Genomic DNA, 144179 nt, shown 5'->3' with positions numbered 1-144179 from the left:
GATTCGTGCGTCTGTGAAAAGATCTACGCGCGAAGCATACAACAACTACCACCGTCCCACCTTAGCAAAAGATCTGGCAGAGAACCCGAGAAAATTTTGATCCTATGTGAAATCGCTAAGAGAGTCTAAGGCTTTCATTGAGTCCCGTGTTGACCAGTCTGGTGTGGCAGTTGAAGACAGAGAAACGAAATTTTACGTTCAAGAAATCGTTCACGCAGGAGAATCGTACAAACACACCGTCGATTCACCATCGAACAGACTACCGTATGAATGACGTAGTTATAAGCATCCTTGGCGCAGAGAAACAACTGAAAGAGTAAAAAGCTAATAAGTCACCAGGTCCGGATGGGACCTCAGTTCGGTTTTTCAAAGAGTACACTAAACCATTGCCCTCTTACCTAGCTTTCATTTACCACGAATCCCTCGCCGAGTGCGAAGTCCCGAGCTACTGGAAAAAAGGGCAGGTGACTCCTCTATATAAGAAGGGCAAAGTATCGGAACCGCAAAATTACAGACCAATATCCCTACAGTGATTTGCTTCAGAATCTTTGAACACATTCTCAGTTCGAATGCAATAAATTTTCTTGAGACCGAGAATCTTATGTCCACGACTCAGCATGATTTTAAAAAGCGTCGCTCGTGCGAAACTCGATTTGTCCTTTTCTCACACGATATACTGCGAACTATGGGTGAAGGGCAACAGGCAAATTCCGTATTTCTAGATTTCCGAAAAGCATTTGAGACGGTGCCCTATTGCAGGCTGTTAACAACCGCACATCTACATGTACATCTACATCTACACGGTTACTCTGCAATTCACACTTAAGTGCCTGGCAGAGGGTTCATCGAACCATTTTCATACTACTTCTCTACTATTCCACTCTCGAATGGCGCGTGGGAAAAAGGAACACCTAAATCTTTCCGTTCGAGCTCTGATTTCTCTTATTTAATTATGATGATCGTTTCTCCCTATGTAGGTGGGTGTCAACAAAATATTTTCGCATTTGGAAGAGAAAGTTGGTGATTGAAGTTCCGTGAATAGATCTCGCCGCAAACAAAACCGCCTTAGTTTCAGTGACTGCAACCCCAACTCGCGTATCATATCAGTGACACTCTCACACCTATTGCGCGATAACACGAAACGAGATGCCCTTTTTTGCACTTTCTCTATGTCCTCCGTGAATCATACCTGGTAAGAATCCCACACCACGCAGCAATATTCCAGCAGAGGATGGACAAGTGTAATGTAGGCTGTCTCTTTACATCTACATCTACATCTATACTCCGCGAGCCACCTTACGGTGTGTGGCGGAGGGTACTTATTGTACCACTATCTGATCCCCCCTTCCCTGTTCCATTCACGAATTGTGCGTGGGAAGAACGACTGCTTGTAAGTCTCCGTATTTGCTCTAATTTCTCGGATCTTTTCGTTGTGATCATTACGCGAGATATATGTGGGCGGTAGTAATATGTTGCCCATCTCTTCCCGGAATGTGCTCTCTCGTAATTTCGATAATAAACCTCTCCGTATTGCGTAACGCCTTTCTTGAAGTGTCCGCCACTGGAGCTTGTTCAGCATCTCCGTAACGCTCTCGCGCTGACTGAATGTCCCCATGACGAATCGCGCTGCTTTTCGCTGGATCATGTCTATCTCTTCTATTAATCCCACCTGGTAAGGGTCCCATACTGATGAGCAATACTCAAGAATCGGACGAACAAGCGTTTTGTAAGCTACTTCTTTCGTCGATGAGTCACATTTTCTTAGAATTCTTCCTATGAATCTCAACCTGGCGCCTGCTTTTCCCACTATTTGTTTTATGTGATCATTCCACTTCAGATCGCTCCGGATAGTAACTCCTAAGTATTTTACGGTCGTTACTGCTTCCAATGATTTACCACCTATGGCATAATCGTACTGGAATGGATTTCTGCCCCTATGTATGCGCATTATATTACATTTATCTACGTTTAGGGAAAGCTGCCAGCTGTCGCACCATGCATTAATCCTCTGCAGGTCTTCCTGGAGTACGTACGAGTCTTCTGATGTTGCTACTTTCTTGTAGACAACCGTGTCATCTGCAAATAGCCTCACGGAGCTACCGATGTTGTCAACTAAGTCATTTATGTATATTGTAAACAATAAAGGTCCTATCACGCTTCCTTGCGGTACTCCCGAAATTACCTCTACATCTGCAGATTTTGAACCGTTAAGAATGACATGTTGTGTTCTTTCTTCTAGGAAATCCTGAATCCAATCACAAACCTGGTCCGATATTCCGTAAGCTCGTATTTTTTTCATTAAACGTAAGTGCGGAACCGTATCAAATGCCTTCCTGAAGTCCAGGAATACGGCATCAATCTGCTCGCCAGTGTCTACGGCACTGTGAATTTCTTGGGCAAATAGGGCGAGCTGAGTTTCACATGATCTCTGTTTGCGGAATCCATGTTGGTTATGATGAAGGAGATTTGTATTATCTAAGAACGTCATAATACGAGAACACAAAACATGTTCCATTATTCTACAACAGATTGACGTAAGCGAAATAGGCCTATAATTATTCGCATCTGATTTATGACCCTTCTTGAAAATGGGAACGACCTGCGCTTTCTTCCAGTCGCTAGGTACTTTACGTTCTTCCAGCGATCTACGATAAATTGCTGATAGAAAGGGGGCAAGTTCTTTAGCATAATCACTGTAGAATCTTAAGGGTATCTCGTCTGGTCCGGATGCTTTTCCGCTACTAAGTGATAGCAGTTGTTTTTCAATTCCGATATCGTTTATTTCAATATTTTCCATTTTGGCGTCCGTGCGACGGCTGAAGTCAGGGACCGTGTTACGATTTTCCGCAGTGAAACAGTTTCGGAACACTGAATTCAGTATTTCTGCCTTTCTTCGGTCGTCCTCTGTTTCGGTGCCATCGTGGTCAACGAGTGACTGAATAGGGGATTTAGATCCGCTTACCGATTTTACATATGACCAAAACTTTTTAGGGTTCTTGTTTAGATTGTTTGCCAATGTTTTATGTTCGAATTCGTTGAATGCTTCTCTCATTGCTCTCTTTACGCTCTTTTTCGCTTCGTTCAGCTTTTCCTTATCAGCTATGATTCGACTACTCTTAAACCTATGATGAAGCTTTCTTTGTTTCCGTAGTACCTTTCGTACATGATTGTTATACCACGGTGGATCTTTCCCCTCGCTTTGGACCTTAGTCGGTACGAACTTATCTAAGGCGTACTGGACGATGTTTCTGAATTTTTTCCATTTTTGTTCCACATCCTCTTCCTCAGAAATGAACGTTTGATGGTGGTCACTCAGATATTCTGCGATTTGTGCCCTATCACTCTTGTTAAGCAAATATATTTTCCTTCCTTTCTTGGCATTTCTTATTACACTTGTAGTCATTGATGCAACCACTGACTTATGATCACTGATACCCTCTTCTACATTCACGGAGTCGAAAAGTTCCGGTCTATTTGTTACTATGTCTAAAACGTTAGCTTCACGAGTTGGTTCTCTAACTATCTGCTCGAAGTAATTCTCGGACAAGGCAGTCAGGATAATGTCACAAGAGTCTCTGTCCCTGGCTCCAGTTCTGATTGTGTGACTATCCCATTCTATACCTGGTAGATTGAAGTCTCCCCCTATTACAATAGTATGATCACGAAACTTCTTCACGACGTTCTGCAGGTTCTCTCTGAGGCGCTCAACTACTACGGTTGCTGATGCAGGTGGTCTATAGAAGCATCCGACTATCATATCTGACCCACCTTTGATACTTAGCTTAACCCAGATTATTTCACATTCGCATTCGCTAATAACTTCACTGGATATTATTGAATTCTTTACTGCTATAAATACTCCTCCACCATTGGCGTTTATCCTATCCTTGCGGTATATATTCCATTCTGTGTCTAGGATTTCGTTACTGTTCACTTCCGGTTTTAACCAACTTTCCGTTCCTAATACTATATGCGCACTATTTCCTTCAATAAGAGATACTAATTCAGGAACCTTGCCCTGGATACTCCTGCAGTTTACCAATATTACGTTAACTTTTCCTGTTTTTGGTCTCTGAGGACGGACGTTCTTTATCAACGATGATAATGTCCTCTCTGGTAAGCCGTCAGGTATTTTATCGTTTCGCCCAAGGGGGGGTCCCTCTAACCTAAAAAACCCCCGTGTGCACGCCACACGTACTCTGCTACCCTAGTAGCTGCTTAGTGGGTGTGTCGCATTTTCTAAGTATTCTACCAACAAAGCGCACTCTTTGTTTCGCCTTCCCCACAATATGGAATGGGTTCACTGATATTTGAATGGCTCTAAGGCTTCTTAAGCATTAGAACCCAGTATGTTATCCTCGACGCGAGTGTTCATCAGTGACAAGGATATCGTAAGGAGTGCCCCAGGGAAGTTTGATAAGACCGCTGCTGTTCTCTACATACATAAATGATTTGACGATCAGAGTGGGCGGAAATATACGGTTGTTTGCTGATGATACTGTGGTGTACGGTAATACGTCGAATTTGAGTGACTGTAGGAAGATACAAGACGACTTAGACAAAGTTTAAGTAGATGTGATGTCAAAAAATCTAAGATAATGCGGATGAGTAGGAAGAACAAACCTGTAACGTTCGGATACAGTATTACTTGTGTCTTGCTTGACACAGTTATGTAGTTTAAATATCTTGGGGTAACCCTGAAAACCGACATGAAATGATACGAGCATATGAGAGCTATGGTGAGAAAGGCGAATAGTCGACTTCGGTTTATTGGGAGAAGTTTAGGAAAGAGTGGTTCATCTGTAAATGAGGCCGCATATAGGACTCTGGTGCGACCTATTCTTGAGTCCTGCTCTTGTGCTTGGGATCCGTACCAGGTCGGATTGAACGAAGACATCAAAGCAATTCAGTGTCGGGATGGGAGATTTGTTTCCGGTGGGTTCGAGCAACACGCAAGTGTTACGAACGTGCTTCGAGACTTAAAATGGAAAGCCCTGGAGGGAAGGCGACGTTCCTTTCGTGAGACTCTATTAAGAAAATTTAGAGAAACGCCATTTGCAGCTGATTACTAAACAATTCTATTGCCGCCAGCGTGCTTTGCGCGTAAGGTCCACGGAGATAAGATACGAGTAATTAGGGCTCATACGGAGGCATGTAAATAGTCGCTTTTCCTTCATTGTATTTGCGAATGTAAAAGGAAAGGAAATGACTGATAGTATCCTCCGCCACGCAATGTATGGTGGCGCGGAGTATATGCAGATGTAGATAACCATGTTGTCTTCAGCTGCTCCCGAAAGTACTGCAGGATGTAGCATCATATGAGAATAACCCGCTAATGGACATGAAAACCTTATCGATGAGAAACGATATAATGCTGTTCAGACGCATATACGATTTCTTAGTAGAGGACAAAGTTCCAGTTACATACACTACTGGCCATTAAAATTGCTGCACCACGAAGATGACGTGCTACAGACGCGAAATTTAACCGCCGGGAAGAAGATGCTGTGATACGCAAATGATTAGCTTTTCAGAGCATTCACACAAGGTTGGCGCCGGTGGTGAAACCTACAACGTGCTGACATGAGCAAAGTTTCTAACCGATTTCTCATACACAAACAGCAGTTGACCGGCGTTGCCTGGTGAAACGTTGTTGTGGTGCCTCGTGTAAGGAGGAGAAATGTATACCATCACGTTTCCGTCTTTGGGAAGGTCGGATTGTAGCCTATCGCGATTGCCGTTTACCGCATCGCGACATTGCTGCTCGCGTTGGTCGAGATCCAATGACTATTAGCAGAATATGGAATCGGTGGTTTCAGGAGGGTAATACGGAACGCCGTGCTGGCCTCGTATCACTAGCAGTCGAGATGACAGGCATCTTATCCGCACGGCTGTAACGGATCGTGCAGCCACGTCTCGATCCCTGAGTCAACAGATGGGGACGTATGCAAGACAACAACCATCTGCAAGAACAGTTCGACAACGTTTGCAGCAGCATGGACTATCAGCCCTTGACGCTGCATCACAGACAGGACCGCCTGCGATGGTGTACTCAACGACGAACCTGGGTGCACGAATGGCAAAACGTCATTTTTTCGGATGAATCCAGGTTCTCTGTACAGCATCATGATGGTCGCATCCGTGTTTGGCGACATTGGAAGCGTGTATTCGTCGTCGCCATACTGGCGTATCACCCGGCGAGATGGTATGGGGTGCCATTGGTTACACGTCTCGGTCACCTCTTGTTCGCACTGACGGCACTTTGAACAGTGGACGTTACATTTCAGATGTGTTACGATCCATGGCTCTACCCTTCATTCGATCCCCGTGAAACCCTACATTTCAGCAGGATAATGCAGGTCCTGTACGGGCCTTTCTGGATACAGAAAATGTTCGTCTGCTGCCATGGCCAGCACATTCTCCAGATCTCTCAACAATTGAAAAGTTCTGGTCAACGGTGGCCGAGAAACTGGCTCGTCACAACACGCCAGTCACTACTCTTGATGAACTGTAGTATCGTGTTGAAGCTACCTGGGCAGCTGTACCTGTACACGCCACCCAAGCTCTGTGTGACTCAATGCCCAGGTGTATCAAGGCCGTTATTAGGGCCAGAGGTGGTTGTTCTGGGTACTGATTTCTCAGGATCTATGCACTCAAACTGCGTGAAAATGTAATCACATGTCAGTTCTAGTATAATATATCTGTCCAATGAATCCTCATTTATCATCTGCAATTCTTCTTGGTGTAGCAATTTTAATGGCCAGTAGTGTAGCACTGTGCATCATGAACATGTGTCAAACTTATCATACCAAACTGTAAGATCCGTTCTACAATAATACTTTTATGTTTAACTTTCCTCCAGATATACACGAAGTTATATAACTGGATAAAACACGTGGTGGCTTCCTGTACAGGCTATGCTCGGAAGCCAATAAAATAAATTTAAAAAACTTGCCTTTCTTCATGTATTGTTTCAGTATCGCTGTAATTAATGTCTTATCGTGTTTTCTTCTTTTACAGGTGAGTTGTTGCTACCAGAACATAGGAAGGCAGTAGTAATTTCGACCATAGTACTGTAAGTAACTTACAAAAGCTTAAAACGCTACGTCTTTTCCATCTTTAGTGACAGTAGGCCCTTGGTATTCTGCTTTTCACCTTTCTGTGTGTTTTTATTCTATTGTCAGATCTTGTCCTATATTTTCTGGAACCACACGTATGTAACTATCCATCCATCTCTTCATCTAAGTAATATTCGAACGTCAGTGGAAGGAATATGCCAACGAGCTGATCCTAAACTAATCGAAATAATATGCAAAATACACATGCACCTAAACTGGCTTTGCCTCCTCACATTTACTACTTCGAAATGGTAAGCAGATGATTTAGCATTTGCAGTTTAATTTTTGCATCCACAGCTTTCAGAGTGTTTTGCATCTTACCGCCCACTTGACGAATGAGATTCAGCAAATGACTGGTGTGTCAAGGCAGGAAATGGCAGGTGCTCACCCTTACGCCCCCCCCCCCCCAATACCCCTATCCCAACCACCACCTTTAAAAAAGAAAAAAAAATCAAACTGACATACTGCCCCATATAGATTTTCCTCCGTTTTTGTGTCGAACAACATGTAAAATGTTACTTAAAAATGTACATAGTTCTAGAAGTATGGTCATTTCGTTACAAGAGTTTTCATACATGCCTTAATAGCACCTGCTGCTGTACCGGTTGCCGTTTGTCACTGCAGTACCGACGATATTTCGGCACTCTTTATCATCTGCAACTGATGAGGATTTCTTGTTTGTTGCTTGATATGTAACCATAACTTATTTTCTCGAAGAAGAAGAAAATGCACTCAGGGCAGAGTTCTTTTCAAAACATAGTTATTGTTGAAGCAAACACGGGCTAAAATGTCAGCTTCCATTGCAAGATGAATTCAGCATCATACGAGAATGCAGGCTTTCTCTGTGAATGTCATTGATGAAATCTTCTCGGTTTATCAGTGGCGCTCTCCTGCTGTCGTGATGTTTTGACGAGTTTTCTGCACGTCATCTTCAGGCGAAGTGTAGGATTCATGCGCAGGTCGTTCCTTTAGAGCCGCTGGAGAGCAGACTCCTTTGCCTATGTTCCAGCAGGTCAGCCAGTCGTGTACTTCCGGAAGAGATGCCTCCTCCCTCCCCCCCCCCCCCCCCGCTTTCCACCAGGCACGACATCTTTTCCAGTGGCATGGGGTTGGCCTATAAGTTGTGAATTATCTCCTCATTTTCTGCGAAAGCATTTTAAATCGCTTGACAAAAGTGAAAGCGGTTATTGTAATCTTGAGGCTGTTGGCAATGATTCTTCAAAATCATTGTCACTGATCGATTGCTGACATTGCTCTGTGCTTTTCGGTCTAGATGATTTTTGCTGACTTCTTCGTCAAGCTTCAGCTACACGAGCAGCATACCTTTGGGTCTGGCTTGGTTTTACATGAAAATTTTTTTTAGACTACCGTTTTCCTCTGTAGTACTACTAGTGACTTGAAGGTTGAAACGTCTCTGTGTACTGCATCACTATAAAAATACTTAAATTACCTAATTGTTCAAATGCAAGCCCTAAGATTTATATTGAATATACACTACGTGATCAAAAGTATCCGGACACCTGGCTGAAAATGACTTGCAAGTTCTTGGCGCCCTCCACCGGTAATGCTGGAATTCAATATGGTGTTGGCCCACCCTTGGCCTTGATGACGGCTTTTACTCTCGAGGGCATACGTTCAATCAGGTTCAAGTGTTCAAATGTGTGTGAGTTCTTAAGGGACCAACTGCAGGGGTCATCGGTCCCTAGACTTACACACTACTTAAACTAACCTATGCTAAGAACAACGCACACACCCATGCTCGAGGGAGGACTCGTACCTCCGGCGGGTTTCAATCAGGTGCTGGAAGTTTTCTTGGGGGATGACAGCCCATTCTTCACGCAGTGTTGCGCTGAGGAGAGGTATCGCTGAGGGTCGGTGAGGCCTGGAACGAAGTCGGCGTTGAAAAACATCCCGAAGGTGTTCTATAGGATTCAGGTCAGGACTCTGTGCAGACCAGTCCATTACAGGGATGTTATTGTCGTGTAACCACTACGCCACAGGCCGTGCACTATGAACAGGTGCTCGATCATGTTGAAAGATGCAGTTGCCATTTCCGAATTACTCTTCAACAGTGGGAAGGAAGGAGCTTAAAACATCAATGTAGGCCTGTGCTGTGATAGCGCCACGCAAAAGAACAAGGGGTTCAAGCCCCCTCCATGGAAAACACGATCCCACCATAACACCACCGCCTCCGAATTTTACTGTTGGCACTACACACACAGATGACGTACACCGTGCATTCGCTATTGCCACACCCTGCCGTCGGATCGCCACATTGTCTACCGTGATTTGTTACTCCACACAACGTTTTTCCACTGTTCAATCGTCCAATTTTTACCCTCCTTACAGCAAGCGAGGCGTCGTTTGGCATTTACCTGCTTGATGTGTGGCATATGAGCAGCCGGTAGACCATGAAATCAAAGTTTTCTCACCTGCTGCCTAACTGCCATAGTACTTGCAGTGGATCCTGATGCAGTTTGGAATTACTGTGTGATGGTCTGGGTAAATGTCTGCCTATTACACATTACGTCTCTCTTCAACTCTCGGCGGTCTCTGTCAGTCAACAGACGAGGTCGGCCTGTACGCTTTTGTGCTGTACGTGTCCCTTCACGTTTCCGCTTCACTATCACATCGGAAACAGTGGACGTATGGATGAATAGGAGTGTGGAAACCTCACGTGTATGACACAAGTGACACCCAATCACCTGGCCACGTTCAAAGCCCATGAGTTCCGCGGATCGCCCATTCTGCTCTCTCACGATGTCTAATGACTACTGAGGTCGCTGGTATGGAGTACCTGGCAGTAGATGGCAACGCAATGCAACTAATATGAAAAACGTATGTTTTGGGGGGTGTCCGGATACTTGTGATCGCATAGAGTATTTTATGCTCCTAGATTTGCATCCTTCTCATTACTGTCAGTGTGAAAGTGCATGCGAATGTATTTTTCGTGTTTCCATCGGTATGTAGTAGTATGGAACTTGCTGTCTGCTCTGGTCAGTCTGGCCAACTTTGGGTGTTCAGCCAAAGCAAAGAGGTTAGTGCCTTCTAAATCGTCTTTATCGACAGTGGATAGCTTGGTACCGGAAGCAACCCCTTTGGTCGGTTCTGGCTACCTGTGGAGATTCGTTGTTCTGGGGTGGTAAGGTACCTTCTTTGTGCTACCAGAACTTCTAGTGTGCAAAGGCTTCCCATCTAGTATTGCTGACATTACGTTACAGTAGACTTTCCTAGTGTGTAGGCGTGCATGGATACATGCTCGTGTGAATGTTTCCATTTATTATTGCAATTTGAATTCTTTCGGTTTCACCTGTGATTTGATAAATTTTCCTTTATACTTTGCACCGTGTGGCGTGAACTTCCCTTCTGTGTTATTCAGCGCTAATCAATCGTGTTCTCTAGAGTGAATTTAGGTTGTGTTGAATGTTCTATATAATTAAGGGCTTTTAGTGTATTTTACAGTGTGAAATTTCAAATGGATGGCGTGCTTGCTTTGTTAGTCTGAACTAGGTCCTTGGACGAACCAGTTGAGCACTCAGCTCTCTGTCTCCATCGAGAAATAAATTTCTTGCATTGCATTTTACCTTTCTTTGCGCGTCGCACATGTAATTTAATCGTTTTGTGAAAATATTCAACCACTTGGTAAATGCCCTACCTTTTTTAATCTAGTTTCCACGTGGTCCCTCCTCCCCTTGCCCATCATGTATCGGCTTTATTTATGTGAGAATATTTTAAGGGGCTCCGGAAAGGCTCAAAATCATGAAAAGTTCAATTTTTACTTTTTTGCGTTTTCTGACTCTGCAGACTATTACCTTTTAATAGATATATAATTTATTCAATTCCGAAGACTACAACTATTTTTAAATTTTTTTTGAAATGTGTTCTACATGGGCGTGACCCACTGTGGCGCTGTTAAACTGCTGTCAAATGGTGTTATTATTAACGTCCGTGTTCATCAGGTACATTTTAGTGATGTGAGGTAAAGTATGTGTTGTGGCTAACCTGTGGTGGTTCAATATATATCGCTGGTGTGATTGTCGATTGTTTCATGTTTATTTACTCTGTCGTTATCTCGAAAATATTCGTAATTAATTCTGTTTCTTGAGTCTCTGTTTTGTTGAAGTATAATAATGAGTAAATACACAAAGTGTCGACGAAATGAAGAAGGCTGTTTGGGCTCTTTTTTTTTTCATACTTCTTCAACCGATGAAAATCCCCAACATAGCTTGTGTCCCAAAGAAGAAGACAGTTGGTGTAAATATAACAAAGGATTGCTAACTGGTGAAGTGTACACTCATAAACATAGTCTGCCTCATGCAATAATGGAGGTGATAAAACCTATTTTCAGAGACTTAGCAGCACCTGAACTGTTGAAAAAGTGTATTCACGGAAAAACTCAAAACCCCAATGAAAGTGTAAATAGTGTTATATGGTCGAGAATCCCCAAGACTGTATTTGTTGGAATAGAAACACTTCACTTTGGTGTGTATGATGCTGTTGCGACTTTCAATGATGGGAATGAAGATAGGTTCTAACATGGTACGAGCGATGCTTGCTTTAGACAAGGAACGCCTTCGGGCTGCAGACAGGGCTGTAAAGAGTCTAGAAATACAAGCAAGAGTAAACAGGAGGAGGAACAAGAGGAAGCTGGAGGAGGAGTTTGCAGAGGATGAAGATAATCCATCCTATGGACCTGGAATGTTAATCCAATCTTTGTCGCTCGATTCCCAAAACTTTTATTTTCTCATACTAATTACATGTTTTCTAAGGATCTTCCAAACATATTTGTTTCAAACTTTCAGTACATGTTACACAGTACCTTCTGCATAATTTAACACAGCCTTTTTCAAAAAAAACTGTATATTTTTGAATAACTAAAAATAAAAAATTGCAAAAAAATGTTGTGAATTTTCATTACAATTGAAAAAAATCATCTTTAATAACTGAACTAAAATTTTGTAAAATCCCTGTGTTAAGTTGTAGCCCATATTCCAATAAATAATCTGTAAAAAGTTCAACTTCCTACCTCAAATACTTTGTGAGGAAAGATGTAATTTATAAGCGTTATTTTAACATTGCAAGTATAGGGCGTTCCGGAGCCCCTTAAGCAATTGCTTTTGTCAGAAGATTACTACTTCGGAAGGCATGAATCTACTTCCCTGTCTCTTTGGTAAAGGCGTAATGTGTCTTGAGCTTTGTTTTATAGTATGGATCTTGGGTAAGTACGTGCATTTACCCTACCCACTTCCCAGAATTTTCACATACCTTCCCCTTCATGTGGTTCGTCACCATTCAACTATTTGAGAGAGTGTTAAACTTAACTAAGGCAACGGCAAGAGTTATAACAATCTGTTTATTGTATAGTGTTTGACTTGTGTTTCTGGTTAAATAAATTGTGTTTACACTTCATGAGTGTCCATCAACACAGCCACCCCTTCCGAAATCGATGTTAGTACATCGAACCTGTCGTTACCAAAGCGCAGTATTCTTGCAGGCCCAAATTCTGAATTTTACTTAGATTCTGAAGAATTATGTTTTAATTTAACTAACTGCTTTCATTCAGTATGATCACGCTTTTGAGTAAATTAACTTTAGTGTTTATTTGATGAGATGAAAACTTAATGGTTACTACGCAACAAGTTAATACTTTCTTCAATTAATTGTAATTAATTTCCCAACTAAATAATTTATTATGAAAGAGAATATGAGAGCGCTTATTTGTATTAGCATTCGGTAGTGCAGTAAGTTTAAAAAGCGACGCATCCCGTTTCTGTAGAACACATTTAAGGTTTCTCACTGGAAGTCTGATGGCGTTGGAAGACGACACTGGAGCTGATGGGCTTGATCAAACTCTCGGCCGAAATGACATAGACGCACTGAGAGCTCCAGAAAAGCTTTCCGATCTTTTGTAATAACTTTTACCAAAGCTCCATGGCTTCAGAAACTGCAATCTGTCCACACGTCCAAGATCAAGTCCACCACTCGCAAAGCCGTCACCACGGTAGCCAGCAATGTCTGAAATCTTCGCGTTTGAGTGCCTCACCCGATATGTAAAAATTATTTAAATAAAAAGCTTACTAATATAACACTTTCAAAACGGACTAAAGAGTACAAAATAATTTCTCCCAGCCGGTTGCAGATTCCTCACCACATACATATAATTCTAGAAGTTTGTGCTTGTAAATTTTTAATAGTTATGACAATGCGTGTGAAATATAGAACGAAAATCGGCTTTGCAAATCATATGAACAGTTGTGTGACTTTTCTCAACGACAGCTGCTCTCTACATACTCCCTACCGTTACCTGTTGCATGCGGCCGACGTTTTAAATTTTACAAATATTGCCGTAGTTGTCTACAGTTCACTTGCACAAATTTTCAAAACTATCTGTATGGGGTGGGAATGTGTGATGGGCTGGGAGAAATTATTTTATACTTTTTAAGCCGTTCAAAGACATTAAAAAGTTTTTGCTTAAGCACATATTTTCTGCTTTTTAGTCTTGTGTGTGTGTGGAGTTATTCAGTCGATTTGAACATTTTACTGAGATTCCAATATAGACATGTGGTAAACTTCAGTTTCTCTTCACCTGAATCAAACAGTGTATTGCTTCCTCCGATCTACAGTACATCTCGCGAGAAGACCGTGAAGGTAGAAAGTGAAGAGGATCGTACTCACACGGTGACTTACCCGCATTCGAGGCTGGAACAGCAAAAAGGGAAAATAGCAGTGATACACAAAGTACTCTCCGCCAAAGACCAGACAAGAAACAGAGTTAATCTTGCGTCGTCACCCAGTTCTGGGCCATGTTGCAACTTTCAGGTCTCTAGCTGAGCGGGAACTTAGGTTAAAACCAATTGCGAAATTTGTGCCGAACAGATAATCAGACGAAAAAGCGAAGTACACTACTGGCCATTAAAAATGCTACACCAAGAAGAAATGCAGATGATAAACGGGTATTCATTGGACAAATATATTATACTAGAACTGACATGTGATTACATTTTCACGCAATTTGGGTGCATAGATCAGTACCCAGAACAAACACCTCTGGCCGTAATAACGGCCTTGATACGCCTGTGCATTGAATCAGAGCTTGGATGGCGTGTACAGGTACAGCTGCCCATGCAGCTTCAACACGATACCACAGTTCATCAAGAGGAAAGACTGGCGTATTGTGACGAGCCAGTTACTAGGCCACCATTGACCAGACCTTTTCAATTGGTGAGAGATCTGGAGAATGTGCTGGCCAGGGCAGCAGTCAAACATTTTCCGTATCCAGAAAGGCCCGTACAGGACCTGCAACATGCGGTCGTGCATTATCGTGCTGAAATGTTGGGTTTCGCATGGATACAATGAAGGGTAGACCCACGGGTCGTAACACATCTGAAATGTAACGTCCACTGTTGAAAGTGCCGTCAATGCGAACAAGAGGTGACCGAGACGTGTAACCAATGGCACCCCTTGCCATCACGCAGGGTGATACGCCAGTATGGCGATGACGAATACACGCTTCCGATGTGCGTTCACCGCGATGTCGCCAAACACGGATGCGACCATCCTGATGCTGTAAACAGAACCGGGATTCATCCGAAAAAATGACGTTTTGCAATTCGTGCAGCCAGGTTCGTCGTTGAGTACACCATCGCAGGCGCTACTGTCTGTGATGCAGCGTCAAGGGTAACCGCAGCCACGGTCTCCGAGCTGATAGTCCATGCTGCTGCAAACGTCGTCGAACTGTTGGTGCAGATGGTTGTTGTCTTGCAAATGTCCCCATCTGTTGACTCAGGGATCGAGGCGTGGCTGCACGATCCGTTACAGCCGTGCGGATAACATGCCTGTCATCTCGACTGCTAGTGATACGAGGCCGTTGGGATCCAGCGCGGCGTTCCGTATTACCCTCCTGAACACACCGATTCCATGTTCCGCTAACAGTCATTGGATTTCGACCAACGCGAGCAGCAATGTCGCGATACGATAAACCGCAATCGCGATAGGCTGACAATCCGACCTTTATCAAAGTCGGAAACGTGATGGTATACATTTCTCCTCCTTACACGAGGCATCACAACAACGTTTGACGAGGCAACACCGGTCAACTGCTGTTTGTGTATGAGAAATCGGTTGGAACTTTCCTTATGTCAGCACGTTGTAAGTGTCGCCACCGGCGCCAACTTTGTGTGAATGCTCTGAAAAGCTAATCATTTGCATATCACAGCATCTTCTTCCTGTCGGTTAAATTTCGCGTCTGTAGCACGTCATCTTCGTGGTGTAGCAATTTTAATGGCCAGTAGTGTAATACAAATGTCTTACAAGCGCTTGTATTGAAATTTGTTTGAGTATGGGGTCATGACTCCCCGTCTCCCACGTTGGACCCTCGCGTGTCATAACAGACCAGTCTGCTCTTTCAACGGGGCGCTTGCAGTGCTGCGAACAGTAGGACCGTCTACGGAGCTGGCGTGTGTCTCTCTGCACGGCCTGCGTGTGGAGAACGTACAGCGTGCTGCAACGAGGGGTGGCTGTGAGCTGTCGCTGGGTGGGGAACGTGGTGTGAGAGGGAGCCGCGTGGAGAGATGGCGAGACGTGCGGCGACTGCAAAGCAGCAGCGGGGCGAGGCCGCATCTCACGCGGGATTAACCGAGACACCGCCAGCAGCTGCAGCCCGCGTCAGGAGCCTGGTAAGGGCTGGGGGGGGGGTACAGAGAGTGGCGGGGGGGAGGGGGGTGGAGGCGAAGCGGGACCACGACTACGCGGCCTGTGCTAGACGCAGCGCATTGTTCGCGGGCACCTGCACGGCGCATGCGCGGCAGCTCTGGACGCTAAGCGCAGGTTTGAAAGCGAGGTACGCCCTCCTAAGTGGCCACTTGACCGTCCGAATAAGGGCACAGCCACTAAAAGCTTTAATCGCCGCAGACAATCACCGAAAGACGCGCGTAAATGGTCTGTACGTCAGAAATGCTACTCAGAATTCTAGAAATTACAGAATCGCAGCGACATGCAGCTTCAGAATCTCGTACCTTTTCGCTGGAGTTGACATTTTAGGAATGGAACGCGCGTTACCTTTCAGTGATATACCTTCCTCCTCGTGAAAGTTAGCTAATGCACGTACACGTTTTTTACTGCAAACTTTAAGACTCTACTGGTTTCAATATTCAGTGCCTTTGTCTTTCCGACGTCCAAAGGGACAAGCACTGCGGCGGCCACAGCCGTTACGAAACACACGAAATGAATTCGCAGTTGCGAATAAGGACTACCATCTGCTGTGGAATGGAGTGACGACAGTGAACATTTGTGCCGGACCGGGAGTCGAAACCCGATTTCCCGCTTATCGCGAGCGGTCGCCATACCATTTGTGTAGCCTTGCACGACTCAGGGCCGGACAAAAAACTTCCATATGTCGTCAACATGGATGGACATGGATGCATGTCCAAAAGGAACTTTCCATCGTAATCGAAATAACACAGGCACTGCAGTATCGTATTGATCTGCCGATACCGGGCAAGCGACTGTGAAACACAACGTCTGACCGGTACGGGAATATATACGAGGGCAAGAAACTTCCTGGCAGATTAATCCCAAAAGTAAGGTCTCCTATTTTTTTATAAGTACATAGACCTGTCTATTTTTACAATGCTTTACATCAGTTTACAGCTTGAACATTTAGCTATTTTTCGACATAATCACCATTTCTGTCGATGCATTTTTGTAGACGGTGTGGCAGTTTTTGTAAGCCCATGTCATACCAGCTCGCCGCCATGCTGTTCAGAATGTTATGAACTGGCGTGATTGTTACTTGATCTCAGGTGTAAAGTGGTATGACCAGGTTTCGTCACCCGTGACAATTGAGCCCAGAAAGTTGTCCTGTTCGGCTGCAAGGCTGTGAAGAAATGCGCGTGAAGCATCAACTCGTTGCCGCATGTAGTCCTCAGTCTGTATGCGTGGCACCCATCTTGCGCACACCTTCCGGTAGTTCAATGTTTCCGTTAAAATTCTGTGAGCGGTGCTTCGGGAAACCTCAGGAGCCAACGTGCAGAGATCATCCAGGGTGATCCGCCGATCTTCACGCATGCTTTGCTCAACCTTCAACACTGTTTCTTTAGAAATTGACGGCCTCCCACTCGTTTGTTCGTCGCGAACTTCGCTCCGACCAGCTGCAAACTCTCCACACCACTTACGAACATTTTTGACATCCGTGCACGACTCGCAATACACTTCCGTCAATTGGCGATGGATTTCAATCGGCGCAGTGCCCTTTGCGTTCAAAAACCGAATAGCTGCGGGCAATTCACACTTGGCGGTAACATCCAACGGGAGCTCCATTCTCAACCGCTGCCAAGTCAAGGCTGAGCGCCTCAGCGTGGCGTGCGCATGTTTACACACAGCGCGTGAAGCACTCTTCATAACAGTGTGACCAACTGCCACACAGAGTTCTGTACTTATAAAAAAGTAGGAGACCTTACTTCTGGGATTACCCTCGTACAACATATGTACGACTTCAGGTCGTAGACGCATGGCTGACGACATATGGAAGTTTGGGTCTGGCCTTTTACTCGTGCACGGATAGCCAAATGGCAAGGCGACCATTCGCGATAAGCGGGAAATCCAGGTTCGAATCCAGCTCTAGCACAAATTTTTACTGTCGTCACTCTATTCTACAGCTGATCGTAGTCCTTATTCGCAATTCGAATTCATTTCATGTGCCTACTGATTTCATCCAACGCCTTATCTAACACAAGAAACTCCTCCCTCCCCCCCCACCACCTTCCCCGCCGCAGCGTCATTAGCAAACTGCTCACCATATCCGTCAGACTGTTTATGTTTGGTGGAAATAACAGCGGTCCTGTCACACATTTCCAAACCACTCCTGGTGATACCACATCTCTGACGAACACTCACCGTCGACGACAACTTACTGCGTTGTACTTAGAGCCACTCACGTATCTGGGAAACTAACCCGTACGCTCGGATCTTTGTTAATAGTTGGCAGTAGGACACTAACAAACTGGTACGGCGTGATTGGCTGGGAGACCCCGGATGGCAGGATCAGCCCCCCCCAATTGGAAAGATGTTTTCTATGCCTCGCACGCGCAGGCAGCTTGATGGGATACCAGTTCAATTTTACACAGAGTACGCGAAGGAACTTGCCCCCCTTCTTGCAGCGGTGTACCGTAGGTCTCTAGAAGAGCGTAGCGTTCCAAAGGATTGGAAAAGGGCACAGGTCATCCCCGTTTTCAAGAAGGCACGTCGAACAGATGTGCAGAACTATAGACCTATATCTCTAACGTCGATCAGTTGTAGAATTTTGGAACACGTATTGTGTTCGAGTATAATGACTTTTCTGGAGAGTAGAAATCTACTCTGTAGGAATCAGCATGGGTTTCGAAAAAGACGGTCATGTGAAACCCAGCTCGCGCTATTCGTCCACGAGACTCAGAGGGCCATAGACACGGGTTCACAGGTAGATGCCGTGTTTCTTGACTTCCGCAAGGCGTTCGATACAGTTCCCCACAGTCGTTTATTGAACAAAGTAAGAGCATATGGACTATCAGACCAATTGTGTGATTGGATTGAGGAGTTCCTAGATAACAGGACGCAGCATGTTATTCTCAATGGAGAGAAGTCTTCCGAAGTAAGAGTAATTTCAGGTGTGCCGCAGGGGAGTGTCATAGGACCGTTGCTATTCACAATATACATAAATGACCTGGTGGATGACATCGGAAGTTCACTGAGGCTTTTTGCAGATGATGCTGTGGTGTATCGAGAGGTTGTAACAATGGAAAATTGTACTGAAATGCAGGAGGATCTGCAGCGAATTGACGCATGGTGCAGGGAATGGCAGCTGAATCTCAATGTAGACAAGTGTAATGTGCTGCGAATACACAGAAAGATAGATCCTTTATCATTTAGCTACAAAATAGCAGGTCAGCAACTGGAAGCAGTTAATACCATAAATTATCTGGGAGTACGCATTAGGAGTGATTTAAAATGGAATGATCATATAATGTTGATTGTCGGTAAAGCAGATGCCAGACTGAGATTCATTGGAAGAATCCTAAGGAAATGCAATCCGAAAACAAAGGAAGTAGGTTACAGTACGCTTGTTCGCCCACTGCTTGAATACTGCTCAGCAGTGTGGGATCCGTACCAGATAGGGTTGATACAAGACATAGAGAAGATCCAACGGAGAGCAGCGCGCTTCGTTACAGGATCATTTAGTATTCGCGAAAGCGTTACGGAGATGATAGATAAACTCCAGTGGAAGACTCTGCAGGAGAGACGCTCAGTAGCTCGGTACGGGCTTTTGTCAAAGTTTCGAGAACATACCTTCACCGAAGAGTCAAGCAGTATATTGCTCCCTCCTACGTATATCTCGCGAAGAGACCATGAGGATAAAATCAGAGAGATTAGAGCCCACACAGAGGCATACCGACAATCCTTCTTTCCACGAACAATACGAGACTGGAATAGAAGGGAGAACCGATAGAGGTACTGAAGGTACCCTCCGCCACACACCGTCAGGTGGCTTGCGGAGTATGGATGTAGATGTAGATGTAGAAGTCTAAACGTTGTGTGTAATTGAAGTGTAGCTATAAAGCGTGAATGATTGTAGTAGGTGTGTGTGTCTAGTGTGGTGTCACCTAGGCTGCTCCCCCCGAACTGCGCCAAGGAAACCGCCGAGCTTAACGCCCACATCCGACGGACGGATCATAATCAATACCGTCACAATCAAAGCAGTATGTAAATATTTCAATCCGTGTTTGTAACGGTTTGGTTAGTCGGTGCAGGGCAACGGAACCGTGTTGAAATTAAATTTTGAAGGAAAGTAATGCAAAATTCCCATTACCCAGAATACCAACAATTTGCCTGTGAGAGAGTAACCTGCTTTCAATGAAATTTACATATGCTATTAGACTGCAAAACAAATGATTCCGATTACAGTGTTGGCCCTGAATATTGTTAATCTTTATGTTTAGCCTTGTAAATAATGACAGTAGCAGAGCTGTTAATTTATTTACACAACAAATAAACATAAAATTTAACGCATCTCAATTTCTGATAAAACAGTTTGAAAACTCACAAATAGCACCTTACTGAGATAATCTCCTGATATTAAGCGTCTGAACTAGTATACAGTGTGTATTAGAAAGAATCATCCAATTAGGCACGTCTATACTTCTGAAACTAATAAACATATACAGTGAAGTATGAGTGCATGGTTTCGCGGCGATATGAATTAATAAAATTTTCTCGGGCTTCCAGCCGCGTCAGGTGGTTAAAATCCCACGAGCTTTCGACTGAGCTCCCCATAGGTCATTGTCAAGTGGTGAGACTGACTGCTGTGTCGCCGTGGCCGCGTCCTTATATAGTCTCACTGCTGGCTGTGACGTCACTGGTGCTCTCTTCCTCGCCATATATGGTAATGTTGCCAACCCGCGTCCGTCGCGTCCGTTTCAACCTCGCGATGTCCGGGTTCCAAGCTGTGCTGAGCTGCAAACCGTCGTCATTGTTGATGGTGTTTTCAGGCGTTTTTATTTCAATAGCTTATTTTATTACGCTATCCCAAAATCCCTTCGTTCTCATAACGACGCACGTTTCGACGAATAGAATTCGGTGTCCATTTTCTAAGACGTGTTTTCAAATGGGTCAAATGGCTCTGAGCAATATGCGACTCAACTTCTGAGGTCATCAGTCGCCTAGAACTTAGAACTAATTAAACCTAACTAACCTAAGGACATCACACACATCCATGCCCGAGGCAGGATTCGAACCTGCGACCGTAGCGGTCACGCGGTTCCAGACTGAAGCGCCTTTAACCGCACGGCCACACCGGCCGGCTAAGACGTGTTTTGCCACGGCTGATTTTTCTGGATAGCGTAGGCGTAAGCACCTCTCGTGTTCCGTCCGGCATTGCTCCACCGTGCGTACTGTTTGGCCGACGTAGTAACAGCCACGCTGACATGGTATCTTGTACACTTTTAACCACCTGACGCGGCTGGAAGCCAGAGAAAATTTTGTTTTTTGATGATCAGGAAACTCAAAGTTCATATTTTTCATAGGTGTTCAATATGTCTCCCTTGGGGTGCACGACATGTGTCAATGCGGTATTCAGATTGTGCGCACACTGCATGTCTTGAGCTACAACTTCCACAGCTGCTGTTACGCGATGTCTCAGTTCATTCATTTTTGTTCGTAACGGAGGCACATAAACATTTTATAAACCCCCACAAGAAATAATCGCATACATTCAAGTCCGATGACCTAGGAAGCCGGTAATGTAAGACTGAATCATTTGCTCCAGTGCGACCGATCCATCGTTCAGTAATCCTTAGAGTTAAAAGTTCCCGAACTTCCAGGTGCCCCATCTAGTTGGTAAATGAAGTCGTTCGAATCAGCCTCCAACTGCGGGAAAAGGAAGTTCCCAAGCACGTCGAGATATGTGCTTCCTGCAACAGTGTTCTCGGTAAGGAAAACTGGACCATACACCTTTTCCCATGAAACTGCACAAAACACATTAAATTTTGGACAGTCCCTCTCATGTTGTTCAACTTCATGTGGTTGTTCCGTACCCCATATTCTCACATTATGACGGTTCACCTTTCCATTTAAATGGAATGTTGCCTCGTCACTAAACTCTACGCGTGGAAGAAAACTATCACCCTCCTTCTTGCCAAGAACGAAACAACGGAACTCCACACGTTGTTGTTTGTCACCTTCACTAAGAGCTTGCAGTAGCTGAACTTTGTATGGTTTCATGTGTAAACGTCGACGCAACACACGCCAGACGGACATCGGGGGCAAGTTGAGGTGTCGAGCTGCACGGCGAACGGCGGACGCGTTCGACTCCTGTGACAGGCGCTCGGGGACGGCCCCGCGATTCGCCTTTACACAAACAAGCTGTTTCTCGGAATTGTTCATGCCTTCGTCTAATACTCTGTGCTGTAGGAGGGTCCACACCATACCGAATGCGGAAGTCACGCTGAACTGTTATTAATGATCCTCACTGCGCAAAACGTAGAACACACAACGCTTTCTGTTGTCCCGACACCATTTTCACTAGAACTGACGTGGGCGCACACTTCTGCTACCTAGCGGGAACCATGTAAAACTCAAGAATTTGCTCTTTCCAACAGTACGTTGTTCACGCAGGTATCTCAGTTATTAAGATCGGAGAATTCTTTTTGATACACCCTGTACTACTTTCACAAATAATCTCTGACAGTCAGTGTGCCTTTCAGTGGATATGAATTTTGACGGTAATTAAATTCACTGGCCTACCTGTGCACAGGGAACGTTCGTCCGTTCTGCAACCTGTCACTATTAAGGTGATGATGAAACTGTCAAAAAGCAAATTTCATTTACCGTGCTTGCGATGTGCGATGCAGGACGGTGCCTTCTCACCTTCCATAAAAATGTTTCTGCAGCACACAAGTCGCGACGTGCAGTGCGAGTGTACAAACACATTGATAAACGGAAAGAATGGAAACTAAGGAACTAAACTTAACGAATGATAAATGAGAGTAAAGACTTCAAGTATAACTATGCTTCATAAAGCCAGAACGGAAATACACATCTTCGTAAAGTTCTCGCAACTAGACAAGTTAGCAATACATTTCATAATAATTTTCCAGTGTACAATTACTTTCCTTCATACTTGTTTCAATTATAAAACAAATCCATGTGCTTCACTATTTCTACAGTAGACTTAAACCAAATGGCTAGCTTGCAATGAAATGACATAAATAAGGTGACACATAATTGCAGTCATAAATTACAGCATTCATAGAATGAGGATTGATATTCAGTCTTTGGAGTCTTTATTAGTAGCACACATTTAGCACCTCCACTGTCACCTTCAACTGGTGGCAGTTCAGCACGCACATTTTCTTCTTCTGCAGCCTATGGTTCGTCATCATCATTTCCCAGACCCAAATTAATCATTCAGTAAATCCTTGACGTGTGTTCCTTCCAGGGCAAATTACGTGGACAGAAGAGCAGTCCCGAACAGCGACATCGCAAAGTCCTTCACTGCCTTGTTATTTTTGTCACTTCCTGCCTTCTAAACGCATCCTCAGGGAGTTCAAGATTTTCCTTTATAATAGACACAAGGTGTTTGCTGTCATATTCTTGTATCTACTGTACTACTGATTTATTTTTCATGTGTGACTTGCAGGTGAGGTTACGGCCGGGAACGTGACACAACCCATCCCCTCTCCACGAGGAATCCAGTTCCTAACCTATAGCCATTCTCTTGAAGACAATTCGGAGCATGTTACCATATTTCTTATTGTGATTCTGATACTTAAGTGTTTTCTCGAATTCATTTTCCATATACATCTTTTATTCAATATGTTCATCGCTCCCAATATTGTTAAAAATGTAACTTGTATATTTGGCCATTAACCAAGTCACTACGTTATTTTTTGCCTGAGGGTAGTAACTTTCTTCTGGTCTCAAGAAAATGTTAGTCAGTACATTGTTTGCTGAAGTTCTTGTTATTTGAGCAGATTTCTCCCTGGTCCACCTCCAGTTGAGAATCCGATCTCCACATGTGTAACGATGAGGCACACCATCAACGACGCCGCATTTGCCGCAGAGGTTAGTGTCACTTAAACCGATGGCAAAGAGACGCTCATTAGTGCTGATGATGTTATTGACTACCTTGTACCACGCTGTTCTCACGTCAGACGAGTGGAATAAATAAATAAAAAAAACAAACAATATATAACTAGGCAACCTTAGAAAACTCCCATTCTCTATTGTGACATTCTTGGAGTCATATCATCACAGTACCACAAAATGTTTCCTCAGAATATATTAATTCAAAATCCTTTTCCAATAATGTTGCCTTCAGTACATGGCAGGCCAGTTTTCATCCTTCTGAAAGCAAGTACATAGCCAGACTGTCCAACACATACTAACTTCTACTCTGACAAACTAAAGCTAACCTCTCTGACCAAGATCTGTGGCCTCAGGAACGGACTTACAAAGAATATGGTTATATCGACACTATGGAGGTTCAGTACATTTATGAAATTCATAATTTCATTCACATTTCCTGCCAAATCTACCTGGAAAAAATGACAAATAAAACAGATTCCTTTCAACATTCCCTCAGTTTATGGGCCACTGCGGAAAGGATTAAAAAAAATGGTTCAAATGGCTCTGAGCACTATGGGACTTAACATCTGAGGTCATCAGTCCCCTAGAACTTAGAACTACTTAAACCTAACTAACCTAAGGACATCACACACGTCCATGCCCAAGGCAGGATTCGAACCTGCGACCGTAGCAGTCGCGCGGTTTCAGACTGAAGCGCCTAGAACCGCTTGGCCACTCCGGTCGGCGGAAGGGTCTCGAGTTTAATCCAGGACACTGGCGCCAAGATTTGCGATCAGGGACCCGCTGGTACCAGCACCCCAGTCGCCTCTGCCAAAGAGGAAAACTGCCAACAGCGAGCGCCGTTCTCTTCCAAATACTGGCCACGCCAGGCGATGCTAAACTTCAGCGATCTGACGGGAAGCCATTTCCCACCGCGGCACGGTCGTAGACAGTCTGGCAGCGTGCCAAACACTTTCCGGTATTTTAGGAGCATGGAATGTGCACGGTATAGCAATTTCTTTGTCCAGGTATTGCAAAACGTCAACTGCTCTCTGCTTTCAGATATCTGGTTCATCTTGTGGCAGAACACTTGAAGGACATATGGACTCAGGGTCTAACTGCCTTGCCCTAAAAACACGGGAAACGGGGGAGAGGGAGGAAGGGCCTTCAATGGTAATGTACTATTGTAGAGTTTGACATTATGTTTAATTTCGCGGGGTACCATATTAGGTTTATCTGCATCTGGATATTGCAACAATAGGTCTGTAAATTTGTGTTTTGATTCATGGTACGTACAACATTTCGCTCTGACATAACTTTGCCCTCACGACTGAGGTTAGTTATGTCATCTACTAATGTCTTACTTTGGACATCTACTAATAATTGGAATTTATTCAAACAAACATCTCCCAGTATAGCTTCATTCATTTTCGCAGCGATAAACGGCCATCGAAATTGACGTCGCAGTCCCAAATCGATGGTACAAAGGTCGATCCTGAATGCAGAAATTTCGGTACCGTTAATAGCATACAGTTTAAATGGTGATTCATCATTAACGATTGAGTCAGTTGGAATTACAGAAACATCATCCCCAACTGTCAACGAAAAATTGCAGTCCCGATTTTTTGTCGGTTACAAATGGGCGAGTTTTGCGGCAGTTGCCTTGGACAACAGAACTTGCCGATAGTTCAACTGTTGGGTTCCCTTTCCCTGTTCGAACCAGCTATATGGAGACGTGAATTTTGTTTCACATCAGCGCACACTCCGCTGCAGAGTGAAAATCTCATTCTGGATCATTCAGTTGTTTCATTCGACTGAGAAAACCGACTGAACGAAAAAAAAGAAACTAAAAATTGGCCTGTCAGTTGTTAAAGCCTGTCGTTCTTGCCGCCTCCAGTGTTGAGACAGCCTACTGTCCTCCAGCGGGCAGCCACCTTCTTCCACATTTCGCTCGGTGTTTCTCGCGGGGCAGCCGCGCCACATCCAGCGTCGGACGCGGCTGACGTCACGGCCGGGGTGGGTGTGGTGGGCCGGCGGGCCCAGGCGGCATTCCTCAGGCGAACGTGGACGCCAGCAAGGTCACGCGAGGCGGCGAAACGCGAGAGCTCACACACAGCCGTGCGGTGTGGTGGCGCGCGTAGGGCCTGCGGCGATCCGCTCTGCGCAGCCAGCACCCCTGGCGGGGAAAGGGGGAAGCCACTCTCGAAGCGAGGGAAGTAGGCGCAAAGAAACATCGTCCATCAGAAAAAAAACCGTTACCCAAAACTGGAAAATGTTTCGAGAATCTCTGCTCGAAGTTTCCTTGTCTGCCAGAAGTGAAACTGGAGGAAGGCGTGTCCTTTGGACTTGGCATTTCAAAAATGATTTTATAGCCCAAACCTGAACCCGGCTCTCCTATGAACCCCAACGTTCTACATCTACATCATACCCCGCATGCCACCTAATGGTGTGTGGCGGAGGGTACTTTCGGTACCACTATCTGATCCCTCTAACCCTGTTCCACTAGCGAATAGTGCGTGGGAAGAATGATTGTCGGTAAGCCTCTGTATTGGCTCTAATTTCTCGAATTTTCTCCTCGTGATCGATACGCGAGATGTGTGTGGGGGGAAGTAATATGCTGTCTAACTCCTCCTGAAAAGTGTTTCGTTTCCTCAAGAGTCACTTCAACTGTTTTTCATAAATTTTGGTGGCGTCTGTTGCGAACCATGTGAATTCTTTCATGTGAATGTTGGAACGATAGCTACAGAGACACTGGAACAGAGATTTTGTAAAAAATGGTTCAAATGGCTCTGAGCACTATGGGACTTAACAAAAAAAATGGTTCAAATGGCTCTGAGCACTATGGGACTCAACTGCTGTGGTCATAAGTCCCCTAGAACTTAGAACTACTTAAACCTAACTAACCTAAGGACATCACACTCATCCATACCCGAGGCAGGATTCGAACCTGCGACCTTAGCGGTCGTGCGGTTCCAGACTGTAGCGCCTTTAACCGCTCGGCCACTCCGGCCGGAGGGACTTAACATCTTAGGTCATCAGTCCCCTAGAACTTAAAACTACTTAAACCTAACTAACCTAAGGACATCACACACATCCATGCCCGAGGCAGGATTCGAACCTGCGACCGTAGCGGTCGCGCGGCTCCAGACTGTAGCGCCTAGAAGTGTGCAGAAGGATCCAGCAGCGTTTGGTTAATGATGTGTATGAAAGGTGTGTAATTTTATAAGGCGAAACAAAAGCGCTGGACCCAGGATTCGGGATCCAAATACCTCAAGAGAGAAAATCAGACAAAGAGTCGGAAGTGAACCAACTGCTGTGACAGTTTGGCGACGGCGAACGGCGTGACGTTGAGTGCACTGTTTGGAGGAAACCAGCTCCAGCGTCTGAAGTGTCAATAATCAAGTAACTAATTTTAATCCAGCTATAATGATTGCAGAAATCATCGAATCGCAACACATTTCACTATGAGCAACGATCATAAATTTTAAATCGATGCGAAAAGTGACAGCTGACCCTAAATATCGAAAAGTGTGAGGTCATCCACATGAGTGCTAAAAGAAACTCGTTAAATTTCGGTTACACGATAAATCAGTCTAATCTAAAAAGTAAATTCGACTAAATACTTAGGTATTACAATTACGAACAACTTAAATTGGAAAAAACACATAGAAAATGTTGTGGGGAAGGCTAACCAAAGGCAGCGTTTTATTGGCAGGACACTTAGAAAATGTAACAGACCTACTAAGGAGTCTGCCTACACTACACTTGTCCGTCGTTCAAAAATGGTTCAAATGGCTCTGAGCACTATGGGACTCAACATCTTAGGTCATAAGTCCCCTAGAACTTAGAACTACTTAAACCTAACTAACCTAAGGACATCACACACACCCATGCCCGAGGCAGGATTCGAACCTGCGACCGTAGCAGTCCCGCGGTTCCGGACTGCAGCGCCAGAACCGCTTTTTTTTTTTTTTTTTTTTCGCCACCGCTTTTTTTTTAAGCCAAACTCAATATTTCTTTTTCCTTTAAGAACAAATTGTGAGGAATAAATAAGGAAAAGATTTTTTTTTTTCGAAAGAAAACAAAGACTCCGATTATACTGAATTCTCCTTCCAGTAAACAAAAATGAGTCTCCTTCGTCTTGTTGGCGAAGAAGCAATCCTTTGGAAAAAAAAAAAAAATTTTTTTTTTTCTCAAAGTCAAAATCAAAGTTCTTTTTCCTTTAAGAACAAACTATGAGGAAGAAATAAGGAAAAGCTTTTTAAGTCGTCATGCGACTTGTAGTTAAAGTCCAGTTCTTACAGGAGCTCCTGAAGTGTCCGCCTACAGCATGCCAGCTCGTCCAAACGTGTCTTCTCATGGCGTAGGCGTGAGTTCTGGGTGGCAGATCTATTCGGTTCGGTTCGTTGTATACAGTTTTCAGCTTCTCAGGGCTTGGACGTTCCAGCCACTAGGTGGGTCATCGAAAGTGCTCCGTAAGAAATTAGAAAAATATTGTTTATAGCGTGGGTTGCGTATCAGGACGCAGTGTCGTTCGTTGAGATAAGTCCAATATCCTAGCGTAGACTTGTCGCCTGAAGTAAAAAGATAGCGGATCGTGTGGCCACAGATCCAATTCACAGAGTTAGTTTTGGCGGAGGGGTAGAAAGTCTTATCGGGGTACAAAAGCATGTGGACGTCGATCTGAGCCGGTGTTTGGCGAGTAAGAAACGCGAAAATTCGCCGCGCAAGTGTCCAGACGTCTAGCGCTGTGCCACAGTGGAACCGGTGGACATCCGTGTCATCCACGCCACAGTGGGTGCAGAGGGATGAATCGGCGAGATGGATCCGGTGCAGACGATCTCGGTTAACTTGTTTGCCATTCACGGTGATGTACCACGCTGATTGAACGTCTGATTCGAGAAAACGCGCATGGATCGCCTTCCATATGTGTCGCCACACGTACTGTGGATACTTACGTTCGATGGGGTTGGACGGGCGGCACTGTTGTAACAATTCGGAGACTGTTTTCGTGAGGTACAAACGTGTAAGTGGTAAGGACCGGTAGATATAACTGAACTCCAGGAAAAATCGTTGGATGTAATAAAAGGGGGTTGGAATGGTCGATATCAGTACTGGGGCGGACAAGGAGGCCGGTGCAAAGTTGTGAAGCAGGAGGCTAGTAAGGCTCTGCGGGCAACGATGCCAAAGTTTGAATTGGGAGCTGACGTATAGTGCCTTGACACGAGTCGGCACGTGGATGAGTCCCACCCCGCCACGATCTCGTGGCAGTGCAAGGGATTCATACTGCACTTTGAATAACATCCCCGAGCTGACGAAGGAGCCGAAAGCCATGAACAGTCGTCGCGCCAGGAGATTTGGTACTGGTAGTACTTGAGCCACGTGTGGTATACGGGAAGCATGATACATGTTCACGTATTGCGCGCGTTGGATAACGTCGAGAGCTCGTAGCCGGTGATCGGCGAGATTTGCCCTGATTGTCTGTAGCAAGCGTCTACCATTGACAGCCGCTGAGCGGCGCAGGTCTGCTGTGAAATCAAGTCCAAGACACCGTATGGTGACGGCGACACTAAGGGGGGCAGCGCATCTCTCCGGCAAGCCCTCACCAATGAGCAGGACCTTGGATTTTGACACGTTGAGGCAGCTCCCCGACGCTTCGCCGTAAGTCGCCACCCATGTCAGTGCTGCTCGTACTTCATCTTCACTGCGCAGATATAGTACTATGTCGTCTGCGTAGGCTGTACAACAAAAACGGTGGCCTTGCACAGCCATGCCTTCCAAACGTTGGCGCATGCCCTGGAGCAGGGGTTCCAAGGCGAAAGCATACCAAATCGTGGAAAGAGGGCATCCTTGCCGTACAGATCGTGCGATGACCAGGGACGGTGTAAGACGACCATTGTACATGATTTTAGAGGTTGCACTACTCAACAGGCGCATAACCACTGTTACAAAACCGCCAGGAAAACCCATATGCTGAAGAACTGTCCGTAAATAGAAGTGGTCAACACGGTCGAAAGCCTGGCTAAAGTCCAGTGAAGCCAAGGCGCCAGGGAGACGCTGATGATGCGCTAATGCTATCATGTCTCTGTAACGGCAAAGGGCCGTACGGATGTTGTTGTCGCCTCCTAGGGAAGTCTGGTCGCAAGATGTGACGTAACGTGCGACCTTCTTGAGTCGCGATGCCAGTAGCCGTGTGAATATTTTCATGTCGCTGTTGAGCAAAGTAATTGGTCGATAGTCCTGGACCCTCGATAACCCGCGCGGTTTATGTACGGGGATAATAATTCCTTCTAGAAAGGCGCTCGGGACAACTGTCCTCGGTGACATCAGCTCTTGTGCGATTGCCGTCCATGTGGAAGCCAACAAATACTGAAAACTTTTATAAAATTCGATGGGTATACCGTCAGGTCCAGGAGACCTGTTATCGGAACCCGCCTTGATAGCATCTACCACTTCATCTGTGGTTACGTCGTCTTGGAGGTCATGCGCTGCATCCTCCGGAAGAGTGTTCGTAGTGAGCTGAGCGACTTCTGTGATCAGTGCTGCAGAATGCGGTACGGCTGCGTATAGCCCGGCAAAATGAGCATGGAGAGCACGACCGATGCTTTGTTGGGTGTCGTGCCGGCGCCCTTCCACATCAGTGAGGACTTGGATCAGAGCTCGTCGTCGTCGTTGTCTTTCCTGAAGGAGATGGTACATCGACGGACGTTCTTGAGGGATTCGATTAGAAGCTCGAGAACGGACTACAGTGCCTTCCAAGTTACGCCGCATGATCAAGGAGATCTGCGCCTTCGTGCGATGGACCATCGACTGCCGGGCTGGCGAGAAAGGCATCGTCGCACAGTCACGTAGAATGGTGTAGTAGAAGTGCAGGGTATTAGTTTGCCACGCCTTTAATTCCTTCCCAAAACTCATCAGAGTCTTCCTGAGGGTCGGCTTTGCACAGGAGAGCCACCATGATAAGGTGGTGTCATAGGCTTCTCGACGATGGTGGCAGCGTGCCCACGCTTCTTCGACCATACGGCGACAGTCTGAGGAGGTCAGGTGAGTGACATTGAGTTTCCACAGACCACGACTATGCCACACTTGCTGTCGGGCGAGAGTGACGTCACAGAGGTATGCATCATGGTCTGAAAAGGCCAAGGGCCAGACTTCCGCATGACGTGTGCCATCAGCAAGGGAGCGGGTAACGTAGATGCGATCTATGCGGCTGGACGAGTGAGAGGTGTAGAATGTATAGCCCGGTTAAATTCCGTGGAGCTTCTTCCATGTGTCAACAAGTCGGAGACGGTCGATGACCACTGAGAGAGATGCACAAGGGGAATGTCGCGGGAGTTGGTCCGCGGGATCTTGTGTCGAGTTAAAATCCCCACCGAGTACCAAATCGTCCTGCGGACCGGTGAAGAGGGGTGTGACGCTTTCGGCAAAAAAAGTTTGTCGGTCATGACGGCGGCCAGTGCCGGACGGAGCGTAGATATTAATAATACGCACACCGAACAGTGTGAGGGCCATACCTCGCGCAGTGGGGAGGTAGATGACGTCCTCTGCAGGGAGTCCGTCGCGTAGCAGGATGGCGACGCCGCTACCGGTATCGGATGCGGGGGAAACATGGGCGTTGTATCCGGTGGGAACTAGGAAGTCAGCCACAAACACCTCTTGTAAGAGTGCTATATCCACATCCGCAGAGTAAATAGTGTCTCTGAACATGGCCAGTTTATGGGGGGCACGAATGGTGGCAAGATTCATCGTGGCGATACGATAGTGCTGTGTGCCGCCATCCTCAGTATTTGCAAAACGTGCGGTAGAAGTAGCCGGCAGGTGGAGACCCGCCGGTGATGCCGCAGTGGTGATAATTACTGGCGGGGCGCCAGCCCCAGTGTCGCCGAGGTGGACTCCTGTGCAGACACGCTGGCAGTCTGTTCCGCTTCTTCTTCAACGTCATCGGCCCAGGAAGCTGACGACGTGGACATGTGACGGTCACGTACTTCCGGAACGGGTGTTGTGGATTCCGCAACATGAGTGGCAGGGGGACCGCCGTCATCATTCGTTGACAACGGCGAGGACACGTCCCTGGCTGGGAGAGTAGGCGTCACAGGAGGGGCTCCTGTTGCTGCCACATCGCGTGACTGGACGCAATGTGGGAGATCACCGTCAGACATCAGGTCGACATCTCGTGGGGCCGTCTGAGAAAGGGCGTCATCGGAAGGCGTACGTCGTCGTTTCCTGTGTTTGCGAGGCGACCGCTGTTTTCTGATGTGGCCTTCTGAATCAGAATGTGGTCGCCCGTCGTCTGACGCCGAACCCGTCTGGACAAAGGCAGACGTCGGCACGACACCGAGGTCGACGTCCATGGTTCCAACAGGACCATCGGTTTCGGTCTGCAAACCGGACGGTCCTGAAGCGAGCACTGGAGGTGACGCCGTGCTTGTGTCCTCGGCGCGTTGTGCTGCGGCGGGTGGCGTTGACGATGCTGCTGGCGCAATCGAGATTGGTACGACGGGGTCCTGTGCAACCTTGGCGTAGGTGATGGGTAAGGACGTGACCGTCGGAGCCTGGGTCTCTTCACGTAACGGCGTCTGTATTAAACGGCGGTGTAAGCAGTCGGAACGTACATGTCCCTCCTGGCCACATCCTGCGCACGTTCGTGGCTGTCCATCGTACATGACGATGGCCCTCACACCGCCAATCAGCAGGTACGATGGGACATGTTTCGTCAGCTCAATTTTTATTTGCCTGACGCCATTTAATACGGGGGTAGGTCGTAAATGTTTGCCACTTCTCCGCGACGTGACCCAAGACGGTGCCATATGGTTGGAAAGCGGCTATGACCACATCCTGAGGCACCTCGAACGGGAGTTCAAACACCCGCAATGTCCGGAGACCGAAACCAGCATGGGCGACTGTCACAGCACCCATATGTCCATCAGAGTGTTTAAATTTCAGTCCGGTGGCATGACGGTGAATTATGTCATTGCAAATTTCCTCCGTCGACATCTTGATGTAGACAACACTTCCAGTGATGGAAAAATGTATGCCGATTACGTCCTGGGGGTTCAAACGTAGATCCTCACGTATGAACTGTTCGACTTCGAAAGCTCTGGGTCGTGGATGTTCGGCCTGAAACGTTACTTTGATCGTTGCACGGCGGTACGAGTGCGCCATGGTGTACGTTAGTACTGGACTCGATAGACACAAACACCGCGACGCGGAAGTAAACACCGCCGAGAGCGGAGCGTCACACGGCGCGCGGAGCAGCTCCGCACGCTAGCACGGCTGCGAGCCGACTGAATCGCTAGACCACTGCGGCCGGCACTTGTCTGTCGTCTTTTAGAATACTGCTGCGCGGTGTGGGATCCTTACTAGGTAGGACTGACTGAGTACATCGAAAAAGTTCAAGGAAAAGCAGCACGTTATGTATTATCGCGAAATATGGGAGAGAGTGTCACAGAAATGATACAGGATTTGGACTGGAAATCATTAAAAGAAGCCGTTTTTCGTTGCGACGGAATCTTCTCACGAAATTCCAATCACCAACTTTCTCCTCCGAATGCGAAAATATTTTGTTGACACCGACCTACATAGGGCGGAATGATCACCTCGATAAAATAAGGGAAATCAGAGCTCGTACGGAAAGATATAGGTGTTCATTCTTTCCGCGCGCTACACGAGATTGCAATAATAGAGAATTGTGAAGGTGGTTCGATGATCCCTCTGCCAGGCACTTAAATGTGATTTGCAGAGTATCCATGTAGATGTAGATGTAGATTTCTATGTGAGGTATTTCCTGAACAGCGGTCAAGCACTTTCTCGCAACAATTTTGTTTTGATTCTGTCCTCCACAGTGATCGCTAAAACAGAAAATGTGGCTTACTATTCGAAGGAGGGATTTGAAATATTCGTACAAACAGCTTGCTGTCTCTCAGCTTTCTCGTTTTATCTGTTTCTGATCACATGAAACAATCTACTTTTCGTTGTGCGTCATACACCGTAAAGTTAGAAGATTTCAGTCATTTCTTCTAAAACAAAATATTGTTAGAGGGATAAGTTGGTGCCAACAAAACTTGCTGGAGGTCGAAGTTGCAACTTACAGAAGTCCCATCTGAGTTCTGCGCTCTCTCGCTGTCTTGGTTCCTCTCCTCTGCAGCTCCGCCTTCTGCTAAAAGGCGAGCATTACAGTTATATGTAAGTTCATATTTCTTAACAACAGCGCTACTGTAGGCCGTACATGGACGACGCTGGTTTCTTTTGAGATGATGAAAACCGGGATTCTACTCCCCTGAAAATATCTTTCAGTAAATATGAGCTTCAGCTGCTTCAAGATTGTTTCTGTACGTCTGAGTTTTAGTAACACGATTAGTAATGTCGTTGCTACAGTTGTAAAGAGAAGTATGGGAAAGGAGGACTAGTTACTTTTCATAGGTAGGTACAACAAATTTAGAATTGTAAATCTCATACTGATATGAGGCACCTTACATACAGAAAAATTTTCTTGTATTCTAGAGATAATTTCTGCAATTTTATGGCATGTGTTTACGAAACAAATGCTAGATAAATCTGCAAGTGTGTTTCAGTAAACTGCCAGTTAATGTATACATGCTGTGTTCATATGTAGATAAAATTTATACACGACACTTTGATTAATTTCCCCTGATTTATTCAGGCTCTCAATTCCTTTTGTGTATGTAAGTATTTCTGTATGAGACAGTTTGCTGTACAGTGACATTGTACCGCAGTTAATTAGATAAAATTCGAAAATACGATCAGTGCAATAGAAAACGTAAAAAAATACATTTTTTATTACTCCAAAATTCGAACATTGATCCTGTATTTTTTATTTTTTGTGCGCATAATACACAGTTTTACTTTTCTGCTGGGACGGCAAAAAATGCTACATTTATTTTACTTGTGTAAGAAAAAGCATAAGGGTAAATAAAGAAAAATGGAAAATAATAATGGACAAGCAGGTGCTGCAAATTGCTTACCGTATTAATTGTAACAGTTTCATAGTTCCAAATGCATCATTTTTTCGTGACGCTTCGGCGCCGTCTACAGTGTCATCATAACGTAATTAATTAGAGCAGAAATTCGAGAATATGAATAAATGCAATAGAAAGAGTAAAAAATATTGTTGGCTATCAAATCTCATCCCGTTACCGAGAAAAACGTAAATAAAGTGTATCTGAGATATTGATGTTATGGCGAAAAGGCACAGTACTACTGCTCCACATCTTTAAGCCAACTTCAGTTCTTGGTATCAATTTGTTAAGCTGTCTGTAAAACACGGTATCGCTAAGTAAAACTCCCAGAATACGCTAAGCGCCATACGATTAAAACGTGCCGTCCCAAAATAACGTGACTTCGAGCTGCAGGAGATGTTGCGGACAGAATTTTCGTTCTGACCATCCGAATGCTCACCCTATAGACATTTTTGTTCTATGGAACAAACACATGCATTAACAACTGCCTAGAACAGAACTTTCAAGTAGATCCGATCTCAGCGATGCCGATGCTGTCTGTACTGCTGATAGTCAATTTGCGTCGGCCGCTGTGGCCGAGCGGTACTAGGCGCTTCAGCCCGGAAACGCGCTGCTGCTACGGTCGCAGGTTCGAATCCTGCCTCTGGCATGGATGTGTGTGATGTCGTTAGGTTAGTTGGGTTTAAGTAGTTCTAAGTCTAGGGGACTCAGATATTAAGTCCCATAGTGCTCAGAACCATTTGAACCATTTTTGAAAAACGTCTACCCACAACGCCATCTTGTGTAAAGCCTGCCTCATCAGTAAATAAAATCTTGGAGGCAAATTGTGGATCTACAGCACACTGCCTCAAGAACCACTGGCAGAACTGCACTCTGGCAGGATGGTCTTGTGGGCTAAGTGTCTGCACGCGCAGAACATGGCACGGATACAACTACTCATGAAATACCGCCCACGGCAGAGGATGTCTAACACTTTCAGCTGCTGCTATTCATCGAACACTGGTTCCAGGATTGTCATCAATTGCACCTAGAACACACTCCTCCATTTCAGGCGTGATAACGTAACGAGGCCTTCCACTGTCTACTTTGTTGGGTGCTACGGAACCCGTTTCCCCATGACGCTGAAACAATCGGTTGAAGAGCTTAACAGATGGTACCCTGCGTGCTGGAAATCGTTGAGGTAAACCATAGCAGTAAAACATATCTGCCATTTGTCTTGTAGAATAAAAGGCGTCCACTCAAAGATTGTGTCATAGTAGTCATAGTATCTGCAAGAGAGAAAACGTGTCGTGTCGCAATACAAACATCATAATAATATGTACTTTAAACGTGACCCGTAAGTGGCCCAAACACTACGATACGCATCCGTAGTTTGTAGAAATGTACGCGAACTTAGACAGATGTAGCAAGACTACAACGCAATCACACAACGAGAACGGAACAACTCACCACAGACCACTGAGTCAACTTTCCAACACGGGGGTATCGCAGCACGCTGCTGACCCTGGAATGACAGGAGCGCCAATGCAACAACGGTGCTCACGTTCGTGATGCCCTTCTACCTTACAGTATTCCATGCCAGGGATTGTAACTAACGTTAATTATAAGGTAGTGGTCTGTAGTATGAGAAATAATGCATTGCCATGGATGAAATTACAGAGCACCTCCTATGAACACGTGTTCGTACGTCACGTCAGAACATGTACTTTGTGGGACTCATGGTCATAACACATTTTTGTCTTGTAGTGGTGCGAGAATGAAATTGCAATTTTCATTTGTAAAGGAATGCAGATGAAACGCCACAGTACCAAAAATGCTTAAGCAAGTTAAAAAAAAAAAAATTGTTGTGTGGTGGAGCGGCACCGACGGCGGGCTTTGATCTCGCCTCCAATGCGCGCCGACTGCCTCAGCTCACCGGCAACCCCGAAATTCGTCTTCTCGAAGAACTGCTACCTGCAGTGGATATCGATCAATTGCTTGACCATTGTCGCGGACGTTCCGTCTGAAGTATAACTTTCCCGGAGGAATAATCTGAAGTACATCGCTTCGGTTTCCCGAGGATAATTGAGGCTTGTCTGCTCCAATTCCAGTGGCTGCGGCTCACGAGACTGTCGGCACTGTCATCTTCGTTGAGTCCATAGCACGGCGGAAGCGCCGCGGACGTTCCTGAGCTCACGAAACGCCCGAACATGTAGTTGGACTACAGATCTCTCCCACACAACGGCCTCCCAGACGCAGGGATTACAGGAGTACGCCACCACTCCCAGCCGGCAGAGGTGCGCTTCTGAGCGGGTGACGTCGCTACCTGCTTCTCAGAGCAACCTGCCCCCTTCCCCTTAAAATTTTCCATGGCGTTAACGTCATTTTAATTATCACTAACTCTACCGGATCAATCAAACAATTTAATGTCGAGACGAAGAAATGAGGTATATATATATACTTGGCTGTTTCCGTTAATACCTGCTACATATGGCGAGAGCGACCAGGGGCGGTTGAGGCTTGCCGAGTTTACAGCTTCGGCGGGCAGATGGCGCGCGCGTCGGCGCGCTACTAGACACACCCGCTTGTTCGTTTACAAAAATACTTACTGTTTATTGGTAACTTTGGAAATGCCGTTATAGGTGCGTCCACACCTAGCCATTTTCTGTTCAGCTTTGCACATGCGCTTGCGTTATGAACAATTCAAGCACACCTGCGTATTTAGCCAGGCGCATTTTCTTCGGGTTGGAGCGCGTGCATTGCAGCGCATTGCTTCCCGAGTTAGGTTTGCCAGACGACAGGCACCTGGGGTTCATGTACTCAGGGTCGTTATAATTAAATAATTAAATAATTAATAATAATTAATAATATAATAAATAATTAAATAATTAAATTTCACTGTTTGAGAGAGATAGCAGGACAATGAAACTTTATGGACACATTTGTAGCGACTCGCGGAATAGAGATAACGAACAAACCACCTAAAGAAACACATTTTAATTTCGATATGAAAGGCTAACATTTGTTAATTGAGCACCAAGATTACGTTCCGGGTTACAAACGTTATCGACTGTGACGGCCATCTGCATCCACGTCGGCGCTGGAAACGCACTAGAGATATCACTTTACAACTGTTCACAGACTTCTCAAACTTTGGATCATGGAATGTTTAGCTGTAGTGATACTGCTCGCGCATTGCTTGAAGATCGCATATTGCGTCCAGCATTTTTAGCCATGATAATAGTAGCTACAGCAATGTGTCGCACAATTGGTTGTCGGCCTCTCCCACCAGCAATTCCCAAATGACCAGTTAATTCGAACTTCCGAATAATTTTCTTCAACCCCGGTGCGGAAAGAGGACCTCTCCGTATTTGTTTAATACTTCGATACTCAACGAAGCAGCACTATTGGTGTTATTTCGATAAAACGGCTTTACGAGTAAAGCCCTGCTCACCTTATCCAAACCCATAGACTGTCTGCAACTGTAATGCACATTAATGGAAGAGCGCACGTACGATAGTTTGTAGGGGGGGGGGGGGGTCTAGATCTCGGGATATGGAGTATTTTTAATACCTTGGAAGACGAATAATGGCTGTAGTCCTATAAAAAAAGTAGCTATAAAAAAGTTCCAAACCTGTTACAGACGTGCGTAATATCTAGTTTTAAATCATTTCCTGACTGCACTATATTTTCCTTTCTAAGGAAAGAGCTAAGGCGGTAAGGCAGGGGGGGGGGGGGAGTTCATGGACCCCTCTTCGCTCCCGGGTATGGGCGCTGTTGGATGGAAAATCTACAATGTCCCAACAGACCTACGAGACGTATTTTGATGTGGTCCGACACCGGGCGGGTAAATATTAACAGAGATTTTCCGGATATGAAAAATAAAAACAAAAAAAGACCAGGTGCGAGTACGACACGCTCAGTGAGGAGTCCACCGGCCGCTGTGACCGAGCGGTTCTAGGCGCTACAGTCTGGAACCACGCGACCGCTACGATCGCAGGTTCGAATCCTGCCTCGGACATGGATGTGTGTGATGTCCTTAGGTTAGTTAGGTTTAAGTAGTTCTAAGTTCTAGGGGACTGATGACTTCAGCAGTTTAAGTCCCATAGTGCTCAGAGGCGTTTGATTTTGAGGAGTCCACATTTACATCTCCATCTCCATAGATACTCCGCAAGCGTACGGTGCGCGACGGAGGGTACCACAATTAGTCATTTCTTTCCTGTTCCACTCGCAAAAAGAGTTAGAGAAAAACTACTGTGTATATGCCTCCATATGAGCCCTAATCTCTCTAATCTTCATAGTCCTTATGCGGAATGTACGTTGACGCCTCTAATGCCGTCTCCCTAAATTTTCTCAGTAGTACTCCTCGAACGTACAAACGTACTTTCGTATATAGACAGGTTATCCATTCCGCGAATCGAAGACATTGACAATTTTTGCTTGTTATCGACACGGATACTGGCAAGTTATCGGCCCTAGGAATGCCAAGACTTTCGAGAATGTTTTAATTTCAAGTGTGAAGTAGGATAACAAATGACAATAGAAATATTTCTTTCGTATGATATAAATAGAAGTTAACAGTTTCGGAATTTCAGTTTTCTTGTACCATGAAACATTGCGTTTTTCCAGATTTTATGATTCTAGGTTAACGGCAAGTGCTCTATAGGTTTTGATGAGTGAGGTTTCGAGTATAAAAACTGTGGCATAAATGGCCGTATCCTTTGATTGGACTGAGTTATAAACTTGAAAGTTTTCAAATGCCAAGGGACCACGGTTCAAATGGCTCTGAGCACTCCCTAGAACCTAGAACTACTTAAACCTAACTAACCTAACGACATCACACACATCCATGCCCGAGGCAGGATTCGAACCTGCGACCGCGCGGTTCCAGACTGTAGCGCCTAGAACCGCTCGACCACCCCGGCCGGCACACGTCATAGCATGTGACATAAATATACACCAAACTGTCCCGTAGGAAAAGGGTCCTAAGAAACGTGCAGACAAACAGGCGGGTAAAAAAGGCAAAAAATATTTTTCGTGTTATATAATTACAAAATTATACAAGATTCTTTCTAAAGTCCTTTTGAACTGGGCAGAGCCGCAATTGCACCCGCAAATCGGGGAATACCAGGGAGGTTTTAGAAAGAGTAGATCATGTTCGGAACAAATACTAAACCTCAGAAACATTATAGCATACCAAAAATAAAGGGCAAAGACATACGTAATCTCCTTCATTGATTTCAAAAAAGCATATGATTCGATTGATAGAGAATCTCTATTATTAGTCCTGGAAGAAATGGGCTTGGATAAGAAAACAACCAATTTATAAAAGCGACCCTTACAAATACATTTTCGAAAGTTAAATTTATGGGCGAATTATCGGAACCCTTTGAAATAAAATCGGGAGTCCGACTGGGGGATGGGCTCTCACCGTTGCTGTTCAATTATGCGCTTGAGAAAGTAGTCAGAGAATGGAACAGAAATATTAAGAGTGGTATAACACTGGACTGCAAAAAGAAGAATCTTAAACTAAATTGCATTGCTTTTGCAGATGATATGGCCCTGTTTGCTGAAACAATGGAAGAAGTACGGGAGCAAATCCTTGAACTAAAGAAACAAGCAGCTAAAATAGGTCTTCACATCTGCTTTGAAAAAACTAAGATATTGACAAACATCAAGCACTCATGTAAATACCTCCAAGAACAGAAGATTGAAATAGTAAAAGAATTCAAATATCTCGGAGAATGGATTAGTTGGGATGCTGTGGGAAGCAAAGCAATGGAATCCAGAAAAAATAAACTTGAATTGGCCTTCGAACTAACAAAAAATACATACAAAAAAAAATCCCTTTCATGGGGGTCCGAAATTACACATTACAAGACAGTGATTAAGCCAGAAACATTGTATGCAGCAGAAACACTTAACATGAATTTCAAAGGCCAAATAGAGAAACTTGAGCTAAAGGAAAGAAAAATTTTAAGAAAAATCATTGGGCCAAAATTTCAAGACAATAAGATTATATACACCAAAAATGAAACTCTCTACAAGAAAATTGAATAACTTTCAGATTCTGTGCGAAAAAGGAGAATAAATTTTTAAGGTCATCTTCTCAGGATGAATTCCAACAGATTAACTAAACAAATCTTTGACTTCTTCCGTAACTGCAAAACCCAACTGGTTTAAAGAAACTGAGAAAGACCTAGTAGAACTAAAGATTTCAGAAAATTCACTTATTGATCGAACAGCTAAATTAATTACTAAAGGTGAAAATATAATGTTCCTAGACAAATCTACACAAGAGTCCAAACCCTTCACCTCGGAAGAAGAGAGGAGAAGAAGATCAGAAAGAATGAAGAAATACTGGGCCCTAAGAAAAGAACAACGCACAAAGAAATGATTGATCCAGCGTACCCCAAAGAGGGTGAAACGAAAGAAGAAAAAGAGAATTACAAAATAACACTTGTTTTGTGAAACCTTTTTTCTTGTCAATGGGAAGCACATTATACGTTTGGCTGAGTGAGTTTTCGTATATCGAAATGTTTGACGAAAATCGTTGTATCTTTTGATTCAATTGACTTAGAAGGTTCAACTTTTTGCATCGCGACGTGGGTTTGAACTAGATACGTCAACTCGTTTGTAAGAAGACAGGATCTTAACAGTTGGACAGACAGACAGTCAGACGGACATGAAAGGGGGTTCTTTAGGAGTTCCGTTTTGACAGACTGAGGCTCGGAACTCTAATTAAAATACGTTTGGAGCCAAGGAGCCTTACATTAGCTTAATGTGGCGTTAGACCGTGACTTCGACAAGGCGCTAGTCTCACTCAGCTCTCTGTGTGTGCCTGGCGGCCGGGAGTGACGGCCTTGAAGGCTCTGCGTGGAGGGAAGGCCACGCTAGCTACGCCGGGCCGCACTTCCGGTCTGCAGGGCGGCGTTGAAAAGCCCGCCAAGGCGGACCCGTCGCGTCACTTCCGGCCGCGGGTCGCCACCCTGTGCCAAGGACGCGCACGACCAGGTGCACCGCGGTCGGACCTGCCGATTGGCTAACATTCAAGATGTCACAAGAAAGGCAGCTTGCTCGTGTATAATCCAGCAGATGTCTCTGCCGTCAAGGTATCTCCACAGTCTATCGTAACAGTCGCGACACTGCGCCTCGATTTTGTTGCCTACCGCGCCAGCAGCGCCCCAAGCGGCTAGTAACTTAATCTGTGAGTTCGGCGCCATCGTGAAACCGAATAGTTGTTGTTTATTTTGATTTCTACAATGGTTTTTACAAGTGGGAGCTTTTGTAGCGCAATAAATTGCAGCAACAACAGGAAGAAGACACCACAGCTGTCTTTTTTTTTTTTTAGGTTTGCTAAGGATCCTGAGAGGTGTATACCATCATGTTACTAAACTGTATCGTCAGGATTCACTTGCAAACTACATGTGTATTAATGATTAATGTTTCGTTTTAGGAGCAGAAAATGGCTAGTTAATAGCAGACGAGAAGACCTATTGAAAAAAGACCCAGTTTACCTGTATAATAATATTAGGTTTTGCTCGCTACATTTCGAACAAAACCAGTTCATGAGCGCAGACAATAATAAACTCGTGTAGAATTGCAGTACCACACTGTTTGACATCCCAAATAAGCCACCTCAACTGACGATGAAGAGGAAACTGCCACAAACATTCGACAACCCATCTAAAGCTGTAAAACAGTCCTATGACACAGAAGCAGCCAGTTCAGCTCTCCATGTATCAGTGCCAGATTCGTGTGAATCGTCAACACAGACCTGCTTTGACGATGAAGTGGTTAGATAAAGTGCCGTTATTCTTGTCTTACAAAATCGTAATGTTTGGTATGTATTTCATTCAAAAATGGTTCAAATGGCTCTGAGCACTATGGGACTCAACTTCTGAGGTCATTAGTCCCCTAGAACTTAGAACTAGTTAAATCTAACTAACCTAAGGACATCACACATATCCATGCCCGAGGCAGGATTCGAATCTGCGACCGTAGCGGTCTCGCGTTTTCAGACTGCAGCGCCTAGAACCGCACGGCCACTTCGGATGGCTATTTCACTGACTTCTGTTGTTAGTCACTTAATTTTCCTTGCTTCCTTCGTTTGATATTATTTTGTTAACACCTTGTTCACTGACAGATTGTTTGAAAATTATTCAATCATTTGGTTTTGCGTGAAATGTAATGTAATCTCATTATAATGTTTTCAACATATTTCTCCCACAATTTGGCAGTTGCTTTTCCCACTTAAAATTATATAAAGATGAAGGTCATACTTCTGGCAACAGGCGACGACAATGACAAACACGGTAGGTCTACAGAACGATAAATGAGCTTGACTAAATAAGGACAATGACCAAACTCGTCTACTACTTTTAATTTATCTCTTCCTAATACCAGGGCTGGAACTTCAATATAGGCAACTATTTATTCACAACCGATACAAAAGAGTTACATGTTTGCACCTGTTACTGTCCTTCAAAGTGGCCACCAGCGTTGTGTAGAACCCGTTGTCCGCGATGTGGAAGGCGTAGTATACCGTTAGCAGAGCCTATTCTGTTGATGGTGTGCATGGAGCGGTCTACTGCCTGTCGAATCTCTGGAACAGTTCTGAAGCGAATGCCACGAAGTGGTTCCTTCATCTTCGGAATCAAATCAAAGTCACAAGGACTAAGTCCGGGGAGCTCGTTGGTTGGTACAGTACGTCCCAGTCCCCTCGACCGAACAGAGCAGCCACAGCGTGAGCTGTATGCGTCCTCGCATTGTCGTGCAAAATGATGGGTGGGTTAGGCAGAAAGTAGCGCCGCTTCTTTCGCAAAGCTGGTCGCAGGTGATGCTCCAAAAACGAACAAAAACGATCAATCTTGATACAACTCCGTTGTTCCTGTTTCGAAAACATAGTGACACCGTTACGTTAGACTGCTCGCTCACAAATGATTGTTTTTCCTTCGAATGTGCGCACGCTGGTGATGTGGGACGGGCGAGTCCATTTGCTCGGAGGTAAGGTAGGTATTCCATTTCATACTGTCTCCACAACAGTGTTGCCACTATTTAAGTTCCAACCTACGTATAATTCCCCCCACTGTCACCTAACAAAATGGGACCAATCTTCAACGCCCGAATTTTAGATTTAGTGATGTTTATCTTATAATCTAGTAATAATAATAATAATAATAAATGACCTTAAAAATCACTTTCCATCTATTACAATGTCATCGGCAGTCCTTTTACTTCTTCTTCTTGAACTTAAATTTCGTTTTCCAAACTTCTCCTTGGTCTCCTCTGTTGTTTGTTGAATACTCAGACTGAATAACGTGGGGTTTAGGACACAAGCCTATGCCATTCCCTTCTCAAATACTGATTCTCTTTCACGTCCTTCGACTCTTATCAGTGTATTATGGTTCTGTACAAGTTGTAGATGATATTATCCCTCATAACTTTGAATTTTAAAGTGTGCCTTCAAATCAACATTCTTCGTTTAAAACAAAATCTACAATATATGGCTTATTAGTTTAGATCATTGTCATTTTATTACAAAAGTAGTAACCGAATCCCTTGTGAAACACATTTTAACTATAGAAGAAACTACAGAAAACATAGAACAATTGATTCGCAGAAGACATTTCATTAAACGGAAATCTCAGGCGATCAACGAAGATGATCATCACCAGGGGAAATGTGAAATTCTTAGAAGTTTCTCTGTAGATCCTGTTTAGCTCTGTATGGTGGTATGTATGGGGCACTGAAAAGCTAAACTAACTGGAGGTGAATGTGGCTATACTGTTTAAAATTACGTACCAAACCTACAATACGAAACGCTAATCGCACATACTTCGCTTCATTCTCAGTAGCTCGCTCACACACTTTCAGATGAAAGAAGAAAACAAATAAAAGTCTTTTTGCAGAATCCATTGTTAAAATACCCAGACTATAACGTCACATTCTAGCCGCTACAGTCTGGAACCGCGCGACGGCTACGGTCGCAGGTTCGAATCCTGCCTCGGATATGGATGTGTGTAATGTCCTTAGGTTAGTTAGGTTTAAGTAGTTCTGAGTTCTAAGGGACTGATGACCTCAGAAGTTAAGTCCCATAGTGCTCAGAGCCATTTTTTATAACTTCACAATACCTAAAATAAAGTTACAGGAAAGTCTGACAAGCTGATCGCTGGGAAACAATAGAATCGTCCAGCATCCTTGGGAACACATCAAATTCTCCTACATAACTGCACTGCACTTGGTGCAGGGAGTGGCAACTAACCCTTAACATAGACAAATGTAACGTATTGCGAATACATAAAAAGAAGGATCCTTTATTGTATGATTATATGATAGCGGAACAAACACTGGTGGCAGTTACTTCTGTAAAATGTCTGGGAGTATGCGTGCGGAACGATTTGAAGTGGAATGATCATATAAAATTAATTGTTGGTAAGGCGGGTACCAGGTTGAGATTTATTGGGAGAGTCCTTAGAAAATGTAGTCCATCAACAAAGGAGGTGGCTTACAAAACACTCGTTCGACCTACACTTGAGTATTGCTCAGTGTGGGATCCGTACCAGGTTGGGTTGACGGAGGAGATAGAGAAGATCCAAAGAAGAGCGGCGCGTTTCGTCACAGGGTTATTTGGTAAGCGTAATAGCGTTACGGAGATGTTTAGCAAACTCAAGTGGCAGACTCTGCAAGAGAGGCGCTCTGCATCGCGGTGTAGCTTGCTGTCCAGGTTCCGAGAGGATGCGTTTCTGGATGAGGTATTGAGTATATTGCTTCTCCCTAATTATACCTCCCGAGGAGATCATGAATGAATATTAGAGAGATTCGAGCGCGCACGGAGGCTTTCCGGCAGTCGTTCTTCCCGCGAACCATACGCGACTGGAACCGGGAAGGTAGGTAATGACAGTGGCACGTAAAGTGCCCTCCGCCACACACCGTTGGATGGCTTGCGAAGTATAAATGTAGATGTAGATGAACAACCCATATAAAAGGTAGGACATAACAAAGAATCTTGAACATTCGTCCAATCATCTCCTGAAACAGACGGCACATCCAGCTGGTAAGTCAATTGTAGATGAACTATTTCGACATGAAACGCATTCTGTTAAAACGTGGTGTTAATGTCCAAAAAAAATGAGCATGCTTGACTACAAGTGAGATAGATGCCGCTTATGGAAGACTTGGAGACACCACATGAGAAAAGGGGGGAAAGGAGTGCACTGGTCTTTCTGGGCATTGTATCTGCTTGATTATATAATTTTCAATTGTCCAAGAGATATCAGTCTTTTTGGTTGCTGTAAAACTTTCATTTGCATTTATACTTTGTATGATTTGACATGTTTATAACTTGGCTAGAAGATCTACGACTTTTCTTTGAATTTTATGCGAAAATTTATCAATAATATACGATGCTTTGAAATGACTTCATGCCACATATAAGAGCCCTCACGTGGATATTCATCAAGTTATACACCATCTGATCAAAGGTACCTTGACACCTATCAGTGAGACCACGTTTCACCTTTATCTTGGCTTGAAATCTTATGGGGAGATTTTCAACCAGGCGTCTGAATGTCTGTGGAGGACTAGCATTTTTACCCAACAGCCGAAGAGCAGAGAAGGTAGCGATGTTGGACGTGAGAATCTCGAGCGATGTTGACGTTCTAACTCGTCCCAAAGGTGATCCACTGGGTTCAGGTTGGGATTCTGGACAGGCGAGTCCATTTCAGGAATGTTACTGTCCACAAACAATGGCTTCACAGATGCCCCTTTATGAGAGGGTACTTTGGCATGTTGGTACAACCAATCATCGTCTGCGACATGTCTCTCTTCCGTACACAGTAAAGCGTGTTCACAACGTTCTGCATTTAGCGTTTTTTTTTTAAGCCCAATAAGAGGACTACATGCTGTCTACGAAAAGCACCTACGCAGCAGAACACCACGTCCTCTGTACTCAGCTGCTTTAACTATACATGATGGCACGTAAGGTTCTCCGGTGATCCTACAAACTCAAACCCTTCCGTCGGATTGCAACAGTGTATGGCGTACTTTTCACTCTAAATTACTCGTTTCCAGACACAGACTGCCCAGTCATCGCTCTTTGCACCTCCTCGGGTGCCGCTTACCAGAAATGTGTAGCTTATCTATTTAAATGGAAGAGGATGTAGATGAAGATGAAATGGGAGATATGATACTGCGTGGAGAGTTTGACAGAGCACTGAAAGACCTAAGTCAAAACAAAGCCCCAGAAGTAGACAACATTCCATCAGAACTACTGACAGCCTTGGGAGAGCCAGTCCTGACAAAACTCTACCATCTGGCGAGCAAAATGTATGAGACAGGCGAAATACCCTCAGACTTCAAGAAGAATATAATAATTCCAATCCCAAAGAAAGCAGGTGTTGACAGATGTGAAAATTACTGAACTGTCAGTTTAATAAGTCACGGCTGCAAAATACTAACGCGAATTCTTTACAGACGAATGGAAAAACTGGTAGAAACGACCTCGGGGAAGATCAGTTCCGTAGAAATATCTTCCAAATTCTGAAGGTGGCAGGGGTAAAATACAGGGAACGGAAGGCTATTTACAATTTGTACGGAAACCAGATGGCAGTTATAAGAGTCGAGGGACATGAAAGGGAAGCAGTGGTTGGGAAGGGAGTGAGACAGGGTTGTAGCCTCTCCCCGACGTTATTCAATCTGTATATTGAGCAATGAGTAAAGGAAACAAAAGAAAAATTCGGAGTAGGTATTAAAATCCATGGAGAAGAAATAAAAACTGTGAGGTGCGCCGATGACATTGTAATTCTGTCAGAGACAGCAAAGGACTCGGAAGAGCAGTTTAACGCAATGGACAGTGCGTTGAAAGGAGGATAGAAGATGAACATCATCAAAAGCAAAGCGAGGATGATAGAATGTAGTCGAGTTAACTTGGGGGATGCTGAGGGAATTAGATTAGGAAATGAGACACTTAAAGTAGTAAAAGAGTTTTGCTGTTTGGGGAGCAAAATAACTGATGATGGTCGAAGTAGAGAGGATATAAAATGTAGACTGGCAATGGCAAGGAAAGCATTTCTGAAGAAGAGAAGAAGAGACTGGAATAGAAGGGAGAACTGATAGAGGTACTCAAGGTACCCTCCGCCACACACCGTCAGGTGGCTTGCGGAGTATGGATGTAGATGTAGATGTAGATGTAGATGTAACATCGAATTTAAATTTAAATGTCAGGAAGTTGTTTCTGAAAGTATTTGTATGGAGTGTAGCCATGTATGGAAGTGAGACATGGACGATAAATAGTTTAGACAAGAATAGAAGCTTTCGAAATGTGGTGCTACAGAAGAATGCTGAAAGTTAGATGGGTATATCACATAACTAATTACGAGGTATTGAATAGAATGGGGAGGAGTTTGTGGCACAACTTGACTAGAAGAAGGGATCGCTTGGTAGGACATGTTCTGAGGCATCAAGCGATCACCAATTTAGAATTGGAGGGCAGCGTAGAGGGTAGGAATCGTAGAGGGAGACCAAGAGATGAATACACTAAGCAGATTCATAAGGATGTAGGCTGCAGTACGTAGTAAGATGAAGCAGCTTGCACGGGTTAGAGTAGCATGGAGAGCTGTATTAAACCAGTCTCAGGACTGAAGACCACAACAACAACAACAGCAGAACACCACGTCCTCTGTACTCCGCTGCTGTAATTACACGTGATGGCACGTAAGGTTCTCCCGTCATCCTACAAACCCAAACGTATTGCAACAGGGTATAGCGTACTTTTCACTCTAAATCACTCGTTTCCCGTCACCGACTGTGCAGTGTCATCGCTCTTTGCACGACTTCGAGTGCCGGCCGGAGTGGCGGAGCGGTTATAGGCTCTACAGTCTGGAACCGCGCACCCGCTACGGTCGAAGATTCGAATCCTGCCACGGGCATGGATGTGTGTGATGTCCTTAGGTTAGTTAGGTTTAAGTAGTTCTAAGTTCTAGGGGCCTCATGACCGCAGAAGTTAAGTCCCATAGTGCTCAGAGCCATTTGAACCACTTCGAGTGCCGCTTACCAGAAATGTGTAGCTTATCTGGAGATGCTCGACATAAATTGTGCTACATTCGTTTTAACTCCCTATGCACGGTCAGCGTGCTAGCTGGACTTTGATACTGACGAGTGATTCCTTCCACCGATTTCGTGTGATTTCTTACAACCACCCAGCGCAATGCTCGACAGTCCGTGACCGTAAGTACATGAGGCCTACCTAGTCTTGGCTTAACCACGGTTGCTCCTTTGCGTTCTGACTTCACAGTCGCCCACTTGGGCAACTTTAGAAGGGCTGAAATGTCCCTGGCGGACTTCGTATTCCAATACCATCCAGTGACTAGTCCGGGTTCGAAATTACTGAACTCTCCTCATCGACCGATTGTGGAGTTACTGTTTCGCTAGAGACAAAACTCCCAGCCTCTTTTTACATTTCCATGTCCTCCTCACGTGACATCTGGTGGTCAGTTCTGCATTACTTCTAGGTACTGGTATACCTCTGATCAGATATTGCATTTATGACTGTATTACATGATACAGCGTTCCTCTGTTCAGTGACTATGTCAAGAGCTTACTTCGGACTTTCCTTGTTTCAAGTTATATGTTCGCTCTTCAGGTTGTGTATCAAAAGTCGGTTATTTGAAACACGGGGGTCCAGCAAGCAACGAACGAGATGCGCCGTACGGACTGCGGGACGATCCTGCTCGACCAGAACACCTGACCGCTGGCAGGGCTTTCCTAGGCTGGGCGCCTGTGTCGTCTAATGGGGCGTATGTGATTGGCAGAACTGCGCGCTGCGGCTCCAGTGACCGTGAGCTTAACAGCACTCGTTAACAGCGGTCGTTAATTAACGCGCGCAAATCAATGCGCTTGCACTGAGTCCGACAGCGCTCTCGATTCAATTGGCTCAACCACAGACTGAGCGATTAAATTAATACCACGCCGTATAACGGCTGACTGAGCTCTCCGATTCATTATTGACGGGAGAGGCACTTGACAGCGGCACTCTGCGCGCAACGATGATGTGTTTCTACTGCACGGGAAGTCTAGGAGTAAAAGTACAATCAAAAAGTTGCTCATAATTATTTTATGACACTAATACGGCATATTATTCAACTAGTCACACTAAAAATTGTCAGAAGTTTGAACGCTATACCTGGAAAGTCCTTCTGAATCGTACTAATGTAAGCTGTCATCTCATATCCCTGAACTGCAATAACTCCACTGATATGTATTGCATTAAAATGATCAGTTAATCTAAGTTATATTTTGACTCTTGTTTTCCTTAAAACATACCTGCGTAATCAGCCCATACTTTAATTTGCGCAACTATTCGAGTCATTCTGCGGCCAACGAACTCCATAACCTGAAACATTAGGCATTGTCCGCCTCCGTAGCGTAGCGGTAGCGTTTCCACCTACTACGCAGGGGCCCGGGTTCGATTCCCGGCAGGGGACTGGGTGTTGTGTGTCTTTCATCATCATTGATCCGCAAGTCGCCGAAGTGGCGTCAACTAAAAAGGACTTTCAATACGGCGGCCGAACTCCCCCGCATGAGGCCTCCCGGCCAACAATGCCATACTATCATTTCATTTCATTAGGCATTTACGTTTGTATTCAAAATGTACTCAGCGTAATATACCGCAGGAGGAGACGGATTGCGACCTTGAGAACGATAGAGGCGGAGTGCGCAAAATTATACTTGGGTTGCTTAGATTAATCACCAAATACCTTCTCCAGCACTCACCTGTTAAGCACCACAAGATCCGCAAGTTACGTACTGTCTATTAATTTTTCTGTGTGTTTTTTTAGTTTAAGCATTTAATTCCGTGCGCTTTTTTTCTATTTAAGAGGCGTAATCTCAGCTTTTTGCAATTGAAAAGTGTAAATTCACGCAGCATGAACCACACATTACAAGTTTTTCGAATGGCCATCTACACAGGAGGAGTCAACCTCCACTGGCGACACGCCAGGAGGGTAGCAAGTTCCATACTTAGATTTCACTGTGTTTTTGTATTTTACTTCTTAAGTTACTTGTGCGAGGGTGGATATTTGTAAGTAGCCTGTTTTTTTGTTGGCAGCGCTATGGACTGCGTTAATGTCGCTGAAAACGCCCTGCGCTCTCGGCAACAGACTCTGTGGCTGGACGGACTGACAGTTAGCGAGTGGACAGAGAAGTGTATGGACGCGTTTTTCTTAGCTGAGACTCTGTGTTGGTAGGACACGCATTGTAAAGTGAGACGCAAGGAACTGTAGGATGATGGATGTTGTTGATAATGTTTGGGCAGTTGAATTATTGACAACTATGTAATTTTTGGAACAGTATGACACATGAATAAGGTAAAATTTTCTAAATACATCGTTTGCTCTTCGACAAATCTTCCTTTAGCTAACCATATGCCTCCTAGTGGTCAGAGTCTATAGTAGTTAGAATCTTTTTATTTAGCTGGCTGTCGTTGCTGCTTGCTGTAATTGCTGCAGTTCGCGTTATGAAGATATTCTGTGAGGTAAGTGACTTGTGAGAAAGAATTGGTTATTGTTAGGATTTCTTATTTCTGAGGATGTACGTCTGGAGTACAGCATTGTATGGTAGTGAAACATGGACTGTGGGAAAATCGGAACGGAAGAGAATCGAAGCATTTGAGATGTGGTGCTATAGACGAATGTTGAAAATTAGGGCCCGCATCTCGTGGTCGTGTGGTAGCGTTCTCGCTTCCCACGCCCGGGTTCCCGGGTTCGATTCCCGGCGGGGTCAGGGATTTTCTCTGCCTCGTGATGGCTGGGTGTTGTGTGCTGTCCTTAGGTTCGTTAGGTTTAAGTAGTTCTAAGTTCTAGGGGACTTATGACCGCAGCAGTTGAGTCCCATAGTGCTCAGAGCCATTTGAACCATTTTTTGAAAATTAGGTGGACTGATAAGGTAAGGAATGAGGAGGTTCTACGCAGAATCGGAGAGGAAAAGAGTATGTGGAAAACTCTGATAAGGAGAAAGGACAGGATGATAGGACATCTGCTAAGACATGAGGGAATGACTTCCATGGTACTAGAGGGAGCCGTAGAGGGCAAAAACTGTAGAGGAAGACAGAGATTGGAATACGTCAAGCAAATAATTGAGGACGTAGGTTGCAAGCTACTCTGAGATGAAGAGGTTAGCACAGGAAAGGAATTCGGGGCGGGCCGCATCAAACCAGTCAGTAGACTGATGACAAAAAAGGATTTCTTGCAATACAGGACCATTCTTTTGTGTTAATTATTGGAAGTCATGTTGTCACTGTATAGCAGTCAGATTGCGTTGGGCTTGTATATTGTGGGTAATAAATGAACCGGTTAAGTCTTAGTTGTCTTTGTCAAGGAAAATTCTGTATGTCAGTGTTTCAATGATAAAAATAATTAAAGGCTTAGTTTCATATGATGTGTTAGGCTGTGTGCGGATGCAGTGGGAGTTGCCCGCTGTCCGCGAACGTGTTTGTGTCGCCGGCCGATGTGGCCGAGAGGTTCTAGGCGCTTCAGTCCGGAACCGCGCTGTGTGATGTCCTTATGTTAGTTAGGTTTAAGTAGTTCTAAGTTCTAGGGGACTGAGGACCTCACATGTCAAGTCCCATAGTGCTCACAGCCATTTGAACCATTTTTGAACGTTTGTGTGTGACGTCAGACGCGTGGCAGCTGATGCTTCGAGGTACAGCTCGAGCGGACATTCTGGCACGTCGCATGGGACACTAGCGATGGGCAAACTCGTTCATCCTTGCGAACTAGTTCACTGGTGACCGCTCTTTTTTGGGAACCGTTCATTTTTAATCGTTCACCGTTCAGTTCTGTATCATAAATGGTTTTTATGAAAAACTGAAAACTGAAGATGGAAAGCTCCAAAAGGGGGCCCTTGCCTCCCTGCCTCCCCTATGAAGTACAGAGCTTTTATTCATGACACAATTCTCACACACTTCTAGAAGTAATTTTCGTAATTCTGCGAAACCTCTCGTGTAGCCAACTGCAGCGTTATGTGGCTGTTCGCAGTGAAATAAAGTGAAATAATATAAGGTGGCGCACGAAAACCCGGCCCCGAGTACAGACTGCTCGCCAATTACGCACGATTTGTTGAGCACTACGAACGGACTAGATGAACATGTAATAATTAGGCAGTAAAGAAATAACAGTAATCTAATACAAACAACAACTTCGAAACAATAGATGACGATTGCTGGGTGAGAATTAGCAGTCCAGTACTCGGGGTCGATTTTTCGTGCGCCGTCCTGTACCACTGAAATAATATTGCAGAAGTTATCATATTCTCTTTACAAAATGTGACACCAGACACTATTATGGAGCGCGGGCTTCATTCGGTTGTAGGTCAGTCGGTCTTCCATAACAATGAACATGCTGTTTTACCTTGGATCAAAAAAAGACGGAAAATAGCCACTCGTGTGTGCAATGCCGACTTCTTTTGCATGTGTAATAACAAAAATCTTGCCTTTTTATAAGCATCTCTTCTGCTGTTTATTGAAATAGTGAAGTAAGCTGATATGCCCTTTTGTTACCTGAAAAGATGTATGTATTACTTACCACGTAATTTTCATGTAATTTACGTGAGACGCCCGCTAAGCCCGCAGGGCAGAACAGATGATTAGGGTTGTGGAAAGGGCCAAATAAGGTGTCGGTCAGTTTCATTCAAAATTGTTACTTATTGTAATTTAATAACACATTTACAACCAAAGCGGCACATAGCCGCCGAACTTTTACAGCTACGAGTTTCAAACTCCAAATCTTTCACGGCTGAAGGCCTCCAAACAAGAAATCTTAGAAATTTCAAGTGACTGAAATCATGCAGTTACAATTACAAATAAAATAGTTAAAATAAATATAGAGCACAGCTAGGCTGAAAGCCTCAAGGCAAGGGTGGATAGACAAACATAAACAAGATGCAATACAAACGACTGCAGATGTAGAGGTAATTTCGGGAGTACCGCAAGGAAGCGTGATAGGACCTTTATTGTTTACAATATACATAAATGACTTAGTTGACAACATAGGTAGCTCCGTGAGGCTATTTGCAGATGACACGGTTGTCTACAAGAAAGTAGCAACATCAGAAGACTCGTACGTACTCCAGGAAGACCTGCAGAGGATTAATGCATGGTGCGACAGCTGGCAGCTTTCCCTAAACGTAGATAAATGTAATATAATGCGCATACATAGGGGCAGAAATCCATTCCAGTACGATTATGCCATAGGTGGTAAATCATTGGAAGCGGTAACGACCGTAAAATACTTAGGAGTTACTATCCGGAGCGATCTGAAGTGGAATGATCACATAAAACAAATAGTGGGAAAAGCAGGCGCCAGGTTGAGATTCATAGGAAGAATTCTAAGAAAATGTGACTCATCGACGAAAGAAGTAGCTTACAAAACGCTTGTTCGTCCGATTCTTGAGTATTGCTCATCAGTATGGGACCCTTACCAGGTTGGATTAATAGAAGAGATAGACATGATCCAGCGAAAAGCAGCGCGATTCGTCATGGGGACATTTAGTCAGCGCGAGAGCGTTACGGAGATGCTGAACAAGCTCCAGTGGCGGACACTTCAAGAAAGGCGTTACGCAATACGGAGAGGTTTATTATCGAAATTACGAGAGAGCACATTCCGGGAAGAGATGGGCAACATATTACTACCGCCCACATATATCTCGCGTAATGATCACAACGAAAAGATCCGAGAAATTAGAGCAAATACGGAGACTTACAAGCAGTCGTTCTTCCCACGCACAATTCGTGAATGGAACAGGGAAGGGGGGATCAGATAGTGGTACAATAAGTACCCTCCGCCACACACCGTAAGGTGGCTCGCGGAGTATAGATGTAGATGTAGATGTAGAAGGCCCACAATAAAATTTTCAAGATTTTAAAATAAATTACCATAATCTATCAAAGGCAGAAGGCCGCAATTTTTAAGCTTGAAAGGTAATTTTAAGAATAAGGTTCCAAGGCTGAAGGCCCACAATTAATTTTCCAAAAATAAAAAAAAAACCATAAGCCTTAAATTTTAAGTAGCTGAAACTAGACTAAAAGAAAACACAACGGCAATAACCTTTCAGCAAATATCCACTTGCCGGAATTCAAACTTGCTTTCTTAAAACACAGTAAAATCAAGAATTTTTTTGTCATTGGCTATGATAAATTATAAAACAGACAATTAAACACCGGTGAGAAAGACAGTAAAGGCAACAGCACTCAGAAGCCTCCAGGGGGTCGGTCTGCCCTCGTTCACTTAGGTGAGACAGGTGGTGAGCCCAACTACACCCTGATCCGTCGGATCCCAACCAAAGGACAGCCACGGACGGACCGACAAACGACTTGCTTGCTACCAATTGGTACATGAGAACTGAAACACAAAATGTTACGGGCGTGATTATATACAGCCAAATATCTACACACCGTGTTGGACAGCGACAACAGGTGAGGAAAGGACACTGCCTGAAATTACGTTAGTGGCCAGGGCAGGTAACCGGAACACTAACGTCCACAAGGCAGAAAATGCCGCTGGTGCACTTGAATTGTAGTCAACCAATATAATTAATTCCACCGCATAGCGGCTAAATTTCAGCAATACAGACACTCGGTGTTGCTCACCGGAAAATCTCCCCAACGGCGAACCACTGAAGCGAACCACACAACATGAATGGACGTGGCTTGGGTACTTGAAACCACTACTCTTCATCGACGTCTTGATTCGGTGAACCACGAAGCTCGTAGCGATCGGACACTGCGCAGGAGCCAGCAGCGGACCCAGCCGACTGCACCGCGCGGAGATATCCTCCCTGGTCCGCAGCAACCGACCGACTTCCCTCAAAATACCGACAATATCTAAAATAGTCGTCAGTGGAAATAACGCCGACTACGCACACAACCTGACAAACACTTGCACGAAGACCTGAACGATACCCAACAGTAACTAACCACGCATGAAGACAAATCAGGAGTCGATACACACACACACACACACACACACACACACACACACACACACACAGCCGACTCGTGAACGATCGGCGAGCGAAAACGCGTCGTCCGGTAGGATGACCGACTGACGATCCACCAAGACCTTGGCCCAGCTCAAGTGATGCGTGACGGCAATGGTCGGGCGAGCCAGGTCTACGCAGACCTCACTGCTGCTCCAACCCGACTGCACTAGTGCCGCACTGCAACTGCCTGACTGGCAGGTCCGGACTGCGCTATAGACGCGTTCCAACTGACTGGCCGCCCGAACTCCCTTACGACAGACAACGACCGGGAAGTAATAGCAGTCGAGCAAACATACTACGAGAGGGGATACATCGATATACGCTGCTAGCGCCGGTCACGGTCAGGCAAAGCAGCAACTCAGTGCCACCAGTAATTTAAATTTACGTAACGAGATGGAAGTACGTAAAAACAGGGTGTAAAATACATGATGGCGGGAACACCAGCCATGCACGGCTCATACGTAATTATAAAATACAGTTTAATTATTGGTCGTGGACGCTGAACAGAATATGAAGGAACTAGAAGTCCAGAGTTCAATAAAGGTTTGAAACAGATCTAGAATGGGCGTGCGCAGCAAGCGAAACGCACGGTCACTCGACAGTGAACTAACTAGGAGCAGCCGGCCGCGGCGGCCGAGCGGTTGTAGGCCCTCAGTCCGGAACCTCGCGACTGCTACCATCGTAAGTTCGAATACTGTCTCGGGCATGGATGTGTGTGTGCTGTCTGTGGTGTCACCGCCAGACACCACACTTGCTAGGTGGTAGCCTTTAAATCGGCCGCGGTCCGTTAGTATACGTCGGACCCGCGTGTCGCCACTATCAGTGATTGCAGACCGAGCGCCGCCACACGGCAGGTCTACAGAGACTTCCTAGCACTCGCCTCTGTTGTACAACCGACTTTGCTAGCGATGGTTCACTGACAAAATACGCTCTCATTTGCCGAGACGATAGCATAGCCTTCAGCTACGTCATTTGCTACGACCTAGCAAGCTACGTCCGTTTTTCTAAAGTCTAATTTCCTTGTCCTATTCCAGACCTCACGCCAGCCTGCGTGAGCTAAAACGCGTGCCTTTCGGCTTCCTCTAGTACCCGGTGTTGGCTCTCCTGCCAACCCACAACACTGTCCTTAGGTTAGTTATGTTTAAGTAGTTCTAAGTTCTAGGGGACTGATGACCGCAGATGTTAAGTCCCATAGTGCTCAGAGCCATTTCAACCATTTTTGAACTAGGAGCAGTCGGCAGTGGAAGGGACTGCGACGAGTGGCCACGCGAAGAAGGACGAGTTCGGCCGAGCGAGGCCGAGACCGAGACAGACGGGAACGGGACCGAGGCTGGAACGAGACCGGCCGACGTGCCGTTGCAGGAACCAGACCGACCGTTTCCTCTTCGCGGGAACTGTAAGTAGAAAGCCGCGACCGAAGTGAACTATGAAAGACCGTTCCTTAGAATTCGTTCCTCGTTCTTTCCGTTCATCTTGGTGAACCGTTCCTTTGGACGTGTTAGTTCGCGAACGATCCATTTGTATGGGACACTCCAGGCGTCGCTTGTTTTGCCCATGGACTTAACAGCCGAGGCACCTCCCAGTGCGCCAGACGCAGTGGATGCGCCCTCACAGCAGGGCGAGTGGACGGTGGTAACCACTGACATTGCGAGACTGGCAACACCGTATACAGTATCACTGGCGTCACTGAATCCGGCAGTTTAGAGCAGCAATATGTCCGCGAGAGCTACGTAAACGGCTCTTTATTTACTGGTGAAACGCTCGTAAGAAATGGGAATGAAACGATACAACTTCGTGACTTTTATGATTTTGACATAATGGCCGTATTTGGCCGTAATGTTTCGTACAGCAGATGGATGGTACAAAGAAAGATCATGTCTCAGTGCAAGCATAACTAGAGATATTTTACGCATTTTTGCTTTTGTACTGTATAAAAGCCTAAATAATTACATTACAGTTTGTCTTCTCCGAAATACCGGCAGTATTTAAGTACTTTATCTATTTAGGGTGTTTATAATTAGTGTTAACGGACGCAGCTTAATGGTGTGTTTTTAAATAGTTTTCCATAATTCCTTCACGAAAGAAGACGAAGTAAATATTCCAGAATTCGAAACCAGAACAGCTGTTAGTATGAGTGGCATAAAAGTAGATATCTTAGATATTGCGAAACAACTCAAACACTTAAAAAAGCCATGTCTTCCAGTCCAGACGGTATACCAATCAGGTTTCTTTCAGAGTACGTAGACACAATAGCGCCTTTCTTAGCAATCACATACAACCGCTCACTTGACGAAAGGTCTGTTCCTAAAGACTGGAAAGTAGCACAGGTCACACCAATATTCAAGAAAGTAAATAGGAGTAACCCATTGAATTACACACCCAAATCGCTGACCTCAATTTGCAGTAGGATTTTGGAGCATATACTGTACTCGAACATTATGAATCACCTTGAAGAAAATGACTTATTGATACATAACCAACACGGATTCAGAAAATAACGTTCTTGTGCAACACAGCTAGCTCTTTATTCCCATGAAGTAATGAGTGCTGTCGACAAGCGATCTCAGATCGATTCCATATTCCTAGATTTCCAGAAGGCTTTTGATACCGTTCCTCACAAGCGACTATATGGAGTATCGGCTCAGTTGTGTGACTGGATTCGTGATTTCCTCAGATAGGTTACAGTGATGGACGGTAAATCATCGAATAGAACAGAAGTGATATGTGGCGTTCCGCGAGGTATAGGCCCTCTGCTGTCCCTGATTTACACAAATGATCTAGGTGATAATTTGAGCAGTGGCCTTAGATTGTTTGCAGATGACGCTGTAATTTGCCGTCTAGTAAAATCATCAGACGATCAGTTCCAATTACAAAATGATCTAGAAAGAATTTCTGTATAATGCGAAAAGTGGCAATTGGCACTAAACAAAGAAAAGTGCGAGGTCATCCACATGGGTACTAAAAGAAATTCGATAAATTTTGGGTATACGATAAATCGCACAAATCCAAGGGCTGGCAACTCGATTAAATACATAGGAGTTACAATTACGAGCAACCTAAATTGGAAATACGACATAGATAATACTGTGGGGAAGGCGAAACAAAGACTGCGCTTTGTCGGCAGAACGTTTAGAAGATGCGACAAACCCACTAAAGAGACAGCGTATGTTACACTTGTCCGTCCTCTGCTGGAATATTGCTGCGCGGTGTGGGATCCTTACCAGGTAGGATTGACGAAGGACATCGAAAAAGTGCAAAGAAGGGTAGCTCGTTTCGTGTTATCGCGCAATAGGGGTGAGAGTGTCACTGATGTGATACGCGAGTTGGGGTAGCAGTCACTGAAACGAAAGCTGTTTTCTTCGCGGCGAGATCTATTTACGAAATTTCAATCACCAACTTTCTCTTCCGAATGCCAAAATATTTTGTTGACACCCACCTACGTAGGGATTAGGAAAGGAAATGACTAGTAATGGTACAATGTACCACCCAGCGTGGCTTGCGAAGTATAGATGAGGATGTAGATGTAGATCCGAACATACAAATTTTCCAAAGCCATGTTGTAAGTGTTACCAATCATTTGCTCTTGTAGTTATTAATTAGATAACTTTATTTTATAATGTGATAGTTAAAACTCTACGAACATCCCTCCCGTATATGCCTCTGTAAGCGTCCGTGGCTCTCAATTCCACGATCCCTGCGCAGTGTGTACAGTATCATCGTCGGATACTGACTGTCTAAACCTAGCCACTAGCGTAGGTCGCCTATTGCTCGTTCCCTACGATGGGACGGGTTTTATCCAGCACTCGTCCACGATGATTAGGTGGCCATCTAGACTGGTGTAACGCAGCAGCAACATCTCTGCTCTTCTCCTTTCTTAATGGATGTAAGTAGTCGCGGAGACCAGTGGACGGTGACCTTTGTCACGTTCAGCACGTCGTACAGAATTTAGGAAACTGGTCCTTGATAGAGTTTCATTTATTCCACTATCGTCTCTATAGTAGAACTAAACTAAACTCCATCCGAACAGGCCTCGGAAGACCTTTACTGACCGACCGCCGTGTCATCGCCCGCAGGCGTCACTGGATGCGGATGCGGTGAGGCGAGTGCTCAGCGCACTGCTCTCCCGGCTGGGGTGAAAATTGGTTCAAATGGCTCTGAGCACTATGGGACGCAACTGCTGTGGTCATAAGTCCCCTAGAACTTAGAACTACTTAAACCTAACTAACCTAAGGACAGCACACAACACCCAGCCATCACGAGGCAGAGAAAATCCCTGACCCCGCCGGGAATCGAACCCGGGAACCCGGGCGTGGGAAGCGAGAACGCTACCGCACGACCACGAGATGCGGGCCGGCTGGGGTGAGTTTTCCTAACTGGAGCCGCTATCCTCCACATAGTGGTACGCCGATATTCGAGCACCAGAGCCTCCTCCTGTGATCGGAGGTCCTTCAAAGCCAGATGGTATGTCTGCCACATCGTTCTTCGGCGTTTGGACGCTGGAAGCGCCTTCGTCGCCAAGCCACTGTTTCATATGGTGGCGCGTTTTTACCGCCCTCTTCCACCAACTCGCATGGATTTTTCTGCCACTTTTCGGTTTTCCCACCTCTGTAATGAATAACTCCAAATCACACCGTGGTTCAGAGTCGACGTTACACTATAAGTACGTGTGAACTCTTCACCAATGTTAACGACATTTCTTTCACCAGTACAACTTATGCGAAGAAATGTCCTTGGGACAAACCTGCCTTCGCGCAGTGCTCGTGTTGATCGGAATTTCTATGTTCAGAATATTTCTGCCGTCAATATCATCCAGGGAAATGAACCAGATATCCGTGTAGAATGAACATAAGAATTAAGAAGTGATAAAAGAATGAAATAAAACAATATGAGAATTTAAAAAGATAGCAACACCCGTAAATACAACACACCCATATATATATATATATATATATATATATATATATATATATATATATATATATATATATATATATATATATATATACGAGCTGCCCTTCTTTGCAGCCGGCCGCGGTGGTCTAGCGGTTCTAGGCGCTCAGTCCGGAACCGCGCGACTGCTACGGTCGCAGGTTCGAATCCTGCCTCGGGCATGGATGTGTGTGATGTCCTTAGGTTAGTTAGGTTTAAGTAGTTCTAAGTTCTTGGGGACTGATGACCACAGATGTTAAGTCCCATAGTGCTCAGAGCCATTTGAACCATTTGAACTTCTTTGCACTTTTTCGATGTCTTTCGTCAATATATATATACATATATTTATATAATAAATGTTAGGTTACTACACTACTTGAGAGATGACGACGCTAGCCACTGTGCTACAATATTGGCTGAGATTATGCGCGCTAAAAGGCATCTAAATTACGTCGAACGCTTTGACGGAAGTTTTCTCAGAAACTGGCGAGTAACTACGTACAAGCCAAGGCACGTATTCGCTTATTTTGGCTCCTCTTCCATTGAGCGAAGTGAAACGCCCTGCTTAAGTCAGCAGGACAAAAGAGATAGTTGGAATTGTGGAAAGGGGCCAAAAGAGGGCTGTCAGTTACACTCAAACACATATAACTTTATTTAGTTGTCCAAACAATACAGCAAAAGTTTTTGATCTTAGTTATCGGCTGAATAGCCCACACTATCTTACGCTTTAAGGGCACAACCACTTAAATTTAAAAAACGGCTGAAAGCCATTAACTTAACATTCAGATTCAAAACATAATATTTAGAAGGCAGAAGGCCTCGCATGAGTAAGTTCTATAACTTGGCTGAAGGCCCAACAAACCTAACACTTTAAAAGCAAACAAGTTTAATTTAAAGACGGCTGAACGCCCATGATTTAAGGGTGCAGGAAAAATTAATTAAAAAAAAACACAAGACAGAAGATCTCATCTTCAATTAGGCGGAAGGCCTCACACAGTCTGATACTTGAAAGACAAGAACTTTAATGTAGAAACGGCTAAAATAGTTTTTAGTAGGCAGAAGGCCCAAAACTTTATCCTTAAACAACATTTTACACAGGCTGAAGGCCCAAACAGTCTATGATTTTACAAGTAAGGAATTTAAATTTTAAAGCGGCTGAAGGCCCATTATTGAAAAACACAACTACAAGAAATTTTCGAAAGGCAGAAGGCCCAAAGCTTTATCGAAAAAAAAAAAAAACTTTAATGAGGGTGAAGTCGAAACAATGCAAGACTTGACAAGTGAGGAACTCAATTTTAAAGTGGCTGAAGGCCCATTATTTAAAACTCAACTAAAAGTATACAAATTGAAACCATAGGCTACAAGCCATTAAAATACACAATCAAGCACCAATAAGAAAAGGCAATACAGCCAGCGGCGATCAGGAGCTTCCGGGGTTCGTTCTGCACTTGAAATATTAACATCCGCTTAGGGGAGACAGGTAGTCGGCCAAACTATATCCGATCCGCCGGCAACCCAATCAAGAAACAGTCAACGGACCCACCGACAAGACGCTTTTCCCCCGACCAGTACACAAGGAACTCCAAAGTCAAAACGTAAAACGCGTAGCCGCCCATAACCAAGTATGAATAAGCTGTCGAAACTACACACACGAGTTGGACAGCGACAACACGGTGAGGAAAGGACACTGCCTGAATTTTACGTCAGCGGCCAAGGCAGGTAACCGGAACGCTAACGGCCACAAGGCAGAAAATTCCGCTGGTGCACTTGGACTTCAAACAACCAAAATACAGTTAACTTCACCGGATGGTGGCCAAACTTTCCCCAACTCGAACACTCGCTGTTGCTCACGAGAATACCCCCAATAGCCAACCATGAAAACCAACGGCACAACGTGAATGGTTTCGGTAATTAAATCACCACTCCGATGTCCTGGGTTGGTGAGCAACGAACCTCGTAGCAATCGGAACAGCTCCCACACACTCCGACACTGCCTAGAGACCGCCAGCGGGCCCGGCCCACGGAGCCGCGGCGATATTTCCTGGCTGATCCACACCAACCGACCGGCTGCCACATGTCAGCACGGAGACAGCACTAAAATAATTCAGCAGTCGACATCACAAGCTACACGCAGTGTCGCGGACACTTGCACGAAGAACCGGCAGTGACTGTACAATAACAGGGACGAATCACGAGTCGGCACACACAGCCAACCCATTAGCGACCGCCGGCCAAATACACGTCGTCCTGCAAGACGACCGACCGATCACCAACCGAAGTCGTCCCCACTCCAACCATGTGTGTCGGCAACCGTCGGACGAGTCATGGCGGTCCGGAACTCACTGCTGGTCTAGCGGTTCTGGCGCTGCAGTCCGGAACCGCGGGACTGCTACGGTCGCAGGTTCGAATCCTGCCTCGGGCATGGGTGTGTGTGATGTCCTTAGGTTAGTTAGGTTTAAGTAGTTCTAAGTTCTGGGGGACTTACGACCTGAGATGTTGAGTCCCATAGTGCTCAGAGCCATTTGAACTCACTGCTGCCGCGCCCCGACTGAACTTGTGCTGCGTGCCAACTCAAACACTGCCAGGTCCGAACTAACTCCTGGCGCGTTGCAACTGACTGGTCGACACAGGACGACTGGGAAGTAATAGCAGTCCTGCAAAGATAATACGGCAGGGCTTATATCAGTAAGTGCTGCCGCTGCAGCTGCCGCTCACGGGCAGGCAAAGCAGCAATTCAGTGACACAATTGAAAATTAAGATAACGAGGTGGCGGTACGGTAAAAACCGGATGTTAAATAAGAGATGGCATGAACACGGGCCATGCACGACTCAGACAGTGTCTTCAAAGGTGGATATAAGATGAACGTCAAAAAAGCAAAACAAGGATAATGAAATGTAGCCGAATTAATTCTGGTGATGCGGAGAGAATTAGAGTACGAAACGTGACACTTAAAGTAGTACATGAGTTTTGCTGTTTGGGCAGTAAAGTAACTGATGATGGCCGAAGTAGCGAGGATGTAAAATGTAGACTGGCAATGGCCAAAAAAGCGTTTCTGAAGACGAGAAATTTGTCAACATCAAATATAGATTTGTGTCAGGATATCTTTTCTGAAAGTATTTATGTGGAATGTAGCCATTTAACTCCTTACATATGGACGGTAAGTAGTTTAGACCAGAAGAGAACAGAAGCTTTTGAAATGTGGTGCCATGTAAGAATGCTAAGGATGGTGTGGGTAGATTAAGTAACTATTGAGCAGTTACTGAAAAGGAGTGGGGAGAAAGGAAATTTGTGGAACAACCTGATTAGAAACTTCCTGGTAGATTATAACTGTGTGCCAGACCGAGGCTCGAACTCGGGACCGTTGCCTATCGTGGCCAAGTGCTGTACCGACTGAGCTACCCAAGCACGACTCACGACCCGTCGTAACAGCTTTGCCCTCCTACGGAGAGCTTCTGTGAAGTTTGCAATGTAGAGTACGAGGTAGTGGCGGAACTAAAGCTGTGAGAACGGGTCGTGAGTCGTGCTTGGGTAGCTCAGTTGGGGGTGTTATGATTCGAATGCTTGGAAGTGTTGACAATTATTTGAAATTGTGTAATCTTTTAAATGCATTAGAAGGTCTGTGATGTCGGGAATGCCAGCACCTCCAGATTCTGGAAGACCAAAGCTGTATGAAGAGGCTAAGCTGATCCGAAATGCAAGAGAGAGAGAGAAGTATGTTAATGTGGCAGACTTGTATGCTGTAGCAAATACTTTGCAAGATCTGGAAAAAGCCTATATACGTGAGTGTGTACCACCAAAGGAATACACAGCTGCTTGTTCAAAGTTGCTTTTTCAGCATAAAGCAGCTTTTAAGCTGTGAATCATTTGTACGGAAATATCGTCTCGATTGTCCTGCTGCTTTGGACAGGATTAAGTAAGATAGGCCAATTACAATCAAGGAAGACAAGGGAAACACAAGCAAGTGCATAGCTGATATTGTTTCGGTAAGATTGTCTACTATTGTTTTAATACACCGTAAGGAGAAAGTGAAACAAGAACAGAATTCTGTCAAGCATAAAAAAATATAAAAAAATGTTGGTAGAGCACTGGCCCGCGAAAGGCAAAGGTCCCGAGTTCGAGTCTCGGTCCGCCACACAGTTTTAAACTGCCAGGAAGTTTCTTCCATACCAGCGCACACTCCGCCGCAGAGATAAAATTTCATTCTGGGAACCTACAAGAAGGTATCGTTTGATGGGGCACGTATTCTGAGGAATCAAGCTAAGCACCAGCTTTGTTTTGGAGGGTAGCGCGGGGGTTAAAAATCCTAGAGGTAGACCAAGAGATGAATACTGTAAGGACGTTCAGAAGGATGGAAATTGCAGTAGTTTGACGGAGATTAAGAGGCTTGGTCACGGGAGAGAGTAGCACGGAGAACCGCATCTGAACAGTCTTCTGACTGAAGACCATAACACCACAGCAGAGAGAACCTTGCTGTAGTCTCAAGCGCAGCCAGTTCGGTCTGTTGTTGTTGTGGTCTTCAGTCCCGCGACTGGTTTGATGCGGCTCTCCATGCGACTCTATCCCGTGCAAGCTGCTTCATGTTCAAAAATGGTTCAAATATCTCTGAGCACTATGGGACTTACAGGGTGTTTCAAAAATGACCGGTATATTTGAAACGGCAATAAAAACTAAACGAGCAGCGATAGAAATACACCGTTTGTTGCAATATGCTTGGGACAACAGTACATTTTCAGACAGACAAACTTTCGAAATTACAGTAGTTACAATTTTCAACAACAGATGGCGCTGCGGTCTGGGAAACTCTATAGTACGATATTTTCCACATATCCACCACGCGTAGCAATAATATGGCGTAGTCTCTGAATGAAATTACCCGAAACCTTTGACAACGTGTCTGGCGGAATGGCTTCACATGCAGATGAGATGTACTGCTTCAGCTGTTCAATTGTTTCTGGATTCTGGTGGTACACCTGGTCTTTCAAGTGTCCCCACAGAAAGAAGTCACAGGGGTTCATGTCTGGCGAATAGGGAGGCCAATCCACGCCGTCTCCTGTATGTTTCGGATAGCCCAAAGCAATCACACGATCATCGAAATATTCATTCAGGAAATTAAAGACTTCGGCCGTGCGATGTGGCCGGGCACCATCTTGCATAAACCACGAGGTGTTCGCAGTGTCGTCTAAGGCAGTTTGTACCGCCACAAATTCACGAAGAATGTCCAGATAGCGTGATGCAGTAATCGTTTCGGATCTGAAAAATGGGCCAATGATTCCTTTGGAAGAAATGGCGGCCCAGACCAGTACTTTTTGAGGATGCAGGGACGATGGGACTGCAACATAGGGCTTTTCGGTTCCCCATATGCGCCAGTTCTGTTTATTGACGAAGCTGTCCAGGTAAAAATAAGCTTCGTCAGTAAACCAAATGCTGCCCACATGCATATCGCCGTCATCAATCCTGTGCACTATATCGTTAGCGAATGTCTCTCGTGCAGCAATGGTAGCGGCGCTGAGGGGTTGCCGCGTTTGAATTTTGTATGGATAGAGGTGTAAACTCTGGCGCATGAGACGATACGTGGACGTTGGCGTCATTTGGACCGCAGCTGCAACACGGCGAACGGAAACCCGAGGCCGCTGTTGGATCACCTGCTGCACTAGCTGCGCGTTGCCCTCTGTGGTTGCCGTACGCGGTCGCCCTACCTTTCCAGCACGTTCATCCGTCACGTTCCCAGTCCGTTGAAATTTTTCAAACAGATCCTTTATTGTATCGCTTTTCGGTCCTTTGGTTACATTAAACCTCCGTTGAAAACTTCGTCTTGTTGCAACAACACTGTGTTCTAGGCGGTGGAATTCCAACACCAGAAAAATCCTCTGTTCTAAGGAATAAACCATGTTGTCTACAGCACACTTGCACGTTGTGAACAGCACACGCTTACAGCAGAAAGACGACATACAGAATGGCGCACCCACAGACTGCGTTGTCTTCTATATCTTTCACATCACTTGCAGCGCCATCTGTTGTTGAAAATTGTAATTACTGTAATTTCGAAAGTTTGTCCGCCTGAAAATGTACTGTTGTCCCAAGCATATTGCAACAAACGGTGTATTTCTATCGCTGCTCGTTTAGTTTTTATTGCCGTTTCAAATATACCGGTCATTTTTGAAACACCCTGTAACATCTATGGTCATCAGTCCCCTAGAACTTAGAACTGCTTCATGTCCCAGTACGTACTAGAGACTACATCCTTCTGAATCTGCTTAGTGTATTCATCTCTTGGTCTCCCTGTACGATTTTTACCCTCCACGCTGCTCTCCAATACTAAATTGCTGATCCTCAGAGCATGTCCTACCAACCGATCCCTTCTTCTAGTCAAGTTCGGTCTATGTGGACTAATATTCTAGCTGATACTCAGGACGGGTGTACACTAGCTGCCGCTTCCCTGGACGTGGGCACGGCGGATACAGGCGTGTGTGTGTGTGTGTGTGTGTGTGTGTGTGTGAGTGAGCCCGCGGCGCCTGCCACCCGGCGAGCGTCTTGTTTAGAAGCGGGCCGCAGGGCGGCGCCTGGTGGGGACGGAGCTCAACACAGGCCGCGATGAACGATAAGGGAGAGCGGCGCGCCGCCTGAGGCGTGTAGGAGGGGGAGGGAGGGGCGACGCCGGCCCCAGATAAACCACGCGCCGCCCCGGGAAAACTAATAAAAAGGAGCCGGAGCGGGCGGCGGCGGCGGCGCGAGGCCCGCCAGCAAGCGGGCTGGGACACGACGGCATTCCGCAGGGCCATCAGATAACCAACCAGTGCAGTTTTGTCAGCGGCCCCCGAGATTCATTCTGCCCGCCTCTCTGGTGGAAAAGCACCGAGAAAAGAACCTGACCTCGAGAAAGGGCTCGATGGGTCCCTGCCCAAGCTCTTCCAGAAATCCCTTCGTCACCGTTTTATTCCGCATGTCTTTGTGCAGAGTAACATCACAAGTGCCAACATTTTAAGTTAACCATTACCTTAACTGTTGTTGATCTACATCTACATCTACGGTGTGTGGCGGAGGGTACCATGAGTACCTCTACCGGTTCTCCCTTCTATTCCAGTCTCGTTCGTGGAAAGAAGGATTGTCGGTATGCCTCTGTGTGGACTCTAATCTCTCTGATTTTATCCTCATGGTCCCTTCGCGAGACATATGTAGGAGGGAGCAATATATTGCTTGACTCCTCGATGAAGGTATGTTCGCCCGGGTTCCCGCGTTCGATTCCTACATCTACATCTACATTTATACTCCGCAAGCTACCCAACGGTGTGTGGCGGAGGGCACTTTACGTGCCACTGTCATTACCTCCCTTTTCTGTTCCAGTCGCGTATGGTTCGCGAGAAGAACGACTGCCTGAAAGCCTCCGTGCGCGCTCGAATCTCTCTAATTTTACATTCGTGATTTCTTCGGGAGGTATAAGTAGGGGGAAGCAATATATTCGATACCTCATCCAAAAACGCACCCTCTCGAAACCTGGCGAGCAAGCTACACCGCGATGCAGAGTGCCTCTCTTGCAGAGTCTGCCACTTGAGTTTGCTAAACATCTCCGTAACGCTATCACGGTTACCAAATAACCCTGTGACGAAACGCGCCGCTCTTCTTTGGATCTTCTCTATCTCCTCCGTCATCCCGATCTGGTACGGATCCCACACTGATGAGCAATACTCAAGTATAGGTCGCACGAGTGTTTTGTAAGCCACCTCCTTTGTTGATGGACTACATTTTCGAAGGACTCTCCCAATCAATCTCAACCTGGTACCCGTCTTACCAACAATTAATTTTATATGATCATTCCACTTCAAATCGTTCCGTACGCATACTCCCAGATATTTTACAGAAGTAACTCTATCAGTGTTTGTTCCGCTATCATATAATCATACAATAAAGGATCCTTCTTTCTATGTAATTCTCTATACATTACATTTGTCTATGTTAAGGGTCAGTTGCCACTCCCTGCTCCAAGTGCCTATCCGCTGCAGATCTTCCTGCATTTCGCTACAATTTTCTAATGCTGCAACTTCTCTGTATACTACAGCATCATCCGCGAAAAGCCGCATGGAACTTCGACACTATCTGCTAGGTCATTTATATATATATTGTGAAAAGCAATGGTCCCATAACACTCCCCTGTGGCACGCCAGAGGTTACTTTAACGTCTGTAGACGTCTCTCCATTGGTAACAACATGCTGTGTTCTGTTTACTAAAAACTCTTCAATCCAGCCACACTGCTGGTCTGATATTCCGTAGGCTCTTACTTTGTTTATCAGGCGACAGTGCGGAACTGTATCGAACGCCTTCCTGAAGTCAAGGAAAATGGCATCTACCTGGGAGCCTGTATCTAATATTTTCTGGGTCTCATGAACAAATAAAGCGAGTTGGGTCTCACAAGATCGCTGTTTCCGGAATCCATGTTGATTCCTACAGAGTAGATTCTGGGTTTCCAAAAGCGATATGATACGCCGGCGGGGTCAGGGATTTTCTCTGCCTCGTGATGACTGGGTGTTGTGTGATGTCCTTAGGTTGGTTAGGTTCAAGTAGTTCTAAGTTCTAGGGGACTGATGACCATAGATGTTACGTCCCATAGTGCTCAGAGCCATTTGAACCATTTTTGAAGGTATGTTCTCGAAACTTCAAGAAAAGCCCGTACCGAGCTACTGAGCGTCTCTCCTGCAGAGTCTTCCACTGGAGTTTATCTATCATCTCCGTAACGCTTTCGCGATTACTAAATGATCCTGTAATGAAGCGCCCTGCTCTCCGTTGGATCTTCTCTCTCTTCTATCAACCTTATCTGGTACGGATCCCACACTGCTGAGCAGTATTCAAGCAGTGGGCGAATAAGCGTACTGTAACCTACTTCCTTTGTTTTCGGATATCTATTGAAACTATAAGTTTACTCTTACCAATCGCACTTTCTTTTACTTTCACCACTCGTCTCAGAGATTTAAATCTCCATCATCAGTTGCATTCATGTCAGCTATAGGGCGCGATAAAAAGTTCCCATTTGAGGGCTTTACTACAGCGTATATCCAACGTAACGCGACTCCGATGCAGGTGTATAAGCACCGTCACGTAGGCAAGAGATTAGTTTGGTGCCGCGCGGGATTAGCCGAGCGGTCTGAGGTGCTGCAGTCATGGACTGTGCGGCCGATCCCGGCGGAGGTTCGAGTCCTCCCTCGGGCATGGGTGTGTGTGTTTGTCCTTAGGATAATTTAGGTTAAGTAGTGTGTAAGCTTAGGGACTGATGACCTTAGCAGTTAAGTCCCATAAGATTTCACACACATCTGAACAGTTTTTGAGATTAGTGTGGCATTCGTGTGTTTCCGACGTGCCTGTGGTAAATGTGGAAACGTGGACTATGGAGGCGTTATTACCACACGGTCAACGTGCTGTTATTATTTTTGTGACTTCTGTAGGAGAAACACCCTAGACATATCGGGAGAATGAAGAATGCTTATCGGGTAGCACGTGGAATGGTGCGCCATGTTCTGGGCTGGTGGCGATTCGACGCAAGACACCGGTCGATCTGGAAGGCAGTAACTCAAGTGGGAGACATTCGAGTGCTCGCCTTATAGTTTTTCATGTCGCCCCATATAGTTATCAGTCTTTCGGTCGCTTACAAAAGCCTTCAAGGGACGTCATTCGTGTTGAACGAGGATGTGCACAGGCAATTACGGACTTTTCACGCAGTAGCACGCCGTGTTTTACCAGACGGGTATCTTCAACCTGGTCCGTCGGCGGGATGATTGCTTCAATGCTCACAGCAATTTAGCCTGACTACCAATTCTGGGTTGTACGGCCTTCGAACGGAAACTTTTTGATCCCCCTTGTAATGAAGCATGTCTCTTGTACGTTCGACGTTGTTGTAACCTCTGACACTATCTCCACTCAAATCTTCATGTCGTGAAGCTTACTTCAGTGCGTACAAAATGTGTTTGATGTTGCATGTGATATAAACACCGACTCCGAAACGTGTCTCGACCAGTGACACACGTTATAAAGATGTCTTACACACAACACAATGTCTTATTAACTGACATAAACCCTCCTTTGTTTGAAGTTTGTGTGGTGTCACCGCCAGACACCATACTTGCTAGGTGGTAGCCTTTAAATCGGCCGCGGTCCGTTAGTATACGTCGGACCCGCGTGTCGCCACTATCAGTGATTGCAGACCGAGCGCCGCCACACGGCAGGTCTAGAGTGACTTCCTAGCACTCGCCCCAGTGGTACAACCGACTATGCTAGCGATGGTTCACTGACAAATTACGCTCTCATTTGCCGAGGCGATAGTTAGCATAGCCTTCAGCTACGTCATTAGCTACGACCTAGCAAGGCGCCATTACGAATTACTATTGATGCTGTAAAACATGTACCGTCAAGAGCGACGTTCACCATTTATGGATTAAAGTTAGGTATTCCACAGCTGCGTCCTTTTTTGCTAAAGTCTAATTCCCTTGTCCTGTTCCAGACCTCACGCCAGCCTGCGTGAGCTAAAACGCGTGCCTTTCGGCTTCCTCTCATGCCGGTGTTGGCTCTCCTGCCAACCCACAACAGTTTGAACTTCTGAAAGGTCGGGCCTGATGGTTAAGTGTGTGCCTGAAACCGAGTAGTCGCGGGAACGAATCAGGGTCGGAGCACGACATTTCCAGTCTGCTTTTTCTCTGACCTTCGTCGCTCAATGATGTGAGGAGTCGTCAGGATTCCAGGTTAAACTGTAGGTCCCGTTTGGCCGGTTGGATAACTGGAGTGGGCTATGGACACGTAAGTCGCTCAAGTGGCGTCCAGTTGGAAGATCTGCACTCTGCCAATGAGCCACACGAAACTATTATTGCCTGTGGTACGAGTAGTCGAAATGAACATAAAGTAACTGGTGAGTGGCGGCAGTACACCTAGCTTAATTTTGTTACACTCCATTACCCTTGCTTTAGTTTTGTTTACTTTTACCTCTAAATTCGTTTCAGAACATTATCCGCTTCGTCCAACTGATTTTCCCAGTCCTTTGCTGTCTCATACGGGATTACAATGTAATCGAAAAACTTTAAAGTTTTTTTTCTTCTCCCTGAACGCTAACTACATCTTCTAAATTTCTCTTTCGTATCCTTCAGTGCTTGCTCGACGTACAGTTATAAAATTGCGGATAGGTCACAAGCGAGTGGGACTGCCTTTCCAGCTACTGCCTCTGTTTCATCTCCTTCGACTGTTATAGCTGCAGTCTGGTTTTTGTACAGTTTGGGAATAATCTGCGCCTTTCTTCTGATGCAATGTTGACATGATTAAAGCTATGCACACAACTGTAGGATGGTAGAGGAGCTTAACAACACTACTGAGAGAAGGATAGTACTTAGACTAGAATAAAATGCATATATTCTGACCTTCCTTTACACACGTACAAACGCCAGAAACTCAATAATATTAATAACACTGAAATAGGTGGGAAAAGGACCTACTCAGTTGAACCTGAATACAGGAGCCAATCCAGGGAAAATTCTTGGTTTACCAAATAACGGAAATCACACATGTTAAGAAGCATTATAGAATGAGGCGAGCGATGGAGCGTTATGATATAATGGTAGCAGAATATTTGCCTTTACTTGATCAGCATCATGGATGATCTAGAGAATCGGTGGGACCATCTTTAAATTTTCCAATGACTTGTCGCGACTTGCGAGTAATAAAATAAATATAATCATTGCCCGATGAAGTAGTTGCTTTTCTAATTATTCTGAATCTCTAACACACTGTGAATGTTGTACCTGCTGCTCCATACATAGTGCTTGGCGGCGGACTGTACCCGTAGCGGAAGTGTGTGTTGTGTCTCTTCTGAGTTCAGCGACAAGGTGAGAGTGACTGTTCTCCGTAGGCTCTGAGAACAGGCAAACAGTCCACCGAGAAGAAACGGCACACTTTGTAATGCGAACTTGACGCCGCCTTTTTCTGCAACGAGTTGCGGAGGAACCGCTCTGTGATGTCAGGTTGCGGGGCTCTGGCGACAATTTACCGACAGTTTCAGATTGCAGGTGCTTCTCTGTGCGTGAGATAGCCCTCATATACAATACAAATACTCCTCTTTAACGTAAATTTCCACCGTGGCTATAGACTGTAACTTAACAGTGCCAATACTTATTAACCCTAAAAAATTGGGGGCAAAACAGTCTCTTCTTGATAAAATTCATTACGTTATCATCATCTCACTGGTCATCTTGGAGACATCCACAAAATTAATGAATTCAGATTTTAGTTTCACGTTGAGTATTGCTGTGGGCCCATGCAATTGCAACGGAATACGCGTTTCGCTTGTATTACGCATTTGCAAGGCGGCTTCAGTGGCAAGTGTCGTATACGCTGCTCTGGATGTGTTCTGTTTCCAGTTATACTTTTGTTCTTCTTCTGCTTACTGCCACGCGAAATTCCGTTTTCACAACACTTGCAAACGAGTGATGAAAATACCTTGCTAATAATAAAGAGAAAACCCATATCGAACGCAAAATTTGTTTTATTTAGTTGTTATTAGACAGATCCGAAGTAATAATTATCAATATAATACATACATCAAAAAAGTTTTGCATCACCTCGGTTTCGAGAGTTCCGGAACCGTACAGAAAACTGGAATAGAGATCAACATAAACGTCATTTCCGCCCTTTTTGTTGCTCATGAAAATCACAAACTGCATGTTGTACCACCACACAGCGAGACCTTCATAGGTGTGGTCCAGATTGCTGTACACAACGGTATTTCTAATATCCAGTAGGACGTCCTCTTACATAGATGCATGCCTGTATTCGTAGTGGCATGGCATCCACAAGTTCAACAAGGCACTGTTGGTCCTGATTGTCCCAGTCCTCAACGGCGATTCGGCGTAGATCCCTCAGAGGGGTTGGTGGGTCACGTCGTCCATAAACAGCCCTTTTCAATCGATCACAGGCATGTTCGATAGGGTTCATGTCTGGAGAACATGCTGGTCACTCTAATCGAGCGATGCCGTTATTCTGAAGGAAGTTATTCACAAGATGTGCAGGATGGGGGCGCAAAATGTCGTCCATGAAGACGAATGCCTCGCCAATATGCTGCCGATATGGTTGTACTATCGGTCGGAGGATGGTATTCACGTATCGTACAGCCGTTATGGCGCCTTCCATGACCACCAGCGACGTATGTCGGCCCCACATAATGCCAACGCAAAACAGCAGGGGACTTCCAACTTGTTGCACTCGCTGGGCAGTTTGTCTTAGGTGTTCAGCCTGACTGGGTTGCCTCCAAACACTTCTCCAACGATTGTCTGGTTGAAGGCATATGCGACACGCATCGGTGAAGAGAACGTGATGCCAGTCCTGAGCGGTCCATTCGGCATGTTGTTGGGCCCACCTGTACTGCGATGCATGGTGTTGTGGTTGCAAAGATGGACCTCGCCATGGACGTCGGGAGTGAAGTTGCGCATCATGCAGCCTATTGCGCACAGTTTGAATCGTAACACGACGTCCTGTGGTTGCACGAAAAGCATTATTCAACCTGGTGGCGTTGCTGCCAGAGTTCCTCCGAGCCATGATCCGTAGGTAGCGGTCATCCACTGCAGTAGTATCCCTTTGGCGGCCTGAGCGAGGCATGTCATCAACAGTTCCTGTCTCTCTGTATCTCCTTCATGTCCGAACAACATCGCTTTGGTTCACTCTGAGAAGCCTGGACACTTCCCTTGTTGAGAGCTCTTCCTGGCACAACTTAACAACGCGTAGTGATCGAACCGCGGTATTGACCGTCTAGGCATGGTTGAACTACAAACAATATGAGCCATGTACCTCCTTCCTGGTGGGATAACTGAAACTGGTCGGCTGTCGGACCCCCTCCGTCTAATAGGCGCTGCTCATGCTTGGTTGTTTACATCTTCGGGCGTGTTTAGTGACATCTCTGAACAGTCAAAGGGACTTTGTCTATGATGGAATATCCACAGTCAACGTCTATCTTCAGGAGTTCTGGGAACCGGAATGATGCAAAACTTTTTTTGATGTGTGTACTACATGCAACTGGGGACGACGTGACAACAGAAGTTAAAGGCTTCAAATTTCAGTACTTAATAACTTGACCTCACCTCCTACCTAATTCTCTCTATCAATTGAGAGAACACTCGGTATGGCCACAACTCGAGTGCATTGTTAAACGCTACAATAAATAATTTGGTGCTAGATGAAATATTTTGATACCTGTAGAAAAACAGTAGATATGTTAAGGTTGATCTTAATTTGTCATATTCAGATATCTTTACATTTTTAGCGTTGAGTAGAGTTCAGTATTTAATAATAACCATTCAAGTGAAGAAATCTGTGTACATAATTATTATTATTATTATAGTCCTCTGGCATCCTTAACTGTTGAGAACGCGAAGGAGTTTAACGGTTCTTCGAGGTTGTAAAAGGAGGTAAGTGAAAACGGATTAATTCCTGGCTGGCTTGGACTGCGTGAAAATGAACGTTTGTGCGGCACGTAACAATTAAGAGAGTAATTCTCATCCATTTTAAGAAGCTTACAATTTTTAATTTCCCGAATTCACAGTCAAAACGTAAAAGGAATAACAGTTTTCTCCAGGTCCATTCATCAGAGAAGCCCTCTGCCTCCTGCTCTAAAGCGAGGCACGCATTTTTTTACAGTTCGTAAAACTAACAATTATCATAAAATATGGCACAAGGAAATTAATGTTATACTACTGTGGCATCTTTAACTGTTGATAAGGCGAGGAAGTTTCGCGGTACCCTCTCGCTAATGTAAGTCCATTTTGCGTGCTGCATCCTCAAATTGCTGGCGCATTTGATTTTCAAAATTATTAAATTATTTTGTGGTATAGTTGATCGTAGTTGATTCCATTTGAAAAGACTTGGGCCTCACAGTGGATTCATGTAATCAAAGTCAGATTGCGTTATAAAATAGATTAATTCAGGGAAGAATTTGTATAGCTCTCACGCCAATGTAGGCTTTCATACGAAAATACCATTCCTTACCTGGTTTGTGTTTGTTATTTTTGTGTGAGATTTATCAGCTAGTTGTAGCTACTAAAGGTTTAATTAATAATACTTGTCATTATTTTGTAAACTTAAATACGCCACTGTTCTCATTCATACTCCCTCTACTAATCCCTGTTTTTATTTTATTGTGGTGGTACATGAGTAGGTTCACCAGCGACGGCTTGCCGCTTCTCACAACCCATGTTTAGCGCATGTGAGCATCGCACGATTCGACCGAAGAAAAACTGCACTACTGGCCATTAAAATTGGTACACCAAGAAGAAATGCAGATGATAAACGGGTATTCATTAGACAAATATATTATACTAGAACTGACATGTGATTACATTTTCACGCAATTTGGGTGCATAGATCCTGATAAATCAGTACCCAGAACAATCACCTCTGGCCGTAATAATGGCCTTGATACGCCTGGACATTGTGTGAAACAGAGCTTGGATAGCGTGTACAGGTACAGCTGCCCATGCACCTTCAACACGATACCACAGTTCTTCAAGAGTAGTGACTGGCGTATTGTGAAGAGCCAGTTGTTCGGCCGCCATTGACCAGACGGCTGGCCAGGGCAGCAGTCGAACATTTTCTGTTTCCAGAAAGGCCCGTGCAGGACCTGCAACATGCGGTTGTGCATTATCCTGCTGAAATGTAGGGTTTCGCAGGGATCGAATGAAGGGTAGAGCCACGGGTCGTAACACATCTGAAATGTAACGTCCACTGTTCAAAGTGCCGTCAATGCAAACAAGAGGTGACCGAGACGTGTAACCAATGGCACCCCATACCATCACGCCTGATGATACGCCAGTATGGCGATGACGAATACACACTTCCAATGTGCGTTCATTGCGATGTCGCCGAACACGGATGTGACCATCATGATGCTGTAAACAGAACCTGGATTCATCCCAAAAAATGACGTTTTGCCATTCGTGCACGCAGGTTCGGCGTCGAATACACCATCGTAGGCGCTCCTGTCTGTGATGCAGCGTCAAGGGTAACCGCAGCCATGGTCTCTGAGCTGATAGTCCACGCTCCTGCAAACGTCGTCGAACTGTTCGTGCAGATGTAGTCTTGGAAACGCCCCCATCTGTTGACTGAGGGATCGAGACGTGGCTGCACGATCCGTTACAGCCGTGCGGATAAGATGCCTGCGAGCAGCAATGTCGCGATACGATAAACCGCAATCGCGATAGGCTACAATTCGACCTTTATCAAAGTCGAAAACGTGATGGTACGCATTTCTCCTCGTTACACGAGGCATCACAACAACGTTTCACCAGACAACGACGTCAACTGCTGTTTGTGTATGAGAAATCGGTTGGAAACTTTCGTCATGTCAGCACGTTGTAGGTGTCGCCACCGGCGCCAACCTTGACCGCTCTGTTAAGCTAATCATTTGCAAATCACAGCATCTTCTTCCTCTCGGTCAAATTTCGCGTCTGTAGCACGTCATCTTCGTGGTGTAGCAATTTTAATGGCCAGTAGCGTAATTTGAATTCCGTCGATCGCCGTCCGAAGTCTGTACGTGCGAGAGTTGAGATGGGTATCTCTGGGAAAGCGCACTTACTGGCGAGAATTTCGGCCGTTTTTCGTCGTAGGCGGAATCCTCGACGTCGGTGAAACTGTGACGGCAGCCAAAGTGGCGCGCCACGCCTCGAACACACGCCACCGGTGGCAGGGCTTGCGGTCCGCGGTCTGACCGCTGACCGCTGACCGCTGACCGCTGACAGCTGACAGCGCGGCACGTCCACAATCCCAGACAGACGGCCGGGCCTCGCGAGCGGCGACATCTGCATTATTTCCCACTATGGCAGCCAGCGTTTGTGCTGTATAAATTCTCAGCACGCACTATTCTACAACTGAAGTCGTCTGTGTGTAGCTTGTATGCTCTTTTGAGTAAACATGTTTAGGTGTGATCTTACCGCCTCAAAAAAAATTGTTCAAATGGCTCTGAGCACTATGGGACTTAACTTCTGAGGTCATCAGTCCCCCAGAACTTACAACTACTTAAAGCTAACTAACCTAAGGACATCACACACATCCATGCCCGAGGCAGAGTTCGAACCTGCGACCGTAGCGGTCGCGCGGTTCCAGACTGCAGCGCCTAGAACCGGTACTGCCTTCACACACCCTTTTATTCTGAAAACTATACAGGGTAGTCCAAAATCAATATAGAGATTACAAACGGCTATAAGTCTTTAATGCGTAGCGATACACCGATAAGAACTTCGGAGAATGTAAGAGTTCAAAATTACGATCGCTGCCCAAGTACAGTGGGCGCTTGCTGTGTTGCAGGTCCTCGGCCCTATCCGGAAATGTCCGGCTTTTTACGGTCATGTCCGGCCAAATAAATTGATAAAAGTCCGCCCCGTCCGGCTTTTGTTAGGTTTTTTAGCAATGAAGCACGGAATGCACGGCTTCAGGTCGGTTACAAAGTAATGACGTAATTACAAGGAACAAGTATAAAGAGGAATAAGGAGCTGACAAAAGTTATGGCATAGTGATATGCATACATACAGATGCCGATAGTATCGTGTACACAAGCTATAAAAGGACAGTGCTCTGGTCGAGCTGTCATTTGTACTCCAGTGATACATGTGAAAATGTTTCCGGTGTGATTACGGGCGTGACGGGAATTAACTGACTTTGAACATGGAATGGTAGATGGACTAGAGGCGTGAGACATTCCGTTTCGGAAATCGTTACGGAATTTAACATTCCGAGATCCACAGATTGTGTCGAGAATACCAAACTTCAGTCATTACCTGTCACTACGGACTTCGCAGTGGCCGACGGCGTAGAGGTGTCAGTGCTAGCAGACAAGCAACACTGCGTGAAACAATCACCGAAATCAATGTGGAACGTACAATGAACGTATTGGTTAGGACAGCGCGGCGAAGTGGAGCGTTAATAGGCTATGACAGAGGCGACCAACGAAAGTCCTTTTCTGTCAGCGCCCATATCGGTTGGACCCCAGACGACTGGAAAATCGTGGCTTGGTCAGATGAGTCCCGATTTCAGTTGGTAAGAGCCAATGGTAGGTTTCGAGCGTGGCGCAGACCCCACGAAGCCATGGAACCATCTTCGCCTGAAGATGGCAAGTTCGAAGCTTGCTGAAACGTTGATGGAGAACAACGCATTGACTCGGCTGTCAACCCAAGAAGATTTTATCACGGCACCAAGGTGTCGACAAGACACTGTGCAAGCTGGTGTTGACTCCATAATGGTGCGGGCTGTGTTTACATGGAATTGACTGGGTTCTGGTTATCTTCGGCTACTTGGAGGCCATTTGCACGTGTTCGTGGACTCCAAGTTCCCATACAACGGTGGAATTTTTGTGGATGACAATGCGCCATGTCACCGGGCTTCAAGTCTTCGCATCTCTGGAGAGTTCGAGCGAATGATTTGCCCACCTCGATCGCCCGACATGAATCCCATCGAAGAGTTATGGGACATAATCGAGAGGCCAGTTTGTGTGCAAAATCCTTCACCGGAAACATTTTCGAAATTATGGAAGCCTGTAGAGGCAACATGGCTCAGTGTTTCTCCAGGGGATTTCCAACTATTTGTTGAGTCCATGCTACACTATTATGAGGTATCCCACGACGTTTGTGACCTCAGTGTACAGCCCAAAGCATAATCGGTTATTTAAAAGTCAATAATGTTAAATAAATTTATAATTGAGGACTTCCATAGAAAATGTAACACGTCTAACTATATCCATACCGGCGAAATTGGACTGAGCAAAGGTTGGGAAATTGTACGGGCGCTGATAACCACGCAGTTGAGCGCCCCACAAACCAAACATCATCATCTCATCATGTATCCATACCATATGAAACCATATTGCCATATCTCTGTAACATATTTTGACTTCAAAAACAAGCAGTATGCGATGATTCGTGTGCGTGTGTGTGTGTGTGTGTGTGTGTGTGTGTGTGTGTGTGTGTGAGTTAGGGGGGTACGGGGGGAGGAGGGAGGAAAATTTTGCATAATGGAGGAGGCACAGTACCTCCACGTAAACGGATAAAAACAATAAAGGGGTGTTCAGAAACGAGCCGGAGGCATAATTACAGAAACCAGTACCTGTATGTTAGAAGTATTGACCCTCGCTGTTGAGACACTTGTCCCACTGTGACACAAGGCGGTGAATGACTGTCTCATAAAATTCCCTGGGCTGCGTCGTTAACCATTTCCGCACCTACATCTGGACGTCGCCGTCCGAGGTGAATCGTTTGCCCCTCAGAGCATTTTTAAGGGGACAAAATATGGCGCAATCACACGGAGAGAGGTCCGGACTTTATGGAGAGTGGGCGAGAACCTCCTACTTGAATTTCTGCAGGAGTGACGCGACTGTGTTGGCCGTATGAGGCTCTCCATTGTCGTGGAGCAGAATGACCTCACGGGTGATATTGGCTGGTCGTTTTGATTTGATCGCTTGGCGAAGGGTGGTCAAGGTTTGCGTTGGGCATTCACTGTTGTCCCGTGCTGCGGTAAGTGAATCAGAAGAGGATCATCTTGGTCAAAGAAGACCGTCAGCATAGGGGCAAACGATTCACATCGGACGACGAAATCCAGCTGTACGTGCGGAACTGATTAACATCACAGTCCCGGGAATTTTATGAGACAGCCATTCACCGCTTCGTGTCACAGTGGGACAAGTGTCTCAACAGCCACGGTCAATACTAACACACAGGTACTGGTTTCTGTAGCTTTGCCTCCTGCTCGTTTCTTTTTGAAAGCCCTTTTTATTCCTAACATTAAAATGTAAAAAAATCCTAAAATTTAACTCCTTCGATTTTCCGATTACAGTATAACCTCAATATACGACTACAGAATAAAAGAGGCAGAAGACATACAGAAAACGTCACAGAAAATATTTACGTGAACAAAGTCTCTTGATCCCGAGAATAAATCCTCGACATGCGTTATTCTAAGCACAAAAAATACGTAATTGGTGCATTGTTTCATTATGTAAATGACGAAGGACACAGTTGCAGGCTTGGAAAACATCGATTAAGGTAGATTAAATTAAGTTAGAACAACAATATTCCGCAAGCCACGCTACGGGTGTATGGCGGAGTGTACTTCTGTTTCAGGATCGTTCCCCCTTTCCTTTCCTGTTCCATTTTCGAATGCCGCATGGGAAGGCCAGTCGACAAAGCTCGTTATTAGCACTAAATCTCTGATTTTCTCACCGTGATCATTTGGCGGGATGTGTGTGGGTAATATTTTGGCCGACTGTTCTTAGAAAGTGCGCACTCTATTTCTGTAATTTCAACATTACGCTCTCCGTCATTAGCAACGCCTTTTTTGTCCCGTGTGGGACTGGAGTTCGTTGAGCATCTGTTTAACGCTCTCGCTTTTCGTAAACGACACGGTGACCGCGATGACGAAAAGCGCAGCTCTTCGGCGGTTCTCCTCTACCACTTCTGTTAATACATCTTGGTTTGTGTCTCAGTATGCTGAGTAGTGTTCAAGAACTGGTTGATCTAGTACTTTCTAAGCCACTTCTTCCGTGGTTAATTTTTCCAATCAGTCACGGCCCCGCAACTGCTCCCGCTGCAACTTCGTTTATATCGTCTCTTCATTTTAGGGTACGGTCCCATGTGCGTTTTTCCAGCGGATTTTGAACTGGATAAAACGCAGTGGAAGTAGAACCGCAGCGTCTCGGTGACGGTGGCCACACGGCGCTGAAATTCGTGTGACCGCTGTACAGGCACGGCGCTGTTTTTTTGCTGCCTCGCTGGGCTACACGAGCAGTTCTTCACGCAACGCTTAGGCTGTCGCGCGCTCCCGAGCAAAACGCAGTTATGATGTGCAACGTATACTGTGTAGAGATTGATCTCTTAGTTCTGTATTTATGATATGAGGTGCACAGACAAAAAAAAAAAAAAAAAAAAATGGAGGTGTTGTCGTGGTCGCCGGCCGGTGTGGCCGTGCGGTTAAAGGCGCTTCAGTCTGGAACCGCGTGACCGCTACGGTCGCAGGTTCGAATCCTGCCTCGGGCATGGATGTGTGTGATGTCCTTAGGTTAGTTAGGTTTAATTAGTTCTAAGTTCTAGGCGACTGATGACCTCAGAAGTTAAGTCGCATAGTGCTCAGAGCCATTTGAACCATTTTTGTAGTCGTGGCAATTATAATGACAAGATTTCACACAGGGCAAATGCCTCGTCAGCCAGAAATACAAATACGACTGGAAGATGTGCACGGGCAGGACAGTTTGGTAGAAGTTCCGATTGTGGCAGCTTTAATGTCAGTGTGCAGCTTTTTCCTTAGACGAGTTGCTATGAACAAATTTGACTCACCTTCATGCCCATAGCCTCCCTCAGTGTATGTGGAACAATGATTGCTATCTGCCACAGCTACAAGGACAATTGAAAAGGACATTTTACAGTTGGAAAAGTCACTTGCCTATCCGCACGGTTTTGTAATCATGATGTGTTCCCATCAATGGCTCGTACACAGCGAGGGAAATTAACCATAATCACATACTTCTCATTCGGTCTTCAATTGTCGGTTGTTTCATGAACTCTTTTTCTGAGCGAATCGCATATAGCCACACTAATTATCTCATTAGCACGAATAATGCATGTAGCCGGAGAACGGTCAAGCAGAAACTGGAAGTGAAGTGAACGGAATCATTTCCGTGATCCTAGATGCCTGAAAATTATTTGATAATTATACACTGTAGCTCCAAAGAAACTGGTATAGGCATGCGTTTTCAAGTACAGAGATATGTAAACAGGCAGAATACGGCTCTGCGGTCAGCAACGTCTATGTAAGACAACAAGTTTTGGCGCAGTCGTTAGATCGGTTACTGCTGCAACAATGGCACGTTTGAACGTGTTGTATAGTCGGCACACGAGCGATGGGGCACAGCATCTCTCAAGTGTACCGTGAATATCAGGAATACGGTAAAACAACAAATCTACGACATCGCTGCGACCGGAAGAAGATCCTGCAAGAACGGGACCAACGATGACTGAAGAGAAACGTTCAACGTGACAGAAGTGCAACCCTTCCGCAAACTCTTACAGATTTCAGTGCTGCGCCAGCAACAAGTGAGCGTCCCAACCATTCTACGAAACATCATCGATTTGGGCTTTCGGAGCCGAAGGCCCACTCGTGTACCATTAATAACTACACGACGCAAAGTTTTACGCCTCGTCTGGGCCCGTCAACACCGACATTGGACTGTTAATGACTGGAAACATGTTGCCTGGTCGGACGAGTCCCATTTCAAAGTGTATAGAGCGGAAGGACGTGTATGGAAACAACCTCATGAATCCATGGATCCTGGGTGTCAGCGTGGACTGTTCAAGCTGATGGAGTCTCTGTAATGGTGTTGGGCGTGTGCAGTTGGAGTGATATGGGACTCCTGATACGTCAAGGTACTACTCTGACAGGTGACACGTACGTAAGCATCCTGTCTGGTCACATGCATCCATTAATGTCCATTGTGCATTCCGAAGGTATTGGACAATTCCAGCAGGAAAATGCGACACTCAAACGTCCAGAATTGCTACAGAGTGGCTCCAGGAACATTCTTCTGTGTTTAAACACTTCCGCTGGCCACCAAATCCCCCAGACATGATTGAGCATATCTGGGATGCCTTGCAGCGTGCTGTTCGGAAGAGATCTCCACCCCCTCGTACTGTTACGGATTTATGGACAGCCCTGCGTTGTGTGAATTCCCTCCAGCACTACTTCAGACATTAATCGAGTCCATGCCACGTCGTGTTGCGGCACTACTGTGTGCTCGCGGGGACCCTACCCGATATTAGGCAGGTCTATCAGTTTCTTTGGCTCTTCGGTGTATATTATAAATATTGTTTTAGGTAAGGCGGTACAGATACGTTGGGAAAGCATAAAGTATAGCTATCGGAGAATCTTAAAATTGCAGGAAGGCAGAGGTAGAGATGCAATGATGAATAAGGAGCTTTCTCTGCATAGCAAGAAAATTTCCTTACTGCAGACCCGTTTTCAATTAAGAGAGTAAGTTATTGATATGTATAAAAATATATTGAATATTACGTTAGTTTGAAATACTGCAAAGCAGAAAAAAAGGGTTTGCAGCGCAATACGAAACAGTGACAAGTCAATTCCAGTAGATGAAGAAACTACAAGGAAACTTCACTGCCACCATATGTTTCAGCTGCACGTTTGGCTTCAAGCTCTCCGGCATGGCTGTGGGTCGAATGATAACGGTTGAACGCTGTGTTAAATGTTTTGAGTTATTACCTCAGCTGGGGACCTTTTATAATCGTTCTCAAGTCTGCTAATTCTCATTGCTTTTGTATTTTTTCTGTTTACTCTCAATCCATATTCTGTACTCACTAGACTGTTGATTGCATTCTACTGGCCCTGTAATCTTTCTTCACTTTCACCGAGGACAGTGCGGTTCGAGACCACCCGGCAGTTTTTCTTGCTCTGTGTGGCCGCCACGCTCGCTGGAGTTCCTGCGACGTTTATTCCAGCTCAGATCCCGCTTGAAAAAAAAAAATAATAATAATTCATTGCAGATTAAAACTGTGTGCCGGACCGAGACTCGAACTCAGGATCTTTGCCTTTCGTGGGCATGTACTCTACCAACTGAGCTACCCAAGCACGACTCACGCCCCGTCCTCACAGCTTTAATTCCGCCAGTACCTCGTCTCCTGCCTTCCAAACTTCACAGAAGCTCTCCTGAGAACCTTACAGAACTAGCACTCCTGGAAGAAAGGATATTGCGGAGACATGGCTTAGCCACAGCCTGGAGGTTGTATCTAGAATGAAATTTTCACTCTACAGCGGAGTGTGCGCTGATATGAAACTTCCTGGCAGATTAAAACTGTGTGCCGGACCGAGACTCGAACTAGGGACTTTTGCCTAAAAAAAATCAACTGCCGATAGTCTGCAGGTCTTCCTCTATTTCACTTCAGTCTTACGGCGTTGCAACACACTTATGGGTACCAACGTTGTGCCAATAGACTTGCGAAGCTTCGACCTTGTACACTGTATCATTTATATTTATTGCCAATAGTGACGACCGTACCACACTTCCTTGGCATGCTTCCGAAGTGACTTAGATCTGTCGATTTAGTCCCCTTAGGAACAACGTGTTGAGTTCTGTATACAGGGAAGTGATTAATCCAATGACAAAGTTTGTATTTTGTTCACAAAACAACAGTGAAGAACTTCGTTAAAGCCTTCTCTAAATCAAGGCACACGACATCAACACGGGCGCTTCTACACTCCTGGAAATGGAAAAAAGAACACATTGACACCGGTGTGTCAGACCCACCATACTTGCTCCGGACACTGCGAGAGGGCTGTACAAGCAATGATCACACGCACGGCACAGCAGACACACCAGGAACCGCGGTGTTGGCCGTCGAATGGCGCTAGCTGCGCAGCATTTGTGCACCGCCGCCGTCAGTGTCAGCCAGTTTGCCGTGGCATACGGAGCTCCATCGCAGTCTTTAACACTGGTAGCATGCCGCGACAGCGTGGACGTGAACCCTATGTGCAGTTGACGGACTTTGAGCGAGGGCGTATAGTGGGCATGCGGGAGGCCGGGTGGACGTACCGCCGAATTGCTCAACACGTGGGGCATGAGGTCTCCACAGTACATCGATGTTGTCGCCAGTGGTCGGCGGAAGGTGCACGTGCCCGTCGACCTGGGACCGGACCGCAGCGACGCACGGATGCACGCCAAGACCGTAGGATCCTACGCAGTGCCGTAGGGGACCGCACCGCCACTTCCCAGCAAATTAGGGACACTGTTGCTCCTGGGGTATCGGCGAGGACCATTCGCAACCGTCTCCATGAAGCTGGGCTACGGTCCCGCACACCGTTAGGCCGTCTTCCGCTCACGCCCCAACATCGTGCAGCCCGCCTCCAGTGGTGTCGCGACAGGCGTGAATGGAGGGACGAATGGAGACGTGTCGTCTTCAGCGATGAGAGTCGCTTCTGCCTTGGTGCCAATGATGGTCGTATGCGTGTTTGGCGCCGTGCAGGTGAGCGCCACAATCAGGACTGCATACGACCGAGGCACACAGGGCCAACACCCAGCATCATGGTGTGGGGAGCGATCTCCTACACTGGCCGTACACCACTGGTGATCGTCGAGGGGACACTGAATAGTGCACGGTACATCCAAACCGTCATCGAACCCATCGTTCTACCATTCCTAGACCGGCAAGGGAACTTGCTGTTCCAACAGGACAATGCACGTCCGCATGTATCCCGTGCCACCCAACGTGCTCTAGAAGGTGTAAGTCAACTACCCTGGCCAGCAAGATCTCCGGATCTGTCCCCCATTGAGCATGTTTGGGACTGGATGAAGCGTCGTCTCACGCGGTCTGCACGTCCAGCACGAACGCTGGTCCAACTGAGGCGCCAGGTGGAAATGGCATGGCAAGCCGTTCCACAGGACTACATCCAGCATCTCTACGATCGTCTCCATGGGAGAATAGCAGCCTGCATTGCTGCGAAAGGTGGATATACACTGTACTAGTGCCGACATTGTGCATGTTCTGTTGCCTGTGTCTATGTGCCTGTGGTTCTGTCAGTGTGATCATGTGATGTATCTGACCCCAGGAATGTGTCAATAAAGTTTCCCCTTCCTGGGACAATGAATTCACGGTGTTCTTATTTCAATTTCCAGGAGTGTATTTGCGATGCTCTTGATATCGTGAACGAACAGGGCAAGTTGACTTTCACAAGATCTCCTTTCACGAAATTTTCGTTCAGCAAAGTGGTCAAATATGTTAGCAGAAAACTGTTCCGTAACGCTACAGCAGGCTGACGTCAGGGATATAAGCTTTTAATTGTGTATGTCTGTTCGACGTTCTTCATACCCGGACTGACGTGTGCACTTTTTCAATCGCATTGTGTTCGCTGCTCCAGCGACTTATCTTTTATTTATTTATTCTACATTTATTTATTTATTTACATATCAAGTTCCATAGGACCAAATTGAGGAGCAAATCTCCATGGTCATGGAACGTATCAGTGCATGAAATTACAACGTAAAAGTAATAACAAATAAAATGTTTATGAACCCGAAAAAAGTCAAGCTATAAGATTAAGTAAACGCAATCAACAACACAACAAGAATCAGCTTAATTTTTCAACCAACTCCTCGAAAGAATAGAAGCAGTGACACATGAGGAAACTCTTAAGTTTTGATTTGAAAGCGTGGGGATTATTGCTAAGATTTTTGAATTATTGTAGTAGCTTATTGAAAATGGATGCAACTGTATACTACACACCTTTCTGCACAAGAGTTAAGGAAGTGGGAACCAAATGCAGGTTTGATTTCTACCGAGTATTAACTGAGTGAAAGTTGTATATTCTTGGGAATAAGCTAATATTATTAACAACAAAAGACAGTAAAGGATATATATATTGAGAGGCCAATGTCAAAATACCCAGACTCGTGGACAGAGGTCGAGAAGAGGTTACTGATCTTACACCACTTACTGCCCGAACCACCCGCTTCTGAGCCAAAAATATCCGTTCAGAATGGGAAGAGTTACCACAAAACATAATACCATACGACATAAGCCAATGAAAATTAGCAATGTAGACTAATTTTCGAGTCGAATGATCAGTTATTTCAGATACCGTTCGAATAGTAAAAATGGCAGCATTAAGTGTCTGAACAAGACTTTGAACGTGGGCTTTCCATGACAGTTTACTATCTATCTGAACACTTATAAATTTGAACTGTCCAGTTTCACTGAACATATGCCCATTCTGTCAAATTAAAACGACGGATTTTGTTGAATTGTGGTTAGAAACTATTAAAACTGAGTCTTACTGTGATTTAGCATTAGCTTTTCTTTTCTATGAGCCATGAACTTATGTCATGAACTGCACTATTTGAAACCGAGTCAATTTTGCACACAACATCCTTTACTACCAAGCTAGTGTCACCAGCAAAAAGAAATATTTTAGAGGTACCTATAATACTGGAGGACATATCGTTTATATAAGTAAGAAACAGGAGTGGCCTCAACACTGATCCCTGAGGAACCCGCCATTTGACTATAACCCACAACCATTCTCAACACTGTGAATAATGACTTTTTGCTGTCTATTGCTACAGTAAGAGATGTATCGATCGTGAGCTACTCCCCGTATTCTGTAACGGTCCAACTTCTGGAGTAATATTTTGTGATCAACACAATCAAACTCCTTAGCTAAATAAAAAAATATATACAAGGACCGCAAGCTCTTCTGCATAATCTCTGCTGAACCTTAAGGGCCAGGTGCTACCACTGTTGAGCCTTTCTCCACTAGCAGGGACTGACGTCATATTTCATACATGCTCTTTTTATTTCATTTTGTTGCAGGGTAAGGCTGATCTGTGTCTACTCTTCATTTTTTATCTTATTTATTGCAATATTGCATAAAAAGACAACAAAAACATGTCGTATATTGAATAACTCTTCCGTTTTATCGCTATTCGACGTGATATATGTCATGCTTACTCTCTGATGCTTATTCTTTTTGTATATCTGTGTACACATCTTCTACACGTCAATAAATCAAGCTGTAACGTTTATTATGATATTTTTAATATTTGTTGTTCAAGTGCCGCTCTTTGTACGTTTTTCCTTGTTTACAGATATGAAGATTATTCTAGCTCACAGTCGAAACCAGCCATTGTGTAATAAATAACTATGATTGGCGTTTGGATAAATGAAAGGAAAAAAGTTAATCATGTAACTCTAGACTTTCTGAAAGCCTGACAAATGCAGCAGCGCAGGCAATCTTCTGTAAGACACAGTCAACATGGTAGTTTTGAGGATTTTTGCAGAGGAAACAAAATTTATGACAACGTAAAAAATGCTCTATAATATTCAAGAACTGAGATTGAGCAAACGGAAGAAGTAAAAAAAAAGTCAAATATCTGGGGAAAGCATTCAAGGAAACGGTTTAGAAAAATCTGCTTCAGAATAAACATACACGACATGGAAAAAGAATACCTACAACAAAAAATATTTATCTAGAAAATTTTAAGTACATCACAATAGCACAGCGGTGAAACGAAAATGCCTGTATGCAGGTTGGTAAATTAGAAATATTAGAAATAAGAGTTATATGAAAAATACGAGGTCTCCAGGAAACGCAGCAATTTGGAAGTTACGAAGTTACAATGAAATTTATCCGAGCGTAGAAAACACATCACAAACAACAAGGAAGAGAGTATGTCTATTTTCCAGACATATTTCTCTCAGACATCTTAGGGGAAAGAAATTAACAATCATCTGAATTCAAAAGGTTGGGAAAGACTTGAAAAGGAGTAGCATAAGAGAAGAAGAAGTATTGGAAAGAGGTATTTTTATAGAAAAGATTTTAGAACTGGAAGGATTCCAAGGCAGAAGGGAAAATAAAACTGGAAAAAAATGGTCTGAAGACAGGAAAATGAGAGTGTGAGGATGAAGGAATATTGTAACATAAGGGAAGCACAACAAATGATTAAGAACTGAAATTCGGACTTGGTCACCTTAACGCAAGAAGAAGACGAATCACAGCATTCTCTGAAACTGTAATTACGTAGTGTTTTGCTGGCTGCCGTTCTCCAGGGCTCCTCCAGGCCCAGGCATGAGATGATAGCACCGCTTCATTTTTCGTGACGTCAGCCTCAGAAACCTCTGCCCTGGTCTGCACCGTCCCGAACGACGCCGCGCAGTCGTCGTGGCCATTACTCACGTAACCTGTCCCCTTATCGACGGCTAACACTCACCATTTACGCCCGCGTATGACAGACGCTTGGGGGAGGCTGCCACTCCCACTGCCGCCTGTGTACATGTCGTTCTTCCCCTTCAGTACAGCTCCTCGGTTAACAATAGAAAGTCACATTAGCCGTGTTACTGGGAAGGGGACGTAACGATTTTCGGCAGTGTCCTGGACAAGTAGTACGTAAAAATTGTCCTCATGTAGTCCCCAAGAGTCCTCTGTATCATGCAAATACAAAGCAGACTGGAGCTTCGTGTAGCAAATTGCTGACGATACCACTCCGTAATGCCTCCTTACTTCAGCAAGCAAGCAAGACGCCAGATTCGTAGGGACTTATGGAAGACTGCGGGGCCATTATGGACCTAAGTTTACTTCATCAATTATGGCAGCCAATCAAGGCGGTTAATTGAGCCCCCTGCAATGTTGCCCGACCGACCCTCTGTTTAATGAGCACACACAATGTTCCTTACACCACGTCCTCACCAGTTGCCCAACACGCGGTAAATTATTCGCTCGATACATTCCCGCAGTAATATTTTGTTTAGTTTCGGTACGGGAGTATCTGAGTTTATGACTTAGGTATCTTGACTTATATTAAATTAGCTCTTATTAAGCAATATGTACAGAATGAGAATGTGTTTGAAAAGTTTTATCACAGATAACTTGATTTTTTTGTTCTAGGATACCCGGTATTCCATAAACTACCTTAATCTTACACCTCAGAGAGTAACACTTTTAGGAAGAGGTCATAGTGTACTAAGCTGATTCAAGGGAACACAAACAAGGGCCGCATTTGTACGCTGGAGAAGTAACGGTTTTCTTATTACTCTGATATGAAGTCTAGCGCTTATCATATTTTCCAAAAGTAGTGACGATTAGAGTTTGTCCTATCTATGTCAAAGACATATTGATTTGGACAATGACAATGAAACGAAATTATGTCGTCCTTTTTCACAGCTAACACTGGAAATGACTGTAACGGAAAAAAGTTTGGGAAGTTAACTCCAGAATTTATATGAAATTGAATGGGTAACGTAATTCATCTATATATATATATATATATATATATATATATATATATATATATATATATATATATATATATATATATATATATATATATATATACTCTGCAAACAATTGTGAAATGCATTGCAGGGATTATTCCAGTTCCACCACACACTAGATGCGGCGTTACCCCATGGCTCCGATGTACAACTATAAAGTTTGGAGAAAGTGACTGTTTCAATTAATCTGCCTGACAGGCCTCGGATTTCTTCCCATCAGCGTGTGACCCGTAATTAAATCTTGGACTGAAATTAGTTTCAGTTTGTAGCTAGACAGCGGGGCCGTTGATCGAGAGAATAAATTGGATAAGTATTTTTTTCTTTAGATGCTGTTTATTGCTGCAGCCTTCTTCGATTTAGTGGTGTCTGTCTCAGATTTCAATTTTCGAGTATTTATTGACAAACTTACAACTTTAAAATAATTTCATTCTAATGTCGAAAAAATTCCCATAACTCAGCGGGTGAACTGCCTTAAAATCGTTGCCCACACATTAAATAATATCTTTATATTTCTTGATTGAGTAGGCGGATAGTAACTTCGCAACACTTTTATTAGCGTCGTATAAAACACAAATGACAGATATTGGTTGATAGACGTCAGAATACAGATTGTGTAAAAATATCATAACATGCACATTTGGAGTTACATATCGTCATTCAATTTTCATTCAAATACAGTTACTGTGTCAATTTTATAATGAAACTTAGAACGGAACAACAGTCGCCGGCAGTACTTTCTTCTTGTTGCCTGCGGTTGCGTAGTGGCATTGAGAAGGCGGTCAGCATAGCATCTCTGGCCCAGCGGCGGAGATGCTGCAGTTAGCGTAATGCAGCGCTCTCGTTCATGTGACGTAAGAAAACAGATACTTCCCCGGAACACAATCGTAATAAAATAACACAGGTATTACAAAACCGTGTTAACTTCATGAACTTAGCGGACATTAAATATTAACTCTCTCTCCTGTACATGCCGCGGCGCCAAAAGTACCGGTGTGACAGCCGTTAATTTTTTTTTTTCGCAACGCAGGCCGTTAGGGTTTTTGCTCACACAGTTCATATATGCAACGCGCGAAGTATGACTGCTTAAGTAGCTCTGTGCGCGCTGTAATTTGTGTAATTCTTTCAGCATGGTCGCTCCGGGAGCGATACGTAGGAGGCTGCAGTGCATTCCTTGATTTGTAAGCAGGCTTTACGGCTATAGTTTGGGTCTGCCATCAAGCGTTTTCTGGGTTTGTCTTCAAGCGCCTGCCAGTTGAGGCATTTCAACAACTCCTATTCAACAGCATCAAGGGCGAGCCGGGCTTAACGTCCCCATCTGGCTGATGGATCACCATCAATAGTGTCACCTGCTCTAACTTCGTGAGACACTGACTAGAGGTTGGAATTTAATCGAAGACATTGGCGCAAAGCCTGTTGATAAGAACACGCTGCCAGCGCTCTTCCACTTGACGGCGAGAATCTGTCTGCGAAAATGTCATCAACCACCAGGACTCGAACAGGCTTACCTCCGATTCGAGCGCCAGCACACAGGCCGACCCTTCTGTATGTTGATGTAACAGAAGAAATATACAGCACATGTATGACGCACACAAGAACTGCGTTCTATTTGATGTCTGTGGACTTTCTTTGTTCTACTTCATAGTATGCACCTACAGTGAATACAGTAGAAAACACTAAGGGTTGCCTCATTTTCTTCCTTTATGAACTTAGTATGAATTTTACAGTCATACAGCAAACTCTGGATTACACGATTGTTGGTTATGCGTGCGAAGTTCGGTAATTTAACAACAAATAAAAAAATCCTGAAGGATCCTGCAGATAAGTGCAGCGACAGTGTCCCTGTAACATGAACATGTCTGTGGTCGTCTTCCTGTCTGTATGGCTACGAAGTTTCTCGGGATGCAGTCTTTGGATGAAAATCTATCGGTTAGCTGGCCGGGTTAGTCGGACTTAGCCCTTGTTGACGATAGTGGGTCAGTCATAAAATCTTGGAATTTTATGAATTTTGACGCCGCAAGTCAACGCACAATTTCTGTTGTGCCGTTTACTGTGAGAGCCAGCGCGGACGCAAAGGAGAGAAGCTGTGATGGCTCGTGGTAGGAATCCAAAAACATCTGTACAAAGACTTCCTAATTAATAGAAAACTATTTCTAAAAATAGAAGAAACGTCTCTTGATTGCTGTGCCTCCCACATACCAGTACTTTACTCTGTATTCCTACTCGAAGAAAGCAGGCTAAATACTATTGCTATTACTCAGTACTGATGCTTCCCCCTCACCCCCTGGTTGCTCCTCTCCTCTCCCATCCTCGCCCCCTGCCACGTCTTCACCGTTGTGTCCCCCCTACCCTCCATCTCCTTTCCCAAGGTGGCTTCCGTCAACTCCCCCTCCCGGATGATGCCCTCTCTCCCTCCATTTATCCTTCCTATCAACTCTGATCCTCCCTCCCCCTCCTTTCCTCTGTCCTTTCCCTGGGCTCCCTCTTCCACCCCCCTTCCGTCCTGTTTCTTCCCCACTACACCTCTCCCTACCTCCCTTCTCCCCCCCAGTCCTTTTGTATTCCCCTCCTCTGCCTACCCCCCTCCCTGTCGCGTCTGCCCCCCACCCCTCTTATGGGTCCTCATCCTCCATCAGCTCCTTTCCCGGTTCCCCCCCCCCCCCTTCGCTTTTACTCTCCTTTCCCCCCTTTTTGTTTTCCCATCTTCTGTCCCGTTTCCCTCCACCTGCTCTCGACTGTGGTGTCACCTTTGCCGACTTTTTCGTGCAGTGTTCTAGTGACTATTCAGTGTTGTTTGTCTTTCACGTGTTGCGAACGGAAACCATGCTGTCGCTGGGTGTGAATTTTATATCCTTTGCGAACAGAATCCAGACTGTCGCCGTGTTTTTTAATTGTCTATTGTTTTCCCTGTCTGCTCCGTATGTATTTTTATTCGCTTCATCATCCCCCTGTTGTTTGTTTTAATTTCCCCGTTTTCTTTTCACCTTGTTACTCACTAAGTCCCCGATTTTATCGCCTGTTTTTTATTATTATATATTCTCCTGCTCTTTGTCAGAAAATCTGTAGGCTGCAGAGCGGCGTCCTAAGCTGCTGCCAGCCCGCCCCCTTCGGGGGGAATTGAAATTCAATAAAGGAAAAAAAAAATACTGATGCTTCGTTGACAGGGGGCGCTGAACTCTGTCTCCCTGGAGGTGTGGCGCTGCCCTCTCTTTCCGCTGGCGCGCCAGTCAGCGCCTTCTCGACGCCGTTTCGCGGCGCGGCGCTGGTAGCTGTGCAGTCGATGCTTTATGACTGCACGTTTTCAGTTCTGTCTACAGCTTTGTTTAACCCTTTCGTTACGAGCAAAAGGTCGATGATTTCCAACCCGTTGTTTCCGGCGAGTAAAGCAATGCAATGGACTTTGAAACATCTAGCATGTTGAGTAACTGGCAAAAAATGGTTCAAATGGCTCTGAGCACTATGGGACTTAACTGCTGAGATCATCAGTCCCCTAGAACTTAGAACTACTTAAACCTAACTAACCTAAGGACATCACACACATCCATGCCCGAGGCAGAATTCGAACCTGCGACCATAGCGGTCGCGGGGCTCCATACTGTAGCGCCTAGAACCGCTCGGCCACTCTGGCCGGCAGTAAATAGCAGTTTTAGTTTGGATTATTAGCGTTTTTCGGTTATCCGTTGAAAGCCAATCGTTGCCTTCTACATTAAGTACACAGATAAACAAAAATATGAATAATATGTAACTGATTATAGGCGATTTTCAGGTAAACTCTAATTATAATTGTGTGGCGACAACCATTAACTTGCGCAGGCGTCATGTGTCTCAGAAAGAAATGATAAGTTAGTCCTGCAACGGGAAGAAGTAGAACTAAGCGTTTACGGCCTTTTGGACGAACTTCCGTACAATGCATATGTTTATGGACTTTCTTTAAATTGCAGCAACTCTGAAGCTTTCTTTAATACAAAAACTCTGACCCCTGAACACGAGAAAAAAGCTTTTCTCTGAACATTCGGTAAGAGCTGACCTGCAGCGTGTGCTGACTTTGCTGCTGCATCTGCCATCAGTCTGCTGTTCACGTAGTTACTGTGAAATGCTAAAACATCACGTAACACAGAAAATACTCGTTAACGTTGTGAAATGTACCAGAGATTTGTGAGTGCCTGGATGCAGTCATTGTGTGGCCTATTGCGGATTGTGAGCAAGCTTCAGATCCATGATTCGCTTACTAAGCGGAACACCGATAAGCAAACTAAACTGCACATACTGTAAGAGCTAAACACAATAAAAGAAACAGTAGTTGAAACTGGTTATGATACTTATATGATAAAGAAACTAAACCAATAATTATGTAAACGGAAAATGAATGAACAGGACGTCAGTACACAATATCTTGCACAACAACACGGAAGAACGCAGCATACAGGCAATTGTCACATGCAAGACCGAACACAGCAAGAACCCGCACAAAAAGCAAAACTGTACAGAGTAACATACAATACTAAAATAGTTCACAGAATAGGTAACATTTTAAAGAAACAGTGACTTCAAATAGGACACAGAACAGACAACCTAATGCACACAAAACTCAGATCGCAGCAAATAACCACAGTTAAATTCAAGAGATTGGACTTACACGAACTTAAATGCAACATTCGACGATCAGTATACATAGAGCAACCATTCAGGAAGTTTGAAGGAAGATACTGCAGAGATTTAAAAAGTAACTGCACATTTGCTGATCACTTAACAGCCCACAACTATCACTCAGCTGAAACAGAGACAGATTTTAAAATACCGAAATTCAGCCACAGCTCATACCATAAACTTACAATACAAGAAAACTTCTACATAGAGAAGGCTTTACCAGAAGGAAAACATATTATAAAAGATTACACTATGCTATGTAGTCGCACAATATTTAACACGTTAAAGGAAGTTTACAGAAAAGACGATACAAACAGGTCAACACACACACACACACACACACACACACACACACACACACACACATATATATATATATATATATATATATATATAGAGAGAGAGAGAGAGAGAGAGAGAGAGAGAGACGGGGGCGAGGGAAACGGAGGGAGTATGATAGGGAGAAAGTAAATAAAATTAGAATTTGGTTGGTGCAAATGGCTCTGAGCACTATGGGACTTAACTGCTGTGGTCATCAGTCCCCTAGAACTTAGAAGTACTTAAACCTAACCAACCTAAGGACATCACACACATCTATGCCCCAGGCAGGATACGAACCTGCGACCTTAACGGTGGCGCGGTTCCAGACTGTAGCGCCTAGAACCGCTCGGCCACTCCGGCCGGCAAATTACAATTTGCCGCCAAACTCACCAGAGAACAAATGAAAGCCTGTTGGAACTAGACACACAACGGCAGCATTAACACTGTGTTTTGGTAAAGTTAATACGTGTTATTTACAAACGAAGTTCCGCAAAATGTGTGTAGTGTTTGTGTGTGCTTCTTGGCAACTTATGGGAATTCATATGAAACAGGATTTTAGGAAGCTAAATGTAAGCAATCGCAAAATTTAGTAGCGAAATATTTTCGCATAATAAAATTGCGTTTAGATGTAAAGTATTGTGTTAACACATCAGGCAAATTCACAATTAACATCAGTTGGTTGCAGATGACGAGCTAACGATGCTTGATAATGTACAGAGGCTTCTGCGTAGCCCTATAGCGTAAAAAATGAAGGTGAAGACAACAAAAAACAAGAACTGTTTTTGAGAGTAATTTTCGTAGAATAGCAGACTGACAGATAGGTAAACGGACGGACGGACAACAAAGCGACGATATAAGGGTTCTGTTTTTACAGATTCAGGCACGGAACCCTAAAAACAATGTTGGCGTAAAGGTGGACCTTATATTTAGTTAACTAAGTTCCGTTTTCAGTTGCAAATTATGTCGAGAGATTTGCCGTAACTAATTGCAACATCAGAAAACAATCTCGGCCTACGTTAATCAAGCCAATTACATTTTCAATGCATCGTTTAAGCCAATAGCACTAGGAAACTGACCAATAGATTTACAGCGATTTCGAGCACTGTGAAGTGAAACAGCAAAACGAACAAAAGGTGTGTAAAACGCATGAGCAACTCGGACAACCGTTAAGAATCAATTCTGAGGGCAAACCGCCGGCCGCTGTGACCGAGCGGTTCTAGGCGCTTCCGTCTGGAACCTCGCTACCGCTACGGTCGCAGGTTCGAATCTTGCCTCGGGCATGGATGTACGAGGGGGACCCAAAAGTAACTGGAATCGTAATGCTGCACATCGTGTACTTGTAGTAGCAGGTTGCGCCGCCAGAGGGTTGTAGTAGGACAGGGCTTAACAACTGGCCGGTTTTGAGCGCGAGTACTCGCGTCTGCTCAGGCACGTGCTCGCGAGCAGGTGCGGAGTAGGGAGGGAGGGGAGGGAGAGGAAATGCGCGCGCACGTTTGAATGTGATCTCGCGTTCTTAGCAGATTTAACTATCCATCTGAATGCTTTGAACATTTTACTACAAGGTAAATATCTGCTAATTACTCATTTCATAGATCAAATACGAGCTTTTAAAATGAAATTGACACTTTGGGTGAGTCAGCTGGAAACAGGAAACCTAGCTCATTTTCCTAAATTATCATCCATGCAAGATGTTCACAAAGACTGTGAACGTTATTCACATAGTTTAGTTGATCAGCACTTTCAAGATCTGACAGCACTAGACAGTGATTTTGATCTGTTCTCTTCATATTCAGCGAATATTTAAGAGATTCGTCCTGAGCTGCAGCAAGAAATTATTGACCTGCAGTGTGACAGAGAATACAGAGACAAATTTCAGAACAGGAAAAACATTTTGGAATTCTACAGACACTTCCCTCAGGATAGATTTCTTCGTTTGCACAAACTGGCGGCTACAATAATATCAATGTTCGGTTTCACGTATGTTTGTGAACAACTGTTCTCTGCAATGAAATGTAACAAGACGCGCCTGAGAAACGCATTGTCTGATCGAAATTTAAACTGCACGCTGCGCCTACAATGCACAAGAACAATTACTCCGAACATAGACGCAATTGTAAAGGGCAAAAAGTACAAGATAACCGAGAATCCCACACCTCAGTGACACTTTTTATTGTGTAACAGTTCACAAATTAATGCGAATGTAGAGGCATACAACACTAAGCTAATAAAATTATGTGGCACCTGTACATTCTCCTTTATTTGTTTCATTTGTCGCAGTAGTAATTCGTGAGTGATATCCCTGCAGGTGGCCGCGGATTTACATTGACTGGCGGCAGCTGTTGTGTGCCCCACGCGACTCTCCCCACTCTCCGCTCTGGTCCGGTAGTGGGGGTAGCGTGCTCGCGCTGCTCCGTGCTCGCGCCTTGCTGCTCACAACTTGCTCCGCGAGCACGTCTGTTGTGAAGCCGTAGTAGCTCTGATGAGTCATTCTGCCACGCGGCGTCACCCAGTAGTGAGAAGTGTGGTTTCTTTGGCAGTTCTTTGAGTGTGCATACAGTGTAGACGTGACACGAGGAAATGGCTAGTTCTTACGAACAACGTGCGGCAGTGAAATTTTGTTTCATGCTCGGCAAGAACGCAGCAGAAACTGTTGCAATGATTCAGACAGCCTACAAAGACCATGCTCTTAGTAAAACGCGAGTGTACAAACGGTTTTCTCGGTTTAAAAAGGGAGAAATGGTGGTTGAAGTTCAGCTCCGATCCTGTCGGCCTTCAAGCGAAGACAACATCGACAAAATCCGTGATCTCATCAGTGAAGATCGACGCAGGTCAATCGACCAACTCGAGAACTTCTCCGGCTTGACCTGGAGCTCAATACAGCGCATCTTGACCATCGATTCGGGGATGGGAAGAGTGGCAGCAAAATTACCGTAGATCAAAGGGATCGTCACGTTCAAGACTGTCTTGAAATGAAGGTCGCGTTCAAAGATGATCCACACTTTTTGAACAAAATAATTACGTGTGATGAGTCATATGGGTACGATCCAGAAAGTAAACAAGTCATCACAATGGAAGTCACCTGGCTCACCTCGACCAAACAAAGCTCGACAAAAGAAATCGAATGTGGAAACGATGTTGATCTGTCTCTTTTTTTTTTTTTTTTTTTTTTTTTTTTTGACATTTAAGGGATAGTACACTCTGAATTTGTCCCTGAAAACCAGACAGTAAACCAACAATTCTATTTGCAGGTTATGATACGGATTCGTAGAAGTTTGTCGCGAAAAAGTCCGGCTTTGTGGGATTCTGGCGTGTGCTTCCTGCATCATGACAACGCTCCCGCGCACGCGGCTCTCAGCGTTCGCCAGTTTTTGGCTTCAACGAAGACGACTACCTTCAACCACGCACCCTATTCGCCGGATTTTGCACCCTCGGACTTCTTCCTATTCCCGAGGATGTAAAGAGACTTGAGATGGAAGCGTTTTGCGGATGTGGAAGATGTAAAACGCAATGTCATGAAAGTACTAGCAGGTATCAAAGAGGACGAATTTAAAAGGTGCTTCGTACACTGGAATGAGCGTTTTGGACAAGTGTATTAATGCTAATGGAGAGTACTTCGAAGGAGATTAAGGTTGTATTTGAAAACAATAAGGTATATGCTTTCTAGGAAGAAATTCCGGTTATTTTTGGGTCCACCCTCGTATGTGATGTCCTTGGGTTAGTTAGATTTAAGTAGTTCTAAGTTCTGACTGATGACCTCAGATGTTAAGTCCCATAGTGCACAGAGCCATTTGAACCATTTTTCCTACGGCAAACCATCTGCCGTACAATTGGCCACCGCGAGGCAATAGCTTCCCGCGGGACTCGTCACACGTCCGGTCAGGCCAAAGAGCTACGCTATCTTTGACGCCAGCGTAACGACGTGCGTGCCTCTTTGTCGAGGACGGGTAGCGTCGTGTTCACTTACCTATGAACTGAGTCGAGGCGGAACCAGACGCCTTTCACTACGCCGTCTCGGGTCCGCATTAACCCGTATAATTGGTGAGTCCACTACGTGTTTTAGTTACGCGGGGAAGTAAAAGTACCTCTTTCACTCTTTGTCTGAGAGTGCCACCAAGCCTTCCAAGTGTGCGCCAAATACGAAGAACATTTACACTTTGAAGACAGCTGTTCAGAAAATAAAATTAAAATCCGGCTCGTTGCTCGAAGGGAGAGGTGGTGTGGAGTAAGAGCGTCGCTGAAGTAAAACGCGTGTCTCTAAGAACACCATCTGCAACTTGGAGGAGTGGTTGGAGGCGTCACGAATAGCGGTGACGCTGCTCTCGCTGCATACACACAGGGCCGGGCGCCGTCTGCATTCAGCTGCAGCGACGAGACGCTGTGTACACAGTGGATGCGGGGGCGCCGTGAAAGAGCCGCGGTCTCTGCTGGTGCCGCTCGTTACTGCGACGCGGCAGTCACCTGTAACCGACCGCCCTGCTCTTCGACGGAGCGCGCGCCCTCGCAGCTCGAGAGGCCTGTTGCGACTGCAGCTTACACCTCCAACCCTCCCCCCACCCATCTACCCACTCCCCCTCCCGGACGGCACTCCGCTCGCTACGTTTCCCTTTGTCTCTAGTCGCTATGCGCGGAGGTAGCGAGTCCGGAGGCCCTCGCCGCATTTCTATGGCGCTTATTTCACGCCTCGCCGGGTTTCATTGCTCACACAGAGACTCAGACCATCCGCATTTCGTGCGAGAGAACTGCACTGGAGCTTACCGTCCACTAGGAGCAACACGTTGTGCAAACGGCACTCGCCAGTCACTAGATTACGCCCATCCATATAAAAGGTCTCAGGTACGCATGTGGCAGGAGAAACGGTGTACATTCCCCGAGCTACAGGTATGTGGTGTCCAACAGCGAGAAATCGGCAGATGTCAGGCTAGCTTCAGGTTGATTGGCAGGGCAGCTTCCATTACACAAACATACAGGGGTCCTTGATGACATTACAGAGTTTGATGGATGATGGGGAAGGGCAACGGAACCTAGGCCGATAACGACTGAGCTTAAAGTTACGAGGGGCGTTTGAAAAGTCCGTCCAAAGTCCGAGAGATGGCACCACCGGCGCGTATCGAGGCCATGTTTAGTTAGTAGCATCCTTGGAAAGAACGCACACCAAGTTTCAGCCACATTGGTCTATTTCTTTGTGTTTGGCATTCGAGTGATTGTCAAAAAACTGACGAAGAAGAATTTCGTGTGGTGATTCAGCACCTTCGATTAGAACAGTTTATAAGTGGTTTCAAAATTTTCGGAGTGGCTATATGGGCACAAGTGACGCTGAACGTTCTGGACGCCCTGTGGAGGTTACGACTCCAGAAATCATTGACAAAGTCCATGATGGATGACAGAAGAGTTAGGTGCATGAGATTGCTAGTGCTGTGGGCATCTCGAATGGGTGGGTACATAATATTTTGCATAAACATTTGGACATCAGAAAGCAAGATGGGTTCCACGATTGCTCACACTTGACCAAAAACGGAATCGTGTGAAGTGCTGCAAGGATGGTTTGCAGCTGTTCAGGAAGAATCTGCAGGACTTTAAGCGTCGTTTCGTCACTGTGGATGAAACATGGATACATTACTATACTCCTGAGACCAAACAACAATCTCAACAATGGGTTACCAACGGAGAATCTGCACCAAAAAAGGCGAAGACCATTCCTTCGGAAGGAAAGATAATGGCGACTGTCTTTTGGGATTCACACGGGATAATCCTCATCGACTATCTGGAAAAGGGTAAAACTATTACAGCTGCATATTATTCGATAGTGGACCGTTTGAAAACCGAGCTGCAAGAAAAATGCCGGCGATTGGATCACACACCTCAGCAGTTGTAGTCGCAAAATTAATGGAAATTGGATTCCCTCTCCCTCTCGTTCACATCCCCCCTATTCTCCAGACTTGGATCCCTCAGACTACTATCTGTTCTCCAATTTCAAGAAATTGGCTGGTGGGACAAAGATTTTATTCAAACGTGGAGGTGATTGCAGCAACTAATAGCTATTTTGCAGACTTGGACAGTTCCTATTATTCGGAAGGGATCAACAAATTAGAACAGCGTTGGACGAAGTGTATAAATTTAAAGGAGACGATGCCAAAAAATAAAAAAAGGTGTACCCCAAACACGTAACTAGTATTTATTTTTGAATGGACTTCTCAAACGCCCCTCGTACAAGTGAAAATTGTTCTGATATCCCTGATAGTGGAATGAATTTAGAGGATGCGGAGAATAACGTGGCGGCTAGATGCGCAGTCGGCAGGGTAAGCGGGGGAGAGCGGTAATGGTGGGGGTTGCGTACAGGCGGTCAGAGCGATGTAGGAGAAACGGCGAGGACTGAAGGCCAGGTGCTGTTCTAAACTGAAGCCTATGCTGACATTTGTTTGCAAATAGTAAGTGGAGCCTCCCCATGCCCACACTTCCATGGTCGTCACTTAAAAATATCTGTTGTCATCTCTGCTTTGGTTAATATCTACAAAGCATTCCGCTCAAAGTGCAGCAAAAGCAACGATTTATTTTCGCCTGACATGTTATCCATTTGCAACTTTCAGACAAGCGTCATGAGTGGCGAATTTTGAGTAAAACTTAAATTTCTCTTGTTGTCATGTAAAATGACCTCTTCCTGCCAATACACAGCAAAGTTAACACAATGTGACCTCTCTAACATGCTGTGCTGACGCAGTTGTTAGAGAATTCTGAAACATTGATTTATTAAGTATGTCAAGTGAAGAACTGACGACAAGTAAGGTCAATAGGTTATGAAAAAGCACGTCCGCAGTACGGAAACGTTGTTCCAAAACCCAAAGCATTTCTCATTTCACCAGTTATCGATGGCACTCAAAAATTGGATATCTTCATCAAACACCTTTCTAGTTGGGGGAATAACACAATAGATAATGAGCCTTCGCATGATAGCCATATGGCAATATTCTCTTCTTTGATGCTAATATTTGCCAGAAACTCCTTTGGATATCCCAAAAGTAATTTGAGGAATGTTATGGATATTTCACTCAGGCTTCAGCCTTCGCACATGCGATCGTAAATAAGTGTGCTACATAGGATCAATTTTCTCGAGATTGGTGACGGATAGAGACCTCCACCAAAGTCTAAAGAAAAATATCTTATCTAGATTTCATATGCAGCAACATATTATGTAATATGAACTAATCATGGCTACCCCTACTTATCATTGCAAACTTTTTAGAACTAAGCGCAGTTCCTTACTTCAATGCAAATGTCACAATAGCTATGGCCATTAACGAAATGATGGGCACGTCTTCATGAAGCTGACTTATAAATCTATAAATAACGCAAAAAGTATTTTTTTGTCGATTAGTTTCTGTAAAATCGTTTGAGGAAGATTTCACGGTGTGACCTTTGATTCTGTCATCCCAGCGCGTCGCCAACCAGCCGAAAGCGAACAAAGAATGTCGGCCTCCCCTTCCAAACAACCGAATGAACTCGCTCAGCGCTTCGGATGAAAAATGATCGCTGGGCATCGAACACCGTTCCCTACGCGGACTCTGCTGGTACTGTTGTTGCTAAGACTGTAGGGCAGGCAGGTTTCAGAGGTGATACTATGTACCAAAACAAGAAGGAAAATCTGGTGAACACTAGGTCTAAAACGCATACCTTAAGAGCAATGGGCACGTGGTCAGCAGAATAGATGTATTTCACAGTATCGAAGGTGAACAAGTGCTCATAGCTCTTAAGGTTTTTCATTTATAAGTTTAGAGTCCGTCGGTTCGAGACGAGGGTCCTTTATCCAGAATTGATACATTTATCCTTCTACACATCCCTGAAAGTTCGTACCATCATGAGGGAAAGGCCCTGCGTATCGGTTTGCATTTCCTATCATTACTGACTGAATTTAAAATTTTTTAATTACTGTCATAATACATTAATTAAGAGGTATAATCTTACGTTGAACATTTAACACAATAAGCCGTGTATTTAAGTTGGAAAATGCGTCCATGTCTTGCGGCAGCATAACACATGACTTTACTCATTTGGTACTTCCTAATGAGAGCATTTAGAGACATCCAACAAACTTTACACATAATTTCAGACATTTTTAAACTTTTTCTCGCTGACGTCCACCACTAAATAATCAGAGAAACAAAGTCTACCGCATACTACATTTTTACTGTTCCCGCAGTAGCAACTCACCATCAGGCATGGCGTTTTAATTTATTACTTCGTCACAACTACCTCTGTTCGCAGTACATTTTACAGTTAGCACAGCCAGCTTCCGCACAGTACAACTGAACGTGCCTACTATATCACTGTGTGACGCGTAGTTCAGGAGATATGACGTCGTTAACAAACTCATCAGACATTTGAAGTTGTTTCATATAATGGAGTTTGATTTTTTAGAGAATCGAGTGTGGGACTGTTACTCGTATTGTCGTACTTACTATAAACGAATTTGAAATGCAATTTTTTTATTAGCACCCACTTAATTGGCACTCATTTTTACTCAAGCTCTACTTTCGCAAGAAATGCAAAACTACAGCACGTTACGTGCTACAGTTTTTTATGCTCTCGTACCTGTTAAGGAAATTCTTCCACGTGTCGTCCTCCCATTCCTTCAGTGAATTACGATTTATTTCAAACATCATCTCATAAAATCCTCACAATTCCATGCGCAACCTTGTCTACGGTAGACCGTAGTTCACACTTTACTCCTGAGATTGCCCAAGACAGGAAAATCCAGACGATTGAGGTCAGCTAATCTAGGAGGCCTAGATAGTCGTTCACGCCCTTTTCGACCTTTGCATTTTGAATCATATCGCCACGTTGGAAGTCGTCTTACATGTCAAAGACAGATAACCCTCTTCTTTACATATATATTGACGACATTTTAAAGAAATGGAAATTGCTAGGGCTTAAATTGTGAAACAGAGTCTGTTCAAACTCGCTTTTATTTGCAGACGATCACGTAATGATTCAAGTAAATGAAACGTAGTTACAGAAATCAATGTATGTTTTAAATAATCTACGTGAAACTTATAATTTTAAAATCTTACTTAATAATTCGAAAATTGTGGGCTTTAGAGGACAAGACTGATCAAAAAGTGGCCTAGAAAACAACATTTTACAACAAGTGTCGAATTTTAAATATTTTGATGGTGATATAAGCGTTTCTAATGACAAGGGCATTGACCAAAAAAATTAGCGAATTTCAGGCTGTAGGTCAGTGCAGAGAACTTTGGTTAGAAAAGAACTGAAAACGACATATTAAATCGTAATGCTTTACCCGCACTGCTTCATATCAGCGAAACCTGGATGTCGACTCAAAAGCAGCTAAGTAAAATACAGTCGGCAGAAATAAGATTTTTACGGTGTGTTAAAGGATGTACGAGAATACGAAATGAAAGAAGTAAATAAAGCATCAGTACATTATAAAATATTAAACCGCTGGCAGAATGGGAGCGGCCACTTAACAAAGAATGGAAAATACCAAATTTCCCGAGGCAGCGCTGGATTACATACCGAGGAGAAAGAGAGATGCAGGATGACACAGGATAGGCTGAAGACGCCTGTGAAGCCGCAACGGGCGAAAATGCTTAGTCCACCAAGTGAAAAAGGAGCGGAGGCCTGCTGCTGAGCATCTTTTGTGATGAGGGCATAAATTTTACTTTTAGGCACTGTGCGAGATTCGTGACACTTGCTGGTAGGGGAATATCCAGTCTGGCGATTACTTTAGGGACTCTAGCCTGCTGACTAGCGTAGAGGGAAAAGCTGAGCAGTAGTTCTGCTAGTTCCGAAGGACTACGTTAACTATATTGAGAGGTTAAAAGATTGACTCTGTGTAGATGTGCAGTGCTGCGTGTTAACCAAGTGATATCTGCGGCTTCATTGACTTTGAGATTACCGCTCAGCTCAGGCTTCTTGTGTTCTCCTCTGTGTGTAAGTAGTGAGAGGCACCCACATGCCTTCCTCATACTGTGGCATCAAGCAGTCAGGCCTGCAAGATGAGTGGTCTGCCAAGCGAGTGGATTCATTCTTAGTTATCGAGTAATATTAGCTCTAGTACTCTCACTTAAGTTACAAGTTATCCTCCTATATGATTACTACGCAACGGAAACGCATATCTGACTATCAGTGATTTACAGAACTCTGACTGTACACTACGCACTGGCAGTACCACATTTTCTTTTTGTCTTTTATTTGACGGCTTTTATTAACACGTGGCCATCCCACTGAATATGAATGGCGCACACATTATAAATTCGGGACATTATAACAACATACAATTTGAAGGAATAGTCTACCAATCTCTTTCTTTTCACTAACTGATTTATTCTGATAAATTCCCTAACCTAAACACACAAATTCTATAACCTACAACAATAACATATGAGAAATTCCGCCCAGTGGGCATGACTTTACATTAGTGAATCTCTATATTATGGTCTCGTAATTTATTTAACGCTACAGTGCACTTTCTGGATAGGTTGGTGGATCTTTTATTATACCTCACACTTCGACTCTCACAATCATCATCACGAAACTTTCCTCCAGACCGAGCGGTACAGAAGGAACAAGCATAACCCATTAATCTTTTGAAACTACTTCGCTACACACCCATGGAAACCACACATACCCAAATTACATGACATACACCACACAACAATATGAAATACTACACAGAGAATGGTTACAACATTATCACTTTCAGCTTTCCCACTTCAATTAATATTGATCCCAGTTTCACACGACACTGCCCCACTTTGTAATTCTACTTTCCTACTGTGAACTCTGGAGATAAATGCACGTCTTCCTGTGCAATGCAAGCCATGTGGCGTTGCTGGATAGACGGCCGACTCACCTTTCTTCTCTCTCAGAGTTTGAATCTAGCGTCACACGTAAAGTAATATTAATGTATTCATCACACACGCGAGTCCTCAACTGATACCATGGACGAGTACTTCTCTTTATCCTTTGTCTCATACACAGATTGAGACTCACACAGTACTCACCACGTGGAAGTACTCGTCTCTAATTTCAAGTCCTGCACACGCCATTTCTTAAATATTTCAACTTATGGTACACACGCTATTTCTTAAATATTCCAACTTATTGTACACACGCTAGTAATTCAGCTTAGCTTAAGCACACGGAAGTATTTCAACTTATTGCTACACGTGGTTTCTTTGTGACCGTTGGTCACTTCCGAAGATTACTACAATCCCATTAATGTTACCTGCCTGACATTTAATTCTCCCCACAAAAGTTCCTGAAATAGAGAAATTATTATTTCAAACTACTCTTAAATATTCCACATGCATACCATGCCTCCACTCTTTCGTCATTACGGAGCACATCTAAAACAGGTGTTAACAGCACAGGATCCAGCGGCAGAGTGCCTAAAACATGGCCGTTCTCGAGGTCCTCTCCACCTCTGCTGAAGTGGGGGAGCACCTTACTACCCTATTGGCCAGCTACATTTCAGGCGCTCAAAGCTCTGGTAAATTTCATCTCTTTGGTTCCACCAAAGGTGGCCAAAGGATCGACTCAAAGATGATCATATATTCACATTCACTATCTGTGGTTAGCAGACGACCATACATTCATTCATTTCAAAAGATCTCACCAAACTGGATGTAAGGATTTATTTTGTGGGAGTGCACATATGATAAATTAAATAAATAAATTGTCATTCATTCCTACACTGGTATCCGGCTTCGCTGTATTAACTGAAATTGAGTTATTTTACAAAAAAATGTGTTGTTCTGACAAAAATAATGAAGTATGTTGTACCTATTTTCAATGTCGGGCGGTACTGTACCCTTTCAGTAGCTTCTCTTTTGTCACCACACAATTCGGACTACTTAAATTTTTGTTGATGTAATGTGTTGATATGCCTTTAAAACTACGTTTTGTGTGCCGAATGCTTTACAAGTCTTTCATGCTGAAAAAGACATTCACACGAGGTTCAGACTCTGATCAGTGGCGAGCAAGGATCGATTCATCTCCTTTTCTCTGTCATGCAGTCATGGAATCTGATATTGACCTGAGCAGTGATGGGCTGTATCTGTAACCTCCAATTGTAAGGGTCAAAGTAAAATAATGCCACCAGAGAGTGTGGCATTTTTCCTGACCTGTTGTTCAAATGTTTCAAATGGCTCTGACCACTATGGGACTTAACATCTGAGGTCATCAGTCCCCTAGACTTAGAACTACTTAAACCGGACTAACCTAAGCACATCACACACATCCATGCCCGACGCAGGACTCGAACTTGCGACCGTAGCGGTCCTGCGGTTCCAGACTGAAGCGCCTAGAACCGCTCGGCCGCACCGGCCGGCCCTGACTTGTTGGCAGTTCCAGTATAAACATCAAAGAAAATAATGCAGAAGATGAATTTGAAAGAATTTTGAATTGCTATTATTGTAGGGTTTGTGTGTGAAGGGGGTGGGGGGGGGTGGGGAGGATCAGCGCGTCGATTAGCAACAAGAGCAATCAACTGTCCAAAGCATTCATTCAAGTGAAGCTATGAAGCTGTGCATACGCCTGCGAAGGGAACATCTAGAAGGTGTGCATTTGTAGCACGGAGAGATACCGCATCGTACGAAATGGATGAGCCAGATCTAATGTATTGGACTGTGAACGAGTAATAACAAGTCAATGTTGTGCGGTATGGGATCCTTACCAGACACGATTAACGGAGTACATCGAGAAAGTTCAAAGAAGGGCAGCACGTTTTGTATTATCGAGAAATAGGGAAGAGAGTGTATAAGGCATAGTACAGAATTTGGGGTGGAAATCATTAGAACAAAGGCGTTTTCCATTGCTGCGGGATTTTCTCACGAAATTTCAATTAACAACTTTCTCCTCCGAATGCGAAAATACTTTGTTGACACGGATCTACACAGAGAGAAAAGATCTTCATAATAAAATAAGGAAAATTAGAACTCACGCGGGAAGATATAGGGGTACTTTCTTCCGCGCGCTGTTCGAGAGTGAAATAATAGAAAATTATTGTGAAGGTGCTTCGATGAACCCTCTGCCAGGGTTCTATCTTAAATTTGAATACGAACCGATCTAAAGATCTCGAGTCCCACGCCTCGTCATACGATTTTTATCTGTCAGCTATTGCTTCTTTCACCTCCCACAGCTGGTTTCATTACGTTAGTGTTGCGTTGTGGTTCGCAGTCTATGTTAAACTGTAGGTATTTCCTCCTGCGCCACTCACCCTCCCTGTACAGAACTGTCCGCCTCCGTAGCTGAGTGGTCAGTATGGCTGATCGTCATGCGGTTGACCCGTACTCAATTCCCTGCATTGCCAAGTATTTTTTCTACGTGGGAGAATTCCAACGGTGTCGAGTCAGTCCCGTTGTGATGCCTGATGAGGAGCCGCTTTAATGGAAAGTACCAGCTCAAAGGTTTGGAAAGTCGATAACGGCGTAGAGAGGCGTAAGTACATAACCCTCCAGTACCACATCCGTATGTCGGATAACAGCCCGCATCTCGTGGTCGTGCGGTAGCGTTCTCGCTTCCCACGCCCGGGTTCCCGAGTTCGATTCCGGGCGGGGTCAGGGATTTTCTCTGCCTCGTGATGGCTGGGTGTTGTGTGCTGTCCTTAGATTAGTTAGGTTTAAGTAGTTCTAAGTTCTAGGGGAGTGATGACCATAGATGTTAAGTCCCATAGTGCTCAGAGCCATTTGAACCATTTTTTGACGGATGACACGGCGACCGGTCGGCTTCGCTCGGCGGAGTTACCGCTATGACGATGGATAGCACACATCAGGTATGGGAGAAAGCCGAGGACGTACCACCTCCAACGGGACCAACCTTAGTAAAACACTGTGGAGTTCAAACCAGCCATCCCGGTGGTACCGATGTTACTTTTAAATACGAGTAAGACGCATTCCTCCACAAGATAATCGAAGTGGAGTTCACGACATAATCGCACGAGTCTCACTTTGTCTATTGGATGCTATCCAAGAGCGACGTCGGGATAAGTAAACATTTAGATTTCGAGTAAAAGCGCCGACTTGCTACGCACTCTGTGGGACGGAATGCGCAGCTCTGAATGTTTACCCGCCGACCGGAGACGCTGCTGCCGGCGACGTCCGCCTCGGCAGAGAGCATTCCTCAGTCAAGCGAGACAGGGATACCCAGTATCCACTCCACGATTCGCCGCCTCATCGACGAGCCGGAAATCTACTCAGCTACGCGACTTCCTGCAGTCTGTGTGGTCCCCTTCAGCAGGCGTGCCCTAACCGTGTGTACTGGGATCGTTGTTGTTTACATTGTATGGTAACGACCAGCCAGAGAGTGTTAATAGTAACCTCAGGTTTTTTGCAAATGAAGCAGTTACCTTTAAAGAAGTACTATCAAAAAAGCTGCACAAATGTCGAGTCAGATCAGGATAGGATTTCAAAGTGGTGCAAAGATTCGTAACTTGTTTTAAATGTTCTGAAATGTCAAATGGTTCAAATGGCTCTGAGCACTATGCGACTTAACTTCTGAGGTCAGCAGTCGCCTACAACTTAGAACTAATTAAACCTAACTAACCGAAGGACATCACACACATCCATGCCCGAGGCAGGATTCGAACCTGCGACCGGAGCGGTCGCTCGGCTCCAGACTGTAGCGCCTAGAACCGCACGGCCACTCCGGCCGGCTCTGAAATGTCAAATTCTGCAAGTCGCAAAACGCGAAAAAGTAGTACCTTGTTGGAATCGGTCAACTCACAAATGACTGGATGTACAATTTTTTTTGTAGGAATATGAAATGGAACAATGATATCGGATCGGTTGTAGATAAGGCAGAAGCAGATTCAGTTTACTGGAAGCATACTAGGAATATGCAGCGAATTTACAAACAAGGCTGCTAACAAATCACTTGTGCGTCCTATCTGTAAGTAGGCTGATAAGGTTTTTATGTTGGTGACGCCACGTAGCGCTCTGTATGAAAATCACTGACTGCGCTGTGTGCAGTCTGTGGCTATGAGAACATCTCCATCCATGCCCGAGGCAGGATTCGAACCTGCAGCAGCAGCAGCGCGGTTCCAGGCCGAAGGGCCTAGAACCGCTCGGCCATAGCGGCCGGCCTGGATGTCATGGCCATTAAAATTGCTACACCGCGATGACGACGTGCTACAGACGAGAAATTTAACCGACAGGAAGAAGATGCTGTGATATGCAAATGAATAGCTTTTCAGAGCATTCACACAAGGTTGGCGCCTACAACCTACTGACATGAGGAAAGTTTCCAACCGATTTCTCATACACAAACAGCAGTTGACCGGCGTTGCCTGGTGAAACGTTGTTGTGATGCCACGTGTAAGGAGGAGAAATGCGTACCATCACGTATCCGACTTTTATAAAGGTCGGGTTGTAGTCTATCGCGATTGCGGTTTGTCGTATCGCGACATTGCTGCTCGCGTTGGTCGAGATCCAATGACTGTTAGCAGAATATGGAATCGGTGGTTTCAGGAGGGTAATACGGAACGCCGTGCTGGATCCCAACGGCCTCGTATCTCTAGCAGTCGAGATGACGCGCATCTTATCCGCATGGCTGTAGTTTGCAGCAGCATGGGCTATCAGCTCGGAGACCGTGGCTGCGGTTGCCCTTGACGCTGCATCACAGACAGGAGCACCTGCGAATGGCAAAACGTCACCTTTTCGGATGAATCCAGGTTCTGTTTACAGCACCATGATGGTCGCATCCGTGTTTGGCGACGTCGCGGTGAATGCACATAGGAAACGTGTATTCTTCATCGCCATCCTGGCGTATCACCCTGCGTGATGGTATGGGGTGCCATTGGTTACACGTCTCGGTCACCTCTGTTCGCATTGACGCCATTTTGAACAGTGGACGTTACATTTCAGATGTGTTACGTCCCGTGGCTCTACCCTTTATTCGATCCCTGCGAAACCCTTCATTTCAGCAGGATAACGCACGACCGCATGTTGCAGGTCCTGTTCGGGCCTTTCTGGATACAGAAAATCTTTGACTGCTGCCCTGGCCAGCACATTCTCCAGATCTGTCATCAATTGAAAACGTCTAGTCAATGGTGGCCGAGCAACTGGCTCGTCACAATACATCAGTCACTATTCTTGATGGAACCGCGTGACCGTCGCAGGTTCGAATCCTGCCTCGGCATGAACGTGTGTGCTGTCCTTCGGTTAGTTAGGTTTAAGTAGTGCTATGTTCTAGGGGAGTGATGACCACAGCAGTTAAGTCCCATAGTGCTCAGAGCCATTTAACTATTTTTTCTATGCACCCAAATTGCGCGAAATTGTAATCACATGTTAGTTCTAGTATAATATATCTGTTCGATGAATACCCGTTTATCATCTGCATTTCTTCTTGGTGTAGCAATTTTAATGGCCAGTAATGTATAATATGACTTTTGAACACTATTAAGGTAAATACATTGTTTGTTCTCTGTCAAAATCTTTCATTTGCTAGCCATGCCTACTAGTCGTTCGTGCCTTCAGTGGTTAGAACCTTTTATTTAGCTGGCAGTATTGGCCCTCGCTGTATTGCTGTAGGTCGAGTAACGAAGATTTTTGTGAGGTAAGTGATTCATGAAAGGTATAGGTTATTGTTTGTCAGGGCCATTCTTTTGTAGGGATTATTGATAGACTGCATTGCTCTTAAAACATTGTGTGTCAGTTTAGTGATAATAAAAATAAGTAAAGAGAGAACTGTCTGAGTACGTTCAGTTTTGCTCAGCTGTTCGAAAATCAAATAACGTAAGAATTTTTCCAGCACTGTGATTCTTAATTTTCAAAGGGGACGTTTCATATCTTAGAATGTTACTCAAGTTGAAAGATTGTTACATTATGAGAAGTTGCAGTTTTGGTTCTAATATTTGCCACTGTAAACACTTTTCCTGAGTAGATGTACATCTAAAGGAGACTCTCTGGATTCGAAAGTTTGTATTGTTTAGAAAATTTGGAAATTTTTGGTAAGTTTCTATGGGGCTAAACTGCTGATGTCATCGGTCCCTAGGCTTACACACTACTTAATCTAACTTAAACTAACTTACGCTAAGGACAACAACACACACTCACATGCCCGTGGGAGGACTCGAACCTCCGCTGGGGGGAGCCACGTGAACCGTTTTGTATTGCTGTCAAGTAATCTCTTCCGTGCGTGTACGAGCACTTGCGAGCAGAGCGATGGCTGAAGTAGGCGTTTGTGCAGATGCGGAGGCCTGATCTCTGATCCAGCTTCGTAAGTATTAGCTAGACAAATTTAGTTATTCTACATTAATTACTTCTTGGTGACTGGATTTTTTTCTTCATCTGTGTCCATCGTAAAAGACAAAAGTGAGACCGCAGCACGTTTTAATTCATGCGACCAATTATTTACAGATTAACAAAGTGACATTGTTAAATAGGCTTTTGGCACTATGGAAGACAATCGTGCAGCGAGCTTTTCATCGACAAAAACGAGGTTCATTATGGCTCACACCCACCCCCTGAGGAACTCAGTGTCAACAAATTAACAAAACATCTACAGCCAGAGATATCGCCACAAGATATCTTGTGAGAACTATTAGATAAGGAAATTAATATAAAAGACTACCACTAATACAAAGGGCGAGTCGATCATACCAAACAACAAACCTCTATAGCCATTTGTTGTAGCTTTACCCAAAGTAAAAGATTCTGACAAACATTTTTCTGTTGATACTCACTGTGGACTCCTGTCCGAGCCAGAAATTAAGTACCAAAGAATGTTTTATCACTGTGCAAAAACTGTCAGCGGTTGCACCACATTAAAATATTACCACCCCTCCGCCACAAGTGCATGCACTCCGCGTGCAGAAGATAAATCAAAGTGCCGTTTCTGTACGGGCAATACGCAAATATATGACACTCAGAATAAACAAAACAGCAAAGCCAGCAAAACGGAACTAAAAATATACACATCAAAAAAAGTTTAGCATCACCTCGGTTCCGAGAGTTCCGGAACCTGTACAGAGAGTTGGAATAGAGATCAACATAAAAATCATTTCCGCCCTTTTTATTGCTCATGGAAACCACATATTGCATGTTGTATGACGATACAGCGAGACCTTTAGAGGTGGTCCAGATTGCTGCACACACCGGTACCTCTAATAACCAGTAGCATGTCTTCTTAAACATTGATGCATGCCTGTATTCGTCGTGGCATACTATCGACAAGTTCATCAAGGCACTGTTGATCCAGATTGTCCCACTCCTCAACGGCGATTTGGTGTGGATCGCTCAGAGTGGTTAATGGGTTACGTCGTCCCTAAACAGCCCTTTTCAATCTTTCCCAAGCATGTTCGATAGGGTTCATGTCTGCAGAACATGCTGGTCTCTGTGTTCGAGCGATGTCGTTATCCTGAAGGAAGTCAATCACAGGATGTGCACGATGGGGGCGCGAATTGTAGTCAATGAAGTATTTTCAGCTCGCGATCATAGAAAAGCACTACAAGACAGAGAGAGTCCGTTTGGAGAACAGCTTTCATTGTGGTACATATCTATTTGCCCTCTGGTGTACTCCTTTACAGGAGACTTTTTATCTGTTAAACAGTGTGGGAATAGGTGATGCTTCTTCACACACGACACCATCCATTAACAAAGACATTTGTTTACTATGGCTCCTGTTTTTATGTGTGTTATTTTCGAGTATCGCGTAATGGGGAAATAGAGTTTATTTCATGGTGAAATTCCAAAAAATGTTCCTGCTTTTTCACGTTGAAAGTCACTTTCAATAGTCAATATAACTAAACATTTAGCAGGCGCAGTCACTTTTCTTTGACTTTTAGGTACTTAAAAGATTTGTATGTCTTGACTGGTACAAAATACTCTTTGCTTGTAGAACAAGGCCATGCTACTACATAAGATGGCCCTAGTAGTGTGCATTTGGATGCATGTGGGTTATAACTGCAATTTTAAGAAACCAGTGTGATGGATCCACTGAATTGCTACATCTGTGAAAATAAGGAACTATATTAGAAAGCGGCCTGATGTCCTAGATATTGCCCTAACCAAAAATATACACGAGCTCACGGACCTACAATTGACCTAACTTTAGACCACCACTCTGTTGTTCCCATCCTAGAGGGTTCAACCTAGCCGTACGAATCCACCACCAAACGAACAACAGACTGGCTATGGCACCCACGTATTTTATCCAATACAGTGCAACTGACACTCAGACTAACCAACAAAGATGTCTCGTACGTAATAAGAAACATGAAGACACGATCCAGACCAGAAAGCGTCCATGAGCGTTATTTTCACGGCACCATACGTTACAGAACTCCTTCCCCCCCTTCCACTGACTGAAGAGCTTCACCACTAAAAACAATTAGGTTCCACAAACGGTAGTAACATCACCGGAACCCACATGTTAAATCAAACAGTAAATGCACCGGCCACAACAGCGAATACGAAACGGTCTGCACGTTTACAAATGAGAAAAGTGGTATGACACACTGTCCGTTTTCCTCTTAAAAACACAGGAGGCGTAGCGCACAGTAACAGCCGTAATCTCACCGAGGCATCCCAAACACGAACTCATGACACAACAAAATGTCGGAAACGTTTGTCAGCACGAACAGATCTCCTCCCTGCAGCTAGAATTATCGTTGGTGCTGGAATGTTACGAAAGGGAGCAAACTGAACAAACTAATCACTTCCGAATCATCCCACTAACACAACTGCCAAAAGTTGCCATCCCGTCTGGGGTACGAAACATTCTCAAAAACAGTAGTTGAAGACCACGACACGCCACAATGCCAACTTCAGCGAGAACAGAAAGCGACAAGCGTTCAGGGGTGGATGTGTGGTCCAGTAAGAAATTAAAAAACATATTCAGCTACAAAAAGCAAAACACAAGTAAGCCGCGGAAACACAACCAATCTCACCACCTACAGATTGCCGTCCTAATTTCCAACAATTCCAAAACAAACGCAAGAGGCACCGTACCAAACACCGCAGATCGTCTATAGAGCTCCGACAACGCTGAGGCGATGCTATAAAGACTGTGATATTCCTGGCTGCGGCCACCAGTATTTTATCTCGCAAGAAGTTCGCCTTGATGCAACTTGATACACGTGAAGTAGCATATGGTAGAAAAGTGGAGTGATATGCAAGCAGCAGATGGTACAGTATGTATTATTCCCGTGGGAGAGACATCCAATTGTGCTGAACTTACTTTGATTCGGATGTTAGGCGCCAAAACACTTAATTTTTCTTGTTAATTATTTATAAACTGTTCATTGTATTTAACCCTGTTTTCAGTATGACAATCTATCATGGTTACCCTACGTGGCTACCGTTTTTGTTTATTAAATTTCACTAGTTTTGATAAACTTCGAGTTGCTGTTGTTCGCCTGGGAGACGAAATACTTCGGCTGCGCTAGTCAGACTGTTTCGGGTGTTCTTCAGAGCCGGGGAAACAAAGTCAGTAGCCAGAAATTCCTTCAAAATGGGTTACCTCAAGGCTCGGTATTAGCACCAATGCTTTTCATCCTATACATTGCTGACATCAGCTTGTATGAAATTTGGCTACGCTGATAACTGGGCTATTGCAACAAGCCACACTGTTTTTGATACAATGGAAGAAACCCTGTCATCCGATCTGTCTTCTCTGGCAGCATACTTCCGTAAATGGAGGCTTAGGCGTAACGCCACGAAGATTGAAGTAACTTGCTTCCACCTCAATAACAGAGAAGCCGGCAGAGCCCTGGAATTATACCACGACGACACGCGCCTCAACCACCTAGGGGTCACGTTAGACAGAACCTTGTCATTTAAATCACACCTTACAAAAGCAGCTGCCAAGGTGAGGACAAGAAACAACCTCATCCATAAACGCGGCGGAACCAGCTGGGGATCAACGGCAACAACTCTGAGGAAGCCGGCCGCTGTGGCCGAGCGGTTCTAGGCGCTACAGTGCGGAACCGCGCTGCTGTTACGGTCGCAGATTCGAATCGTGCCTCGGGCATGGATGTGTGTGATGTCGTTATGTTAGTTAAGTTTAAGTAGTTCTAAGTCTAGGGGATTGATGACCTCAGATGTTAAGTCGCATAGCGCTTAGAGCCATTTGAACCATTTGAACTCTGAGGCCGTCTGAGCTGAGCCTGGTATATTCTGCGGCGGAGTACTGTGCACCAGTGTGGCTAAACAGCAGTCATGTGAACAAAATCGATGTCGAACTTAACGACACCATGCGCATTATTTCAGGAACCGTTAGGTCTACACCTATGGCTACCTGTACTGAGTCATATACCAACCTCAAAAATACGACGAGAAGCAGCCCTGGTCAGGGAATACAGCAAGATCGAAGAAAACCCTGAACTGCCGGTACACATCGATATACCAGATCTGAGTACCAAGAGACTTCGTTCAAGACTTGCTCTCGACAGCATCACTGGGTCTGACATCAACTCTTGGAGAAGAGAATGGCTCCATAACGCCCCAACAACTTGCCACCTAATGCCTTGTATTACCGAGGCAGTTCATGAGTTTGATCAGCCCCGCAAGATCTGGTCAACTCTTAACCGATTTAGAACTGGGCATGGAAGAAGTGACTCACTTTTCGAATGGGGACTGCTGTCTTCGCCAGCATGTGAAGGCGGACCATCCGACGCATCAGAGAAGAATGCAGTGCTAGAGCGTTCAGTGGGGACTTTGAAGAATTCCTCGTGACATCCCAAAAATCCATCGAATATATACAAGGACTAGATGTGAATATATATAATTTTATGTAATGTATAATAACGTGATCCAATAGTGAACTGTACTTAAATGCCATACGCTAAATAAATAAATAAAATAGAGCCGGACGTGTGTCTCTGTTTCGGACGGACATGTCGTACTCTATATCGGAAGTTGTTAGAGAAGCTACCGTGCTATGAAGAAAGCTATGTGAAGTGTTTTAGAAGACAGTGTAAAATATAAACAAACAGGATACATTAATGGGAGGTGTCGCCTACCATCATTGTCAGTACTACAGATCTTTCCCTATGTAGATACAGAGACCAACCTGGACAAGTGGCATCCAATAAAAAGCACAATCACAGGTTCAAGCTCGAGATGACAGCATAGCAGCCTCCGCCGAGGAAGATCCTACGACCGACGAGCTGTCTTCTGCGCTGAGAACACAACTTCAGATGACGACAGGTTGATGGAAAGAATGGTTAGGGACTCTTATTCAATCTCTACACATCTCTCCAGCTTCCAGATCTGACTTCCAACATGACAAGGTATAATTTATAAGACATATACAAAAATCGCGTCGTGTGACTAGTTGAACTAGACGTGCGAAGAAGCCACGCCAAATCCACTACAGCTGTCTAGGATTTTCTCTCTGTTATAGATGATATTACCTTCAAAAGAATTTTGCTTACATCTTTGCTGCTCATAGTTCTAAAAAACTCACCTATGAATGAAAATAGCTAGAAGATAAACCCCTTTAACAAGACAATAGGATTCATGCAAATAATAAGGAAGAGGAGACACAGCCGTGGCGATTGTCAGCCGCCATTGATTCACTCAGGAAGGTGTAGGAAGAGGAACAAGTTACGGCCGCTGGGAACAAAAGCAAATTCTACCGCCGGAGTTTGCGCCAAGTTTGGCCGTGGACGAAACTGTCGTTGTGGGTAGCTAGGGGGGAGGGGTGAAGGCAGCGGCGGACTGTAGGGGCGGGGGGCGGGGGTGGAGGAGGGAGGGCCAGGCGCCGATCAGCTGCACGTCTCTCACGCCTCGGCCCGCCCACGGTTAAGAATTCAGCGCGAGTCTGCAGGCGGGGGCGAGCCAAACTCACTCTGGATTTTCACACTGGCAACACTGCGTCTCTGGCGCTTTCCATAGAGCTCCTCACTGCCGTCTGCCCAACACTATCAGCTCTGTAAGAAATTTATTGTTTATTTATAGACGCAATCACTCACTCCATTCACAAAATCTCGTTTCTTCCACTATCGGCTCATCGGACAAAGTGTTAGTGGCCTCGTGATGAGAGCACATTAATCACTTTGGAACACTGTAGGTGGTCTAGACTGGTACCAGGCGGTGGTGTCTCTCCTCATAAGTAAACTACGGCAATGAACTGGTGTACGTCTATCAGTCGGTCGCATTAACGTGGGTCGACTTGGAAAGGTGACATGAAGGTGCAAAGGGACTACCGTGTATCGACGTGGTCGAATGAATGAATGAAGTCGCCGCATTTGTTAATACATTAATACTGACTGAGTGACGGATCTACAAGAAATGGTGTACCGTCTGCCAGCCATGTAAGACGGTAACTCAGCAGCGCAACAGTGGTCGTAAAAAGATCCTAATCGAGGACGACACGCAGACGCGTGTCACGTCTTCTGCAAACCCGAAAGGAATTGCTGCTGTTGGAAAATGCAGGATCATTTCAACCAGTTTCCGGCCGAACATTGCGAAGGGAACTGCATGCAATGGGCATTTCGAGTGAGGTACCTCGTAAAAGGCTATTGTCTTAGCGGCCATTGATAAGGGCCAGAGAGCTTATAAGTTATTCCACTCGTTATGACCTGTTATGCAAAAACTACAAGTGGAACGTTTTGGGGCAAAAGCAATAGAGTCCGTCAAGTTGAAACCGATGTGTTTCAATCAATATGTTGACGAGACCACATGGAGTGGAAAACCTTGTAGAGTTTTTGTAACATTTAAACTGCGTGATATAAAATACCCGATGGAACCTGAAAAAAGGCCAACTACGATTCCTCGACGAGTAAGTTAAGAGAAGGACGAACGGACCCCTTGTTCATATTATGTAAATGGTATTCGCAAATTACCGTTACAAACTTCTAGGATTTGTAGACAGTACTGAGTGCATAATATCATGTATACAGGTTGGTCCACTGATCGTGACCGGGTAAAATATCTCACGAAATAAGCGTCAAACGAAAAAACTACAAAGAACGAAACTTGTCTAGCTTGAAGGGGGAAACCAGATGGCGCTATGGTTGGCCCGCTACATGGCGCTGCCATAGGTCGAACGGATATCAACTGCGTATTTTTTAAATAGGAACCTCCATTTTTATTACATATTCGTGTAGTACTTAAAGAAATATGAATGTTTTAGTTGAAGAACTTTTTTCGCTTTGTAGTAGATGGCGCTGTAATAGTCACAAACATATGGCTCACAATTTTAGACGAACAGTTGGTAATAGGTACGTTTTTTAAATTAAAATACAGAACGCAGGTACATTTGAACATTTTATTTCGATTGTTCCAATGCGATACATGTACCTTTGTGAACTTATCATTTCTGAAAACGCATCATGTTACAGCGTGATTACCTGTAAATACCACATTAATGTAATAAATGCTCAAAATGATGTCCGTCAATGCATTTGGCAATACATGTAACGACATTCCTCTCAACAGCGAGTAGTTCGCCTTGCGTAATGTTCTCACATGCATTGACAATGCGCTGACGCATGTTGTCAGGCGTTGTCGGTGGATCACGATAGCAAATATCCTTCAACTTTCCCCACGGAAAGAAATACGGGGACGTCAGATCCGGTGAACGTGCGGGCCGTGGTATGGTGTTTCGACGACCAATACACCTGTCATGAAATATGCTATTCAATACCGCTTCAACCGCACGCGAGCTATGTGCCGGACATCCATCATGTTGGAAGTACATTGCCATTCTGTCATGCAGTGGAACATCTTTTAGTAACATCGGTAGAACATTACATTGGAAATCAGCATACATTGCGCCCTTTAGACTGCCATCGATAAAATGGGGGACAATTATCCTTCCTCCCATAATGCCGCACCATACATTAACCCGCCAAGGTCGCTGATGTTCCACTTGTCGCAGCCATCGTGGATTTCCCGTTGCCCAATAGTGCATATTATGCCGGTTTACTTTACCGCTGTTGGTGAATGACGCTTCGTCGCTAAATCGAACGCGTACAAAAAATCTGTCATCGTCCTGTAATTTCTCTTGTGCCCAGTGGCATAACTGGTGCATACAAATATGGTAAGGGTACAATCGATCTTGATGTAGCATTCTCAAAACCGACGTTTTTGAGATTCCCGATTCTCGCGCAATTTGACTGCTACTGATGCGCGCATTAGCCGCGACAGCAGCTAAAACACCCAATTGGGCATCATCATTTGTTGCAGGTCGTGGTTGACGTTTCACATGTGGCTGAACACTTCCTGTTTCCTTAAATAACGTAACTATCCGGTGAACGGTCCGGACACTTGGATGATGTTGTCCAGGATACCGAGCAGCATACATAGCACACGCCCGTTGGCCATTTTGATCACAATAGCCATACATCAACACGATATCGACCTTTTCCGCAATTGGTAAACGGTCCATTTTAACACGGGTAATATATCACGAAGCTAATGCCGTCCGCAGTGGCGGAATGTTATGCGATACCACGTATTTATACGTTTGTGACTATTACAGTGCCATCTATCACAAAGCGAAAAAAAGTGGTCCGACTGAAACATTCATATTTCTTTACGTACTACACGAATATGTAATAAATAATGGGGGTTCCTATTAAAAAAAAACGCAGTTGATATCCGTTTGACACATGGCAGCGCCATTTAGCTTGGCAACCATAGCGCCATCTGGTTTCCCCCTTCAAGCTAGACGAGTTTCGTTCTTTGTAGTTTTTTCGTTTGATGCTTATTTCGTGAGATATTTGGCCCGGTCACTATCAATAGACTAGCCTGTGGAAACCCGTCTCCGGAAGCTCACCGTTGCCTGCTACAGCCGTTTGAAAACATGTTTGCTTTGTTGGCGGGTGGAGGCTCACTCACGCGTCTGTGAGTGTTGCAACAACACGGTTGAGTACATATTTGTAGAATACATCGACATGATCCTAAACGGCAAAACTCGCGGTAATTTTCGAGCTTGTCGTCACCTTTATCAAGATCGTCCTCCACAACGTCCGACTCCTTCGCATGCGCTTCTTGCCACAATTAAGCAGCGGCTTCGGGAAAGGGTCCCTTCACCATCAGCAGGCTTGTGTTGTTCCAAGGAGACGCCGCACACACGAACTGGAGGAGGCCGGACTGCAACGTGTAGAAGAGAACCCGTTTACGAGTACACGAGCAACTTTCTGAGTTATTAATGATTGGAATTGTAAAATAAGTGATGTGCTGAGTCACGTGTAATCAGTTACTTGTAAAAGTGGTCGCTTTACCAACATGTTTCCAAATGATTGTAGCATGGAAATGGTACGTTTCCATACATGGGTTTCCATTCAAAATATTACCTACGCACTCCCCTCTACAAGTCCTAGAAGTCTGTAACGCGAATTTCCGAATACCATAAGTAGAGAACTTACGTCCACTGACCTCTGTAGCGACGCCTCGAAGCATCACCATACAAGAGATTCGGTACCGAGGATACTGGTCCAGAAAGCTCAGCCATTTTCGGACAGGGAGAAGAATTAAAGCACCTACGAATAATGTTCCGCAGGATTGGTTACTCAGAGCATCAAATGGAATGGGCAAAGCAGTCAAAATAAAGAACGCCTGAGAAAGACATGGAGATCGTGACCGAAGAAGAGAATCCAAAAATCGGTTATGTACCTTACGTTGCGGAAATAGCGGTAAAATCCTATTGAAAAATGGTATCTATTGTATTTCGCTCACTTCAACTAATGTTAAAGACGATATAGGTTCCCGAAAGCCGGGTATGTATCGGATTCGATTGGAACGTGGCGTGTCTTACGTCGGCCAAGCTGGCAGAATAGTCAAGATGAGATGCGAGGAACATCTACTGATGTAGTTTTACTTATGATCGAAACAGGTTTATGTCTGTTGAAGTTATTTTATTTTATTGATCTTAACGCAGCCGCTTGGCTAAGACGTTTTTCATTTGTAAAAGCTTATAAGGCTATATTATTATAGCAGAAACCATGGTCAAGGTTTAGAATAAACATAATTAGTGCAACTGTGGGCTATTTTTCATTCGAGACTGAAATAATTGGTGTGGTACGATTATCAGTGCCACACTCCAGAGTGATTACTGGAAACTCAAACACTGCTAACTTCTACACACTTCAACTTAGCAGCTGGAGATACTACTCGGAGCATCATTACTCGCCTGCGTACTACGGAAGAGTAAAATTAACTTGTCGCTAGGGTCTACGTAGCAACCCGGAAGGGCACAGAGAGCGTAAGCGGTTTGGTTCAAATGGCTCTGAGCACTATGCGACTTAACTTCTGAGGTCATCAGTCGCCTAGAACTTAGAACTACTTAAACCTAACTAACCTAAGGACATCACACACATCCATGCCCGAGGCAGGATTCGAACCTGCGACCGTAGCGGTCGCGCGGTTCCAGACTGTAGCGCCTAGAACCGCTCGGCCACCACGCCGGCGCAGAAATTGGCGGAAGGGCTGCACTTGTTTCATGTTGAACGATTCTCCTCAGTCGTCGTTTGTCCTGTTGTTGCAGGATCTTTTTCCGACGCCAGCGAATCGGAGATCTGATGTTTTACCGGATAGTTGGTATTTACGGTGCACTCTTGAAATGGTCGTACGGGAAAATCCCCACTTTATCGCAACCTCGGAGATGCTGTGTCCCATCGGTCGTGCGCCGACTTTAACGCCACATTCAAATTCACTTAAATCTTGATAATTTGCCATTGTAGCAGTAGTAACCGACCTAACAATTGCGCCAGACACTTGTTGTCTTATATAGGCGTTGGCGTCCGCAGCGCCGTATTCTGCCTGTTGACATATATCTTTATTTGAATACGCGATGCCTATACCATCTTATTTGGCTCTTCAGTGTAATTATGAACTTTCTAAACATGTTAAATAACCTTGTCGCTGGTTAAACAGCCACCGGCTCTATTGAGCTGACTTGCACGACTGTAATTTATAAACTAATGCACCAAGTTTCTTTTACTTTATTTTGAGTGTTCGAGGCCAATTACTTTGGAGTGACGCTCCTTTTTGAAGTTTCTCGTTAATGTGTTGCTGGTTTGACAGAAAGCATCCGCAGCGCAGCGTTCCTAAATGGTGTCTCACATCGCCGGTATGGAGCGAACAAAGAATACTGAATCCTTCACCGTTGATCAAATTGCCGGCCGAAGTGGCCGAGCGGTTCTAGGCACTACAGTCTGGAAACGCCGACCGCTCCGGGCGCAGGTTCGAATCCTGCCTCGTGCATGGATGTGTGTTATGTCCTGAGGTTAGTTAGGTTTAAGTAGTTCTAAGTTCTAGGGGACCGATGACCTCAGAAGTTAAGTCCCATAGTGCTCAGAGCCATTTGAACCATTTTTTTGTTGATCAAATTGCGCCAGTTGAAATCCATCGACACTTTGTAAAGTTGTACAGAGGCAGTACAGTAGGCGTGAGTAATGTACTGCGTTTCAGCAGCGGACAGACCCACCCAGTTCAGCGGCCATCCGTTCAGGAACAGTGCGCCTCCAGCACCTCATCCGTGACGATCTGCGCCAGGGCCGGCCACGGCGTGCCAAACTACACGCCCGCCGCGTGCGGGCCGCGGCCCGACCTGCCACTTGCGTATGCTCGCTCCTTCTTGGAAAGACCCGGGTCAGCGCGACGCCTCATTTAGCATAGCGTTGCGGCACTTTTCGGTCGGCGCAACTCTCTGAGTCCGGCAGAATCGTGACGTCAGCGCTGTTTAATCTTCGCAGGAATCCTTCACATGTGCGGTGCACTTGCACGCTTGCAGTTAACAGGTGTTCCGTGTGCACACAGGGGCAAGCTGGCCACCCGCTTCTCTCCCATCTCCACCATACCTTCTGTCCGCTCCTTCCTCTGTAATGCGTTTTGTTTCCTAGCTTGCTTTATTGAGTGAATGAATAAGGTTAGTAGGAAGTGCTTGAAAGAAATCATGGTTTGAAAGAGTACCTATTACCTACGATACGTTTTATTTAATTATCACAGGTGGAGTTCAGCCGGCCGCGGTGGTCTAGCGGATTTAGGCGCTCAGTCCGGAGCTGCACGACCACTACGGTCGCAGGTTCGAATCCTGCCTCGGGCATGGATGTGTGTGATGTCCTTAGGCTAGTTAGGTTTAAGTAGTTCTAAGTTCTAGGGGACTGATGGCCTCAGAAGTTAAGTCCCATAGTGCTCAGAGCCATTTGAACCATTTTTTTGATTCGCACGGGAGCGAACCATCCGAGTAGCATTTCGTAATTTCACATGCTCGTTCTTTATTGCCGTTGCGGCATCGAATATGCGTTGTATCAATTCTTTTCGTGTTTCTACCTTAACTTCGTACACGACGTCTTTCATTCGCCCCCAGATGCAGTAATCTTGGGATGTTAAATCTGGGGATCTGGCAGGCCAGCTGATAGGGCCCTCCCGACCTGTCCATCGATGTGGGAACTGCTGATTAAGATAAGCTGATACCATATGGTGGAAGTGTGCAGGTGCCCCGTCGTGTTGGACGTACAAGTGGCTTCTTGTTTCCAGAGGAACGTCTTCAAGAAGCTGCGATAAGTCTTCTCGTAAAGAGTTACCGTACATCTGATCATTTAAATTTCCCGAGGAGAATAAACGGCCCCAGTAACTGGTCACACACACAACACCACACCAGACATTGACACTGAATCTGCGCTGAAACTGAGGTACTACCGTGGCATGGGGATTTTCGTCTGCCACACATGTATGTTATGCATGTTTTTGATGCCATCTCTTGTAAAGGTCGCCTCAACCCTGAAAATTATGGAGTGATAGAGCTGCTGATTTCCATTTAACCATTTACAAAAGCGCAAAAGTTTGACACAATCATGTGGCTCTAAATGGTGAACTTTCTGCACATGAAAAGGATACAGTACATTCTCACGAAAAATCCTACATACCTTAGATTGTGAAACGTTCAGTCGGGTAGCTAGGAGTCTTGTACTTGAACTGCGCTCTATTGAATTAAGAATGTTTTCGTCTTCTTGAACATCACGACGTCTTTCGGAGGGACTCCGATTACTGGGAAGAGTGCCAGTTTCTAGCAATGTTGTATATGTTCCACTAAATGTTTTGGCACTCGGAATCCTACGATTAGGATAGCGACAGTTTTATTTTTATTTTAATTGTATAGCTAGGGCCTCTCCATCGGGCAGGCCGTTCGCCGGGTGCCGGTCTTTCAATTTCACACCACTTCGGCGACCTACAGTCGATGACGATGATAGGATGATGATGGGGACAGCAGGGTACCCAGTCCCTGGGTGGTGAAAATTCCCCGACCCAGCCGGGAATCGAACCCGGTCCCAGAGGATTGACAATCAGTCACGCTGGCTATTTAGCTACCGTGGGCGGACATACCGACAGCGATATTTGGCAACAGCAGCTTTCACATTGCCGTCACAGGTCTCAATTGTACACCGTCTCTCCATACTCCTGCTATGAAAACTTGTACGGCATCGCAAAGTGTACTGTACACAGGAGACAATAACAGTAAACAGTGAGTGCAGTATCAATAACATGCTGGTTATGCAAACGTACCACACTCTGCTCTTGTCTACCTAAGACTGATCGTGTGTCCTGTGAACACAAGTGTAGCGCTCCATACACCGTGGCATGTTTCGGAAATCTGTTGTAGCTCCTTAATTATGGATCTGATCACATCATTCGACTTACATATTTTGCTCCAAATAACCCAAAGAATAACCTCCAGCAACCGGGGGAAAACTTCGTTACTCACCCTGTATTAATCTTGGTTTCGCATGTGTTTATAAATGGGAACCGTGTGACGCCTGTTGTAGTTGCGTGGGGTTAATCATTAGAAATAGGTAACTAATGGAGATTGAGTACTAAGGTTGTGAACAAAAACAATCGGTTAATGAGTATTACACTTACGAACAACTTAAATTGGAAGGAACACACAGAAAATGTTGTGGGGAAGGCTAGCCAAAGACTGAGTTTTATAGGCAGGACACTTAGAAAATGTAACAGACATAATAAGGACACTGCCTGCACTACGCTTGTCCGTCCTCTTTTAGGATACTCCTGCGCGGTGTGGGATCCTTACCAGATAGGACATCGAAAAAGTTCAAGGAAAGGCAGCACGTTTTGTATTATCGCGAAATATGGGAGAGAGTGTCACAGAAATGATACAGGATTTGGGCTGGAAATCGTTAAAAGAAAGAAGTTTTCCGTCGTGACGGAATCTTCTCACGAAATTCCAATCACCAACTTTCTCCTCCGAATGCGAAAATATTTTGTTGATACCGACTTACATAGGGAGGAACGATCACCAAGATAAAATAAGGGAAATCTGTTCGTACGTTCATTCTTTCGCGACTGGAATAATAGAGAATTGTGAAGGTGGTTCGATGAACCCTCTGCCAGGCACTTAAATGTGATTTGCAGAGTATAGATGTAGATGTAGATGAGTAAATGACTCCAGAAAATTTTTAATTTGATTTCTCGTAGGTTGTATCATCCCCGAATAGGTAATTACCGACGTTTTTTTATTAAAATCAAATTGTTGATGATTCTAAGTGTAGAACTACACGGTGGATTCTAAATACGGACGAGTGCATCCGGCAGCTCGTTATAGGTACGGTATAGCGTACCGTGTAATAATGCGCGCTCATTACGAAGCTGTAGATGCTCAGTAGCGACTGATGAATCTGCGCACGTACGGGTATTATGATTACCGATGCCTGCGGAGCCCACGTAATGTCAGTGCCTAAACTGAATAGACGAATGGGAATGAATGCGAGAGAGGAAAGCGCCTCCTTTTTCTCGGTCGCGGCCGCGCGCCGCCGTGAATCGGCGTCTACACACGCGTTGCCGCTACGGAGGCGAGGCCGGCCTTTGTCCTCCGTGGCGGACCGCCGTGAGTGATTCGGCGGCTCTGAATGGAGATGCGGTGAAAAGGCGGAATGATGACCCTGCGTCGCACGCGCTCCGCTGCTGCCACACCTGGGCGGCGGTCCGCTACTTCCCGTGGCTACCCACAGCAAAGCAAACAGGGCGGAGGGATGTTCAACAAACTACAGTGGCAGGGGCATCAAGAGAGGCGTGGAGCAACACGGAGTAGTTTACTACTGAAATTCCGAGAGCGTACTTTCAGGAAGACTCGGATTATCTCCCACATACGTCTCCCGAAATGACCACAACGAGAAAACTCAGAACTAATTCAGAGGTTTACCAACAAAAATTCTTCTCAAATGTCATTCGCGAAGCATATTGCGGTACTAGAAGTACACTCTGCCACACACCCCTAAGATGGCTTGCAGAATATCAGGAATACTGATGTGGGGGTAGATATAGATACCTAACATTCTTTATGTTGTGCGTGACACACGTACATGAGTCAGTTTACTACGATGGAATAACATGCTTCATATCACTTTGTCACCATGTCGCCACCTCTGGTCCTTGCAGATATCGACAACGCATCTACTGCGCCCCGGCTGCGACTCATTGAACCTAATTTATTTCGTCCCTGATGTGTAAAACGCGTGACAAAATCACTATTACCCATCTCTTGCCTTGCAAAAATAGACGAAAATCGAAATGTTGCACATTCCTCTTTTAACCGCAAAATAATTATCGTTGCCGATATCGGGCGCTATTTCCAAGTGCTTGCTTCAGGATCTCTGTTGACCAGGCCAAATATCTCACGAAATAAGCGACAAACGAAAAAACTACAAAGAACAAAACTTGTCTAGCTTGAAGGGGGAAACCAGATGGCGTTATGGCTGGCCCGCTAGCTGGCGCTGCCATAGGTCAAACGGATATCAACAGCGTGTTTTTAAATAGGAACCCCCATTTTTTATTACATATTCGTGAAGTTCGTAAAGAAATATGAATGTTTTAGTTGGACAACTTTTTTCGCTTTGTGATAGATGGCGCTGTAATAATCAGAAACACATGGCTCACAATCTTAGACGAACAGCTGGTAACAGGTTGCTGTTGTTGTGGTCTTCAGTCCTGAGACTGGTTTGATGCAGCTCTCCATCCTACTCTATCCTGTGCAAGCTTCTTCATCTCCCAGTACCTACTGCAACCTGCATCCTTCTGAATCTGCTTAGTGTATTCATCTCTTGGTCTCCCTCTAAGATTTTTACCCTCCACGCTGCCCTCCAATACTAAATTGGTGATCCCTCAATGTCTCAGAACATGTCCTACCAACCGATCCCTTCTTCTAGTCAAGTTGTGCCACAAGCTCCTCTTCTCCCCAATTCTATTCAATACCTCCTCATTAGTTATGTGATCCACCCATCTAATCTTCAGCATTCTTCTGTAGCACCACATTTCTAAAGCTTCTATTCTCTTCTTGTCTAAGCTATTTATCGTCCACGTTTCACTTCCATACATGTCTACACTCCATACAAATACTTTCAGAAACGACTTTCACATTTAAATCTATACTCGATGTTAACAAATTTTTCTTCTTCAGAAACGCTTTCCTTGCTATTGCCAGTCCACATTTTATATCCTCTCTACTTCGACCATCATCAGTTATTTTGCTCCCCAAATAACAAAACTCCTTCACAACTTTAAGTGTCTCATTTCCTAATCTAATTCCCTCAGCATCACCCGACGTAATTCGATTACATTCCATTATCCTCGTTTTGCTTTTGTTGATGTTCATCTTATATCCTCCCTTCAAGACACCATCCATTCCATTCAACTGCTCTTCCAAGTCCTTTGCTGTCTCTGACAGAATTACAATGTCATCGGCGAACCTCAACGTTTTTATTTCTTCTCCATGGATTTTAATACCTACTCCGAATTTTTCTTTTGTTTCCTTTACTGCTTGCTCAATATACAGATTGAATAACATCGGGGAGAGGCTACAACCCTGTCTTCCTCCCTTTCCAACCACTGCTTCCCTTTCATGTCCCTCGACTCTTATAACTGCCATCTGGTTTCTGTACAAATTGTAAATAGCCTTTCGCTCCCTGTATTTTACCCCTGCCACTTTCAGAATTTGAAAGAGAGTATTCCAATCAACATTGCCAAAAGCTTTCTCTAAGTATACAAATGCTAGAAACGTAGCTTTGCCTTTGCTTAATCTTTCTTCTAAGATAAGTCGTAGGGTCAGTATTGCCTCACGTGTTCCAATATTTCTACGGAATCCAAACTGATCTTCCCCGAGGTCGGATTCAACCAGTTTTTCCATTCGTCTGTAAGGAATTCGCGTTAGTATTTTGCAGCTATGGCTTATTAAACTGATAGTTCGGTAATTTTCACATCTGTCAGCACCTGCTTCCTTTGGGATTGGAATTATTATATTCTTCTTGAAGTCTGAGGGTATTTCGCCTGTCTCATAAATCTTGCTCACCAGATGGTAGAGTTTTGTCAGGACTGGCTCTCCCAAGGCTGTCAGTAGTTCTAATGGAATGTTGTCTACTCCGGGGGCCTTGTTTCGACTCAGGTCTTTCAGTGCTCTGTCAAACTCTTCACGTATCATATCTCCCATTTCATCTTCATCTACATCTTCTTCAATTTCCATAATATTGTCCTAAAGTACATCGCCCTTGTATAGAACCTCTATATACTCCTTCCACCTTTCTGCTTTCCCTTCTTTGCTTAGAACTGTGTTTCCATCAAAGCTCTTGATATTCATGCAAATGGTTCTCCTTTCTCCAAAGGTCTCTTTAATTTTACTGTAGGCAGTATCTATCTTACCCCTAGTGAGATAACCCTCTACACCCTTACATTTGTCCTCTAGCCATCCCTGATTAGCCATTTTGCATTTCCTTTGTATTCCTTTTTGGCTGCTTCTTTTACTGCATTTTTATATTTTCTTCTTTCATCAATTAATTTCAATATTTCTTCTGTTCTATTAGCCCTCGTCTTTTTACCTACTAGATCCTCTGCTGTCTTCACTACTTCATCCCTCAAAGCTACCCATTTTTCGTCTACTGTATTTCTTTCCCCCATTCCTGTCAATTGTTCCCTTATGCTCTCCCTGAAAATCTGTGGAACCTCTGGTTTAGTCAGTTTATCCAGGTCCCATCTCCTTAAATTCCCACCTTTTCGAAGTTTCTTAGGTATTAATCTGCAGTTCATGACCAATAGATTATGGTCAGAGTCCACATCTGCCCCTTCAAATGTCTTACAATTTAAAACCTGGTTCCTAAATCTCTGTCTTACCATTATATAATCTATCTGATACCTTTTGGTATCTCCAGGGTTCTTCCATGTATACAACCTTCTTTCATGATTCTTGTACCAAGTGTTAGCTATGATTAAGTTATGCTCTGTGCAAAATTCTACCAGGCGGCTTCCTCTTTCATTTCTTAGTCCCAATCCATATTCGCCTACTATGTTTCCTTCTCTCCATTTTCCTACTCTCGCATTCCAGTAACCCATGACTATTAAATTTTCGTCTCCCTTCACTACCGGAATAATTTCTTGTATCTCATCACACATTTCATCAATTTCTTCGTCATCTGCAGAGCTAGTTGGCATATAAACTTGTACTACTGTAGTAGGCGCGGGCTTCGTGTCTATCTTGGCCACAATAATGTGTTCACTATGCTGTTTGTAGTAGCTTACCCGTACTATTATTTTTTTATTCATTACTATACCTGCTCCTGCATTACCCCTATTTGATTTTGTATTTCTAACCCTGTGTTCACCTGACCAAAAGTCTTGTTCCTCCTCCCACCGAACTTCACTAATTCCCACTATATCTACCTTTAACCTATCCATTTCCCTTTTTAAATTTTCTAACCTACCTGCCCGATTAAGGGATCTGACATTCCACGCTCCGATCCGTGGAACGCCAGTTTTCTTTCTCCTGATAATTACGTCCTCCTGAGTAGTCCCCGCACGGAGATCCGAATGGGGGACTATTTTACCTCCGGAATATTTTACCCAAGAGGACGCCATCATAATTTAATCATACAGTAAAGCTGCATGCCCTCGGGAAAAATTACGGCTGTAGTTTCCCCTTGCTTTCAGTTGTTCGCAGTACCAGAACAGCAAGGCCACTTTGGTTAGTGTTACAAGGCCAGATCAGCCAATCATCCAGACTGTTGCCCCTGCAACTACTGAAAAGGCTGCTGCCCCGCTTCAGGAACCACACGTTTGCCTGGCCTCTCAACAGATACCCCTCCATTTTGGTTGCACCTACGGTACGGCTATCTGCATCGTTGAGGCACTCAAGCCTCCCCACCAACGGCAAGGTCCATGGTTCATGTGGGCGGGGGGGGGGGGGGGGGTACCAGGTAAGTTCTTTAAATTAAATTACAGAACGTAGGTACGTTTGAACATTTTATGTCGGTTGGTCCAATGTGATACATGTACCTTTGTGATCTTATCATATCTGAGAACGCATGCTGTTACAGCGTAATTACCTATAAATACCACATTAGTGCAATAAATGCTCAAAATGATGTCCGTCAGCCGGCCGAAGTGGCCGAGCGGTTCTAGGCGCTACAGTCATGTGTGTGATGTCCTTAGGTTAGTTAGGTTTAAGTAGTTCTAAGTTCTAGGGGACTGATGACCACAGCAGTTAAGTCCCATAGTGCTCAGAGCCATTTGAACCATTTTTTTATGTCCGTCAACCTCAATGCATTTGGCAATACGTGTAACCACATTCCTCTCAAAAGTGAGTAGTTCGCCTTCCGTAATGTTCTCACATACATTGACAATGCGCTGACGCATTTTGTCAGGCGTTGTCGGTGGATCACGATAGCAAATATCCTTCAACTTTCCGCACAGAAAGAAATCCGGGGACGTCAGATCCGGTGAACGTGCGGGCCGTGGTATGGTGCTTCGACGACCAATCCACCTGTCATGAAATTTGCTATTCAATACCGCTTCAACCGCACGCGAGCTATGAGCCGGACATCCATCATGTTGGAAGCACATCGCCATTGTGTCATGTAGTGACACATCTTGTAGTAACATCCGTAGAACATTACGTAGGAGCCGGCCGCAGTGGCCGAGCGGTTCTAGGCGCTTCAGTCCGGAACCGCGCTGCTGTTACACGCCCGTTGGGCATTCTGATCACAATAGCCGTACATCAATATGATATCGACCTTTTCCGCAATTGGTAAACGGTCCATTTTAACACGGGTAATGTATCACGAAGCAAATACCGTCCGCACTGACGGAATGTTACGTGATACCACGTACTCATACGTTTGTGACTAGTACAGCGCCATCTGTCACAAAGCGAAAAAAGTGGTCCAACTGAAACATTCATATTTCTTTATGTACTACACGAATATGTAATAAAAATGGGGGTTCCGATTTTAAAAAACGCAGTTGATATCCGTTTGACCTATGGCAGCGGCATCTGGCGGGCCGACCGTAGCGCCATCTGGTTTCCCCGTTCAAGCTAGACGAGTTCCGTTCATTGTATTAGTACACTGGACTCGCATTCGGGAGGACGACGGTTCAATCCCGTCTCCGGCCATCCTGATTTAGGTTTTCCGTGATTTCCCTAAATCGCTTCAGGCAAATGTCGGGATGGTTCCTTTGAAAGGGTACGGCCGATTTCCTTCCCCATCCTTCCCTCACCCGAGCTTGCGCTCCGTCTCTAATGACCTCGTTGTCGACGGGACGTTAAACACCAATCTCTTCCTCCTCCTCCTCCTCCGTTCTTTGTAGTTTTTTCGTTTGACGCTTATTTCGTGAGATATTTGGCCCGGTCACTATCAATGGACCACCCTGCGTACCACGTACGAAAGTTATATGCCACTATTGGTACTATCGTATTCCGTAAATCTCATTTCGACATCTTGGGGTGTTACGTAGTGAAATGTCCGGAATGGTCTTCAAACCAATCGCGAATAATTGTGGCCAGGTGACATGGCGTTTGTCATCAATAAAAATCCATCGCTGATTGAAAACATGAAGTACATGAATGGCTGTATGTGGTCTTCAAGTAGCCGAATATCCGAAGGACCCAGTCCATTCCACGTAAACACAGCCCACACCTCATCTAGTCACCACCAACTTGCACAGTGACTTTTGACAACTTTTGTCCAAGGCTTCGTGGGGTCTTCCCCACACTCTAACCCTGCTATGAGCATTTCACCAGGAGGGGCGGGGGGGGGGGGGGGTGCGCTGAGGGTGATGTCGTGCTTGTAGGAAAGGCATTAGCGCCGCTCGTCTGCTGACATAGCGCATTAACACAGATTTCACTGTCCTAATGGATATGTGCGTCGTACGTCCCACATTGATTTCTGCGGATATGTCGCGCGGTATTACTTGTCTGTTAACAGTGACAATTCCAACCAAACGTCGCTGTTCTCGGTCATTAAGCGAAACCCATCGGCTGCTTCGTTGTCCGTTGTGAGAGGTAATGCCTGAAATTTGGTGTTCTCGGCACCCTCTTGACATTGTGGATCGCGGAATACCGAATTAGCTAACGATTTCCGAAATGGAATGTCCCCTGTCCCAAGCGCCTAATTCTAACTATCATTCCGTGTACAAAGTCTATTAAATCCCGTCGTGTGGTCATAATCACGTCGAAAACCTTTGCACCTTAATCACCTGAGTACAAATGACAGCTCCGCCACTGCACTGCCTTTTTTTAGGTTGTGTACGCGATACGACAATTATCTGTGCGCGTGCATGTCGCTATCCCTAGACTTTCGTCAACTCAATGTATTTAAATTTATTTTTTATCTAAATTTGTACAATACATACTTCGCGATAGTGTTGTAGACTGCCGGCCGGAGTGGCCGAGCGGTTCTAGGCGCTACAGTCTGGAACCGAGCGACCGCTACGGTCGCAGGTTCGAATCCTGCCTCGGGCATGGATGTGTGTGATGTCCTTAGGTTAGTTATGTTTAAGTAGTTCTAAGTTCTAGGGGACTCATGACCTCAGAAGTTAAGTCCCATAGTGCTCAGAGCCATTTTGAAGTCTTTTAGACTGATAATCTTCAACAGTTATTCGTACGTTTCAGGGGCTGCCACAGTGATACACCGTAAAATGGTGTATGCTATCTTGAAATTGCAGAAAACTCTGTAGATATAACGCAGAAGCTGCATGGGATAACGCGTTGTACTTGGCTTGTACTCCTAAGGTGAACGATGTTCACTGTAGGGTTTTTTCACTTGCTCATATCGATTACATGAGTCACCGTGAAATGTCGGAAGCCGTTTTACCGCTGAGAGATAACAGCCGAGTGAATCACGAGACAGAAACGAGGACGCGCGTCTACCTGAAATGTACGAATGTTTCGATCTTTTACTAACGGGATGACGCACGCACATATTTTCCTTCTATATGAGCGCCCACTGTTATTCTCTGAGAGTCCTATGGCTGGAAGGCGGGAAATGTTCTGTCAACTAGACAAAGGCGCTACGCATCTTCTAGGGGCTATTTGGTTCAAGTTCGACGGAGAAAACATTACATAAATGAGAATGTCCTGATTTGTAGTGAACTGTGCAATAATTGCAGCAGATTAAAAGTGTGTATAGTACTGCAATTCGCAATGAGATTGATTACTGTGCCTAACAATCCACTATTGAAATGCTGCACCAGTGGATTTCCTTTAAAAATTGGCATTCTTCACTTAGTCGACCACGTCTCTCAGCTAGCGAAACTGAATCCCTAAAATTAGTAAGGAGAACATGGTAGACATGGTGCCGTCCTGCTAGAGAGCAGATCGTCAGGCGATGAACCACAACAACGAAATTCACTGTGCCCTCACGCCTCAACATAGAGGACGCGTTTCCGTCAGAATTTTGTGGCTGCCTGTTTTTCAAGTAGTTTAATACTGTGTTTCGTTTATTTCCCGTATTAATCTCTCCGTCCGTCTGTGCTTACTAGGTGGTGGCCCGCGGAAAATAGTTATTTTCAAATGCCGACCATCCTACGATGTAGATCTGCTCACGCCATCTGCCACATCTGATCGAACCTACACAGTGTGCCATTCAGATCACTATGGAACTTTGGCCAATGTAGGTGGGTGTCGAGACGATGGAGGAGTTCTATGATGTTTAGAGCATTGTGGCTGTCCGTCGCGCAATGTGTCGCCCAAGTGACCGCCATTTCAGTGTTCCAGACACAAGGGCGACATCGGAGTAGATAAACCAGTGGCGTCAGACGGATGCGGTAACCAATGTGAGGTGTATGGAACCTGAAATAACGGTTCAAACGCTGGAAAATATCGGAAGAATTCGTGCATCTCTGAAGCCAATAGCGATCTGTCAGTCGTTATTCCAGAACATTGTACATCCCTCAGACGTGTTTGCTGTAGACTGAGAAACAGGACTTAAAGTTTCATCATTATGATCTGTAAGTGTTTCAACAGCTACTGGCAGGAGACGAGTAGGTGCAATTGCTACCCAATATTACGGGAGGTAATAGACCAAGACGACACGTTTCTGACAAATCTTGTGATGTCTGATGGGGCAAACTTTTATCTGACTGAATTTATCAGTAAACAAAACTTGCAATATAACTCAGACACATGGAAAAGCGCAGAGTGTTCCAAACCTCGTCGCCTGGTGTGCTGTTGGACAATCCATTAGAATCGTTTGGTTATATTTTTACGAAGACAAGTGGCAGTTCGTAAGGTATGTGCTTCTTCATTCCCCAGCCGCAGGGACAGTGCTGTCTAAACGCGATGTCGTTTCAGTACGATGGGGCTGCTTCCATACGTCCCGCAATTTAATGGCTACACTGAGGCGCCACTTTGAACATCGACTACTCTCACGATTTGGTGATATCACACAGTCGGCGAGATCATATCATTTTCAGCCCTCGATTTTTCTGTTTGAGGTCTTTTCACCGTGGCTCCACAGTATTGATGCGTTGAAGGTGCAATCCGGGAAGTGACAGAGGCCATTCATCAAGAAATAACTGTGAACGTAATGAGGAGCTTCCACGAGTATTTTCAGAAATGCACCATCAACGATAGTAACCGTTTGTGTGCTGTACTTTAGTAATGACAATGTGTGTAAAACGCTGAACTCCATATCAATCAAATGAAAATGTACTACTTCTCGTGGGCCGCCGTCTGCACCTTTTTTTTTATTTTAAAGGAAGAAAAAGAAAAGAAGAGATGTACGTTAGGCCCGGAACTAAATGATTTACAAGCCTGTGCGTTGTTCTTTTCTTTCAGCTAGCTACTTGTTTACTTCCTAATTTACTTCTATTTTTCCGCTGTTTCGCTGTACTGCCAGAACATCTTCAGACACACTGACCAGTCTCTTCACGACGCGTTTATTTATTTTCCACTTGTATTCTAACTTACAATAGACCTGCTACACATGCGGATGCAGTAGCGCTGTTTTATTCTTGTCTTACACGGTCGAATAACAAGATTCAGCCCTACACAGATTGTATATGCTGCCTTGGGGAACCACAATGGCTGGCCTGTCTGGTAATGTTTTAAAATTATATGTTCGTATAATCGTGTGTGGGTTCCAGAGGTTGTAGAGAGTGTCTTAAGGAACAAAAACAAACATGTCTTTGTACACTGCCAGACCGTAAGCAGAATGCCTCGCAATGTTGTTTGTAATTCATTGATCGCGAGTGGTTATAACAATCGCCAATGGAGAAGCTGGAGCTGGCTGCTATGTAGACAGCAGCTAGACAGGTCTTGTCTCCTATGAAAGCGGAGCTCTGTGACCTCGGTGGATGACTGTTTCGGACACAGGTTTCCATCTGCAGGTTAGTTTTCTCCTGGATCCGTCTAAAATCTCCAATGTCTTTCGGTATATTGGAGAAAAATAAACTCGCGCATTTGCTGCCGAAGGGTTTGTCTGGCGGCAGGCGTCGGCGCCTACAACTAAGACGCAGCGTAGCGTCGTTGGATGAGTTTTCCGGACGCGGATTCCTGTCCTCGATTTGTTCATCGGGACACCCTCTACAACCTCTTGTAACTTGTTGCAACATTTCTGGGACTCCATCCTCCCCGTTACCCTCACCTGTTCTAAATAATTTCAGAAGGCTTTTACTCTTCTCACTTCTTGCGACGTTAGAAAGAACCCCAAGTCGTGATAAGATAGTATATTGTTCTTTCTGTTTGTAATCATATATTTAGCAACATTAAATGATACCTACTATTCAGTTAGTACCAGCTGGTTGTAATTGAAGTTCAGATGCTCGCGGATGTCCAGTGTGGGCTGTAATTATCGTATGGCAGAGAAACATGGCAAAATGTTAGTGCGTTAAAGCGGAACCGATTTACGCTGGAAAAAATTAGTTCCAATTTTGGCCACGAGGTGCAGATCTGGCGCTGTGAATACGAGAAACATGCATGGCAATGTTTCCACGTGTAATGGATTAGGAACGTGACATGGTCATAAAAGGTCAAGCAAATGAGAAAGGCATAATGTTGATTTTATTATTAACTGCCACTCACACAATTCATTCAATATGAGCACCGTAGACGTCGACGAGATGTTGCATCCTTAAAATGACGTTATCAACGGTTACTTGCAGCAGTTCCGATGGAATGTTACCAACGTGTTACCGTACGCGGGCCTGCAGATCAGGTATAGACCGAATGTGTCCCTGATAAACACACGATGTTATACAAGTATATCTCGATGACATGCAGACGTCACGGTGAACCTGAAACGTAATCCGCTTGTTTCTCTTCAAAGAAGAAGGGACCGAGAATGAAGGTGCTTGTGAATCAACACCATGCAGTAACGTATGGCGAGTGCAATGGCGCTTCACGCACAACTCGCAGTTTAAGATTCAGATGGTTCAAATGGCTCTGAGCACTATGGGACTTAACATCTGTGGTCATCAGTCCCCTAGAACTTAGAACTACTTAAACCTAACTAACCTAAGGACATCACACACATCCATGCCCGAGGCAGGATTCGAACCTGCGACCGTAGCAGTCCCGCGGTTCCGGACTGAGCGCCTAGAACCGCTAGACCACCGCGGCCGGCTGCAGTTTAAGAGTACCCCATATTCAGCAGTTCTCTGTATTTACTGCACACTGCAGTCTAAACTGCAGCTCGGCATTCCACAGAATATTGTCCGGCTCCATGTCATCAACATCGATCCGTGTCAGAATCCGAACAGTAAATTCAGAACGTTGCTGCTATCACGAGGATTCATTTGCTGCACCGTCTGCATCTTGCACGGGTACCAGTGCAATATAGATCACAATAATTTCCCTAATGTTGAACACGCCATCGACAATAAACTCGTGGCACTGCACGAGCTCAAACACTGCCCGCGACACGTGCTGCATGGTCAGTTACAGGAACTGCAACATCGTGAATAGCTTCCATCGGGATGGGAGGCATTCCTCCTCCGGGTGCCACACTAAGCTCACCAGCGTTTTCGAATTTCATTGCCTGCTCTTTTATAACTTGCCAAAGTTAAGCGCTGTCGGGCTGGGCTAGCACTTGGATGGGTGACCATCCGGTCTGCCGAGCGCTGTTGGCAAGTGGGGTGCACTAAGCCCTTGTGAGGCAAACTGAGGAGCTGCTTGACTGAGAAGTAGCGGCTTCGGTCTCGGAAACTGACATACGGCCGGGAGAGCGGTGTGCTGACCACATGCCCCTCCATATCCGCATCCAGTGACGCCTACGGGCTGTGGATGACACGGCGACCGGTCGGTACCGTTGGACCTTCATGGCCTGTCCAGGAGGAGCTTTTTATTTATAACTTGCTATCTTCCTTATGACGTCGGTCCTTTCCTCAGACCATCTGGCGGCGATACGCTCTCAATGCAGAACTGTCATTGCTACCGTTCATAGAGAACAGTTTAACTAACAGCGCATGGTCTCTCATTTCGAAAGCACGTTACGACTTGTCAGATGACACCTTGGATGTCATACCGTCATACTGACAGTGTACAGAGGCAGATCTACATCTACATGCATACAGACACTCCGCAAACCATCGTACGGTGCGTGGCGGAGGAATCCTGTACAGCTGCTAGTCATTTCCTTTCCTGTTCTACCCGCAAACAGAGCGAGGAAAGAACGACTGCCTATATACCGCGGTATGAGACCTAATTTCTCATGTCTTATCTTCGTAATCTTTACGCGCAGCGTATGCTGGAGGCAGCAGAATCGTGTGGCAGTGAGCTTCAAATGGCGGCTCTCTAAATTTTCTCGATGTTGTTTCTCGAAAAGAACGTCGTCTTCCCTCCAGGAATTCCCATTTGAGTTCCCGAAACATCTCCGTAACACTTATGTGCTGTTTCAACCTACCGGTAACAAACCCAGCAGCCCGCCTCTGAATTGCTTCGATGTCCTCCTTCACCCCGACCTGGTACGGATCCGAAACACTCGAGCAGTATCAGCGCCCTATACGCGATCTCCTTTACAGATGAACCACTCTTTCCCTAAATTCTCCCAATAAACCGAAGTCGACCATACAGCTTCCCTACCACAGTCTTCACATGCTCGTTCCACCTCACATCGCTTAGCAACGTTACGCCCAGACATTTAAACGACTTGACTGTGTCAAGCAGAATATTAGTACACAACTGACCATTAAAATTGCTACACCACGAAGATGACGTGCTACAGACGCGAAATTTAACTGATAGGAAGACGATGCTGTGATATGCAAATTATTAGCTTTTCAGAGAATTCACACAAGGTTGGCGCCGGTGGCGACACCTACAACGTGCTGAGAAGAGGAAAGTTTCCAACCGGTTTCTCAAACACAAACAGCAATTGACCGGCATTGTCTCGTGAAACGTTGTGATCCCTCGTGTAAGGAGGAGAAATGCGTACCATCACGTTTCCGACTTTGATAAAGGTCGGATTGTCAGCCTACCGTGATTGTGGTTTATCGGTATCGCCACACTGCTGCTCGCGTTGGTCGAGATCCAATGACTGTTAGCAGAATATGGAATCGGTGGGTTCAGGAGGGTAATTCGGAACGCCTTGCTGGATCCCTCGTATCAGTAGCAGTCGAGATGACAGGCATCTTATCCGCATGGCTGTAACGGATCGTGTAGCCACGTCTCGATCCATGAGTCAACAGATGGGGACGTTTGTAAGACAACAACCACTGCACGAACAGTTCGACGACGTTTGGAGCAGCATGGACTATCAGCTCGGAGACCATGGCTGCGGTTACCCTTGACGATGCATCACAGACAGGAGAGCCTGCGATGGTGTACCTGGGTGCACGAATGGCAAAACGTCAATTTTTCTGTTTACAGCATCGTGATGGTCGCATCCGTGTTTGGCGATATCATGGTGAACGCACATTGGAAGCGTGTATTCGTCATCGCCATACTGGCGTATCACCTGGCGTGATGGTATGGGGTGCCATTGGTTACACGTCTCGGTCGCCTATTGTTCGCATTGACGGCACTTTGAACAGTGGACGTTACATTTCAGATGTGTTACGACCCATGGCTCTACCCGTCATTCGATCCCTGCGAAACCCTACATTTCAGCAGGATAATGCACGACCGCATGTTGCAGGTCCTGTACGGGCCTTTCTGGATACAGAAAATCTTCGACTGCTGCCCTGGCCAGCACATTCTCCAGGTCTCTCACCAATTGAAAAAGTCTGACCAATGGTGGCCGAGCAACTGGCTCGTTACAATACGCCAGTCACTACTCTTGATGAACTGTGGTATCGTGTTGTAGCTGCACCGGCATCTGTACCTGTATACGCCATCGAAGCTCTGTTTGACTCAATGCCCAGGTTTATCAAGGCCGTTATTACGGCCACAGGTGGTTGTTCTGGGTACTGATTTCTGAGGATTTATGCACCCAAATCGCGTGAAAAAGTAATCAAATGTCACTTCTAATATAACATATTTGTCCAATGAACACCCTTTTATCACCTGCATTTCCTCGTGGCGTAGCAATTTTAATGGCCAGTACTGTAATACTGTATCGGAATATTACACGTTTGTTGTTCCTACTCATCCGCAGTAACTTGCAGCGATTTTTTCCACCATAAATCTGTATTAACGCATTAGCATTTCTACCAAGTTTCATTGCCATACGATAATTACAGCTCGTAGTTGTCCTCCGTGAGTATCTGCACTTTAATTGTAGCTACACGGTGTCTTACAGCTACTCCTCGTATTACTGACTGACGCCATAGGAAGGCAGTTGCCAGCGCGAGATAAAAGTATCGGTGACGTTTTTGATCTAGAGACGGCCTCCTCGGGGCAGTAAAGCACCTCTGAGGAGGCCGCGGCTCTGGGGAAGCCCGTGCTCTGGCCTCCCCCTGCCACCGCTGCGGCTGGCACTCCCATGGGAAATCGGGTCACGGTGCGGCCAGCGGCCAGCGGCCAGTATTTGGAGAGGAGCCCCTGCTGGCGCGGCGTCCCACCAGGCGGACGTGCTCCGCGTGCCACACGCCGGCACAGCGGGCAGCGGGCAGGTCACCCGGCACACAGTGGCTGCCCCATGCAGTGGGCCTGTCCACTGTGCTAAAACACTCGGTATTTAACATTTTCGTTGACACAGAGTTTATGTAAATTATTATTATTCTGAGCTTTTCCTCATTACAGAGGCTTATCTCCACCGTAATAATTTACTCGGAAATTACTATACAAAGTCATGTACTATGCGGCTGGTCCCGGCGGAGGTTCGAGTCCTTCCTCGGGCGTGGGTGTGTGAGTTTGTCCTTAGGATAATTTAGGTTAAGTAGTGTGTAAGCTTAGGGGCTGATGACCTTTGTAGTCCCATAAGATTTCACAAACATTTGGACATTTTTTGCTATACAAAGAGTAAACGTACTTAAACTACATTTTCAAAATATTCCTCCAGGTATTTCGATCTTGTGTGTCCTCCTCCTCTCCGCCCATTCTCTTCATTGTGTGCTATACATTTTGGAGCCAGGTGGTCATAGGTCATCCTTTTCTTCTGCTCCCTTCCAGCTCGCACTCCCGTATCACTTTTCGTATTCTGGCTTTCTCCATTCGTCGTACATGCCCGTACCACTGTAATTTCCTCCTATCCATTACGTCATATATTCTTTGTTTTATTTCCATTCTCCTTATTATTTCGGTGTTCCTTATCTTCTTTTTCCTGGAGAGTATAGCCGATCGTCTCCATATGTACATCACTAGAGCTTGTAATTTTTTAATATCCTTCAGGTTAATTGTCCAGGTCTCCGTTCCATACAGAACCACACTCTAAAATATAGATTTTTTATATTAACTTTTTAGTTCTGCTCATTACATTCCTGCTCCATAAGACCGAGTTAAGCATCCCAATGAACTTCCGTCCGCTACTGATTCTTTTATTGATTTCTGACTGATTTTCCCTCGATTTCTAAAATGGATCCCAAATAACAGAAGGTGTTTGTCTTTTTGATTTTCTTTCCTTCAATGTATAGCTCATCTGGATCATTAGTCAAGTATTCTGTTTTTTGGTAATTAATCTTCAAACCCCAAGTTTTGTATGTTACTGCTGATTGATTGCACATATAATTAGCACCTTTCCCATCTTGTGCTACGACTACTTGATCATCAGCAAACAATAAATGATGTAGGTAAACTCCATCCCTTATTTCTAATCCCAGACTATTACATTTACGAGACCATGTTCTAAGGCTAATATCTATATAGGTTTTAAACAGTGATGGTGGCATGGGACAGCCCTGTAAAATACCTTTGCTTGTTCTAAATTTCTGTGAAAGTTTGTTACCAACTTTCACTTGGCAAATGTTATCTTTATACACCCGTTGTATTATTTTAATCAAAGAAGTGTTTATGTTTGCCATATGTAGTGCTCTCCAAAGTAATCCTATATTTTTTATTTTTCCCTATGTTTCTCCAAATCTGTCGTAATGTGGAAATATGGTCTAAACATGATCTCCCAGCCGTGAAACCACATTGTTCTTCTTGGATTCTAAAATTTTTTCCCGTTTGTTTTAAATTACTTTCGCAAAAATTCTCATTAATGTCTTTACAACACAAATTCCTCGATAGTTTGAACAAATTTTGCGATCCCCTTTCTTAAATATGGTATTAATGTAACCTAGCTTCATCTCGTTGGGTATTGACTCTCCACGTTTCATTTTGTTGAAGAGCTTTGTTCTCAGTTTCACAATTTTGTCACCACCATATTTCAGACACTCCAGATGGATATTGCCTGGTCCAGATGATTTACCATTCTTTCCTGTTCTCAACGCCTGAAGTACTTCACTTTCTAAAATCTGGATCTCATCATCTTCATGTCCATTTTCTTCCACTGTTCCTTCTTCTACATATTCTTCTCTGTCCTCATTTAATAATTTTTGGAAATACTCTTCCCATTCCTTTTATGTTATCAGTTGGTATCCTGTCGAAGCCCTTTTAATACTGGCCATGCTTCATTTGCTCTCCCAAATCCTAATTTGCTATTAACCTTGGCACATGTTCTTTCCCATGCTTCATTTTTTGCCATCCTTATTCTTTTCATCACTTCATTCTTCTTTTCCTTTTATATTGATCTTGTTTGTTCTGATTTATCATTCAACCACTGAAGGAACGCATTCCGGTTTTCTCTAATAAGAACCTCTATTTCCTCAGACCACCACTCTGCTGCACGGTTGTGGTTGGCATCTTTTTTACTCAACACCTCTGTTGCTATGATTTTCACATTGGTTTTTATATGGTCATATATTTCCTCTGTACTTCCTTCAAATGATTCTATCACTTTCCTTTCCATCCTGATCGCAAAGAGTGTTCTGATACTTTCGTCTTGTAGGCTGTCAATATTAAAACGTAAATTTTCATCTTTTTCAGCCTGGTTCATTATATTTTACTTGTATCATTCCCTGCATTCTTCCATGGTCAAAAAGATTTCATTTTTACTAGATAGTGGTTTGATCCACACTGGGCTCGTCTGTAAGAGCTGACGTCTACTGCCTTGAAACTACTTGTTTGGCTAGTTATAATATAATCTGTTATAGAACGAAGTTC

This window comes from Schistocerca cancellata, chromosome 9, assembly GCF_023864275.1.
Source record: "Schistocerca cancellata isolate TAMUIC-IGC-003103 chromosome 9, iqSchCanc2.1, whole genome shotgun sequence".
NCBI lineage: Eukaryota > Metazoa > Arthropoda > Insecta > Orthoptera > Acrididae > Schistocerca > Schistocerca cancellata.
Note: the sequence above shows the minus strand (reverse complement) of the source record.